The sequence below is a fragment of the Sabethes cyaneus genome, chromosome 3 (assembly GCF_943734655.1).
Source record: "Sabethes cyaneus chromosome 3, idSabCyanKW18_F2, whole genome shotgun sequence".
In the NCBI taxonomy this organism is placed as follows: Eukaryota; Metazoa; Arthropoda; class Insecta; order Diptera; family Culicidae; genus Sabethes; species Sabethes cyaneus.
Window position 1 is genome coordinate 30,708,140 of NC_071355.1, and position 125,034 is coordinate 30,833,173.

Below are 125,034 nucleotides of genomic sequence, written 5' to 3' on the forward strand. Positions count from 1 at the left end.
CAACTATTTGTTTCGTTTTAGCTCATCAAGCACCTCCTACTGCTCAAGGCTTTGGTCGCAACAAGTTTAAATAATGCACATGGATATCAGAAGAAAAATTAAATTAATTGGATATTGGATGCACTGATGGAAACTCAAATGACGCATATTTCACTCGAAGGATTGCTGGTGAGATTGTTCTATTTTTGCCCATACATACTCCATATATACTTTTATTATTGAACAAACCTTCCTCATGATCCTTATTGTTTGCCTTGCCCTACTAACACGATATCCCGTGCCCCGTAACGCTGGAATGTGGCTGTACGTTATATCGAAGTTCCCCTGTGTATGGTGGCCGACGATTTGTAGTTCTATCGAGTAGGGCAAATGAGGTATTTTGGCGCATGGCCCACGCGGTCTCTATTTTGATCCACTCCATTTGATTTTGCCTAAAGGCTGCCCGTTTTTTTTGCTAAATATTGATACTTGTTTGTTTTTTTTTCTTTATTTTTTCAACCAACTTCAGATTTAAATAATAATTGAGCGCCGTGTCTTCGGTATCAATGCCTGGAATTTTTTGTTTGGCACGAAATATATTATCACGCGATGTTGATCTTCATTTCAATTTTGGTTTTCAAATAAATTTTCAATAATTTCTCTTCACATTTGACGTCAATTAGGCTTAAAATAAATTAGGTTTTAATACTGAAAGAATTAATTCTCATTTCGAAAACAATTAACTTCTAACAGCAATAGAGCAATTATCAGTAATTTTACATTCGACTTACAAGAAGTAGATTGTCTTCCCGTCATATATTTTTTTCGTAATAGTCGTTTACAACTCAACCTTTTTTTTTAATTTCAAACGATAGGATGAGTACCAAATAGTGTTTATTTTCTATTCCGTGTTCGGGTTTTTTCGATGATTGGATAAAGTTGTAGTTTTTAGGTTTCGATGCAATATGTATTCTGTACCTATTTCCCATTTGGATTCTCAACATTTTTTTGTTTTGTACAGATGCGTATAGATCACACTAATCACGCTCATTGTTGAATACTTTCCGAAATCAAATGCCTACAACTGGTGCAGGTGCAATAAATTTAAGTTTTAGTTTTCCACATTTGTCACAAATCGCTTATACAGGAATGCCAACAGACGGTAGTCCATGGTTGCCCCATCGGTTTGTTTATAGAATTAAATTATCCATCAGCAGATTGAGCAACCATGTTTTATAACCCACAATAAATCAAAAAATGCCTGAAACTAACTATATGTATGTTATATCATGTTAATAAAGCATCAGCTTTTTTTTAATTTTTAATTCCTCAAGTTTAAAAAGTTTTTCTCGAATTTAATTTTACGTTTATGCTCAGTCTGTCTTTTGTAAATACATGCACAACTTTCTATGTCAGAAACCGTCATGCTCTGCTGTTGAAAGACCAGCGAGCGATTTGCCTTTCCGTGATCCGTACAAATGAGAAGCTATCATGATAACAACAAATCACAAATATGTACTTCGTTATATGTATGTGAACAGTAGATCTACTCCTCCTCGCTTTGCTTCGCTTTCGACAAAAGTTACCAATCTTTTTCACGGGATGTTTGATGCGCTCCTTACTCTACTAGAACAGTGTTTGTGCCGAAGCACTTTGAATTGTAATAAGTTGACGATCGATCATTGTTGATAAGTTTTCTGTTACGATTCTGTCTCATATTTTCAACGAGTCAGTCTGTTTTCCGTTTTGTTTTTACTCTTCAGTTTCTTACAGGTTTCAAAAAATAAAGCTTTGTTTTGCTGAAAAATCTCAATAAATTGAGCAATTCACCAATTAACTCAACTTTTTTTCAAATTTCAAACTGTTGAATGAGTACCAAATAGTGTTTATTTTCCATTTCGTGTTTCAGGTTTTTCTATGAGTGGTCAATGTTTTAGTTTCAGGTTTCAATGCAATAAATATTGTGTGCCTATTTCCCATTTAGGTTCTCAACATGTATAGAAAAGAACGTATGCATACAGATGAATTTATAAATCATACTAATCAGCCTCGTTGTTGAATACGCACTAAAACCAAATGCCCATTTGAGTGGCACTGGATCTGACAGAACTTGCGACACGGAATATTCTATCTAGGTAGTTGCTTCTGAAAAGAAAGAATGCATTTATTGATTTATTGTGATCTATTGAACAGAAACTTCACTCGTTTTATTCTTCTTTATTTTTCATATTGACAAAGACGTATTTGGCTTATGACTTGCAGGCGTCATCGAAGTGTGATTCGAACGAAATAATAACAATAAACAAATAGTGTATTTCCATCCAGAACATAGAAGGATGTAGCAGATTTCCGCTCCTCTCTCTCTTATCTATCTAAAATATTTACCTCACTTCATTTCTCTCTCTCTCTCTCTCTCTCTCTCTCTCTCTCTCTCTCTCTCTCTCTCTCTCTCTCTCTCTCTCTCTCTCTCTCTCTCTCTCTCTCTCTCTCTCTCTCTCTCTCTCTCTCTCTCTCTCTCTCTCTCTCTCTCTCTCTCTCTCTCTCTCCACATCTTTCCCTCTACCTCTTACCATTTATCCCGCTTCATCTCTTCATCTGTTTAGCTGCTCTCTCTCTCTCTCTCTCTCTCTTCTTCTGCCCCTCTTCATTTATCTCGGAAATAAGAAAGCCCTCTCGAAGATTTGGCCGCGCCTAGATAACTCGACTCAGTTTTGTAATCTTTAAAAAACTAATAGGTAAGAAAAACTTCAGAGTTATGTTCATTTGCATCACTGCTATGTTAACATTCCCCTCTCTCTAACCTCTGTCTTTCTCGCTCTCGCACGGTCTTTCTCGCTCATGCTCTTTCCCTTCTTTCTTTTTCTGTATCCCACTCTCTTTCTCTCTTTCGCACGCGCTCTCGCTTAGAGATGATGTCTACATTCCATGGATCATCTAGTAGAAATCCATCATTTCATATTGAAGGAAATAATTCGATAAAATCGAGATTATCCAGAAAACCGCTTGAAAATTTTCCTGAAGGAAAATTTACTATTCTGCTTCTACAGCTAGTGGCATTTGAAACAAGTTTTGTTTTTTTAAATTGTTCATAAATAACCTACACAGGAATGACAACGGACGATAGTCCATCGTTATCCCATCGATTTGTTCATAGAATCTTAAAAATCCCGAAACTATCCATCATTTTAATTTCATTTTTATTTTTATTCTCTCTGTCCATCAACAGATTGAGCAAACATCTATCTTCTATTCTACTTTCTATATGTGTATATATGAGAGGCTTGTCTGTAGCCAAAAGCAGGTCTCTGACAGGAGGCTTATCGGCAACTAAAAACAGACCCTTGAGAGGACATTATACTTTTGTAGCAATGGATTCTATTCTCAGTAACCTCACTGCTCGATTGCTCAACTGGTCGACTAGACTGCTTAACTAAACTGCTCGACTGCACTACCCGACTTGAGTCGACTGCTCTACTCAACTGCTCGACTTACTACTCGGCTACTCGATTTACCCACTCCACTTGATAGCTGGACTCAACTGTCCGAGAGGACTGCTTGACTGAACAGCTTGATTCAACTGCTCGGGGTCGATTTAGACTCTCTTTTCATCTATATCTCTCTCTTTATCTATCTCTTCTATATCTCTCTCTAACTCTCCTCATCTGTCTCGCTTCATCTATCTCTCTATCACTCCATCTGCCTCTCCTCATCTATCTCTCCAACAGCCTCTCTTCATTTATCTCTCTATATACCTCTCTTCATCTATGTTCTCCCCTCACTCTATGCCCGGTTAAAGATTTTCCTAAAGGAAAGCTTACTCTTCTGCTCCTTCTGGCGCCACCAGTTAAAATGAGTATTGTTTTTCCAAATTTGTCATAAATCGTTTCTATAGGAATGTCAATAGACGATAGTCCATGGTTGCCCTATCGGTTTGTTTATAACGCACAATAAATCAAAAAATGCCTTAAGCTATTATACGTATGTTGTATCATGCTGATGAACCACCATAAATAGGCGAATATTTTTTTGAATACTAAAATTAATTAGTTTTTTTTCAGTTTTTGATTCCTTTCAAGTTTAAAAAGTTTTGTCTCAATTTGCTTTTACATTTATGCTTGGTCTGTCTTTTGGAAATACAATTGGTAATTCGTTTTCTAGCTGTTAAAAAAACAGGAAGTGATGGATATATTATTACGCCACGAAAAGAAAATTGTCCCATCAAAAAAAAAACTATGCACTCCCTCCCGTGATCCGTACAAGTGGCAAACTATCAATCATCATGGTATATAACAACGAATCACAAATACTTCGCTATTATGGAAGAATTTACTCCTCCTCGCTTTGCTTCGCTTTCGATAAAAGTTACCAATCTTTTCAATGGGACTTTGCATTATAAAACGCTAGTGATGATTGTTGATAAATTCTCTGTTACGATCCTGTTTTATAATTTCAACGAGATGAAAGCATGCGTTTCTGAAGTCAGTCTGTTTTTTTTCTTTTTTGTTTAGTCTTTAGTTTCTAATAGGTTTCAAAAAAAAAAGTTGTTTTGCTGAAAAATCCCGATAAATTGAGGAATTCACCAATGTTATTATAGGTAGTGGTTTCATGCTACATAAATGTTCATATTTTGTGTAAAAAACCGTGCAATTTCATGTGATATTGTTTTGTTTTACTTAATAAGATACCGTTTCAAGTCCCGTTTTATTCAGTGTGTGATTGGTTTGGATATTTCTTTTTTTTTTGCGTGTAATCATCTGAAAAACTTTTACCATCATTCGTCATCAACATTATCTTATTAACTAAATTAAAAGTTTTGTTTTTTTTCCTTCGAATACCGCACAATTAAACAGCGTCAATGTTTGTCGTCACTGACGAGACAACCCGGATTCTGGCATTTGCTTCAAATTGGGAAATTTCTTTCGACTTTTCTCTCAGATCGCGGCGATCATTATCGGAAAAAGAATGCACACGCATTGAATGGTATAATTTATTTCTGTGCTTTGAGAGAGTAAGATGCTACGGATATTGTTTTGTAATCTTCTACCATGCATTGATGATGGACACCGTTTTTTTTGTTTTGTTTTGTTTCCTAAACACTTTATTCAAGGTATTGATTTGATGCATAATTCTACATTCTGCGTACTAAATGTTACCGCTAGTAAAGTTATTATACAACTGCCAAGAAATTGGATTAAAATGTAACTCTCGAATCATACTGCAGTAGAAGTTAATTTATGTAAAATTAAGACAAGCAATCCATTCCTAGGCTGGACCACGAATCGTTTAAGTTATCCATAGACTTATGTTTTCTCACACCATCTTTTTGCTTTACTTTTTTGTTTCGTTTTTCTCATTGATTTGCTCTTCCGATGCCGTGTGTTTTATGATACGGTTGTTCACCCTTAGTAGTGTGTGCATTTCTTCAATTTAATCGGATATTCGCCATTAATCAATGATATTTCAGTATGTCGGTAGGTCGCATTCGCGTGCGACTATTCTGCGTCAAGTTTCCAGTACTATTTACTTGGGCATAGTATGGTTAGTATAGTATTCTCATGGATGAGATGCTTTGCAGCTTATCTGTTTGTTTTGTTGCTTAGTTTTATCAATCGCTTTTGCATACAATCACACACATATTTATCTCTGTTTTTGCTGTGGTTGCTTACTTTTTGTTTGCTTAGTAATAACCACCTTGAGCGTACTGATCGGTCTTTGCATAGCCTTGCGAGTAGGCTTGCGTGTCTATAAAACATGTGAAATAAGAACGAATTATATTATTTTATCTTCTGTTTCAATGAGGCTTACTAGCTAAAATCCCGATAAATAAATAATAAATCATAACTAAACCATAACGGAAGGAACTTTGTGTAGACTTTGACGTTGCTAACTTCTTTTGATTGATTGTAGATCAGGTTTGCTTTTGCCTATTTTGTTTTTTTTTTCTCTAATTCTTCTAGTAAGAGATAACTAAAACTCAACTAACCGAAACGATAAATCATAGACAGTCGTGAGACATGAAAATGGTAAAAAAAAGTTTAGTAGTACTTACCGTATCCCGTGTAGGCTGACCGGTCATCGTACTGTGTGCTAGGATAGGTTTCCGTCGACACAGCGCTGTAATCGGTCGTGGTACCGTACGATTGGCTGTAGTCGGTAGAATAGCTGGTCTGATACCGTGTGTCGTACGTGCCGGAACTGAAATTATAGACAACATAGTTCGTTAGTTGAGAAATATAGCATTAGAACCAGCCGTAATGTTCAAGCTAACCTATAGTCGTAATGACTCGCATCGTACTCCGTTCCGGTTGCATATGCGGTTGACGGTACCGCTGTTGTCGCGTACGTGGTTTGACCATAGCCATTAGCAGCGTAGCTACCTTGGGTGGCAGCGGTCGCTCCATAGCCGGTACTGCTGGCGGCACCATGCGTTCCATAATGATCCATACTGGCTGGCGGGTGGGTATGTTCAGGATAACTTCCATGAGTTGCCATCGCAGGCTGAGCGCTGTACGATGAAACCGGCGCAGGGGCACCGTGATGCGGTGGCATACTCTTCGGTGGTAGAGATCTGCTCGGGGGACCGGAATCGTAACGGCCTCGTTTAGGTCCTGGAGGACCGCCCGGCATTCCACCACGTTTGATGGGTGTCACTGTAGTTGTATTGGATGGCTGTCGCGTGTCAAACTGTTGTCGCGGAGGACCTTGACTGTAGCCTTGCTGTCCATAGCCTGACATTTGACCGTACGATGGAGGTGGCGGAGGAGGTCCACTGTTATATCCGCTGTTATAACTTGGCTGGCCGTAACCTCCTGGACCTCCACCGTATCCACCGCCACGACCACGGCCCCGACCGCCTTCATAGCCTCCACGGAATGGACGAGGACCATCATAGCCTCCACCATACCCACCACGACCACGTCCCATGCCACGCGGAGGATAACTACTACGACCACGATAACCGCCCATACCACGTGATGAATGATAAGAACTACCACTCGAATGATATGACGTTTCTTGCGACTCGCGGGGATGTGAAAGACTGCTCGAGTCTGCTGTTTTGATCGGTTGTGGTGGCGTTGCTCGACCGGACTCCGAGCTAGCAGTCTGAGACGATGGTGGAACGCTCGATTTCTGTGCTGAAGAAGGAGCAGTCGAATTGGACGTCGATGTAGGCGTACTGCCACTGGTTGCAGCAACGGTCTTTGCCGTTGTGGTATCAGCTGATTTCAAATCTCCGCCGTTTTCGGTCGTAGAAGACGGCGGCGGGCCGGATCCGTTGGAAACCGAGGAAGGATAACTGCTGCTGCTGCGGGGTACCGACGAACCATAACTGCTCGATCCTAGCGGAGGTCGTCCGCCATACGGTCCGCCGCGTGACATCGGAGGGCCACCGCGTGGTGGTCCTCCCATACCACGAGGTGGACCCCCACGCATCAGACCACGGCCGCGCATCATCGGAGGACCACCTCCCATACCCATGCGGCCCATTGACGGACCACCGCGTCCACCGCCGCGGCTTCCATAGAAGGGCGATGACCTAAAACAAACATTTGAAAAAATAATGTTGATATTATGTTCATAGTGAAAAACGGACATTGGTAAGCGCTTAAAATTTTTCCGTTTCACGGATTTATGACCAATTCTGATCACAAAAGTTCACGCTATTAGCATGAAGCAAAACCAAAATTGCTACTTGGAATTCCAAGTTGGAATATATTTATTCTGTCTGATTTTTTTTTAAAACCTTATTTTAGAGAGAGGCCAGAGAGGGGTAAAAGATCATCATTTTTCAAATTCATTCAATTCAATTCATCTTATTTCATCATTGGAAAGAGAAAATATTCACGTGAAATACGATTCTATTAATGTGGCTGCCTTCGCTGGCTTACTAGTGCCCGTTTGGGAATGTCTTAAACAGAATTTATCGTTCAGGGTGCCCCGCAAAAAAATGTGCAATCAATTTAGTTCTATGCTCGAGACCACGATTTGCAAATCGCTTTCAAACCGATTGAGCCTAGTTATCTAGCACGTTAGTCCCCTCTATTCCCGGTGTCGGTCCGGTGGAGTCATCCGGCATCCTTGCAAAATGCCCTCCCCAACGATGAAAATCTCTCCGCTCTCGTTTGACTCCGCCAAGAATTTGGGCGTTAGTTGATTTGCGTTTTATACATCATAAGCTATATGCGGCAGTGAATGTTCCATGGTCGAAACATCTTGCGGAGTGAAAAGTAGGCCCAACTTCCAACTGGAATGCGTCGTTAAATCTGCTTACGTATATTATTGTCGGCAATAACCAGAGATCCTAAGTTTTCTTGTCTAAGGAGTCTCTTCCTACCATATATGTATTTGATATTTGATTTAGTTTCTAGCAATGATATCAAGGTCGTCTGCTATTTTGCCAAAAATCGACAATAGCAGAATTCGTCCCCTAGCCGCTACACTCTGCGGGATTCGGAAGAACTAGCGTAGCACACCACTCGCTGACATTATCTGCCATAGCAATTCGCGCACGACTCTATCATATGCAGCCTTAAAATCTTCGAAGATATGATGCACTCCCAACATTTTTGGAACATTTTTCGGAGAATTAAACTTGATCCGTAGTAGCACCAGACACAATCAAACCCACCTGATACTGCCCTAAGAAAAGTCTTGCTATTGAGGATAGATGATGTTAAAAGATTTGGGAGAGCACCTTGCAGGCGGCGTTGATCAACGCAATACAGCGACAATAACAGCAATCCAGCCAATCGCCCTTAAAAAGATGGAACAAATCACACCTTCCATCCACTCCTCCAGGTAGTTTCCGGCATTTCCCGCCAAACCAATCATTGACGGCCGAGGGTATTCCTGGCTCGACAGACGATGGTAAAGATTGGATGGTAAATGGTTGAATAATGCGCTCCAGAACCTCCATGGGGTTCCACAGCCTCTTATTCAGCAACTCCTACCTCTACCGCCTCGTGGTACCATCTGGGATACGTTCCTTAGTGGAAATCGGACAACCGGTGGAAACTAGGGTCGTATGCGGACAGAGAAGGGGGCACTCATGCGAACGCTGAAGTGTAAACTCCCCGCCTGCAGGACGGTTCTCTTGATTCCCAGGAACCAAAGCAGAGGGTCCAAAGCCCCTAAAGGAGATGGTTGTAATTGCTGTTATCCATGGCTATTATGTAAAAACTTGAATGGATAAACCCCTAATCCAAGGTGTGACGCGAACCGTGCTGAGGGATGAATGGTGGAGGGGGTTCTATAAATTCTCTCGCCGCAACGGAGCCTGTGGAGTACCAGGGCGTCCTCCACAGCAATTTGCCCTTGCTGCATCAAGCCAGTCACCGATGCAGTGGACAATTTCATACCGTGCAAGCTCTCTCTGCCGAAAAACAAAGAAACGGATGAGGTGGAGAGGATAGTAAGGGAGGAACAGGACTTGAACGATGCGCTAGCTGAGGTTCAGTCCGGATCCTCGTCTATCCTCAACACGCCGACTTTTTGTGAGTCGACAAACGAAGATGTGGCTCCAACTCTCTACTCACGGATCGAGACTCTGCCTGATCTCTGACTGTGTGTTGGAGGGTGGGCTGAAACAAAAGGAGAGTCGAACAGTTATGGCCTGCAGGATGGCTGTACAATCGCTCAAACAATCTAAAAATATATAACGTCGAGTATCCACCCCTGGGTTACTCAAAAGTTGCTGAGTCTCAGTAAGAGAGATCTCAGCAAGCTTATCGGTCTTGCGATAGGACATTGTCCGAGTAAATATCATCTTCGGAATCGCAGTTTCGTACAAGATGATATTTAACCTCGGAACACTAGCTCTGCAATCGTGGAGCACAAATAGTACGCTGACTGCAGTGTCTCAAAAAGGGGAGATCTGGTTGGTGTCGCCGATCAGGGCACTAGGTTCATAAACCTAGTCATCCCTGATTGGCACATGTCTCGCTCCAGCTACCAGCCTGTTGCTTCCTCAATAAGCGATAGGTAAGCTTGAAACGTATAGTAAAATAATAAAACGGGGCATACCACAATAGTTCAAAATAATGGACGCAGTAATAAGAGTACCCAACAGAGGAGAAGAAGAAGGTAAAGATTTCTCCAGCAGGTATGCGTAGTTCTCGGCAATTCGCGAGTTGTCTAGTTGCCGAAAGGTTTATCCGAGGACGGCTTCGCCGTAAGGTATAACCCGTCGATAGTTTTGAGCGCACATGGGCGCGCTACTGGGTGATAATCCGAGTCGATATCCGCACCCGATAAGAAGCGATTATTCGGGAAAACCGACCATCGGTGAGAATATGATCAATTTGGTTCAATGTTCGTTGGTGATCTCCAAGTGACTTTGTCGTTATATTTGCGGGGAAAGAAAATGCTTCAGATCAGCAGGCCTCGAGAAGCTGCAAAACTGATGCATCTCGGTGGTCGACCACTGCTCCGGTGAAATTGGGTTTAACGCCACGAATCCTCCACACCTTCTCGCTTTTTGCGACAGACCTCCAGCATCGACCGAATGCCAAACTTTCGGGGTGCTGTAGCCAGTCATGCCAGATCCATGGATTTAGAAATTCATCTACTAACCTGCGGATCAAGTGCTCATAACTACGGATTGTCATAAACTTTACGGAAAAGGTTGTATATACATGCAATGCATGTTCCGAAAAACATAATTTGATTCTTTTAGAACTTTTCATATCGGCCAATAATGTTCTTCTGAAAGAATGAAACGAACAGAATAGTACAGACCTGAGCGAGTGTAGTTACCGCATCATTTCGCGGGTCAATGCCGCCTACAAGATGCTCTCCCATATTTGGTTTATTTTTTTATTTTAAAAATTTCATCCGACCTATTGGTGGTCCTAATGAATAATTAGTGAAATTAGTGATAACACTAGAGGGTAACTATATCTACGGCGAAGTCGCTCTTTAAATGCAATACCTGTCAAATTAAATTCAAATAGATCCGCAATAGATTTGAAGCCGGATGACCAGAAGCGAATCGGGTCGAGTTATCTATAGGTGACATTACACTGCAGTATTTCCGGGGAGTCGATTTCGCTAATTAATACTTTTCCGAATTGGCGAAACGAATCTTTTTTGTTCCAGTGTTTGCAAACCCAGAGGTTGACAGCGATCACTGTAAGTTAGTAGCTGCAAGGGATCGCACCAAGGTAGGAATCTCAGAGCAAAACGAATGAATTTTCGTTGCACCGATTCTATTCTAGCAAGCCAGGTGCTCTGGTACGGACACCAAACAACAAACTGGTTTCGAGTATCCGTCGCACTAAAGAGTGGTATAACGACTTGAGGCACAACGGATCCTTGAACTCATTGGCGTTTTTAAAAATGAAACCAAGCTATCGGTTAGCTTACGTAATAATTTCACTGTAGTTTTTGTACAGTACTCGAAACGAAAGCGCAACATCTGGAGAAACTCCCGAGTCACGGATCTGCGTGACTCTACATAGTGGCTGATTGGACAAGTAGGTTTTTATCTGATGAAAGATAGCAGTTGACGCAACACTATTGGACGCTGACGGTCAGAAAATTTAGCAAACACCAGTTTATGAAAAACGTCAACGAGCTGCTGAAGCTCACCGCAATCCAGGCTATTTCGAACGACTTTGAATACTTTTACGTCATCTGCATAGAGCTTTCGGCAACCATCCGGAAAGTAGCAGCGATGTATCATTGATGAACAACGTAACGAGCAGTGGTTCTACGTTGCTACCTTGCGGTACTCCTGAGGTGTTTCTAAACTGTGCTGAAAGTTGCAATCCAATTTGCTCGAGAAGTAAGCATTGGAGTGGCCGATGATGAGCCGGAGTCAGAGTTAGCGCAATGTCCAATCGATGGAATACTAGCAGAAGCAGGATCAATAAGAGGGAGTCATAACATCGTCACATACAGTCCCCTGAGGCCAAGCATCAAGGTTCAAGGCCATAGTTTTGTACGCCAGAGGAAAGCAAACTTTGAACGAAACGAAGTTGTGCGATAGAACGTCGTTCCTTTTTTCACCAGTGGAACAACCGTAATTTGTAGACCGTCTCGTACAGGCCTCGCTATGACGTCAGAAGTCACGGTGCGGTGGAACCACGAGATACACCCAAAATAACTTCGGCGGGGAGCTGGCCACGGGCTTTTCATGGTTCTCGGCAGATTTAGTGCCGGTAACCGGTTTATTAGGAGTCTCCGAGTCACCGCGTCAACGTTTTGAAAGACGTTCACGATCAGGTACCCGCATCGGGGTTGCAGCTTTTTTGACTCCGTTAAGTCGTCTATCCCCATGCAAGAGAATTCGCAGGGCGGTACCAAGCGGGCCCGTGCTGCTACGGATCAAACCTTTACGCTCCGACAAATCCTCCAGAAATGTCGGGAATACACCGCGCTCACACGTCATATTTTCGTGAATTTCAGGGCAGCATAGGACACAGTCGAGCGCGAACAGCTATGCCAGCTAATGCACGAAAACGGGTTTCCGGACAAACTGACGCGACTGATCAAAACTACCCTAGAGCGAGTGACGTGTTACGTGGGTGTTTTGGAGCCACTCTCGAGTCCTTTCGAATTGCGCAGAGGGTTGCGGCAAGAGGATGGACTGTCCTGTATGTTATTCAATATCGCTATTAAAGATGTGATCTGGCGAGCGGGCATCGAAACGAAAGGAATGATCTTCAGTTAGAGTAGCCAACTCCTAGCCTTCGCAGACAACCTGGACATCATTACTAGAAACCTTGGGACGGCGGAAACAATCTACGGGTTACAAATCAATATGCCGAAAACCAAATATATGGCAGGAAGAGGCTTCAGAAAAAAACAAGTTTGCCTCAAACGGATGGTGACTGTTGACGACGATGAACTGGAAGTGGTTCGTATATTTGGGATCTCTGGTCACCGCCATCAATAATGGGAGTAAGGAAATTCAACGGCACATTCAAGCTGGAGCTGACAATGTACAAAATGTCAATCAGACCGGTAGTCCTCTACGGAGTTGAGACAGTAACTTTGCTTACGAAAGACATGCGTGTACCAGCCGTATTTGAATGAAAGATGTTGCGGACTATTTCTGGCGGAGTACAAACGGATAGCGGAGAGTGGCGTAGACGTATGAGCCAGGAGTTGCAAGCACTACCTGGAGGGATTCCCATCCATCGTCAGCTGGCGAAAGGTGGGAGACTACGGCGGGCCGGCCTCGTCACAAGGAAGCCGGAAGACTAAATCCGAGATCTTCAAGAGCCCTACCGGCACCAGGAATAGGGGGGCCCAACGTCACAGAACAGAAGTGGAAGAATCCAAACACGTACACGCTACTTTCTACAGATACCCCCAGGAAACTCATCAAACTGATTAAATCTACGATGGATGGTACACAGTGCTGTGTTCGGATTTCGGGTGGATTGTCAAGTTCATTCGAATCACACAGAGGGCTTCGTCAAGATGATAGTCTTTCATGCCTGCTGTTCAGTATAGCGCTACAAGGTGTTATGAACCGAGCGGATATCTGCTTTGCGGATAACATGGATATTATCGGCAGAACATCTGTGGCGGTGGCTGAACAGTATACCAGACTAAAGCGCGAAGCAGAAAAGATTGGGTTAAAGGTAAATACGTCTAAAACAAAGTACATGCTGGCCAGCGGAACCGAGGCCGAACGACACCGCTTGAGCAGTATTATATTGATCGACGGCGATGAGTTTGAGGTAGTCGATGAATTTGTCTACCTTGGCTCACTGGTAACGGCGGACAATGATACCAGCCATGAGATTCGGAGGAAGTCGTTATCAGCGGAAGTCGTACTTACTATGGGCTCCACAAGCAATTGCGGTCGAGCAGACTAAGTCCCCGTACAAAGTGCACCCTGTACAAGACGCTTATTAGACCGGTTGTTCTCTACGGGCATGAAACATGGACAATGCTCGAGGAGGACCTGCGAGTGCTCGGAGTTTTCGAACGACGAGTGTTAAGAACGATCTTCTGCGGTGTACAGGAGAACGGAGTATGGAGGCGGAGGATGAACCATGAACTCGCACAGCTCTATGGCGAACCCAGTATCCAGAAGGTGGCTAAAGCTGGACGGATACGATGGGCAGGAAATGTTGCAAGAATGCCGGACTACTACCCTGCAAAGATGGTGTTCGCCTCAAATCCGGTAGGAACAAGACGACCAGGAGCGCAGCGAGCAAGATGGTTAGACCAGGTGGAGCGAGATCTGTCGGAGAGTACTCGGTGTCCGAGGAATTGGAGAGTGGTAGCCCTTAACCGAGTTACATGGAGAAACTTTGTTCAACAGGCTTTGTCTTAGGACGGCAAGCCACCTAACTCCAGCTGCGAGCAAAAAGATTATTCATGTTGTTGGTCTTGGTATTGAGATTCATACGCTGCACACAACCAATCGCCTGTATCTGTTATATTTCTCGACGCTATCATGCGCTGAACATGATCTGACATGAGGTTTATCATAATCGGGTGTATTAGACTTCAACGATTAAAAACTCAAAACTAAAATCCGACAAGTTTTTATATAATATTGATTTCGCTTGAACTTGAACTTGAAAGGGTACACGTGCAAGCGGTTGATCAATTGGGAGAAAATATAGATTCTATTGAATACTAATCATTATTATTCCCTTATAGATAGGTGATAGACGATAGTGTTTAATCTACATACTATCTATAATTCACGGTCATCGTATATTAAATCGTAATATTCTAAAATATTTGAATATCAAGATTTCCAAAGTTTTATTTAGCTTAAAACGGGATTTTTTCTTGTTCTTGTTGGATTGGACCTTTTGAAAAGCTACGTGAAATTTCAGATCTTGATTCCTACCTGAGTAGGCAATGACAAACAAGAGTTTACCTTGCTCTCGATATTTAACTTGTTATGAATTACCTAGGCCTACTTGATAATATAAAAAACAAGTGGAAACGGCTGAAACCTACCTGCCTCGGTCTCCGAAACCCCCACGTCCTCGTTCCCCGAAGCCACCGCGTCCGCGGTAGCCACCCCTAGGAGGACCTGACATATCCATTATCACTGGTTTTAAGCAAAATTTACTAATTCACGAAGTCCAGCAATTCCAAAACAACGCACTTTTAGCTAGCTGTCAGTTTCTTCCACGCACCACCACTATCGCAAAACACCGGTTTTCCTCTGTGTCGGTGCTGAATTAATATGCGAAGCCCTCTTTCGGAGCGCCACCCGGCCGCATGAAACAAAATCGATACGTGCAAGCCACTGCAATCAATTCAATTTTCCGACGGTTTTCGATTGCTTCTAATCACAATTATTTCGGCTTTATTCAACCTAAAAATCTCACCAACAAACGCTGCCGTCTGGTGCCGATCGAAAAAACACACTTCTTCGGGTCGCGATCACTTTTTAAAGCCACAAAATGCTTTAAAATAAAAACTCGCGACGGAACGATGTGTACGCGCTGAGCTAACTTTTCACTGTAAAAGAAAAATGGCTGCCCATCTACATACATACCCGCACGCAGCCAGAAAAGCTGTCAATGAATGGATCGAAGTTGCTGTTTCTAGGCAGAGGAAAAGAGAAAGCCTGCATTCGCAGGTAACTGCACCGCACAGGAAGGAATGAAAAGCAAACAATGAATCACGACAGAAGCCAAAGAAGCGAGAACTGTTTGAAAGGTATACGCTCTTGCACTTGATACAGGGTGGCAGTCCAATTTTTGGAATTTCCAAAATATTCACTGATGTAACAAAAACAAAGTGAGATCCCAGTCGAATTCAGGGAAAAAGCTAGTAGAAGCCAGAAAAAAACCTGCATGAACAAATGGTTGACATGTTAAATAATATATTCATTAACCTGCCTTATTATATACTGTTTCAGTTTGCTTTTCATACGGACACAATTTCTTATTGATTTTATTTCATTTGGAACTTAACTAAAATTAACAAAACGGGGTTATTTTTGCGGGCGAAACAATTCCCAGCCCCCAGTTAGGAAATTCGGATCAACAGCTTGCACCGGATTGACACAAAAAATATTTATTCTGTTCTGTTCTGACAGGGCACAATGCCGTCCACTTGGTGCGTGCGCACTTTCTGTGTAATATTCATATGAGCTGAATTTAAAAATATATAGGTACACACAGCTTAACAAGCCTCGATTACTTAGGACGTTTAGCATTTAGTTTTTCTTTTATATTCCATCAATAAAATAGATATCTACACGGGTGCCTAAGCATACGTAAATAGTTAGCGTATTCAGTCATCAACAGGAGTTAGTAGAGCTGCCTATATTTCATATAGGAATAAATAGATATCTACAATTTTTTAACCTCAAACAAGCAATACAAGAAAAAAAACCATTCTCTTCAACTCTTAGTTCTACACCAGATTTGCAGTAGAATTATAAAGGATTTTTTTTTCTGTCATTCAAAAAGGAAATACTTAAGTAATATTTCGTAACAAATTTAAACTTAATAAAACCATTGGCACATGTTTTGATTAAAGGAAGAAAAAATGGTTTGAGACGCAAAGATACATTGTGTGAATTGCACTGACTACAGAAAATCTTTAGAAAACCTAGTCAAATTTGCAAACAAATTGCTAGAAACCTACTAACATAAGGTTAGCAAGTTTTTAAGACATCTTTTCGATTTGCCCACATTTTAAATAGTTTACACATAATACTTCACAGAGATAGTGTTGTATTTGAACCTTGAATTTTCATTGATAATGAAGCTCTTTCAACAAGAGAACTGGTATTTATCTGTTTTCATTTTGAAGTGTACTAAATGTCATGCTGTCATGCATTGATAGTATACCGTGAAAATAAAATATTCATTTGATTTATGAATTCTGTCGTCTGCTTTTGTTACAGTGTTTGTGCACGTGTGATGTTTTACAAAAATGTGTGCGTGAACGCTTGAATCCCCAGCGTATAGATTTTCTTTTCTTTTCTAAGTAGGATGTATGTGTGCGATTATCAAAATGTGAGTAATGTTCAAAAGCATAATAATGCACTATGATTTTCCTTTACAGTAGGAACATTTGCTTTGCCTTCTTATACTAGATTGTGATGTTAGTACATGACATTCAGAGTAGGCGCATGTGCCACAAAATAGTTGATCTCATTTTGTTTGAGTGTCTTTGGTGCTATCTTACTAAGCTACGTTTTAGTATAGGGGAACATTGTGTGACGAGGGGAGTGACGGTGATTAGGGCCGATTTCGGTGTTACTACGTTTGGGTGCCGTTCTAAATATTGTGAGTAGGGCTATCAACGAATCGATGCTTAGTGCTACGTGCTTTGCTGCAGGAAGCTCTGCGCAGGGAACTTACACTACCACTAAAGCCGTCGTGATCCAGAGATTCTGATAAAAAGGCTAGAGATTAGTTACTGTCCGAGATTAGTTTGTTTTGAATTTCAAAGAGCCTTACATCTAACACTGAAAAAAGGCACAACTTCAGCCGCTGATGTAATTAAAAATTATAGAATTTTAACATAGATGTGATAGGTACTGAGTTCAACCTAATGCATGCTAAGTGAATAATTATCGAGCTCATGCGTTTTTCAAAACTCATGGAGAAACAGAATAAATAATTCAGCGACAGTGAATAGATAATACAAAGCACCTTCTTCAAACGTGTCACAGTAATGTTTAATTTATGCTAATGTACTATAACTGGGTAATCGCTCTATTTGCAACATTTAAAATAAAATTAAAGATCTTAATTTGAGCATAAATAAGCAGTCATAAAATCGAAAAAAAGGCAGTAATAATTTACCAGTTTTTTCCAGAAATCGATAAACAGAAGACTTAACCTCAAAATTTCATTTCACGCGCCATCTTTCACAGGATCAAATAATGCTAACAATAAATAGTTGTGTATTGTTTATTAAGAAAAAAAAACACATAAAACCATCTGACCTACTACTAAGCCTCAGGGTTTAGTCTAAACAGTCTGCTCAACAAGAACATGGCTAAGTAGGATGTTTATTATATTCTACGACAGATATTTGTTAGTCAGGATTCTTCAGGTCTACGTCAAACCAAACAGATTAAATATACATACACGCCATCGAGCGTCAAAACATGATTAAGTCCTAACGAGCCCTCAACTCTTAGGCTGATAAATAATCGTAGATCCAATGAAATCACTAAACATGTGTACAAACTGAACCACACCTACTTAGTGACAGTAAGTAGTACAAATGGCATCTTAGTTTTTTACTTAATCGTACAAGAAACATACAAACTAAAGTTATCGGAAGACACTATCTAAAATAAACATACGAATACAGAGAGAGGGAGAAAAGAGAGTAAAATGTACGAACTAAATGAATAATTTTTGTCGAAGTCCCAACACGGAAGCCGACACCACAATGATAGAGAGTAGGTACATTCACGCACACACACGCACGCACACAGAGACAGAAACATAGACCAAGAGAGAGAGGAGAGTTTCAATTAGAGGAAGAACCTTTGTCCGTTGGCGAACCGAGGGTTAGGCTGCTCAGGCTCGAGCTAAGATTGTACGGTCTGGGTGACGGCGGCATCGGTGTGTTCTCCTCCATCGGCAGGCAGGTTTCGACCATCGCTTCCAGACAGTTGACGAACAGTTCCGACGATTCGACCATCATGTTGTACTGGTTGGAAGAAGTACGAAGTTTAAAAAGGTAAAATAGAATTTCCTTCTGGCAAATTCTGACTGCACTCTGGGCTTACCTTAGTGAATGGTCCAGCGAAACGCCACAAACCCCCGAAGCCACAGCTCTGCAGAAAGTGTAACGGCTGCTGGGAAGCATCCTCGCTGGCCAGCATATTCTGGATGATGCTCTGCACGGAGGCCAGCACAATCTGATCGGTTGACACCGACAGTACATTGTTCACCTTCTGATCCAGTAAGGAGTGACTGCGGAAATAAAATGATACACAAATGTAAGTTTTATGTGACTGCCTTCAAATCTTAATCTTAAGATAAATTGTCCAAAAAACTGTTCAAAACTGAATTTCCCATTGTTTGAACATAGAAAATTATTATTCATTCTAAATCGGACAGTATACGAGTTCTACACTAGTCCTAACTTAAAATTGGCCTCAATTCAGCACTAAATACGTTGATGTCATCGATGAGCTAGGTGCTCATGCCGCGGCACTCTAGAGATATCAAGCGGCACACCTCTAAAGCCTTAAAAATAACATTTATAGGGCTTTACACACCTCCGGTTCAATTTTACATATGAAATGGGAGCACTGCCAGTTGTCAAAATCATCTCGCACGGTTACCAGATCAATCAGATTATAACGAATTTAACAAATCTTGAAGTTCGGCACTTTCGGTACAGCATCGGCACAGTTCGGCTCGTTTCAAGTCGCCTAACATAAAAACGGCTGTGCCGAGTGACCGACCCCTTGGACTAACAGGTAATTGAGAAGTGTGTAAAAGGTATTTATGTAATCAACGAGTAATTAATCGATTGAACACCCCTCGAGCAATTAGTATAGCAAACTAAAACTTGAGGTCGCTGCCATCGCTACTATGTAACTCCACACTCAAAAAAATCGACACGTCGCATCCACGTGAAAAATCATGTAAACTTCTGTACAGCAACTTACATGAACTTCGTGTACTAGTTAATGGGAAAGTTGATAAAATTCACTGGAATCGCACGTAAACTGGTTAGTATCAGTGCGAGTTACCAATAATTCACGTGAATGTTACATTACTGTTACTGTGAAAGTGTGATGGATGAGAATTACCTGTTTCCACGTAAACTTGACGTGCCGATTTTTTTGAGTGCAGCACAAAGTAATGTTAGTACAAGGTACATACATATTTTTCGCGTCTTTTCCAAACTATGTTTGGAGGGTGCCACCGGCAGATGTTACACACAAAATATCGATTACTTTCCTCAAGCTTGTTCTCTTTGTTCGGGGTATCGTGATTCTTAGACAGGAAATTTACCTCTTTAGCTTTGTACTCTGTTCAGAACATCTTTCAAGTGATGGCACAAGGCTAAATCCAACCAGAAAAAGGGGTCGCACACTCAGCACATTATGCCGCAGCACTCCAGAGATATCAAACGGCACACCTCTAAAGCCTTATAAAAATAACTATTATAGGGCTTTACACACCTCCGGTTCAATTTTACATATGCAATGGGAGCACTGCCAGTTGTCAAAATCATCTCGCACGGTTGCCAGATCTATCAGATTATAACGAATTTAACAAATCTTGCAGTTCGGCACTTTCGATACAGCATCGGCACAGTTCGGCTCGTTTCAAGTCGCCTAACATAAAAACGGCTGTGCCGAGTGACCGACCCCTTGGCAGGGCCATTGTATGGGGCAGTAGACGCTTTTGGAGGCATTCCTTTAGGTTGGAGGCATGATGTATAGGTTAGGTATAAAAATAGTTCCAGTTTCAGTTCCAGTCATAAATTAGTTTCAAATTTAGATTCAAATCTAATTTAAATTCAATTTCAAGTTTAAGCCCAATACTTCAATACCAATATTTCATGCTTCATTTCCACACTGATTTCGAGGTCAATTTAAGGTTTAATTTCAAGTCTAATTACAAATACAATTTCAAGTACTACAATTTAAATCCAATTTCAATTTCACCAAGTCCATAGCCAAACCTGCTTTCAACTATAATTTGGAATTAAATTTCAAGTATAATTTCCAGTCCAGCTGGAAGCCAATTCACTTCCATTGTTAAGCCCAACTTTAAGTTGAGTGATAGTGGAAAACTCCGAAGAAAAGTCGGAAAATTATGTTCTGTATCATGAAAATTCTTTGAAATATCTTCATATCTCATGAGCAAGCAAACAGTTAACTTTTTTTAGCATATTGACAGATGGATTACCGGTGGATCTAGAGGCACTGCCTCTCCTACCGTTCTCCGGAAAAAGAAGCAAAAAAAGAGAAATAAGAAAGACGGGTAAAACGTAAAAAGCACCAAAGGAAACGTGACAAAAAAGGGCAAACCGGGTAGAAAGAGAGGAAAAATGCGAGAGGGAAAAAGAATAAAAATTGGCTTGGCAAAAAGGAAAAACGAAAGAAAAAACCGTGATAAGATGGAAAGGAAAACGGGACATAAAAAAGCGGAATAAAGTGGAAAAAAACGAGACAAAAAAGAGCGGAAACGTGGCAAAAAACGAGATAACTGGACAGAAAAAAAGGAAGAACGGAAGAGAAAAGAAGGAAAATAAAAAATAAAAATTGAATTGAACTGAAACGTGACAGAAAAGGAGCAAAAATGGATTGAAAAGGAGGAAAAGACAAGGAGACAATACGGGAGAATAAAAAAAAGTGTGATAAACGGGTCAGAAAAGAAAAAAATGGAGAAAAAAGTGAAAATGTAAGAAACCATGGATGAAACGGAAAGAGGAAGAACGGAACAGACAAAAACCGGGACCAAAAAAACACAAAAAAGTCGAACATAAAAGGATGGGATATAAAAACGTGAAAATGGAATAGAAAGAAAAAAAACGGACCAAAGAAGAGGTAAAACGAAAAAAAAAGAAAAGGAAACCCGCAGAGAAAACGAGAAAAAAGCAACCAGAAACAGAATAAACGTGATGGAAGACGGAAAGTGGGCATCTAAAAGGGGAAAAACGTAGCAGACAAAGACGAAAACGAGAAGGGGAAAAGGAGTTAGAAAATGACAAAACGAAAAAAAAAAGAAAAAAAGAAGATAAAAGATGATAAACGGTAAAGAAAATAACAAAGAACGAGTAAAAAACATGAGGCAAATAAAAAAATGGACCAGAAAAAAATGAAATACCGAATGAAAGTGAGAGAAAAACCAAGCAAACCAAGATACAGAAAGATAGAAAAAAACACGAAACAAAAAGTGGAAAACAGACCTTTAAAAGAGATAAAACGGAACAGAAATGCGATAATACATAGAAGAGAAAAAAAGACGAAAAATGTCTAATTTCTACTAAAACTTTGTGTCTAATTTCATGATTAAGTCCGGTTTGAAATAAAACTTCAAGTTCAAATTAATCAAAATTCAAGTCTAATTAGATGTTCAATGTCAAGTTCATTGCAGGTTCCAATTTTGAGTCCAATTTCAAGTTAAATTTAATTCCTATTTTAGGTTCAATATTAAACTCTGATTTCAAGTTCCCTGGGCATGGCATAACCTTGAGGATTGCTTAACTGCAACCAGGTCCCAGGGCTGGTCTGTATCTTTACACAAATGGAAGATGCACACTAGTGATGCCAAATGTGGTGAAGCCTACCAAAAGTATTTTTGAATCAATTTATTTGGCAGAACGTTCAAAATGGTAGCAAGACGTTCGAAGATTCGATTTACGAATCTTAATTGATATACATATACCTATTTTCTATTGATTCAGGGCTTTTGGTAAGGTTAATCACAAAGATATTACCTTTGACTTGGCTTGCCCGAATCGCGAATTTTAATCTATCCAGGGCAGTTGCCCAAGGGGTTTTCGTCTTTTTTTCTTCTTTCAGTTTGTTTTCGCTGGAAGACCAAGTAAATGTCGACAAACTAACACGACCTGAACAAGAAAAGAATCTGGAACAACATGATAACAACAATAATATGGACCAATAACTGATTCAGGTGATGTGACGGGCTACAGAGAATCCAGGTAAAGCTAACAAAGAAAAAGGCAACATAAAGGTATGCGAACCAGTGATATTCAAAATTTATAATGTTTTCTAGTAGGTTTAAATATTACTAAATTTATTATTATTTCTTCAGCGAAAAACATAACATAGTTGCATATTAAATGAAAACTTGCCTAGAAGCGGGTGTTAGATTGGTCGACAGTAACTCAAAAATTCATTAATACATTTGTCAATCAATTGAGTTTTCTTTTCAGTAGTTTTCAGAAGTATTAAGTGAACAAAGTTTAGATTCACGTCAACGCAATGCATATACTGCCATTATGCACATATCAAGTATGTACACTGTTGATGGAGATATGCGCATGATGTTAGTAAAACAATATTTTAGTGGGTGACATTACCTCTAAAGACTCAAAAAGACAAGATTTAGAAATTCTAAAATCCTATAAAGTATTTTAAAATCGATAAAGCATTAACAAATTCAAATTTGCTTCCCGACTTGTTTCTTAGTTAAGAAAGGAGAAACGTTCGACGCGACGTACCTACTCATCTGACTTTATCACTCGTCTTCAGACTCATATTCAGCCACCATGAACAACTACATCGCACTACAGTCAATTTGTTTTATTTTGAAAACCTATCCAAAGACAGTACTGGCCAACCAGTGTTCAACCGGCCGACATAGGCTAGTCCGTCTGGAAGTACTGTTGCAAGATAGAAGCTAAAATTTATTATTCTTTTGGGTTGAGCCTTGAAAATCAAGCTGCCAAGCAGCTCCAACTCAACACCCCACAAAAAAAAAAAAATATTAAACTCTGATTTCTAGTTCAATTTTAACTTTTAAAATGAGACAAAAGGAGAAGACGGAAAACTAAACAAACGGGACAGAAAGAGAAGTAAACGCGATAAAATTTATTTAAAATTTGCCATGAAAACACGAAGCAAAAAACGTGACAAACTGAGAGGGAAAAAGATTTAAGAAGAGAAGAAAGTGAAAAAAAGAAAACGGAACAGAAAGAGGGAAAATGCGGCAGAAAAAAAAGTTTACTGAACAGAAAAGGATGAAGGCGGGAGAGAGAAAAGTGAAAACGGAAGACAAACAACAAAGGAGTCAGCAAAAAAGCCGAAGCCCTAGACCGAACAACGAAAAACAAATTACGAGACAGGAAGAACGGAAAACGAAACAGAGAATGAGCGAACAACGGAAGAAAATAAAGGAAAAGAAGAGAAAAAGAACAAAGGAAACAGTGGGCAGAATTAAAGAAAAAAATGAGACAGAAAAAGACATATGGAAAGCCAATACGTAACAGATGAAAAGACAAAACGAGAAAAAAGGTCCCACTCCTGCTGCTCTCGCGAAAGAAAAAGAATAAAATTTGCCATGAAAACACAAAGGTAACGTGAGAGGAGAAGAAAGTGGACTACATGACTGTAGAGAAAAAGATGCAGAGCGGAAGAGAATAAAAGAAAAATGATAGAAAAGAAGGAAAGTTATAGAAAAAACGAAGAAAACGAGAAAAGAAAAGAAGGAAATACGAAAGAATAAAAAAGAGAAAAACCGGGATAGAAAAGAAAAAAAATGAAAAAAAGTAAAAAGGGATAAACTGGGAACGAACACAGCGAGACAGAAAGAGGGCAAGCAGAACATAACAGGAATGCCGGAGCAAACGAAAATGAAAAACGGGATAGAAAAAATAAGAAAAGCTGAAAACCAAGAAACGAAAAACAGGAAAAAAAGATAAGGAACAGATAAAGAGGAAACATCGGGTAGAAAAAAAGAAAAATGAGAGAGAGAGAGAACAAAAGCAATACGGAACGGAAGACAAGAGAAACCAAAAGAGAAAAGAAAAGCCCGATGAAGGAAGCAAGGAAAGCGGAACAGAACGGATAAATATGGGACAAACGTGAAAATGGAATAGAAAAACGGTCAAAAGAAGAAACAAAACGTAAAATAAAGAAAAGGAAAATCGGAAGAGAAAGGAAGAACAGCCAAAACCAATAAACGTAGCAGAAAAGACGAAAAGTGAGACATCAAAGAAGAAAAACGGAACAGAAAAAAGCGAAAACGAGAAGAAAAACAAATGACGGAAAACTGAATAAAAGGGGGGAAAGAGACGAAAAAAGATGGAAAACGTTAAAGAAAATAACAAAGAACGAGTGGAAACATGAGGAAAACAGAAATACTGACTGAAAATAAAAAAAAAATTGACCAGAAAAAACGAGAGAGAGGAAATACGGAAAGAAAACGAGAGAAAAATCAGGAAAACGCAACAGAAAGACAGTACCCGATCGAACTACTGCCTATTCGAATGCCAATTGTACGGACGAGCTATCTAAGGCTTAACAGAAATTCTGCGGAAAAAACCTCGTTGGACATTTTCTAGCCGCTCGGGCTCATTCGGAAGGACACACGTTACGTGGTTGTGGGTTTCACACGCTAGCGAACATCCTATTTCAAATTCAGTTTTTCAATTTCCAGTTCAATGTGAAATAGACCTTCAAGTACAAATTAGTCCAAATTCAATTCTAATTTCTAGTCCAATTTTAACTTTGATTTTAAATCCATTTGCACCCGAAAGTCCGAAGTTTTGAACCTAATCGGCCGGAATTTTTGTGATAAGTAAAAATAAATTCGCCATCCTACGAGTATTCCGTTTTCTAGGCCAAAGTATTAGCTTCTTAAAGTTCTGGTGCTCACCCTTTGTTAATGTCTGCGCGCACGATTCTTCAATGGAAACAAATTTAAAGGCAGTACTCTAACGTTACAATAATAAACGAATAAAGGTTCTTCGGATTTCCATTTTAGGAAGACGTATTTTAAACGTGTTACTGTATAAACATATCCCCACTTCTGGAAGTGACAAAATAATAACACTAGAATACTGGAAGGTGTATACTTACATCACGGGGAAAACCTTCGGAAAAACGACCGAACCCTCGGCTAGGTACTGATAGAGGACTCGCGTTTCCGCCTCGTCCGTAGTGTACTTGACCAGTGTCGCCAGCACCGTCAGCACCAGGGCCTGCGTAGACGAGTCGGGCAGCACTTCCGGATCGAGCAATACATTCGATTCGTTCGACACGGAAGATCGCGATCCACGCTCCTGTGCACAGGGAAAGAAATGGTAAAACAGAACGGATTAGTGGTGCATTGCTGGATCATCGGACGTCGGTCGCATCAGAAAGTGAGCATTGCAGTGCTTCGCTCCAGCGCTGAGGAAGAACTGCCTATTGTGCTATGAATCTACGAAGAAAGAGCTGAAAAGTACGAAATTTGCTCATTGTTGGTCCAGGTTAACACACACGTACATACAAACACACACACAGAGAAAGAATTAGAAAGATCTACTAAAAGCGAATGGTGGTGACACACGTGTAGACATATCAAAGTAGGCAGGTGGTGACAGTAAAACTTGAGTGATATACGTTCAGCGAGCGATTTAATCGAGAGCGTGTACTTATAAGTTACTAACGTTCGTGACATAGAAGGCGAAAGAAACAGTACAGAAAAAGAGAGAAATCTGTGTGATACCTTCTGCCGATCAGCGGATTTGCCCTGGCTTTCCTTGGGCGTAGGAACGGAGAACGATCGCTGCGTTTTGAAAAGTAATCGGGCCGTCTGGGAGCACTTTTCCTAGTGCCGTCGAACGGGTTTTTTGAATTGTTTAATTGTTGGAAAAATGTAACATAACATAACATAACCATGAAACAAGAAACGAAAACCGTGTGCCGTGTCATTTTGCACCAACAAATGGAACAGTACGAACAGTTAGGAAAAGATACCGAAGAGAAAGAAGAGTGTGTGGGAAATAGAGTAGGTACATAACAAATGGTCGTTTGTGGTTGTGGGTTGGACCAGAAGTTCAAATCGAGTGTTGCCAGGTTAGGTGTTTAGAATTATTATTTTTTTGAAAATAAAAAGTGTTGACAATTATTTTTGAGAACATGCATACAGAAATGGAACAAAGTAAGACGTTAAATTTGAAACAACGAAACAAAGGCATCGTCGATGAGTAACAGTAAGTCGTGTGATTGTGAAGAACGAAGGAATGACGTATTCAAAATTAGTAACATTTGAATAAAGAGACGGTTGTCGGAATGGTAATGGAGACGACATTCAGGGTGGTTGGTGGTGGTAGTTGATGGTTGATTGGTTGCAATATTGTTGATAAGTCCAAACACACAAGCATCATCGGGCAGGCGTAATTAATGAGTAAGAGAGAAATGGGGAAAAGAATAAAAATTAACACGTGGAACGTAGATAAGAACGGCTAACATCAAGAACAGTGTGATGTTTTTTTTGCTATTTTTTTTTCGAGAAAACTAACTTTTGATTGAAACTTTGCACGATAAATGGTAACGAATATGACGAGAGCTGTGATTAATGCTATGGGAAAGGATGGGCCCAATTTTCACCTGAATGCTTGCACGGCATACAGTACCACCCCACTAATCCGATATCTTCATGGCCGGTCGATCGAATTTTGACTCGTCAGTCGTCAAGTCAAACAAATGTCAGTGTGGGGGTTGTAGTTTGGTTTTGTTAACAACATCCATATGTAAAAAGCTCCGGAGAACTTATGCTTGAAAGGTTGAAAGGCTTATAAAGTTGACTAGGAAACTTGTCAACAAAGCCAAGGATACTTCTAATTGGACTAATTGTAACAAATGTCTACCTAGGTAAGCAATATTTAGTAGCATAAGCAGTAAATCAATCGTTTATATTAATCTGGCATTTTTGACGTAGGACTACGTCTTACGGCAAGTTTTGAGATAGGGTGTCATTCCAAAAAATCGAAAAATGCGAGCGTCACGAAAACTGATGGTTTTGAGCGCTGATAGCTCAGTGGTTTTCCGATCGATTTTCAATATTCTTACACCAATCGATCGGAAAAACTTCAAAGAATTGACCCAAATGAAGAAAAGTATGGATTCTTGACGTTGAACTATTGAAAAATTGAAAATAATGAACCTATGTTTTACCAGAATTCTCGCTTCGTGGTTGGTTGTTGGAAATGACGTCATCAAAGTGGAAATGCGTTTTCACGCTTCGGCTTATAATTCAGTCAATTTTCAATAGATTTCCAAGATATTTACACCAATTGATCGGAAAATCGATTTGGGAAATATTGAAAATACAGAAAACTATTGATTTTCAATGCGCGTCATTGAAAAATTGAATTATTTTCATATTTTTGCCTTGCCTCGTCAGTGCTTCCCTAGCACGGATGACAGAAATATATACGTTATAAGCTATGGGTTAAGCTTCCTTATGATTGTATTTAATTTACGCCCTATATAATCCAACCGAAAATTGTTGAGCTTCAGCTGTTGCTGCTTCCCACGGATAAGGCAACGAAGACATGCAAATTCACCAAGCGAGGTGTTGGAGCTGGAGCACTCGTATCGCTGCCGTGAAGGAATATCTGGCTGCAGAAGTTCTGGAATTGGCAGGAAATATGCTGCTCGCGATAACGAAACGATCAGAATTATCGTCACTTGCAGCTGGCCATCCGCAACAACGAAGAGTTGAACAAATTGCTGTCCGCACTGCTCAGAGAAGTGTCTTTCCGAACATCCAAGCTGTTTCGTTGCTGCTCAAGAAGATGGAAAAGAAGGCTTCAATTTCGTAGACAAAATGTTCTTTTAAGGACAAAACATAATGTTCATGAAGATTTGAGGAATTTTCGCTCACTGATTTTAATTCTATTTATTTAAGACTGATTCTAATTGTTCGCTTCTTATCAAATAATTTTAACCGATCATCTCTCGCGCTTTTGTTCGCTTACTTACTTACTTACTTACTGCTGGTTGAGTTGGCCGTCTCGGAAGCTAAGAAGCAGCCAATAAATATACCAGCTCCAAGTGAATGTATTCGGTCAAGCGTCAAAATGAATGAAACCATGGGTTTAATAAAATGAAAGAGTTTTAGTAACATCTTTTGCATCTTCATATGAGAATTTGTTCGTTCTTCAAAGAACGGTTTTCGGTCATTGATGAAACCTAGGAAACTTGGAACTTAAAGCTTTTCACTCGGTTTTCTTTAGCAACACAAATTTATCCATCACCAATGCTACAGTAATAATCGCCTCTATTCTACATAACGATTGGAGCCGGATCTGATCAGAAATGGCGCTTCAATCGGAATACATCGTATGCTATAACACACGTCGATCGGGACGTTTCTGATCGGAACGAGTCCGATCGGAATGCAGAATCGAGGCGAATACGTAGTGTAATTTTTCTTTGGCAGCAAAAAGCGAACGGCTCCTTGGTAACTTTGCTCTTTTGTTCAGACTGAAACTGAAATGCTCCATTTTATTTAACGTAGATGATAGAATGAAGGACCGTGAAAAATAGGTGTGGCCGATTACTGTCGCTTGCTCTGGTACATAACACGAGGTAAGCCGGCGAACAGCATTATGCAAACGCTAGCTGAGCTACTGCCAACATCGTTTGCCATCGTGTTCATCGGCTGCTCAGGAAAGGAAAGTATGCTGAGCGTCTGTGGGAGCTAAAGCACTCGTTTTGCTGCCGTGATGAAATATCTGGCTGCTGAAGTTCTGGAATTGGCAGTATGCTGCACGTGACAACAAAACGACCAGAAGCATCGCATGTCACTTGCAGCCGGCCACTTGGAGTGGTATTTCATCGTGATTCAGGACCATACACGAACGGCTTTGTTGATCGCATAGTTGCTGAGGCTATCCGACTGGTCCGTTGCAACAAGCCGTGCCTGGTTAGCGGTTATCGGTACTCCAATTTACCGAACAGAGAATTACGTTAAGTACGTTAATGTAAGTTTATTGCAAGCTGGAGTTATGATAATCAAACAATCGGTCCTTTTAAGGGCCACACAACGATTGAAGAGTTTATTATATTTTCTTGCCCAGTCAATACCATAATAACACAGGCAACGAGGGAAAAGTTGAATTTTTCGCCATTGCGGACGACAAACAAATGATGGAAATAAGTTTTCTGGTCACGGGCGACATTTTTTGAGACTTCCAAAACGTCTGCCGGTTGTAAATGCTATATCAGTGTTCTTTTGTAAGCCGCAGAAAAGTTGGGCAAAATTTTCAACTTTTTGAAAACTCTCGCGTACCGTCTTCCGATTACCAGAGGAAAAGCACTATTCAACGTAGAAACAGATCATAAAAATTTATTTACTGTTTGGTTTAGTTACTGACTTGATTTCGTTTTAATAAAATAGATTCAATCAATTCATGGATATAACTCCAAAATCGGTTGAGGATTGAATCTATACAATGTTACTACTTTGATAAACGTTACGTATGTAGCTTGTATACATGAAGAATCGTATTATTACATACATGAATACATCCTACTAGTGCTACCAAGAGACTTACGTGGTCCTACGTCACCTATGCGGTCGTGTCTTGTGCATAACCCAAGACAAACTTGCCTGTTGTAGCAAAACTTCACAAAGCTCTTACAAAAGGTCACATCAATGGAAAGTCTAAAAAATAAACACGGCCGGTTTACAACCAATTCTCGGAACTGCTTAGTGTCATGATCGAAACACAATTTCCAAGCTCAAATCAAACGAAACGCCTTCCGTTGACGCACGGGACTTTAACGCAGCTCAATCTAGTTCAATTAGGAACAAAGCAAGCGTTCAAAGATTAGCCAATGTTATTTTCACGGAGTCGAGAGTTGAGTGGGCAGCGGATTCTGTAAGGCCCTTTCAGTCTCCAGGATCAGATGGATGTTCAGGGCCAGTTTGATACTAGGATACATCCGTAAGAAATGGCGAGAAGTCCGGGTCGTCTTCATTCCGAAAGCGGAAAAACGTGACAGGACAAATCCCAAAGCATACATATCAATTGGTCTCACATCTGTGATTTTGAAAATGAAGGAAAAAATCATGGGTCTTCATATCAAACTACCATACTTACTTACCAAGCTAGAAAATCAACTGAAACAACAATTCATACGTTGATTTCAAAACTAGACAAGTCTTTTACCAATAAAGAAATCTCATTTGCAGCTTTCCTTGATATTGAGGGAGCACTTGACAACGCCTTACACAGTTCAACAAATAAAGCACTGGATTTCGACAGATGCATTTCAAATGAGACACATGGTATGCTAACCAACCGAACAATAACAGCAAAACTGGTAGACTCTACTTTAACGACAAATCCAACTGGGGGTTGCCCTCAAAGGGGAGACTTATCTCGTAGTCGATGATCTTCTAAACAAGTTGGCTGACAAAGGCCAGTCATAGGATTCGCTGATGATATAACAATTTTAGTGAGGGAAAAATATGAGCGTACTATTTTCATTAGAATGCAATCTGTCCAAATCTACACACTTAAAAGGTGTAACTTGGAAGGACTAAGTATTAACCCTTCTAAAACAGTCATCATAACATTTACAAGAAAAGGAAAACACAATATTGCAGCTCTACAGCTGGGGAGAGTTCGTTTGGAGCTATCCAAGCGTACTAAATACTTGAATGTTATGCTTGACCATAAGCTAAATTTGAACGATTATCTAGACTGCCCATGGATGCATAGTTGACGTAACGACCAACACCATCATTGTTGAGAAAACGCACTTTTATCGGGAAAAATGTTTAAAGCCATATAATCTTAACCCTATAATCCATATAATCTGGAATGAGGACTGAATGGAAACTGGAACAAATTTCGATATACCATTCAAAGTAATCGAAACCGATTGCAGTATAAGGAAAGAAGGGGGTTCTAAAACGGGTCCGGGATTACTCTTGTTTTATACCGATGGCTCTTGAAGTGGCAAATCTACAGGAGCTGGGGTTACTGAACCAGGAGTCGACAGATCTTGCAGAAATGTCGGGAGTACAACGTGCCCACGCATCACATCTTTATTGATTTCAAAGCAGCATACGATACAGTCGATCGAGACAAGCCACGGCAGATAATGCACGAACACGGTTTTCCGGACAAACTGACGCGACTGATCAGAGCTACATTGGAGCGAGTGATGTGTTTGGTACGCATCTCTGGGACACTCTCAAGTTCCTTCGAGTCGCGGCGATGGTTGAGACAAGGTGACGGTTTATCCTGCATGCTGTTCAACATCGCTCTTGAGGTTGTAATCCGACGAGCGGGCATCGAAACGAAAGGCACGATTTTTACCAAGGGTAGCCAACTTCTGGGCTTTGCAGATGACTTCGATATCATAGCCAGGAACTTTGTGACGGCGGAGGCAATCTACGCCAGACTGAAAGTAGAGTCTAGGAGAATTGGGCTAAAAATAAATGCATCGAAGACCAAATACATGAAAGGAAGAGGCTCATAGGAAACAAACGCGCGACCCACGGACGGTAACCGTTGGTGGCGACGAACTAGAAGTGGTAGAAGAGTTCGTGTATTTGGGATCGCTGGTGACCGCGGACAACAACACTAGTAAGGAGATCTCCAAGCATCTGCCGCCGCACGAAGCTAACAATGTACAAAACTCTTATTAGGCCGGTAGTTCTTTATGGACTTGAAGCCGTGACGCTGCTCACGGAGGACATAGGCGCCCTTACCGTATTCGAGCGGAAAGTGCTGCGAATGATATTTGGCGGAGTACAAACTGAAAGCGGAGTGGCGGAGGCGTATGAATCACGAGCTACAGGCACTGCTTGGGGAGACTCCCATCGTACATCTAGCGAAAGTTAGCAGGCAACGGTGGGCCGGACACGTCGTAAGGATGCCGGACGACAGTGCGACGAAAATAGTCCACTTCAACAACCCCACCGGCACCAGGAACAGGGGGGCCCAACGTGCACGATGGCTTGACCAGGTCGAAAGCGATTTGCGACTTCTGAGACGACTAGGAAATTGGCGACGAGTGGCTCAAGACCGAGTTGAATGGAGACGAGTGTTTGAAACAGCACGAGCCACCCCGGTTTTATGCTGAAGAAGAAGAAGTATATCACAATAGATCTAACTAATGGTCGCAGTGGCTCCTATAAAAAAATATAGCCGTCCCTGGCGTGGACTCATTTTGCATTCCTTTGACCAGTACACCTAACTATAAGAGGAACTTTTGCACTGACAAGAAGTTTCATCGGTTAATTCGACTCCACGATCACTCGCTTACCATAGTAGACTTGGTTATCAAAGAGGTAAGCGATGATCTCAAATATATCTCTCACACCAAGTTCCCGAAGAAGGTCCTTCTGTGGCTGACGACCGGCGAGAAGGGAATATCCAAGGCACTATTCTTCCCTTCGGGGCTTGCGAAGAAAGATATACAGTGCGAAGTGCCTACTGGAAGTTGCCGCTTGCTTCAAGAAGTATCTCGCAAAGAAGGATGTGGTCATTTGAACAGACCTGGTCATGCCCCATAGTGCCAAGAGTTCACTAGAGGGGATGGACCGGCTGAAGATAAACATTGTACCGATGACCGCCAACCCTACAAACGTCCCCCAGTTGCGACCGCTAGCAAAATTTTGGGCGAACCTCAAACAGGAGCATCTACTCCAATAATTTCATGGCTAAAAAGGCGCAGGATGTAAGGACGCCCGGCAGGGCGCAAAATCTTTTTTGCAGAAAACTTACAAAACGTAGAATTTAAGGAAAATTTGTTCAGGGAAAATTATGTTTCGTGTTTTTTTTATTCATCACCATCGAAATTAGTCCATTTTTTAAAGCATACGTTATTTAGAAGTTGTTCTAAAATATAGTTTCACATCATCTGCTTAGAGTTTTAAGTAACCATTCGGCAGTAACCGCGAAACATCATTAATGAACAATGTGAAAATTAGCGATCCCTAATAACTACCTTGTGGCACTCCTGAGACATGTGCGTTTCATCAGGTAAAACGAGAGCCATATCATAAGAGCAAACGAGTCTTTCGAACTTTGCTACAAGAACCCCATGATCAATTGGGTCAAATGTAGCTATATTATATCGGTGTATGCTGCATCTAACTGAGCAGTAGCACTAGTGTTCGATAGGTATGTCGAGATATGCAGTTTCTAGTATTTTTACAGAGCCAAGGAAGGTGATCTTTTCATCTGTCGAGGAAGTGGATTAGACTAAAGAGATGTTCGTACTGGCACACGCTGAGGAGTAAACTGGAGCTTCGACGAACAGTATCGGCTCTGCTGGACTGACTGAAATGTCAAGCGCTGCTGGATGTTAAGTATCGAGAGGTAGCAGTTCAGTTCAGTTGCTTTAAAAACCTCACATTAGGTTGCGTTACTAATAAGTGACAGATCGAGAAAACGACTGTAGTAGATCGAAGTCACACAACAGAGTGGAATAAGCTGCAGGTGTACGTGCCTGAAGAAAATAAATGAAAGGAACGCCATTATCAACACCTTTCGATACTATATCAGTCCGATAGTCACCTTATTGCACGTCTTAAAAAATGTAGCCAATGAAACTTATATGGGTTTCAGTTGAAGTAACGTCGGATCTACGGTCGGTCAGTATGCTAAAAAATAGGGTAAGGAGGGGCAAAAGTGCGATGGGGATAAAAGTGCGATTCAATCATTTATCAGTACAGGATCAGAGTAAATTGACTACATTGGTATGAACGGGTGTCTACCTTGATAGCTTGAATCTATCGTAAATAACTGTTGTTTATGAAGCTGAGTTATGTGAAAATATTATTTTAGAGTGGTTTTGATGTAATATTTCGTTATACGGCAAATACGATATCATAAGGAGGATATTACTTGTCAAAAAATTGTAGCAGCGAATCTCTTTTGAAATACGAATTTACAAAATATATTTCCCTTTTCCATAATTTGATCAAGCACCGTCAAGCACCTAGTGGGGCAAAAGTGCGATTAATAGACGGGGCAGAAGTGCGACTCTCGGACGAGGCAAAAATGAATAGTTAATTTATACAGTTTTAGACACTATATTACAGGTACTAGAAATGAAAGATCGGTAGAAAACTGTGTGCTCTACAGATGCAGACTGAAGGAAAACAGTATCTATCCGCTTGTGAAACAAAAAAAAAACGTGTGCTAAAGTTTTGATCTCACGGAGGCTGCAGTACGCCAGCGGAAAATAAAAAAGGTGCAAATTGAGAATTTTCCTTACCGTAATATATCGTAGATTAAAAATATTATGGTTTAGTTAGCTACTGCTATGCTGATTTCATGGATTCAAGCTTCGCACTTTTGCCCAGCGGTATTCGCACTTTTACCCCGCTAATGGGGCAAAAGTGCGATTCGGCACTTGATCAGAAAAATATATTTTATTGTTCTGCTTCTTTTTATCTCATGAAAATTGATGACAACTTCAAATATCGCACCTATGCCCCACCCTAATCTAATGCTCAAGCCAATTCAGCGAAGAGGCCCTGAATTTTTAATCCAACGTTGAAGTATATCACTAATCGGCTGACCCGTGAGTCTAACACAGCAAATCAAATACATTTACAGACACCAAAGCGCACTCAAAAAAACAGGACATCAATTTAAGTCCACGAACGTTCTGCTAATATACCCGAACCATCTGTAAGGTTTCGTTAAACGCAGACTGGCAACAGATAATCATGTTAATCATGTCTGGGACGACTGAAAAACGGTCGTGACTGCGGCGGGGGTATCGGTACTCAGTGTCACCCCAGTATTAGTTGGTAAAAAAAGCGGTCGTATGAGGATGGCACTAGCGTTGACATGACAGGAGTTGGTTGGTAGGATTTGGGTAGTAGAAGAAGGGTTACTATGAACTTAACCTCGGCGCATCCTAACCCAGTATCAGTAGGTCTGAGGTCGATGTGAGTCCTAAAGAGTTAACTGCCTTTGGAGTAAAAGACGAAGAGCCGGTGCAGATTCACTGTGGTGAGATCAAACTCCTGGAGTTATTGGAGGAATGAGGAAATCTGACAGTTGACTGATTATTTTCGCGATTTTGACGAAGTCACTTCTAGGTAAGCAATGTCCGAAGCATTCCTTCTGGTTCTAGTTTTTCATATAGTTTTCGGCAACTGTAGGAGTGAAAGTACAGATTTAGACGCTTCCTTGCTAGGAAATTACGTTGGTTTTATTATTTCTCTGTGATTATTCATTTTTCGAAGCTTGAAGTCACTAAAATTTGATCCGGTGAGAGAGTCATGACCAACATCTATGACGATTAAGTCGCGAAGAGTCCAAGGGCAATGTTATGAAACCGTTAAAACATTGGATAGGTAGACTATCGTGACCATTGACTTCAGGAAGGTACGGTTGATAGATGCACAGCATCAATGACAAGATGACATCCCAAGTAACAATTTAAATTTTAAGGTGCACTTGAAGAGGTTTCCAGCATTTGCTGCTTAAAACCGATCTCAAAACTTGTAATTCTACAAAACTACGATAAAACAGCCATAAAACCCTTATAAGGCGAGGGAGGCCCACACTAAAGAAGGTTCTCAAGAAAATTTCCAAAGATCCTTTTAAAACTTGTAATTCTTATCGATATCTATTTATAATGAATTCCAAGAGTCGCTTGAAACAACAAGAAAACCGCCACAAGTGTTGATGATTTTATGTTTGTCTCTTCAAAGAACACTTGCAAGACATCATACACTTTTCACAGCCTTAAATGTTTTAAATTGACCAAGAGCTATAAGCTATAAGCATTCACAGATATTACTATTTCGAAATGGGTATAAATGAAAATTGAAAATAAAAATCGTGATAAAAGCAGCTGCTTTGTCGCTCATAAATGAGACATTTTTCATGCCACGCTCGGTTTGTCGATGTTTTGTGACATAAAAGTTAGAAAATTTTAACGCGCCAGTTATTTTTGCTAGATTATTGAAAAATTAAATTAATTAAAAAAAATAATGGTTTCGTGAAGAAGTTGATAGCTACCAAATTTTTAACTAATTGTGGCAAAAAGGCTTTTATATGTCTAAACATTTATTTAAAAAGATAAGATCACTAATGGTATTGCATAATACCTATCTATAAGCGCCCATATTCAATTGACTACAATTTCAAAAGTAATCAAAATAGCCCTGTTCGCCATTTTTTCAATGATTTCATCTAAATCAACCCGAAAGCGCTTATTAGGCTAACATTTCTTGCACAAGACAAAGAAAATTTTTCCAAGAGCGCGATAAGTTCATCAATACTTATTGTATTCTTGAAGAAGACAAGTTGCGCTTGAATAAGAATTGTTTGAATTACTTGAGGGCACCAAGTTTTTACAAGATAACCATTCTAGTATAAACAAAGAAAACATCAACGAAGTATCGATGTAACGTATTGTTTGTGCTGTTTGGACTGCACGACAGTTCCAAGCGTTTAGTTTACAATCGGTACAACTGTTTTTCAAAATTATGCTTCAACTGCTTCAGTGCCTTCAAACATTTTCCATACAAAGACATCTGACTTATGAATTTAGTTTAAAAAATTCGAAAAGCTCTAGAGGAAACCCGCACCGCCTCTGGCAAATGCATCATTACCGGCACTGTCCTTCCCCAGTTCAGTTAGTCCTGAGATCTATATTGTTTTGTGACTTCGCTGATTGTTCATATGAAAGAGTTTTCAAAATATTACACAGATTTTTGCTTAATTTTCGTTTAAAAGATCTGTATTCTTCACTTTTCTCCAGGTTTAGATGCTCATTTTGACAAATTAGTTGTTTACGTTAGAATGTTATTATTCAAGAGTATAATTTCTCTTTCAAGAATATACGATTTTAAGAGAGTTTTATGGCAGTATTGTTAAGATAAACGAATCTTGCAGAAGAATGTCATAAGTTTTTGTCAAAACTATTGTTAAGTTTTGAGGAGCGTCGTTTTTAAGCAAAAATGAAGTATCCTTTAAAACCCCTTATAAGGTGAATTACACTTATTGATAATTTAGTTTTATGGATAATTCTTCAAGTCTCCTTCAGTCATATCTCAGAAATGTTAGTCAAATAAGATAAAATCCACTTGAGGAGAAACTTTATAAAACCTAACAGACTTTGAAATGCTCTGATAAAACTACTATCAGAAATGAATAAGACCAATTTGCTATTGGATTGTTACTTGGGATGTAGATACTGTGACTATTATGCGTGTCCTAACAAAGATTTTAGGACAAGAAGTATTTTCTATTTTAGGTCGTCACATTGCAAAACTTAACGAACGTTTACGAATTTCAATATAATTTGACGACTGCAGCAGCAACGTGTAGTATAAACTATCTATAATTGACCTGAAATAATATATATTGAATTGTTTATTTTACGCATGGGGAGGATGTGGCATCCTGGTAATAATACCGTATTAGAAGATTTGCACGTAAGGTGTATTGTGTGTTGTTTACACATTACTTAGGTAGTTGCCATTAGTTGTAACGGGCCAGAGGGAACGGGTTAGAGTGCGTTGACAGCTTCCCACGGGTTAAATGGGAGCGAACTCAGTCAGTCAGTCATGAGATGATGAACAGTAATGAAATTTTTCGATAAAAACCTGCTATTTTTCTGATTAACCGTTGCTGTCCAACGAATAATTCTACGAGAATCAACGATTTTCGAGGCAATTTCTCTACTTTTCTCTATGACAACTTAAACAGTATTGTCGGGTCATCGCCGTTCGAGCCTGCAACCTATCTTCTTATCGTGTAAACTGTCGGCTAAATGCAGAATGCAATACGATGCACGAGAGAAATTTTCCGTACAGTTGTAAACCGAAAAAAGAAAGATTTTTGTTCTTAAAACTATCATAAAACTAACGTCGCTAGGTTTTCAAAACCATCACAGACGCACGGATACAATGGGATTTGAATACTGAGGTGGTGTTGAGTAGTTTTAATATGAGAAGAACCAACCTGATTACTTTTTTTTTCTTTGTTCGCTGTGATAAGTTACCCGTTTTTAGCGTTTTTGGCTGGTGGAATGGAATTAATGGTTCAACCAACCGGAGATGCAACGCTGATAGAATTTATTAACAAATGCAAATTTATACAGGGGAAAGAAGAGTGCAGGTTGTGGTTTTTTCGAGGGGGAGGGGCAGAAGTACAATACCAATTCTTCAGTGAGCGTGCTTTAAGAGAGTTAGAGAGTTTAGAAAACGTAACGAAGTAAAAACGAGTAGTGATAGAGATAATGTGTTTAGTAGGTAAGTTGAAAAGAGGAGACTGGAATTTGGCAAAATGCTGGAGAGAAACGATTTTGATTGGATTTCTGGTTGCGTTTCAAGTTCTGCGCATAGTTTCCTTACTTTGATCGATGAAATGTCTTGCAAGCAGTCAACGATGAAATTATTGGCCTCATCGTCATTCTCGATCTCTTCGATAGACTGCGCCGGACTAGTACTGTTTGTCGCGCTACTGTTGGCAGTATTGATCGTCAGCGTACTGGTGGTGGTGGCGGAGCTTGTGCAAGCGATATTCAAGTTATTGGTATTGGTAGTAGTGGTGATCGTTGCGGTACTAGCAGCGTTCGTATTAATGTTACTGTTGTTAGTAGTAGTTGTGGAAGCCACGTTGGTAGTGGTATTATTTGGGCCAAAAGCAGCGGAGGGAGGAGCAGAGGAGATGCTAGTACCCGTGTAAATGTGTGCCTGTTTGAGGGCCAATAGTTTGGCAGTGTTTGGATTGACCAGCACCATCTGGTGGTTAACTGGTTCCGACGAGGAGCGACGATTGCGGAAATCGCTTCGATGGTAGGCTCCGCCGTGCTGACTACTGCCGCCAGTGGTGTTCGCGTTGTTGGTGATAGTGTTGTTATTGGTGGTGGTGTTATACGCGGAGGGTGTGCTAGTTGTCGTATTGGTATTAGTACAAGCATGTGACACAAACGAGGAATGACTGATCATTCCCATGTGCGGATTATGGGTTAAGTCTAAACTTCGCCAGGATTTTCCTTTGATTGCCGGGTCCTAAATGGGGAAACGGAGGGGTTCATACAAAAATGGGTCTTGTAAATAACATCGTAATTGGATGGTTCATTGCTACTAGAATGTATTGGATGTAGTTCTAAATGACTGAGTTGATTTACCAAGTAGATATAATTGAGAAAATAAAACAAAAATAGCGAAATGAATCTGCAACTTTAACTGACATATTTACAAACATTAATCAAAGGAAAAAGCCAATAACAGTTGGTAAATCAACCAAATTCAACTAATGTTGGAAGATAAGACACAGTGTTACTGTACAGAATATCAATAAGAAATAAGATAGGATAATTCACAACAACTAAAATTGTGAACAAAATTTCCCCTTAAGGGATCGGTATGTAACAGGAAACAAACAACATGTAACGGAACTGATGTCTCTCAACTAACAGAAGAGGTACGAAAAACGGTGAACGTGAACGTGAATGCAACAGTATGGAGCAATGTGATAACTGTGAGAACGATCAGGTGACCATCGTGAGACCAGTTATGAGAATGTAGCGTATCTCCAGGAAGGAAAACAAATATTTAGTCAACTCTACGGGGTTTTAAGAAACGAAAATCTCAACTAAATACCCTACGCCAAAATTTTTCAACAGTAAAACTCTACACAAGAATGAGTTGAAAATCAATCGAGGAAGGAAAACGAATCATTAGTTTAGTTTAACTCGAATCAGAGCTACCGAAGGGCTCTATCACAGTAACAGTGTTAAGTAGGTAGGTCGGTAGGTAGTTAGTGAAATGAAATTCGTCTTATCGAGGCGGTTGATTGCGTCGTCGAGTGCGACAGCTACGTTCGTTTCACTTACCTGATGCGGTTGCACTTTGTGCGATTGCCGGGCGTACTGGATGGCCGACTGGTCCAACATATCCCAGGACTTTTGCCGTCGAACGTTCTGTCCTCCGGCTGCACCACCTTGTGCACTGCCGGTTCCACCGGCAGACAAGTGATCTGCGGCACCGCCGGCCTCGGAGCCGCCACCGGTTTCGATTGGCCAACGAGGAAGGGTGTGCTTAACGTGACATCGCGACCGGACTTCCTCCGACAGACAGACCAAGGCTAGGAAATGGTAATCAGTTCGGGTTATTTAAAATTTTAGTTTTCTTTGGTTTTGCTAGCCGTTTACATATTTATTCACTATGACCAAATAAATCATGCTTGTTGAAATATTGTAAAAAATTGGAGATTTTTTTATTGTAGCTATAGGTTTAGGCTCCCAGGATTTTACATAGTTCACTGCATTGAATTTTCTGGCGTCAAAAATAGCTGAAATAACAATATCTTTGCATGTATCAGGTGGTAAGTTAACTCTCACAGCATTGAAGGATGATGTTTCAATGGTTTTTGAGCAAGCACCGGCCCAAATGGTTACATTCTTATCATGCACAACAGTGCGAGGATGATGAGCAACACAAATCTTTTCATCACCAATGCTACAATAATACTTAGCGTAATTTTTCTTTTTCTTTCACCTTACAACAGGTAAACGGCTCACTGGTAACTTTGCTCTTTTGTTCAGACAGAAATTGAAATCCTTCAATTTGTTCAACGTAGACGATGGAATGACGGACCATGAAAAATAGGAGGAACCGATTCTTGTTGCTTGCTCGCGAAAGTCACGTCGATCACATATAGCTGTTGTGGTTTTCCGGTTGGTTCGTTGCAACAAGCCGTGCCTGGTTTGCGGTTATCGGAACTCCAGTTCACCGAAAAGAAAATTACGCTAAGTGCGTTAGTGCTAGTTATGATAATCAAACAATCGGTCCTTTTAAGGGCCATGCAACAATTTAAGAGTTTCTTATATTTTCATGACAAGGCTAGCCCAAGTCGTCTATTCCAAATTAATATACTAACCATTCGTCGTGGATGCCGAATCCAACGCGTTAGTATGCCTACAAACCGTCGGTGCATTGGTGTACACGGTTGGGACTTTTTTCACAGCCGTTCTGATACTGTCAGGATTACCATTCTGGCGCGATAGATTTTGCAGACTGTGGCCAACGCGATAGTTTTGAAGTGGTTTTGGAATTTGTTTACCTTGGTGACAACGATATGAGCCGTGAAGTAAACAAGCGGATACCGACAGCTAACAGGGCCTTCAAGTATGATTAAATGTGTGCTGCAAGCTGTCTCATTACTTTAAGTCTCATTTGTCTACTGCTGTTCGTTCTGCGTCCAGATATCGCTCTGAGAAGTTTTATGGCGGTTTTGCAATGATGCCTACGCCGTGCAAAACGGTGTCTGTACGATTTCGGTCCAATGGAACGCCTAAGGCTAGGCCCCGCATCGTTGTTTGATACTTGAGTGACGTACCATTTAGCATGATCTGTTGAAAAACAGTAATTACTGGACCAATTAAAAATCAAGACATGTTTCGCCCAGACATGCGGATGACGAATTAGATTCGACAAATTGCCAACCTAACCGCTTTCTCTCCCTATGTTTAGATCACAGAAGCAGGTATCAAGAACTTGTCTCCATTGTACTCGACCTAGGCCGCTCGTCGAAAATTCGTTGAGCATCTCGACACTTGCAAGTCAGCTTCGACCTGGTTGAGCTATCCAGTACGTAAGATCTCTCTATACACTATACACTATAGATCGTAGTCCTGATATCGTTGGTACATCCTTGCGAGATGGCTGGACCACCGTAGCCTCCCGACTTTCACCAGGAGTACGATTCTCCGTTTTTAGATCTGCGTAGATTGCCTCCGCCGTTCCAAGGTTTTTAGTAATGATGCCATGGTCATCTGCTAGGAGTTGGTTACTTTTGTTGAAGATCATTTGTCCTGTTTTGACGTCCGCTCACACCTTCAATAGCGATGTTAAATAAAATACGGGACCATCCATCAACCGTTTCGATAGAACTCGAGAGTGCTACCGAAACACGCGCGTGGGACATGTGCACTAACTGTCATAACTCTTCGCGCACAACTGTATCGTATGCTGCCTTGAAATCCACGCAAATTTGATACGTGGGCATATTGTACTACCGACATATCGGAAGGAATTGTCTGAGTGTAGAATAGTTGTTCTAGTTCAACTCACTCTGCGCTCGTCGATACTTTGCCAAATTTTCCCTAGTTTTTCTAAGCTCTTTCCTCTTCATTGCTTCTACGATCACATCACTTATCAAGGTGAATCCTGATCCTAGCTAAGCTATGCTTAGCTTTTCGTTTCCAACGAATGCTGGCGGTGCTCGTCAAATCAAACATTCCGTGCACTGGAGGTTTCTTCTCCTAGCACCGCGGTTGAGGCTTCATCGACGTTTGATCGTATCCCGTCCCATTCACCTTCAAGTGTTATTTCACCTAGCTCCACAGAGGAAGCTAAAGCCTCGTCTAGCAGGCACGCGCGTCTTGCGGTTTTTATTTTATTTTATTTTATTATCTTCAACTTAGAGTTGTACAATTTGTTTTAGTCTAATAGTTGTATCCTACGCTTATAAATAATTTTGCTAATGTCGAAATCGTACACGTCACTAGTATCATTGAAGACACGGCAGCACATGGCCCAAGGTTCGTTGTACCCGTAGTTTGTACAATGAGAAGGCTGCCACAGAAGGGAATGATTCCGGAGTTGCCTTCGGGGGACACGGATGTTCACTTGGTTTAAAAGAGAGCTGCAATCAACATCTCCGTTTAGTAGTCCGAAAACAAAAAGTTTTTATTTCCGTCTCGCAGCTAACGAATGCAGGTCGATCAGTTTACAGCGTTCCCCATAGGCTGGTAGATTTATAGGATCATCCCAGGGCAGAAAACGCAGAGCGTATCTCAGGAAATTTTTTTGGATAGCCTCTAATCTATTGATATGCACAGCATGGTATGGAGCCCATACAACAACAGCGTATTCCAGAATGCTGCGGACAAGTGCACAGTACAACGATTTAAGTGCGTATATATCCTGGAATGCTTTAGTGTCTCTTTTCACGAAACCTAGAATTGCGAAAGCCTTAGCTGTTATTGTAGAGATGTGATCATTGAACGTGGCTTTACAATCAATAGTAACGCCCAAATCCTTAATAGCCTGTACTCAACGTAAATGGTTTTGCCCGATAGTGTAATCGTTTTGCAGAGGGTCACGTAGGCGGCTAAAAGATATGACGCCACATTTCATGACGTTAACTTCCATGCCGTTCAGAGTGCACCATCGTGTGAGAGAATTAATATCGCCTTGAAGAGCGCACCCATCAAGTGCGGACTTAATTTCACGGAATATCTTTAAGTCGTCTGCGAACATAAATTTAGAACAGCTCAAACGACTGCACAGCTCGTTAACAAAAAGTACAAATATCAAGGGTCCTAGATGACTGCCTTGAGGCACACCGGATGGCACCTAGAAACAAGCCGAATTAGTACCATTGATGCTGACAAAAGCAGAACGTTCGGTAACGTATGATTGGATCCACTGTGTTACCCAGGTTGGTAACCCCATACACCGCATTTTTTCTACTGCCAGTGCGTGTGGAACTTTGTCGAACGCCTTGCTGAAGCCGATGTATATCGCATCGACCTGTCTTCTTTTTTCAATGCTCGTGATCAGTGAGTTGACGAATACCATCAAATTCGTGGCTGTAGACCGTTTTCTTATAAAACCGTGTTGGTGTTCCGAAATTATTGGGTGTACTGCATGATACACAAAATCATAGACCATCTTTTCAAGAACCTTGGGGAGACAGCTCAGAATTAAAATTCCGCGATAGTTCTCAATGTCGTGGACATTTCAAGTCTTGTGTATAGGAATGATGGACGCGACTTTCCACATCGTTGGAAAAATACCACAATCTAGTGAACGATTGAAGATGATTGACACGGGTGTTGCGAGGGATGTGGCAAATTGTTTAATGAACGATGGTGGCAGACTGTCTGGACCAGGACCTTTTGGGGAATCTACGGACGAAAGTGCTTGTTGCACATCCTCGATGGACACGATCAAGTGTGGCAGAAGGATGTTGTAATGCGCTATGCCGGTCAGCCAATCCCAATGTTCATCCGGCGTATGAGAAGGATGAATGTTCGAGAACACGCTCTTGAAGAACTTAGCAAAAAGTTCAGTTCAGGGTTGTTTAATTGTTTATTCGAGGAGGACCGTCGGTAGATTTGGGCGTACGATTCGGCCATGTTGGCTTCCGTACCGTTTCACTTTAATGACATGGACATTCTGTTAATGCCGGAAAACATTCCCACACTTAACGCTCCGTCTCGCGCAACATTGAAAAAGCTTAATTCTGCCCGTGTATATAAATCGCTATTATTCTCTAAAGAATTTGGTCTTCAACACAATAAATTGTTTTCCAACTTCCTGTCAAAACAAATTTATTCAATACAATGCCTACTGCCATCTGTATTATTATATACATCAGGTATTTTCATTATGCAATTCAAAAACAAAAAAAAACTGATAAAAAAAGTTTAATTTAGCAGTTTATTATTACTTACTTACTTACTTTAGCAGTCGAGAGCCGGGGTGGTTCTTGCCGTATCAAGAATTCCTCTCCATTGTACTCAGTCCTAGGCTACTCGTCGCCAATTCGTTGCGCGTCTCGACACACGCAGGTCGGCTTCAACCTGGTCGAGCCATCTAGCACGTTGGGCCGCTCCCTCTATTCCTGGTGCCGGTGGGGTTCTTGAAGAGAACGGATTTCACTGCACAGTCGTCCGGCATCCTTGCAACGTGGCCGGCCCACCGTAGACTCCCAACTTTCGCCAGGTGTACGACAGGAATGTCTCCTAGCCTGTAGCCTGTAGCTCGTGATTCATACGTTTCCGCCACTCTCCGCTTTCCGTTTGTACTCCGTCAAACATAGTCCGCAACACCTTTCGTTCAAAAACGGTAAGTGCACGTATGTCTTCCGTAAGCAAAGTTACTGTCTCAAGTCCGTAGAATAATACCGGTCTTATTAGCGTTTTGTACATCGTCAGCTTTGTACGGCGGCGTATGCTCCTAAATCCAAGCGTCTTGCGGAGGGAAAAGTAGGCTCGATTTCCAGCTTGAATGCGTCGTTGGATCTCCTTACTCGTATTATTGTCGGTGTCGGTGACCAGAGATCCCAAATATACGAATTCATCAACCACTTCCAGTTCATAGCCGTCAATAGTCACTGTCCGTGGGAGGCAAACGTTACTTTCTCGGGAGCCTCTTCCTACCACATATTTGGTTTTCGACGCATTTATTTGTAACCCTAGCCTCTTAGCTTCCGTATTTAGTCTGGCGTAGATTGCCTCCGCCGTCCCACGGTTTCTAGTAATGATGTCTAGGTCGTCTGCAACGGCTGGGAGTTGGCTACTCTTGCTAAAGATCATTCCTCTCGTTCCGATGCGCCGGATCACACCTTCAATAGCGATGTTGAATAACATACAGCACAGTACAGTCCATCCCTTGCTGTTACCCTCTGCGCGATTCAAAAGGACTTGAGAGTGTCCCCGAAACGCGCACGTAGCACATCACTCGTTCCAGAGTAACTTTGAACAGCCGCGTCAGTTTGTCTGGAAACCCGTACTCGTGCATTATCTGCCATAGCTGTTCGCGTTCAACGGTATCGTATGCTGCTCTGAAATCCACGAAAATATGATGCGTGGGCACGTTGTACTCTCGACATTTCTGGAGGATCTATTGGAGAGTAAAAATTTGATCCTTAGTAGCACGGGCCCCCATAAATCCCACCTGATACTGCCCTACGAAATCGCTATTGGGGATAGACGACGCTACAAAATCTGGGAGAGCACCTTGTAGGCGGCGTTGACCAGTGTAATGCCGCGGTAGTTACATCAGTCAAGCCGGTCGCCCTTTTTGTAGATGGAACAGACTACGCCTTCCATCCACTCCTCCGGTAGTTTCTCTTCTTCCCAAATCCTTGAAATCAGCCAGTGAAGTGCCGTTACTAGCGGTTCTTGGCCATTTTTGAAGAGTTCTGCCGGGAGTTGGTCCTTCCCGGCGGCATTATTATTCTTCAGCAGACCAATTTCTCGTCGGATCTCTTCGAGATCGGGAGCCGGTACGCTGTTATCGTTTGTAGGTACTCCAAGGTTAACTTCCATTGCGTCTCCTGCTGCTATATCGCCGTTGAGGTGTTCATCGAAGAACTGCTTCCACCTGTCGACCACCTCGCGCTCGTTTATGATAAGATCCCCTCCCTCGTCCCTACACGTGTCAGGGTTTGGTGTGTGGGCCTTGCGAGTTTGGTTCACCTTCTCGTAAAACTTGCGGGTATCATTAGCTCGGAATAGTTGTTCAAACTCCTCACGATCTGTCCTCCTTCTGGCGCTTTTTCCTTCTCAGGATCGTAATGAACTCATTCCTCGCTCGTCGATACTTGGCCAGATTCTCTCTCGTGGATATGCTCAGATAGTTTTCCCAAGCTCTTTTTTCCTCTCTATCGCTTCTTGGCATTCCCCGTTAAACCAATCATTTCGTGCACTCGAGGTTTCCACACCTAGCACCGCGGTTGCGGCCTCGTTGACGGCCGAGCGTATCCTACTCCATCCATTTTCGAGGGTCGAAGCATCTAGCCCCACAGAAGAAGGCAGAGCTTCATCCAGTACGCGCGCGTAGTTTTCGGCAGTTCGGGTTGTCTAGTTGCCGAATGTTTAGCCGAGGAGGGCGACTTTGTCGCGAGGTATAAACCGTCGAAAGATACATGAAGATCTGATTTACCGAAATTAAAGATACATTATCCATTGTTGAAAAAAAATTAGTGTATATTTGAAAACGGTCCGTAATCGGCTGTTCGGCAAATCTTTCGTTTGACTTCGAAACAGGAGCGTTGTACGGCCGTCATGTCAACTTTGATCATCATGTCAATCTTGATTCTACCGATCAATTGTTTGCAATTCGTGGCTCTCCAGTTATTTTTGTACACCAAGGAACTCAAAACTCCGAAGAAATCTTCGATTAGGCGCGCTGAGACAGATTTTCCAGTCGTAGTTTTTGGGTAAAAATGGGATCGAATGGGTATTCAGGAACGATTGTGTTTTTTTGGCGTAATGCGATGATGCTCTATCCGGCCAAAACATGTATTGTCCATCTGCATGATGGTTTTGTAGAAACGAGATCAAAATTTTCTTCAAACATTCGTCTGGTGCATTTTAATTGATAGCCAAACCAGAGGGCTTGTTGAAGAAACAAGAAAGAGAACGATGTCCTTCTGCGTCCATAATTTGAGCTGGTTATTCACTACCTTGCTTGCTAATTGCTTTGCTTTTTAAATGTTGTACCGTATACTTTTTACCGAGGTTTCTATTGCAGTTCGTAGAAGTGTACAACGCGCTCCCGAAATGCTTCTTGTTTCGACGCCATTTTTAACAAAACTGGGCAAGCATAAACAAGACAAAAAATATTCACAAAAAGAGGAGAGAGAGAGAGCTAACACATACATACTCTCATTTCTCTCTGAGCTCGTTTGTTGTTGAGCATAAGGACCTCGAAAAAATTCCAAAATTTGAGTTGCCACCGGTTAGACTGAATGCATGAAATAACCGAGACACTTTTAAACTTTGATTGGATATACAATTGTTACTTGTATTACTCATGGAATTTCTACAAAAAGAGCATCCCATCGTAAGCGTAAACTAACAACGTCATTTTCTTGAAGAAAACGTCGTTTACATACGAAACAAAAAAGGCCTCAAATGAGAGCCATGAGGAACATTAGAAATAAGTTGTAATAGATTCGTGTTATTTTTTTTCTTTAAAATTATACCTATTTGTTGGCGATTAGTTAAAAATTATTCGGGCCATTTCAGAAGACTATGTAAAGAGTAGCATTTGTATGTGCGGTCAAACGTTTTACTGAAATCTGTACAAAGAGCTTCTGCGTGATTTTCAACATCCATTGCATTCAATGAATAGTGTGTCTAAATTTGACTACATATTTGCTTCGCTGACTTCTGAAGCTCAGTTGTGAACGCGTTAAATAGTTGTCTGCAGATTAGGTTATTATTGAATGGTTTTCGATAAATTTGAAACGACCAACGACATATGTAGACGGTAATAGTGAATAAGTATGTAGGTAAATGCCATTGTTCAGTACTCACCCGTCAAATAGGCCACACTGTCCGGTGTCACTTCGAATTTGTCCCGCCGGTGGGGCTTCGCCACGATTCCCAGCAGCATGGTCAGCACGCGCGAGGTACGAGAAACCGTCGTCGGTGTCGGGTGCCGAAAGCCCTTCAGCAGATGACCGACCAGCGCGAAGTGAAAGTTCGACTTGAAGGACAGCCCGACGGCATGATCGAGCTGCTTGAAGTGCCACTCCAGTGGTTCCCGAGTAGCCATCATAACGTCGGCAATGTTTTGCTTGTCGAACAGCTGCTGTGAGTTCAGCGTGTGTAGGTTCTGCTCGAGCAGGGCGAGACCCGCTGCGTAGAGAGTAGATTCATCCAGTTGGAGTACGCTCACGGCGACCCAGAACAGCGCTTTGTGTATGGGAGATTCGGGCCGCAGCAACGGTTGCAGTCGAGTTAAGCACATGACTAGAGACTCCAGTAGTATAATATCGGTGAAAGATTCCAAAGCTTTAACCAGTATGCGAAGCAACTGCTTGACGTCCTGATCGGTGATGCTTTTCGAGATGCAACCAAAGACGATCAGAGCTCTTGGCTGCAAAGCAGGATTGTAACAGAAGGCAAAATTTTTTGCCAACGCCGTCCACTTTTGCAGCCAATCACAGTCGGGAATGTCGCGCATGCAGGCTTCCATAATTTCCAGCAAGGCGTCTGTTATGACTTCCAGCGATGGTAGAGCCAATCGCTCACGGTCAGCCGGTGGAGCTAGGGAGACTCGTTCGTTACCGAGCCAGCGATCGTTGGGATGCCGACAGGAGGAACGGAATGCCGTTACAGCAGCGGATTTAACTTTACTGATGCCGAACAGCAGATAGAATTTTGGCAGCGAAAATTCGTCCAACGACAGGCGAAGAACCCGTTGGGTTTCCTCCGAGAAGGACGGTTTAGTGCAGGTACATAGAGAGTGAATAATGTTGATGACTAGACCGTGCGTCGAGGCTCGCATTGACAGAGAACCGCTGCAAACCAGAAAAGTCACGGTGTGAAACAGGTATGGTAGATGGCGGGCAACATCCAGGCAATTGTTGAAAGACAACATAAGCAGATAACGAGCCAGGATTGCAATATCGTCCCACATCATGTGCTGCTCGAGATACTGAGTAGGGGAGTGACCGGTTTTATCCATAACGCGGCAAAGGCGCCCGATAACTTTCTTCGCAACTAGCTGTACGTTAGCTGATGCCAGGGCCACAGCCGTGTCAGCCATGATCTCCACTTGTGGAGATCCCAACCCAGAACTGACTGATTTGTGTATAAAGTTGTCCAACACCATATCGATCAGTTCCGGAATTTGTCCTATTGATCCCCAGATTTTTGCCTGTATCGAAGGGTACATTTCTTTTTGTTCGATCGTCAAATTGATCAGCTTCTCCAGGATCAGCGCCACCTGCTTCTGCCGTTTGCTCTCGTCCGAAGGTTTGCAGAACCGCACTAGATTGGCCAACCATGGGGTCATGTATTCCAAGCACAAATGCTTCAACTCGATCGTACTTCTTTGGAACCCTTGGATGCACTCCTCTAGGAATTCAAGCGTCAAATGCGGCTCATTGGTGGCCAACGTTTCGCTTACCGATTTGATGAAGATGGTATTGTTCGAGGGGATGCACAGCCCTTGAGTCTCCAGCAGTTGACCTTCGATTTTAAGGTCGAAGGTCGCTGTGAGGGCGCACAGCTGATTGTAGGCCGCCGTCCGAAGGTTCGGGTCCGACGATCCCAAATTAAGTAGGGCCATGTTCAGGAGCGTTCCGGGTACATCTTTGGGTCTAATTTTTTGGTGGACAGTTACTGAATCCGGTTGGCTCAGCTCCCAGCGGTTGCGGATGTGAATGATGGCCTGAACGATGTTGTCACAGTCGTTGTGAATGAAGCTTAACTGAGAGCTTTCATTGGCAATCGAAAGCGTGAATTGGTTGTCATCCACCAGGCAGACTTCCTCGATCTCCGAAGCGTAGTAGACGTCGTTCAGCAGGACCGAGTGGGCGAGCACTTTCGTCTTTTCCGCTGAGGTGATCTGAAGGGCGGTTGGTCCGACTTTGATGGCCACCTTGGTGTCTTTGTGGCTCAGTTTGAGCGCGTTGTTGAATACTTTCAGATCTTCGTCCAGGGAGAGTGTTGCACCGGGAAGTTTCTGCTGCTCCGGGTCGATGACGTCGTTCAACCGAGCTGGTGAGTCCAGGAAGATTAACTTTCGGCACCCTTTGAGAGGAGCCAGTACGCGATCGTGGAATTTGGTGTACTCCCGGACCCAGGAGTTGCAATTGTAAATGTAGGCCGCGTGCAGGTTTTCGTACGCTACTTCGGGCAGAACGTAGAACCACTTCTGCAGGAATTCCGTACGGAAACGGTTGTCCGAGCAAGTGTGCGTGAAGTCGATTACGACTTCGAAAGGCGAGTGGCAGAATGGTTTTAGCGTCAGAATTACGTGATAGATCAACAGATCGCCGTTGGTTTCGCCAATTTTGTACCGTCGTGCGATGTAGTAGAACACCGGGTTGCCAGCTTTGCTGGTTCCCGCTTGGTAAAAAATGTTCATCGATTTTAGGGTTTTGAATTCCTCCTTTTCGTGCATTTGGTGCTTGACCATAATTTCTTCGAAGTTGGTTGACGACATATCGATCGAACTCCAGCGAGCGTAGCTCGAAAACAGCAGATGCGAATCGACCGGTTTGTGCTCCGGTGGTCCAAGGTAAGCCAGCAGGGTAGCCATCTTGTCGAATGGACGCCGTCCAACCGCCTTGTGGTCGCGACTGCTGGAAAGATAATCTCCAATTCGCTCCTGATGGGACCACAGAAGACGGTGCAGTGCCAAAACGTTTGCATCCGAGATGAAGCTCATACTGTGCGAAGTTTGATCGACCGTCTCGCAGTCGGAGGCAATCTGAATGAAAAACCGCCGGCCACCCTCGAAGTGCATTCGAAGAAAGTCATTGAAGCACAGCATGTGCTGTTCTTTGGAAAATTCCACGTGGTTTGCAATGTTCTGCAGGATTTTCGACATCAGCATCAAACCTCGCTTGATCTGCGTTGGGACCTGTTTGCCGACGATACCCAGTTCCTGGGGGGAAACGATCGCTGGATTGATGAACCGAAGAAAGATCACCGTTCCGACGGCTCCAATGTTGTTCTGCAACAAATTGGGGAAGCGTTTGCTGAGGACTTGATACAAACAATGGCACATGGAACGCAACTGAGGGGGAAAACGATCGGCGGAGTTGACGATGGCGTCAAATACCTTCTGCGTGAGAGCGATCAGGTTCTTCCGATTGACTTCAATGTCTTCCGAAGCTTCCAAGCGAGCGGGATCGACTTCAAAACTGGTAACCGGATCATCCAGCAGGGGTCGAATGAGCGGTTCCAGCAATCCTTGCAAATAACTGGCTCCGTAGATTTTAAAGCAAAACGCCATGATTTTACTGCCCAAAGAGTTACCTCGGAACAGCGTTTGCATGCAGTCGGAAACTTCCACCTCACGGTAGAACATGTTCCAAAGCAACGGCGAGAGCAGATGTTTGGCATCGAATAGGGTCACCAGAACGCGGGCCAGCTCATCCATTTGGGATGTCGTGACAACCGACGCCAAAGCCATGGCAATCGGAAGCTCGCCTTTATCGCTGATCATTGTTACCAGTTGAACCAGCTGCTCAAAACGATCGGCCATTACCGATTCGGCCAGTGTGTCGAACTCCGTTCCTTGTTGAAGAATCTGCGTAAGAACCTCCATAAAAGCGGCTCGTGTCTGCAGATCCGGATTGTAGCCCAGATCGATTGAATGCATCAATCCGGAATCGATGTTTGCGCTGAGTAGATTAGACATAGCTTGAATTGTGGCATTTCTCAAGGCCGTCAACTTTCCAGCCGCTACTCTAGGCCGAGGCGGAAGCAACGGCGGGTTATTGGTATCTTTATCGGCTTCCGACCCATCGACGCAGTCGTTCAGCAGGTTCATAAACAGGGTGAAGTACTTTAAAAAGAGCGCACTTTTGGCATCCATCAGATCCCCCCTGTCGGACTCCTCCGGCTGAAGAGGTAATCCCCGTAACAGGGCAGCCACTGCTTCCATGCAAGCCTGATCAAGATCCCTAGTTATGATCGTAACATCCCCCGAACTAGGAGGAGCAATCTGATGAGACGTTCCCATCACCCAGTCCGTTAGGTACTCGACCAGCTTATTTCGAAACTTCATTTCCTGTCGGAAAGCTAAATCGTCCCGCCGCTTCATCATAACCTCAACCAGCTGGCAAAGCTTCGTTTTAATGTGTATCGCATGCACGGTCATATCCAGACGAACATACCGGACGATCGCCAGCATAAGATTCTCAATACTCGTAACACCCAAATGCTCCGCATTCGACGGTTGATCGTTCTGATCCTTGCTCTGCCTCCCATCCAAAACCGATTTCATAATATAAATCGTATGCTCGATAAACTGCGTATTAATATCCGTCACCACCACCTGACCCTGCTGGTCGAAAAACTTCTCCACAATCGAACGAATCTGATCGAACAAAATCGGATACAGGTGAGGGGACATCTCCTGTCCAACCAGTTCCTTAACATGTTTCTGAATTTGAGGTCCAAACTTTTCGTTGTTGCACACCAGAAGCCGTAAAAGTTGCCCAATAAACTGCGTCACCGGACAGTACTGAACCTCCTGGCTGCCGCCGCCGATCGACGAAACCAGCGAACCCATGATCGGATGCATCGAACCCCGCCCGGAGCTCGAACTGGACAGCGAAGTGGTCGACTGCATCAGCGATGGACCACTCACCCCGATGGGCAGCATCTGCTGGCTTTGCGCCAGTCGCTGCGTGCGTGGTTTCTGCAGACAGACACCGCCCAAAGCCAGCTGGAACCAGGTCATGTTGGCCCACTCGGTGATCTGCTCCTCCAGATCGTGCTCGGAACTTTGGTGACTAGCTCGGCGCTTACCTGCGGTAGAGTCAAAGAGGCAATATAGACATAGAATAAGCTAATGATCAAAATAGGCGAAATAGCTTAGAGTAGAAATCAAAGGGATTCTTATAGGAGTAATCAGACAGTGAGGGTTAATCTCTACAGTTTGGCGACGAGGATTATTCGAATCAACGAAACGACGGAGTGTGAGAAAATTATAAGTAAAAAAAATAAAGAAACGCGAAAACGAGTTACGATTTTAAGGATGCAATGCAAAAAAACGACTCACAACGACTCCAATAAAGAAAACTATTGATCATTAAGTCCACACAATTCAAAAATTGTCGAATGTTATGCCGTGTTACTTTCACTTTCAGTACATTTGCTAAGAAACCGTGGTTTCCTAGCACAGACATGAGTTGTTCATTATTAGTTGTGTTCAGTTCAGTTCAGTTGTGTAGTTTCTGAGAAAAAGGTACATGAAGTTAGAAAATCATAGTTTTACAGGAGCGGCGTTTTATTTCGAAGTGATTGTTCCACGCCGCTCTGGAACGCTTATGTATATGATCGTTTTTCGGCCACTTCCCATGGTTAGATCACTATAAAATTAGTATCAAAATATGCGGACAAGACTGCAGAATCAAAATTGGAAATAAAAAAAGAATGAAATTTTTAAAAGTTTTAGTCGTTTGTGTCCCCTTAAGACAGATGTGAAGGTAGAAATACTACAGAAATGACATAGAGTTTATTGTTTGTGCGTTGCTAAGCAATAGATTGTAGCAATCGAAACCTTCTCAGCTATTATCATTTAATACTATTTGTAGAAAAATACGAAGATTTGTTATAGCATGGGATTGAGTGTTTGCACGTTGCTCAGCCATACATCGTAGCCTTAGCAACCCCATTTGTTGTAGAGATGGTCGGGTAGCGGAAAATTTGCCCGAAACCCGCACCCGTACCCGTACCCGCCGGGTTCGGGTCGGGTTCGGGTATTGAAAAAAAATAATTTGCGGGTTCGGGTCGGGTACGGGTTCTTATTTTTTGTTTTTGAAATCGGGTACGGGTCGGGTCGGGTATCCCTATTGACCACATTTAACACTAAACATGGTCGGGTACCCGGGCCCGTCCCGTACCCGTCGGGTTGCGGTCGGGTTCGGGTATTAAAAATAATAAACTTGCGGGTTCGGGTCGGGTACGGGTTTTCAATTTTTTTCTTGATCGGGTACGGGTCGGGTTCGGGTATTCAAATTTTCATACCCGACCATCTCTAATTTGTTGATCCTAGCCATCGTGCACAAGGCATATCCAGAATCGATCTCTTTTATCAACGGACCTCGCAGGGGTAAGTCATAAGCAAAAAACTTTGGATTTCTTTTTCACTTTATTGCACATTCCAAGATCTACAAGTCCTTGGTGCAAACCGTAGTGAATATCCAATAACCGTCGTGTCATTTTCAACAGATTGTTCAACGTGAAAATGGATCTTATTTTCGAATACGGAGACACTGACATCAGTGAATCAGAAAAGGAAAATGCTTCTTCTGAGGGTAGAGAGAAATTGTCTAAAATTCACTAGCAGAAATTAATTATTTGTTATGATTTTCTATGAAGGAACCACCGTATCAAAAAAAAAATCAGAGGGGTTGTGTACAAGACACGACCGCAGATATAGGTGACGCAGAACTACGTAAGTCTCTTTGTAGTGATAGTGGCATGTATTCATGCTTGTTCCTATGCTTATGCTTATGCTTATGCTTATAGTGGCATGTATTCATGCTTGTAATCATTCGATTCTTCATGTATACATGCTATATGCAACATATATCCATGCTACATACGTTGTATGTAACATTTATCAAAGTAGTAACATTGCATACGTTCAATTCTCAAAATATTGTGCATTTGAAAACAATTTAACAAAATCAAGAACACAAACTATTGCTTTCCTGCTACCTTACTGAAATTAAAGATTGTTTTTATTATCCATGGTTTCCCACGTCGAAGGGATTTTACCAATTCAATCCTATTTTATCAACAGCACATCTTTTCACTATACTTCTAATGAAACGGCAAGCATGCGCATTCATACAGAGTCGTATTAGAACCGACCAGTACAGCTGTAGCACATTTTTCCAGCACAGATATCAAGTTCGCCGAGGTTTAATCGTCTCGTAGTAAAGAGTTTGCGATCTGTTGGGACAACGAACTTGTGTCATTTTTTCTGGCACACTTTCCTAACACAGACATCAAATTGGACTAGGTTTAATCGCGTTCGTAAGAAATCTGTTGGCACGAGGGGGCTTTGTTACTCTCTCTAGCGTACTTCCCAAGCAAGGACATCAAAATGGTCTAGGTTGAACCGCGGTGTTAAGAAATCATGTTGAAATGAGGAAACTTGGTCACTTGTATTGGCTTACTTCCCAAGCACAGATATCAAATTGGTATAGGTTTAGATCATCGTAAAGAATCTTCAAACCAATCACGAAGCGCGAATTCTGGTAAAACATAGGTTCATTATTTTCAATTTTTCAATAGCTCAAAATCAAGAATCCATACTTTTCTTCATTTGGGTCAATTCTTAGAAGATTTTCCGATCGATTGGTGTAAGAATATTGAAAATCGAACGGAAAACCGCTGAGCTATTAGCGCTCAAAACCTTTCATTTTTCGTGACGCTCGCATTTTTCGATTTTTTGGAATGACACCCTATCTCAAAACTTGCCGTAAGACGTAGTCCTACGTCAAAACCTGGAAGAAAAAGACCCGTGCACGAATCGAAGACTGCACAGCGCAAGAGAAAACGTAACTCCGGTGAATGGAGTACATGTTAGAAGCAAGCAGTTTTCTAGTGAAAAGTGTCTGTGTAGGATTAAATGTGACGAAAAAATAGCAAAAGATGAGAGAAAATTAATGTTTGAGTCGTTCTGGGATATGGGATCGAATATCAAGCAAAACATATCTAAGTGGCTTAATTAGGTAAATCACTCCGTTACGTCGCCGCGCAGCATCCGCATTTTCCGTAAAGCCGTAAAACCAACTCGAATCACTATTTTATGAAAAGTGATGGTGAAAGCATCAGGGTGTGTAAAACCTTTTTTCTACACACCTTTCAAATTTCAAATGGAAGAATAATGAGAGCATTGGCGAAACTGAGGACGGGGAACGGAGAAGATAAACGTGGACGGCACATGTCGCGTAAAACGCCAGAAGAACACAAAGAGATCGGTCGCCAACATATTGATAGCTTCCCTGCATACCAATCTCATTACACTAGGGTACATAATCCCAATCGAAAATATTTGGCCAGCAATCTAAATGTAAGATTGATGTATAAGCTGTACGTCGACCGGCGCAATACGAATAATTTGACCATAGTTAACGAAAGGCGATACAGGGACAATTTTAATAATGAGTATAATCTTCATTTTCATTTGCCTTTGAAGGATACCTGGGCATCACGTGACTGACGCCTTCAAGGTAAAAATGCAAACTGAGTCCACAGAAAACAAAACACGTCTTCAGGAGGAGCATAATACTCAACTGTAAAAAGCAGAAAATGCTCGAAAATCTATAAAAAATAATGCGGCAAGTTCTAAGAATGACAAAGCTTTCTATTCATTCACCTTTGATTTAGAGAAAGATCTGGCCTTTCCCGTGTTAACCACGTCTTTAGCATACTATAAACGAAATATGCATGTTTACAATCTGCCCAGCTAGCATTTTCATATGTATAAAAAGGTAAAAATCAGCATTACGTACAGATATACCTGCTAAATAAATCGTATTTCATGCGCAAAATTGGCATATCCGTACTATTTTGGAGGCGATGTACGTGACGACGAATAATTTTGAGCGTTGCGACTATATAAGTATTTATATACGATAATATCCGATTAAGCGCGAGTCGCTCCGTACTACTCTACGATTTTGTGCTGAAAATCGTATGTATGTCAGTCATTATCATTATATACGACAGAAAATCAACTTGATCCCACTTTATCCAGCTTTAGCTACGATTTCGAGTTTGTTAGGAGTTATTTACGATAGTTTTCGTACATTGATATACGAGTTGGTGCTAGCTGGGTGGGTCCCCACGATCTTTCTACGGGAAAGGAGTATATGTACGCTTGGGACGAAACAACCCAGATAACCAATAAGCATTTCCAATGCAATTTAAATGCAAGCGAATAAGCATTTCAGTTGCCCTAAATGCTACTTAAATGCTATTTTGGCAAAATATGCGGCTACTTTACTGCAATGATTATTTATAGCTAGTTACCAACAAGAAGAATTTAAATAGAATTGTGGATGCATATTTACAACAGTTATGCAATCGAAAGGCTGATAAACAGCAACCTGCAGTATAAAATGCCGGGGATGGTAATAAACGATTGATTTACTGCTTATACTAATGCTTATTGGTTACCTGGGAATTGCTTCGGGAGGATCGCAAGAAGTAAGTTCTTGCATCATCAAACACATCATTACGCACGCATCTTCAGCCAAGAGTATCACTATGTAGAGTGATAGTTGTACGGGTCAAAACCGCAACATCAAGCTAGCACTTTGACTCTTGAGGCTTGTATGGAGGGCTGATAATAAAATCGAGACCATTGACCATAAATTTATGGTCAGTGGGCATTTATATCTCCCAATCGACACAGATTTTGCTTCAATTAAGAATTATTCGAAAAATCGAACAATTTATCTGCCTTCGGATTGGTACAGCATAATCAAAGATGCCAGCAAGAAAAACGCTTTAACTCTATTTAAAATGGAAAAGGAAGACTTCAAATCAACGGAAACTCTGGAAAGATGCAATACCAAACGTAAAAAAACACGGCTGGGGTACCAATCTCTTGGTTGAAGATGCAATGGATTCGAGTAGAAAAGAATAATCCGTACTGTATTTTCTAAAAGGAGACTTTATCTGAAGAAGAGCCATTCTGTAAATTAAACATCATGTCCTCAAAGGACGGTCGACCAACATCTCTGGCTAACGTGAAGATGGAGCCTCTGTACACAACAGCACGACCGGTGTCAAGAGAAAAACAAACGGACTTGCTTGATCTTTTGACGTACATACATTGGTATGTACGTACAAATTTGAAAAATTTGACTGCCGTTGGAGATGAAGACAATGGACCTTTGGAATTAATCGAAGAGTGTTGAAGTTGGTGATTTTCTGTTAAATTGTTATTGTTCATCTTTAATGTTACATCGTTCATTATTAAACAATAAATTGAATACCAAAATTCACTTCTTTTATTTAAAAACCCAACAGAACAAGCAAAGAAATTTCTGAAGATTTATAATAGCAATAACATACCCATACCCAGTCGGCATACTCATTCATCAATACCCATTTTGTAGGATATTTTGTATCATGGATATAGACCACTATGTTGCGGAACGTTTTGGGGATTACGGTGAAAATATATATAAAATCATAGTGGGCTATGTACCTTGGTGTGAATAAATCGCATATTTTGACAAAAGTTGGGTTTTTTAACATGAGAATACGTTGAATCGCTTCATACACTACACCGGCAGGTCGCAGGCAATACTCGCGGTCTGTGGCCGTCTCGCGCTGAATTATCTAATGTTACTATTGATAGTTTTTGGTGGTCTTGTTATTGCTTAATGTTTTATGAAAGAGTCTAAAATTTCTCGAGTTCGATTAGTTTTTGAGTTACGCAAAAATTTCAGTTTTATTTGTATGCGAGGCCTTATCCCCTTACCACATGGGTGAGAGGTCTCAAACCATTATTAAAAAAAATCCTGCCTCCAAAACCCCCCACATGCCAAATTTGGTTCCACTTGCTTGATTACTTCTCGAGTTATGAGGAAATTTGTATTTCATTTGTATGGGAACCTCCTTCCAAAAAAGCTAAGAGGTCCTAATTCATCATAGAAAAAAATCATGCCTCCAAAAACACCCACATGCCAAATATGGTTCCATTTGATTAATTAATTCTCGAGTTAGGAGGAAATTTGTATTTCATTTGTATAGGAGCCCCTCCTCCTAAAGTAGGGAGAGGTTTCAATTCACCATAGAAAATATCCTTGTCTCCAAAAACACCCACATGTCAAATTTGGTTCCATTTGCTTGATTAGTCCTCGAGTTATGAGGAAATTTGTATTTTATTTGTATGGAAGCCCCCCTCTTAAAAGGGAGAGGGGTCATTATTCCCCTCCTAAAGAGGGGAGGGGTCTCATTTCACCATAAAAAAAAAATTGCCTACAAAAACACCCACATGCTAAATTTGGTTCCATTTGCTTGATTAATTCTGGAGTTATGAGGAAATTTGTATTTCATTTGTATGGAAGCGCCCCCCTCCTAAAAAGGTAAGGGGTCTCAATGCATCATAGAAAAAATTCATGCCTCCAAAAACACCCACATGCCAAATATGGTTCCATTTGATTAATTAGTTTTCGAGTTATGAGGAAATTTGTATTTCATTTGCATAGGAGCCCCCCTCCTCCTAAAGTGGGGAGGGGTCTCAATTCACCATAGAAAAAATTCTTGTCTCCAAAAACACCCACATGAAAATTTTTGTTCCATTTGCTTGATTAGTTCTCGAGTTATGCAGAAATTTGTGTTTCATTTATATGGGAGCCCCCCCTCTTAGTGGGAGGAGGGGTCTCTAGCCATCATAAGAACCTTCCCTGACCCCAAAGACACCTGTATGCAAATTTTCACGCCGATCGGTTCAGTAGTTTTCGATTCTATAAGGAACATTCAGGCAGACAGATAGAAATCCATTTTTATAGGCATAGATTTGTATGGGAGCCCCCCTTTTAGTGGGGGGAGGGATCTCTAACCGTCATAAGAACCTTCCCTGGCAACAAAAACTAGAGATGGGCGAATGGCGCCGTTCAAATGAACCGGCTAACAAAAAAGAGCGCTCAAACGAACGGCTCTTGAAAAAGAACCACGGTTTCTCAAACGCACCCGAAGGCGATACGAAGTTTGGTTCGGGAATCGTAATCTACCGAACTGTCAACCTGCCGAACAACGAACTGTGAGCCATGAGCCGCTCATTTGAATCGGTTCGCAGCAGCAAATGAACGGTTCGGAGCCGCTCTCACAAAAGAGCTGTTTTGCCCACCTCTACCAAAAACCCCTACATGCAAATTTTCACTCCGATCGGTTCAGTAGTTTTCGATTCTAAAAGGATCATAGGGACAGGCAGACAGAAATTCATTTTTATAGGTATAGATTAAATCTCTTCAGTTTCGTCACAAATTTCTGTGTTGATTCATCAATATCGAAAATTTCTTCTGTCATTTCAAAGGTCCGAAGCACGAAAATTTATGAGGGACAAAAGTGTCGGCGAGTCTATGTCACCATTCATCAGTTTCGCAATAAATATAGCCTGCTGCATTTTACGACGGCGCTCGAGCGTATCGATACCTGCAACGGTCTGGGTACGGCGGTAGGTTAACCGGATCACGCCAAGGAAGTTCACGTAGTGCGAGTCGGACAAATCTTTTCTGGATACGTTCAATCCTCAGATTCCAAGACAGCTGATGTGGAAACCAAATCAAATTGCAGTTTTCCAGCAGTGGACGAACCAAAGAGCAATGAAAAGCTTTTAGGCAGTGCGGATCCTTAAAATAACGGGCAATTTTAGAGATAAAGCCAAGCTGACGTGTGGCTTTCGAGAACACGTGAGGCAAGAACAACACTGAGATCGCTTACAGAGTCGACTCTCGTCAGTCTCGACCCATCGACGTGGTAGTCAAACAATATTGGTTTTAAAATACGCTGAAACGTTATGACTTCACAATTGGCAAAGCTGATCACGAGCCAATTCCTCTGACGCCAACCAGCGAAATCATTTAGCAAAGCTTGCAGAGTACGACAATCTTCCAAGTTCCGAACTTCTAAAAACAGTTTCAGATTATCAGCATATACCAATTTGCAGACAGCTGGTAGTAAGAGAGTGACGTCATTGAAGAACAGCATGAATAATAAGGGTTTCATGATGCTTCCTTGCGGTACTCCTGAACTCAATCTAGGTATGAACTCAACCATTCAACGAACCGACAAGAAGCTCCAAGTCGCGAGATTTTTTTCTCAAACAGCTTAGAGCCAGCCGAAAGACTGGATATTATAAGAGAAAAAAGTATTTGGCATTATTCGGGGGCAGAGAAAATGTTTGAACAAAAAAGCGAAGCACTTGTTCGCTGTGAGAAGCAGATCGCTCTGTCTATTTATAATTATTAAGATGAGCAAAACAAGTTACTCAGTAACTAGCTAACTCTAAGCTTGAGCAGCATTTTTGCATTGGTCCATTGGATGCGGTTCTTTTTCCCTCTTAACCCAGGCGCTCTTATCCCGTATATAAGAATTTTTACAAGACCTTTAGCTCAGCGTATCGTTGACGGGCTGCTGTCTTAGCCGCTCTGGTTCGTGTCCGCTCAATGCATCCTTCAATGATCCATCCTGCAGGTTTCATCTGAAACTCTGCCGGTGTCTGCAACAATGACTCCAAACTAACCTGAATCTTATTTGCACTGATTTGAAGAGATGGCATCTTTGCTGTTTCCGTTATCCGCTGTTGACTTCAACATTCATCCCAGAGAACGTAAGAGAATCAAGTTGTTCGTCATTACTGATAAATTTTTGGCGAATCCTTTACAGGATGTCGATTTCCTGGAAAATTAGGGTTACCCTGGAAATTTGTTTCAACCTGGAAAACTAAGGGAATGCCAGGGAATTTAATTTTAAGTGAGGGATTTTGAGCAATGAAAGAAAATATACCAGAAAAGCTATGGTTTATGGCCGCTTTAAAGCAGGAACGCTTTTCAACAACAAATTGCTTTCTCAACAACAAAAGCATTTTGGTTTCAATTGGAAGAGCTGACAGCCTGATTGATAATTATCAATATTTTAGTAGCACCTAGGCCTTGCTTTGTTTTACTAAAAAACTATCGCTGGAAGAATATCTTCTTTGCGGTCAATATGAACCAATCTTCTATGTTCCGGGAACAAGTATTCAGTTGGTCGTGGAAGTTGATATTTAGAAAAAGACCGCCACTTAAAAATTGCAAATTTTGCATCCAGATTTTTGTTCTGATGTCAATCACTAAGGAAAACCCTATGTTCAATCCAATTTCGGAGGACAGACCATTTCAGGATCACAATCCGAAATTTTTACGAAAATAATTGCAATACATTAATTTCTCACGTTTAATTTATCCCGTTCGAGCTCGAGGTGCGATAGTAGTCAAACAAACAAAAAAACAAACGTTAGTTATAGTCTAACTTCAAGAAGTTTTATTCTAAGGAACAAATATTGCGTCGTATTTTGATAACAAATCGAGCGAAAAAAAATGGAATTTGGATTAGAAAATTTTTTCAAATTATGTTCTAAACTAAAGACCAACTTGCTATGTCCATCCATGAACACGTGATCAAACAAATAAATCCCTCTGGAAATAAGCTATTTTTATGTTCTTTCGAAAAGGCCTTTTGCAATTTTCATTTAGATCAATTCATGAATTTCAATGAGTATTATTTTATGTATTTGAAATGTTTACCTTCCAATAAGTTTCAACGTCGCACATAACAATTTCACGTGAAAAGATTAATTGAAATTGAAATTGAAAAATGAATTCAGTAAGAAATAATAATTGAAGAATAAAACCTAATTTAGAAAAGTAACCGCTTGAAAAAAAGAAATGGATGAGATATTTTACATCTGCGTTTTGTCGGATTACACCTGGAAAAACCTGGAATAGTCAGAAAACTCAATTTGTTTTTGAAGGATAATCGACACCCTGCCTTAATGCTTTCGGCGAATCCCATTTGGGACCGCTACCCTAGAATGTAAATAGATTACAATTTTGGACTTTTTGATTTTTTATACAAGACATTTTGTTTGACGTATGTGGAAGTGGACGAAGTATAACAAATCGAAAACCCGACGCGAAGTTACTGTAACAAACTGTTTTAACTTTTATTTTTGAATGTTTATAATAGCGAGATACAAAAGTAGGGGATACACAAAACGCGTCTATTCGTGTTTGCAGTTTCTTCTGGAATTAATTTGAATTTTGAATGTGGAAAATACAACGGAAATGCTGTCGCTTCACTGGCAGCATTTTTTACTTGTTGAACCTGTCTTTCTTGACGAAAACTGCTCTACTGACAAGGGGTACACCAATGCAAACCGCAAACATCCTCCCGGCCTTGAGGCGGATGCCTCAATTAGCAGGAAGAACTACCAATTTGTGAATCGGACGTTGGTAGATAGTCTGGCCCTTTTTCAGACTCACGCTTCGAACAATTCCGTTGCGATCGGGATGCGTTGCCACCACACGAGCAAGTTCCCAGTAGGCCGGTGGGGTGTTCTCGCTCTTCACTAATACCAGGTCACCATTATTCAGGTTATCCTCGACTATTTGCCACTTGATACGGGGTTGCAGAGTTGAGACGTATTCGTTCCTAAACCGTTGCCAAAACTGTTCAGTCACTTTATGCATCCGTTGGTACTTATTCAGACGGTTTTCAGGTACACAGCAGACGTTTGGCTTCGGTACTAAATTTAGCGGCTGACCGATGACGAAGTGTCCAGGTGTTAAAGCTTCACACGAATCAACCGAACTCGACAGTGTGCACAGAGGGCGCGAATTCAAACACGCTTCGATTTGAATTAAAACGGTAGAGAGGTCTTCGTAATTCAGCACATTTGTTCCCAAAACGACTCGCAAATGTTTCTTCATGCTTTTGACGGCACCTTCCCAAATCCCACCCATGTGGGGGGCAGATGGTGTGATAAAGTTCCACTTGACGCCCAAACTGCTAAGGTGATGATCCACTTCGGTGTTGAATTTGGCTGATGCAAGAAGCTCCTTCAACTGCCGGTCAGCGCCGACAAAATTTGTTCCATTGTCGGACCACAACTGACTCGGTAAACCACGACGACCGCAGAAACGTTTGAGTGCTGATACAAAAGTGCTTGCTGAAAGATCCGTTACCGCTTCCAAATGTACTGCCTTTGTGCTAAGGCAAACAAAATCTGCTATATAGCCCTTCACAGTTTTCACCGATCGTAGTAAGCTGGTTTTTATTGTAATTGGTCCGGCATAGTCCACACCAACATTTTCAAACACGCGGCTGCTAGCTGTTCGAACTGCAGGTAAACTGCCCATCAACTGATTAGCTACTTTAGCCTCCCAACGTGCACAGCGAACACAACTGTTAACTACGGTTCGTACCACTGATTGGCAACCAATCACCCAATAGTGTTGATTCAATGTCGCGATGAGCAAAGTGGGACCAGCATGCAGATTTTGCTGGTGTAACATCGATATGAGCAAGTGCGTGAAGCAATGTGATTTCGGAAGAATGACTGGATGTTTCATGTGGAACGAAAGATCGGAATTCTGCAGCCTTCCACCCACGCGCAGCGTTCCATCACCGTCTATGAACGGAAACAACGATTTAATCTGGCTACTTGAAGAAAGCGGTTGTCCATTTCGTAGACGTTCAATGTCTTGACCGAAGACCTCGTGCTGAGCAAAACGAGCCAAACGAAGAATGGCTTCCAATACTTCAGATGGGTTCAAATCTCCAGATACCGTTTCTGTTTTTCGAAGCTTCGCCAATAGATTGGTTTTAAATCTGTAAATCCATGACAGTACTCGTTTCAGAAATGCTAATGATCTATTTCGTTTCAGAAGAAATTCCTCAATTGTACCATCCGTGTCAGGTAGGGCAGTGCCTATAGCTACCGTAACCGCTACTCGTTGCTCTATTAACTCTTCCTCCGGAATGTCTACTGTTTCAACATATTGCTTCCAAGTCTCTTCATTATTATACTGGACAGAGGGACCCTTCCACCAAAGTGTGTGATCGACCAACACATTCGGTAGTAAGCCACGCGATGCGCAATCAGCAGGATTATCGACAGACGAAATGTGATTCCATGAGCTACGAGGCAAAAAGTTTAATATCGTTGACGTACGATTGGCAACATAAGTTTTCCATTTCCTTGGATGCGACGTCAGCCACCCAAGAACTATTGTAGAATCGGTCCACGCATAACAAGTGACGTCCAAGTAATTTAACGCATCGCTTATCTGCTTCATAAGATCAACTAGAAGAACTGCAGCATTTAACTCAAGTCGCGGAAGTGATACTTGCTGAATGGGAGCGACTTTAGTTTTGCTAGCAATCAAACGTACGTGAATATTGCCATCATCATCGATGGACCTACCATACACCACTGCTGCATAGGCCGCTTCTGACGCGTCGGCAAAACCATGAAGCTGTACCGCTCCGTGATTATTCACGATCCATCTGGAAATACGTACATTTTCAATCATGTTTAAACTTGCCTTAATTTTGTTCCATTCGGTGCAGACAACAGCTGGAAGCGGATCATCCCACTGCAAGTCCTGCAACCACAGTGACTGGTACAAGATTTTAATTTTCACGATGACCGGCGAAATCCATCCCAAAGGATCAAATAGTCGAGCTGAGTCCGACAACAGCTGGCGCTTCGAGTTTGGCTTGTCGGTGTTGAACTTCAAACGAAACCCGAATGTGTCGGTAGTCGGGTACCAGTGTATTCCTAAAGCCTTCACTGAATCTGCTTCTGGATACAAATGCACAGGAACTGAATTCTGATTTACCTCTTTAGTCTCCTCCAATAGTCTCACATCATTCGCAGACCATTTGCGAAGATTGAAACCTGCCGCCGACGTGATGTGAATTATGTCTCGCTTCAGTGTTAGTGCTTCCTCGATTGTTGCAGCACCAGAAAGTAGATCGTCGATATAAAAATTCTTTTGTATGCGATCCGCAGCAACAGGAAACTGCGATAGACAATCGCGTGCAGCTTGTCGTAGTGTTTCTACTGCCAAATACGGTGCGCAAGATGTCCCATATGTAACGGTGAGCAAACGATAATGTTCGATGGGATCATCCGCCTCTGCTCTCCACACTATACGTTGGTAGTCAACATCGTTTCTGTGTACCTTTATTTGTCGGTACATTTTTTCCGCATCAGCCATGAAAGCGAACTGGTAGCTTCGAAATCGGGTCAGCACTGTAAACAAATCCTCGATGACCTTAGGCCCGATTAAAAGCTTTTCGTTTAACGAAACTCCCGATGCTGATGGGCAGGAACCGTCAAAAACGACACGCAGTTTTGTAGTGGTGCTGTCGTTCCTCATTACAGCGTGATGCGGAAAATAAAACACCTCCTCCGGTGGCTTGTTAACTTCTGCTGGCGGAATTAACTCCATATGACCAAGATTCTGGTACTCGGCCATAAATTCACAGTACATTCGTTTGAAAGTTGGATCACGAGTGAACTTCCTTTCCATAGCCTTGAGCCGTTGAGATGCCGCTGATAGAGATTCACCCAGTGCAGGTTTGTTGCTATCGAATGGTAGCCGAACTGTGAATCTACCAGTCTCGTCGCATAGGTGAGTCGTTTGAAAGAAATCGACTGCTTTCTGCTCGTCCAATGTTAATGGTTTTGGTTTATTAATCTCCTCGACCTCCCAGAATTTTCGAAGAGTTTTATCGATGTCTACGTCCATGCTAACACTGACGATGCCCATGTTGCAACTGATTTTGGTTGCATCGAATACATGCCCAGTCACGATCCAACCGAAAGAAGAGTTAATCGCTACTGGTAGGCCGGCTTCACTCATCACTTTGCCACTATCCATGATAGACCAAAACACATCGCTCCCGAGGATTAAATCAATTCGACCCGGTTTGTCGAAGGCAAGATCTGCTAGACGCAGTGATTCTACACAATTAAGCCGCTTGCGGTCCATCGACTGGCTTGGCACATTTCGTGCGAGCCTAGGCACAACGTATGCTTTCGTACTAATTACTGGCTGGTAGTTGAAACGAGAAGAAATGTATAAATTTACAGCACCCCGAGTGGTCTCTGATGAGCAATTCGTAATTCCTGTGACAATCAGATTGGCGTTACTTCGGTTCAGTCCGAGGCTCGTTACGCAATGATCCGAGATGAGGGACACTTCGGAACCGCTGTCCATTAACGCTCTGAATTCCTGGCAGTGACCGCCTTTTCCCTTGACGCGAACTAAAGCTGTTGGAAGTAGCCCGATAACAACAGAAGAACAGCTGTTCTTGACATTTGCTGAGCAGGACACAATGTCGACTACGTGTGCGTTCTGCTGTAGTGAATCGCTCTCTTGTCCCGATGATCTTCTTGATTGGCATAACAATGTATGGTGCCGCTGCCCACAGTTTGGCATTCGACACACTGATTTCGACGGGCACGACTTAGCGCAATGGTTTGGTCTCAAACAATTAAAACACAGTCTCGCTTGCTGCACTCGATCTCGCCTTTCCTTGACAGGCGCTTCCTTGAAAACATCGCAAACATAAATTTGATGATCTTCTGAGCAAACCGGACACACCTGTTGCTGTACTACGTTGAATGTGTTGAATTCCCTTTTCATTGCTTGATATTTCCGATTCTCAGTGGGAGGGTCCTTTTTCGAATAGTCTGCTTGCCTTCCGCCAAATGCTGCACAAGTCTCAAACGCTTCACACTTTCTCTTGAGGAACTTGAGCAATTCGTCGAATTTTGGATCGTCGTTATCCACAATATGCTGTGCCCATTGGGAACGTAAGCCATCGTCCATTTTCTTCAGTAGAATGTGAATCAGCCATGGATCTCTGGTTTCGCATGACGGCCCCAGTGCCTGCAACTGATGTGTCACTTCATCGGATGTCGACACCAGCTTGCGAAGGCTTGTAAGATTCACTACTTTTAGTGCTGGTTGCTCACAAAATTCTTGAACGAGAGCAGCAACCGCGAACTTCGGTTTATCGAAGTGCTCCGTCAGCGTATCCCATACCTGCTTGTAATTTGCATCGGTTATCGAAAAATTACTCACTAAGCTTCTTGCTTGTCCTTCCAGGTGAGACATCAGAAGTTGCAACTTAAGAGCGTTGGTCAGATTTTTCCTATCTACACTGCTGACAAATAAATCCTTAAATGAAGCCCATTGTTTTCTGTCCCCGTTGAATACAGGCAAACTGTACGTAGGTAATTGCGTGTCGATTGGCTCAGCCGGCTGCTGTCGTGACTGTAAAACTGATTCGTTAGCCATAGATGAAGCTTCCGCTTGCCTGGAAAGGAGGGTCCGTTGCGTTTCGAGCAGGACACGAACCGCCTCCTTCAGGTCGTCTTTCGATTCTGCGATCCCAGCGTCACTACCTCCATCAGTCAATTTTTCCGGTTGCTGTAACAGCTGCATCACAATTCCTTTCGTAGTGTAAAAGAGCCGCTCATAATCCAACCGAACATTAAGCGTCGACGATAGTTCGCCTACCGGAACTGCTTCTTCGATTTCCGTTTGAATCCTGTCAAAATATTCCTGCATTTCCGCTAGCTTTCGCAGGCGATCGTGCACTTCGAACGCCGCCGGTTCGGGTTCCACTAGAAGCTTCGCACTCACATGCCTCTTCAGCCTTTCAAAGGCTACGTTTCTCTTTCTAATCAGCAAATCCATTGTCACCGATTCACTGCTATCCGGAGCAGAAGGACCAAATATTTACGCGTATGTGGAAGTGGACGAAGCATAACAAATCGAAAACCCGACGCGAAGTTACTGTAACAAACTGTTTTAACTTTTATTTTTGAATGTTTATAATAGCGAGATACAAAAATAGGGGATACACAAAACGCGTCTATTCGTGTTTGCAGTTTCTTCTGGAATTAATTTGAATTTTGAATGTGGAAAATACAACGGAAATGCTGTCGCTTCACTGGCAGCATTTTTTACTTGTTGAACCCGACCCCCCGGCACGTCGCCATTTTTCTGTGACTGAATCTGAAACGTCAAAAATACTGGGCGGGAAATAACTCCATAGAAAATCAATGCGACGCCATTGTTGTTTGGGGTACAATGCTGAGGGGTCCAACTTAATGGGGGTACTGTCAAACTCTGTAGACCAAGATAGCGATGTCGTGGAGGTGGTTGAACCTGTCTTTCTTGACGAAAACTGCTCTACTGACAAGGGGTACACCAATGCAAACCGCAAACACATTTTCTAGACAAATCGTTGTACAACTGCTTATTGGGATCTTCATTTTATAGGCTTCAATTTGTTTTCGATGAAAAAAAAATCAAAACCTTGGTTAAACGTCTTTAAGACTTGACCCTTCTTTATCGACAGACTTCGCAACCAGTCATTAGAGTACATGACAATTACGGTGCTAGTGCAAAGAACCTACTGACTCTTCATTAATTCATTTATTCGTCAAGCATTTGTAGACTACATACAATAATATTTGCAGCACCACCTAACCGAGATTCGAACATACGACGACTGGTTTGGAAGACCAGCATCGTACCTCGAAATTGACTGAGTGGCTAGTTAGTTAGTTGTTTTCGAGGAACATTTCGTGATTTTCTGAAACAAAATCTTATAAAAACCGACTTTTGACTGAGCTCGTTTGTTTCAATTTGGCGCAAAGATATTCGTTATCTTAAAAAAAATTCAATAATCTTGATATTTGCGATGTGGGTTCACTAAATAAAATTTTGCATAAAAAATAGTTAGCTGCAGAAAAGTGACTTTAGTGACCATTTGTGAAAAAATGTGGCTTTTTAGTGACCAGCACTACAAAAGTGACCAAGTCACTAAAAAGTAACTCGCTATCAGCCCTGGCGTCTATGTACATTGGTGTGAATAAATCGCATATTTTGACAAAAGTTGAGATTTTTATGTATTCTCATGTTGAATCACTTCATACACTACACATTAGAACACTTGATCTGGGTAAAATAATTGTATAGAATTTATTATAGAGTTTTTTAGACAATTGCGTTTCCTGTAAAATTAACTAAATGGTCAATAGACCACTATAATTCGGAACGGCTCAATTCGATTCGCGAAATAACTGCATACTCGTAGCATGCCTTGATTCATGAAACTAAGCAAATCAACCACATCCAGTTTCTCAATACTAAATCTCGTGGTGTAGTGACGCGATTATCTGCCCGCAGGCATAGTGACCTGAAGAAAGTGACGGAGTTAACCCGGCGATTATCAAGGTAAGACAACATTATAGATATCAAATATGCCAGGATTGGCCGAGCAGTTGATTGAGTGTGTGCAAAACGCACAATTTGTTATGTAATTCAGAATCCATAATTCCCTATATATTCTTTAAAATGACCAGGGGTGATTTGAAAATTGTATATACGTTTGTTTTCCGTCCCACATCTACCTGGGAAGTGCAAATGAAACATCGTTTCGTTTTGAATCTACTCGAACGTGGTTGGTTGAAATCCCATTGATATTTTTGAACTTTGTGTAAACATTCCAGCGGTTATCTATAACAGCCAATATTTTCCAGCCAATATTTTTCACCACAAAATAGGCATATCTATTATGAATCCAATGGTAAGCGAACCATTAAAATACCTTCAGAACTAACTGAGTTATGAGCATTCAAAATATTTCATATTTAAGTGTAAACATCTTCTTTGTTTTCACAGCATGCTCTAATAAAATAAGACGCAATCCTACGTCGAACAATTCAATAGTTTCATCCAGATCCGAGAAAAATATGGACGATTTTCATTTTTCTGACGGATTTTACCTAGAAATGCTCAATGTAAATCCCAATGGGAATTTGTCCCAGCTCTAAAGCTTAGTTTTCTTTTCTCTAAATAACCATGACGAGAACCATGGGTTCCGAGAAGCGAAACGAGGGGAGCTGAGGCGGCACTTCTTTGATCATAAGCTAACGTTTTGTTTGGCAAGAAAAGTGTCAAAAGCAAAGGAAGCAAAAATATAGGGAATTCCTAGGACAGTAAGCGAACAGTGAGAGATTCAGTTTCTACATTACCCATACTGCGGTGGAAAACTTCCGCCGCTTGGCCCTCCTCCGGTTTTCCCTTGGGATAGTTTTGCAGCAGCTTCGATGTGACCTCCCAATTGCGGAACGTTTCCTCCCAGGCCGGTTGAACGCCGTTGACGCAGTGTTCGATCTTCCTTAGCAGCGACATTATGTTTTTCTGCAATGCTATTCTGCCGTGCGTGTGTTCATAGAAGTTGTACCGCGACTCAACGCTTTGCGTTGTCAGTGTGCTGGACGCATGCGAAAGCTCCTGATAGAGGTGGTAATTCGGTAGGATAAAACCTACGGTAAGTTCATCCGAACCGGATCGTATTTCCGCTTCTTCGCAAAGCAAGCCAAAGCAGGACAGTGAAACCATCACGGCATCCAGATCGACCGACCAGAGATACATGAAGAATACCACTTCCAGCTTGATGTGAGCCTGTCGACAGATTGCGATCTGACTGCCGACGTTAGCGTAATCCTTATGCCGCTGGAGGAACGTGTTTCGACAGATTAAAATTTCACGCAACCACTTCAGGACGTCCGTATAGTTTGCGATCTGATGCTGGATCAGTTTCTGCGAAATGGAGAACAGCACCTGCGAACTGACGTCCCAGAAGGTGTTAATCGGTGCTTCCGGGTTCCATACTTCGATTTTGTCCGGTGAATGCAAGGCTAATAGTGCTTCCATAGCTTCCTGGGCAACATCTGGCATAGTAGGTTGATGCACTAGCGAAACCAAACCGTTAATCAATTCCAGGGTAGAGCTTTGCACTTCATGTCCGGCTTTTCCGAGACTATTTAACAGCAGCATAGGATCGGCGTGAATCAATCGAACCATTAGCAACAGCAGTGCCTTATGGGCGGGGCCTTCGTCCGGTCGAGTTAACCGACTTTGAGCATCTTTCGATTTGAGTGTCAACGAAGTTATCATCCTCAGCGGAGTGTGGGCGATGTAACCTTGTGTTGCCTTATTCAGTGTGTCCGTAAACAGCGCTCTTAATTCACCAGATCGAGCGTAAACCAAATCAATCTGCGGCCACCACGGCAGCCTAGCCTGGGTCACAATCTTTAGCAATGAACTAACGATCACGAAGTGATACGCTGGCGGTGAGTTCAGGCTGAGGCAAACTTTCAACGCTTCATTATTATGCGGCTTAATCCGGAAGCAGGAAACCCAACAGTCAATCATAAGATCAATATCTTGAAAATTAAAACCTTGTCCCCGAGAAAATGGTTTCGCGGGATTAAAAAGCAGCGCCTTCAAATCGTTAATCACACTTTGTACCAGCTGAAAAGTGACGTTGCTGGAATCGCTTATGTTAATGTACGTGGAAGCCTTGCACAGCTTAACGCACGCAATGGCTGCCGATTCGGTGGACTGCTTCGAGGAAGCATGAGCTCCCAATCCTTTCTTTATGCCTTCCATGAAATGCTTTTTCTTCAAATGCCTCGGCGAACACGGTGCCCCCGAGTCGGCATTCACGATCTCCTCCAGCACTTTGGGACTCAACACCAGGAGCATAATCTGCAGTGGCCACACGGCCGACCGAGCCTTCTTATTCTCCGCATACGAATCCAGAATATCAAAAAATGTTTCGCAACACTTAGAGAGCTCCTCGTTTGGATTGCGCTGCAGGTCCTCGAACTCCTTCGGATGGAATTCGATCCAATTCCAGAGAGCTTTCTCCAGTGAATTCAGCAGGATAAAATGTGCCGATTTTTTCAATGATTTAAACTTTTGGATGGTCTCCGTGAGTAGCTTCGTGAGGCGGTTAACGTCTAAATCGATGTGCTGAATTAGTTCGATGTCACTGTAGTCCGGATTTTCCTCCGAGCAGGTGCTCAACTCTTGCAGCCGGGCAGAAATACGATTAAAAACGGCCCCAAAGTGGTTCTGGGATAGTGCATACAGCACCTTGGACGCGAGAGCTTTCAAGGAAGCCGCATTTTGATTGTTTTCGTTTTGAATATCTGCAATGGAACCAAATTAGTAGTGAAAATTCTATTGATCCAACTAATCTACCTATAAACTGGCAAATCTCACGCAGCAGTAACTTTACGTTCATCGCTTCTTCGAAGCGAGCTGTATCTTTCGACTGACCGGAAAGGCACCGTTCCAGGGTTTCCAGGATGATGATCAGCGACTCGTAGCAGCACCGCTCCGGTTCGTGTCCCCGGCAGGCCGGGGGCTGAAACTGCAGAATAATACACTAGAATCAAATGTTGAGGATCGCACTCTGTTTAATTACTACTTACAATTTCGTTAACCCGTTGCAGCATCTTCGTTAGACCGGAAATAACCAGCGAGAACCGATAGCGTGAAATTTGGATCAAACAGTTCATCGTCTGATCGATGCTAAGCCGAGCTTGCGTTCCATGTGGACCCGTTCGGTACGGTAACTGCAAATAAATTTCATTTAACGCCGAAAATTTAAGTAAAATAATAATTGCGTTCATTGAAGTCTCTCCTCCATTCATAGAATAATCCTTTCATTCATAGCGCCGACCACCCACCCACCAAAGCACGCAATTACAACTTTGTTGGTAAACAGCCGGTTCCTTATGAATGAAAACGCACACTGTTGCAGGGGGAAAAAACGTAAACAAACCCCACCCCACACCCAACCGACGGAAACCGGGGTCACCACCCACGCACGGCACATCGGCCGTCAAACTCCGACAAGGCCACCCGAGCCAATATCGATCGGTCGTGGAGTGAAAAATCTCCGGATGGCAGAGTCCCAGCCCGACTGGGACTACGCCACTGGACCGGAACGGCAGCAGCGTTTGCCCTTACCTGCTCCTCGAAGCGGGCCAAAAGTGAGTTGGCCCACTCGCCGGGCTTTTGCGTTGCCATTTCGCGATGTTTTCGGCCCGATTTGGGCTCCTTTTACATGGTATTTAATCCTTCCGATGGAGCACTAAACTTTTCGTTGTACGCACTGGGAGCAAAATTTTCACCTTTTGACAGTACACCACTTCGGGTGGGTGGCTGTCAATGGCAGGGCGGCCAGGTTGGAAGAAAATTATCAAATGGTTTCCAAGCTTATCTTTTAAATATTTTTTAAATTAAAAAATGAATCAACACTTTCATATAAATAAGTAGAGACGCGTTAGGTAAAAGCTTTACATTTTTTTGTGTAATCGCAAATATTACACAAATATTAAATATTAAGAACACTCTAACCTAAGAATATTTCTACCGTAAAATTCAATTTCAAATTCAGTTAATCGTTTTTTAGAGTTTACCTGCAACGACGTATTTGTTCCACATTGTTTACACATTTAACAACTCACTATACGCTTGTTAATTCGCTGTTAAAATTTGCGCTTCTTCAATTTGTATCTCTGTCATCTGTTCGTCGCTCTATATAAACAATAATCACAAGCTTAAAAAAAATATTGTCACTGAACACAGAACCCAACTTGAAACTTTAAAAATTATCGGAAATATTAATGTCGAATCGAAACGAAAACACCGCGGGGAGAAAGTATTAATAAATGCACATTTGGCATCACGGTCGGGAACCGAAGTCGGGACGTAAAATTAAGGTATGATCAGTTTTTCACCCGTTTTTCCATACTTTGTCGGAGTGAAAAATGTGTGAAATTCCTCGTCTAATATTGACTAACGGTTATTGAAATAAAATATATGTTGGCATTGTTTTACTCATGAAATGAATCTTTGGATATAGAATATAATCTCTAAACAATTAAAAAAAAGCTTGCAAATAAACTTGGATCGTTGTTTGAATTGCCTCATAATCTATACCTATAAAGAAGGATTTCTGTCTGTCTGTCTGTCTGTCTGTCTGTCTGTCTGTCTGTCCTGTGTTCCTTATAGAATCAAAAACTACTGAACCAATCGGCGTGAAAATTTGCATGTAGAGGTTTTTGGGGCCAGGAAAGGTTTTAGTGATGGTTAGAGACCCCTCCCCCCACTAAGAGGGGGGGCTCCCATACAAATGAAACACAAATTTCTGCATAACTCGAGAACTAATCAAGCAAATAGAACCAAATTTGGTATGTGGGTGTTTTCGGTGACAAGAATTTATTCTAGGGTAATTTGAGACCCCTCCCCTCTTTATAAGGGGAATTATAACTCCTCTCCCCTTTAAGAGGGGGGGTTTCCATACAAATTTCCTCATAACTCGAGAACTAATCAAGCAAATGGAACCAAATTTAGCATGAACGTTTTCGAGGGCAGGAAAATTTTCTACGGTGAATTAGGACCCCTCCCCACTCTAAGAGGGGGGGCTCCTGTACAAATGAAATACAAATTTCCTCCTAACTCGAGAACTAATCAAGCAAATAGAACAACATTTGGCATGTGGGTGTTTTTTTTGGTGACAAGAATTTATTCTATGGTGAATTGAGACCCCTCCCCTCTTTATAAGAGGAATTATAACTCCTCTCCCCTTTAAGAGGGGGGGCTTCCATACAAATTTCCTCATAACTCGAGAACTAATCAAGCAAATGCAACCAAATTTGGCATGTGAAGGTTTTCGAGAGCAAGAAAATTTTCTATGGTGAATTAGGACCCCTCCCCACTTTAAGAGGAGGGGCCCCTGTACAAATGAAATACAAATTTCCTCATAACTCGAGAACTAATCAAGCGAATTGAACCAAATTTGGCATATGTGTGTTTTTGGAGACAATTTTTTTTTTCAATGATGAATTGGGACCCCTCCCCACTTTAGGAGGGGGGGTCCTATACAAACGAAATACAAAGTTCCTCATAACTCGAGAACTAATCCAGCAAATGGAACCAAATTTGGCGTGTAGGTGTTTTTGGAGGCAAGAATTTTTTCTGTGATGAATTAGGACCTCTTCCCACATTAGGAGAGGGGCTCCAATACAAATGAAATACAAATTTCCCCATAACTCGAGAACTAATCAAGCAAATAGAACCAAATTCGGCATGTGGAGGTTTTTGGAGGCAAAAATATTTTCTACGGTGAATTAGGATCCTTCCACACTTCAAGAGGGGGGGCTTCTACACAAATGAAATACAAATTTCCTCATAATTCGAGAACTAATCAAGCAAATGGAACCAAATTTGGCATGTAAGAGTTTTAGATGGCAGAATTTTTTTTCTGTGGTGTATTACGACCCCTTTCCCTTTTAAGAGGGTGGGCTCCCATACAAATGAAATACAAATTTCCTTATAATTTGAGTACTAATCAAGCAAATGGAACCAAATTTAGCATGTAGGAGATTTTTGAGTCTTGAATTTATTTTATGATAGTTAGAGACCTCTCACCCCTGTGGTAGGGGGATATGGACTCTCATACAAATAAAACAGAAATTTTTGCGAAACTCAAAAACTAATCCAACTCGAGAAATTCGAGACTCTTCCATAAAACATTAATCAATAACAAGACCACAAAAACTATCTATAGTAACACTAGATCATTCAGGACGAGCCGGTCGCGAGTGTTGCCGGTGACCCGCCGTCGGAAGCGCCGCCCACTGGGGGGCTTGCAAAACTCGAGATAGTGACAAAGATCATCCGAGATTCATGATTTATGTACAACACAGGTTAATTTGTGGCAATACGAAGTTTGTCGGGTCAGCTAGTGTCAAATAAATAATAAAGCGGTGCATTATTTTGGTCGAATATGTCTAACGTTTTATTGTTTTCTGCTACAGTTTGGCCAGTGATGGCCAAACTACTACCGTTCGAGATGATTTCTGCGGCCCGCGGACTGATTTGAGGGATGGTGAAGTAAATGAGTAAATTTTTTGATGATACACAGGGGTCATTCAGTTTAGTCGTAATGCTTCGCGTACATTATCTGTTTCTCGCGTACATGTTGTGGATCTGAATGCTTTCGGGTTTAAATTTGATTTTCTCTGCTGCATATTTTACATTTTTTTATGCCCAGGATTTGCCAGAGGTCATTGCGGCCCGTGGCATTCATGGGACGTCTGATTTGGCCAACACCATGCCTATGCCTGGGCACCACTGGGATAGGCGATACCTCACTCGTGTTGTAAACAGCGCCGTAGCGTGCAGTTGGCCAGACTGGCCCCCACCAAGGCCGCTAAAAACGGTCTGAATCTCAGTAAGCCACTCTCGAGTGTATGTCACGCTACGGCTCTAGAACCAGGTCTCAAATCTGCTAAAAAGTAGGCCAAAACACGGTCCACAATCTAGTTTAAATCTATTCCAAAATCTAGAACAAGTTTTGATCAAAAATGTGGTCCACGATATAGTATATAGTCCTGGTAAATGGTCAATTTTTAGAAAATTGAGCCAAAATCTGTAGTAAATGAGCACGCTTAGTTATTGTGCTATGTGTTTATGTGTCAGTTGTTGAAAAATGACTGCCTTTGGCGCATCATGCACTTCAAAATAAATTAAATTCGTCAGGCAGTAGCAAAAAACGCCATCAAAATGTATTTTCTTAGCTGAAGTGCTAAGCGATCGATCAAATTTGCTAAGATCATAGCAGCGTGAAAACATATTACCTTCTTCGGTGCTCTATGATAACAAATAGATACAAGCATATGTAACCGTTCTATATCAAATTTGGCTGAAAAAATGCTGAATTTGCGGAATTAATTCCATTAAAGTGATTGATCGGAATTATGAACATAATTTTTTTTCTGCTTCTAATTCCGATCACTATATCAAGGTTATAAACTGGCAAAATGCAAGCTATAGAAGTTCCTATTTGGAGTTTACGATTAATTGCAACGTGATAACATGGTAGGATTATCGAAATTTTTTGACGTAGAACTACGTCTTACAGCAGGGTGTCAACCAAAATTTGGAGTCAAGCCACCGTCACGAAAGAATGAAAGATTTTGAACGCTAATAGCTCTTCCAATTTCTCAGGAAACGCGGAAGTTCTACCAGAAACTGAACGGATCCCGCAAAGGCTTTGTGCCGCGAGCCGAAATGTGTCGGGATAAAACTGGCAGTATTCTGACGGACGATCGTGAGGTGACGGATAGGTGGAAGCAGCACTTCGACGAACACCTGAATGGCGCCCAGGCGGAAAACCATGGCGGCGGGGAAAGCGATTTCGACGGTGCAGCAAACGGGGAAGAGGTGCCAGCCCCAACGATAGGCGAAGTTAAGGAGGCCATCATGCAGCTAAAGAACAACAAGTCAGCTGGAAAAGATGGCATCGGAGCGGAGCTTATTAAAATGGGACCAGAAAAGCTGGCCGTTTGTCTACACCGACTAATTGTTAGAATTTGGGATACGGAACAGCTACCGGAGGAGTGGAAAGATGGGGTTATCTGCCCGATCTACAAAAAGGGCGACAAGTTGGACTGTGAGAACTATCGAGCGATCACCGTTCTCAATGCCGCTTATAAAGTGCTGTCCCAAATCATTTTCCGCCGTCTATCACCAGTTGCGAATAGATTTGTGGGAACTTATCAAGCCGGCTTCGTCGAAGGTCGGTCTACAACGGATCAAATATTTACACTGCGGCAAATCCTCCAAAAGGGCCGTGAATACAGAGTTCTCACGCATCATTTATTCGTTGACTTCAAAGCCGCATATGATACCATCGACCGGAAAGAGCTATGGAAAATCATGGACGAGAACAGCTTCCCCCGGAAGCTCATCAAACTGATTAAATCTACGATGGATGGTACGCAGTGCTGTGTTCGGATTTCGGGTGGATTGTCAAGTTCATTCGAATCACACAGAGGGCTTCGTCAAGGTGATGGTCTTTCATGCCTGCTGTTCAACATAGCGCTACAAGGTGTTTTGAACCGAGCGGATATCAACACGCGGGGCACGATATTCAACAAATCTAGTCAATTCGTCTGCTTTGCCGATGACATGGATATTATCGGCAGAACATCTGTGGCGGTGGCTGAACAGTACACCAGACTAAAGCGCGAAGCAGAAAAGATTGGGTTAAAGGTAAATACGTCTAAAACAAAGTACATGCTGGCCAGCGGAACCGAGGCCGAACGACACCGCTTGGGCTGTAGTATATTGATCGACGGCGATGAGTTTGAGGTAGTCGATGAATTTGTCTACCTTGGCTCACTGGTAACGGCGGACAATGATACCAGCCGTGAGATTCGGAGGCGTATTATCAGCGGAAGTCGTGCTTACTATGGGCTCCACAAGCAATTGCGGTCGAGCAGACTAAGTCCCCGTACAAAGTGCACCCTGTACAAGACGCTTATTAGACCGGTTGTTCTCTACGGGCATGAAACATGGACAATGCTCGAGGAGGACCTGCGAGTGCTCGGAGTTTTCGAACGACGAGTGCTAAGAACGATCTTCGGCGGCGTACAGGAGAACGGAGTATGGAGGCGGAGGATGAACCATGAACTCGCACAGCTCTATGGCGAACCCAGTATCCAGAAGGTGGCTAAAGCTGGACGGATGCGATGGGCAGGGCATGTTGCAAGAATGCCGGACAACTACCCTGCAAAGATGGTGTTCGCCTCAAATCCGGTAGGAACAAGACGACCAGGAGCGCAGCGAGCAAGATGGTTAGACCAGGTGGAGCGAGATCTGGCGGAGAGTACTCGGTGTCCGAGGAATTGGAGAGCGGTAGCCCTCAACCGAGTTACATGGAGAAATTTTGTTCAACAGGCTTTGTCTTAGGACGGCAAGCCACCTAAGTAAGTAAGTAAAGTAAGCTCTTCCAATTTAAAACGGATTTTGATCATAAACGATGCAGCAATTGTATGGCTTTCTTGAAAAGATTGTTTGCCAATCGCTAAATAGTGAAAATTAACGAAAGTTTTCAAGCTAAAAATTTTCCATACATTTTCCGTTTGATAGTCTTGTTTCCCAGGCACGGACGACCATACACACCAAGCTTGTGGCTGCTGTTGATTAGCATAAGCAAGCATAAGCATAAGCATAGGATTCCGCCCGTGTGTTGCTACTCCGTTATTGACCAGGACCGATGAAAATTGCAAAATGATGGCTGGAAAAAGCATGCTTAGGACAGCGCGCTTTTACTTATTGTGCAACCTTATCAGGTCCCTGCGTGCGGATCAATACCGACGCCGGCCACGTTCGAATGCGGTTCCTGCTGGGATGGGAAGGAATATTAGTCCAATACTTGTTGCTAATACAGACCAGGTAATCCTCTGCATCTTCACAAGCATCAAGCTTGTGTCTGCTGCTGATTCAAGACAAAGAAGCAAAATAATCTTGCGTGTTTTTTGCTTACTACAGAGCAGAGTATAGCCTAGGTGCTACATTCCGATTTGGAATTTTGACCTTCTGTTTTTATACGTCCGACTTCGCAGCCTGTAAGAATACGGGACAATTGTAGGACTAGTGCTACAAATCCTTTGACTCTTTCAGTCTAGATTCGAACATGTGACGTCTAGCTTCCTGCTCAGATGGTTCTAACAAAAATCTTACAGAATTGTTGCTCAAGTTGATATTTCTATCAAACTTTATTATAAATGTTTCTAACAAGATTCCATCTCGTTCTGTTACTTATAAATCGCTTTGTTACAATTTGGTTATACAGAAAGACAGAATACTGATTTTTGTTACTCATATGGATATAAACTAGATCAAATTATATCATAATTTGATATATTTGTGATATGCCTTGAGCAAATTTTGTTACAATTTTAGTTATTTTAACTGCTAACGAGACCAAGTTTATAACCAAACGCAAAGGAGACTTTGTTATAAAATACTAATTATCTAGAACTCATCTTGTTATTAATTTGAATATTCATTTGATCGGGTTATTAGACCAGTGCCGTACCTCGAGGCCAACTGAGAGGCTCAGATGTTTTACTTTTCTAACGCTGTAAACAAGCGACAGCGACTGCGCAGTTATGAACTATCTTATTAATGCGTGTTCTTTTAATATAACAATAACATATTATTTTGAGGACTAAAGTTTTCTCCTAGAACTTTGTTAATAGATGGATGCGTGAGGCAAATACTCCGTTTTTAGCGCTGGTACAAATTTTCGTTTTTGATATCACAAAATAGCTCACCTACCATAAATACGGTACAGCAAGATGATATCATTATTATATTGTTTGTTTTTTTTTTCTCACTTTACGCTATTTTTCGCTTCACATATACCAATAAGGTGTAAAAAGTTTTCTTTAATATTCGAGGTTTCTGCGCGAAAACCAGCCTCACGTAGTTCTATGCCAACTACGCGGTCTTGTCTGAAACACAACCTTCCTGGTTGGATTTTTGCTATTATTTATGATCAAAGCTTTATGAAAGCATCCAATGTGGCCCAATTTTATTGTAATTGTAACAGTTGAACAAAGATAAAAGAAGAGCAAAGTTTCATAATTCGCTTGTCGATCTTTTGAGTACACAAATTTTATGAATATTAAGCTAATGACAATAATGATCATTAACGCAATTAGTTCATATTTGAGCGACAGAGTCTTGCAAGTTAAACTAGAATCTGCCGTTTCATGTGTGTTCACCAATAAATCTGGTGTCCCCCAAGGAAGCAACATGGGACCTTTGCTCTTCATTCTATTTTTCAACGACGTGACTACACTGCTTGAAGCCGGATGCGCACTTATTTACGCTGACGACCTTAAATTGTTTCTTCCCGTGCGTTCCATCGACGATTGTCTCCGGCTGCAAGAATTACTAGACGTCTTCGTGAACTGGTGCAAGTTGAACTACTTGATTGTAAGCACAGGAAAATGTGAGGTAATCACATTTCACCGCATTCAGAGCCCAATTATCTTCGACTATAACATAGACGGGAGTACTCTCAGGAGGGTGGGTCACGTTAGCGACCTCGGCATCGTACTCGACTCCAAACTTACGTTTAACCTTCACTATTCTGCTATTATTTCGAAAGCATCTCGACAGCTTGGCTTTATTGCCAAAATTGGGAGAGATTTCAAGGATCCTCACTGCCTAAAATCGTTATACTGTGCGTTAGTCCGTCCTCTGCTTGAAAATGCAAGTATGATCTGGCAGCCCTATCAGCTCACCTGGATTTTACGAATCGAGCGCATTCAAAGAAGATTCATCCGTATGGCCCTAAAGGATTTGCCTTGGAGAGATCCTGATAATCTTCCGCCGTATCAAGAACGATGTCGCCTGCTAGACTTAGACACTTTGGAACGGCGTCACAAAGTTCAACACGCAACGCTTGTGGCAAAAATACTTAACCATGACATTGATTCACCGACCTTACTGACTAAACTAAACTTTCGTGCATCGCAAAGACATTTACGCACCACGGCGCTATTGCATACCGAGTTTCATCGAACCACGTTTGGGTACCATGAGCCAATGGCTGCATGTATCCGGACATTCACGCAGGCTGAAGGACTGTTCGAGTTTGGTGAATCTACCGGAAAATTTGTGCAAAAATTGAAAAGAACTGACTGGATATAATATTAATTTGTTGACTTGTGCTATATGTTTCATTAAGACTTAGTCAGATGAATATAATTTATAATAAATAAATAAATAAATAAATAAATAAACTCAAACGGAAGATGACTGGTAGGGGGATTGTCGTCAAACTACATAAGTGCAATACGTTTCAGATCCATTTTGTACGAGTTGACAATAGTTTTATACTTTAACAGCTCATCATGACGCGATCGGAATTAGAATCACCCCTTATAATTGATGATCGGAATTAGGTGCACTGATACATCATACTTTGATGCATTTTTTTAACTTTCGGTAAATAATTTAGGTATTTTAGTATTTTTCCAGGAAACATGTTTGAAAATACTTGCTAAAGACACATACCGTGTAAATAAATATCAAAGCTATATTTTTCAGTAGGGACTCAAAGATGATTCATGCCTTAGGTGATCGGAATTAGGTGCTTTCACGGTAGCGAGCCTACCCGTTGCACGTTAACTATAGTTCTTCGTTAACATTGAGCATCAATTAATAGTTCCCCTTCACACCAGTATACATTGATTATGCGATGACACATACACTAGCGCATTTCGTATGAACCTTGCTCTTCTGGTTTCTGGCAAGATCCATCGGTCTCTTCATTCGCATTCAGTTTAATAGGTACGACGTGATTCCATATAACGGTAGTAAAGTGAGATTCCACAAAAGCCTTATCTAAAAGCTGGTCCAAATCCGATAAAACTGTGGTTCAGAATCTGATGCAGGTCCAGCCAAGGTCTGGAATCTGGATCAAAAATTTGCTTCAAAAAACTAATTCAAAACTTGAAGCAAAATCTGGTTTATTAAAATATATTGGATACCAACTAACCCAACAAACTTCATATTGCCACGAATTAAACTGTGTTGTACATAAATTGTGAATCTCGGATGACCTTTGTCACAATCTCGAGTTTTGCAAGTTTCTGAGGAGTTCGTGGGTGTTTTAATATACAAATTTTCCCCACAGTAAAGTAGAAAACAACTCCCCCCATCGCTCAGCTTGATTAAATAAAGCGGATAGCATTTAAATATTCGCCATCATTACAAACCATTTCGCCGAATACTATTTTGCGGGACACCAATTCCCGGTTGACCATAACGAGGAAAATCTTTTCGTAGAAAGTAGCAAAGTACTGCCCCCCGGAGTGGCTGGCGCTTGCGACGGAACGTCGCCGGCAACGCTCGCGGCCTGTGGCCGTCTCGCGCTGAATTATCTAATGTTACTATTGATAGTTTTTGGTGGTCTTGTTATTGATTAATGTTTTATGAAAGAGTCTAAAATTTCTCGAGTTCGATTAGTTTTTGAGTTACGCAAAAATGTCTGTTTTATTTGTATGAGAGTCCTTATCACCCTACCACAGGGGTGAGGGGCTCAAACAACCATTAGAAAAAATCCGGCCTCCAAAACCCCCCACATGCCAAATTTGGTTCCATTTGCTCGATTATTTCTCGAGTTATGAGGATATTTATATTACATTTGTATGGGAGCCCCCCTCCTAAAGGTGACGATGGGTCCTAATTCATCATATAAAAAATTCATGCCTCCAAAAACGTCCACATGCCATACCGTGGACCCCGCAGACAATGCACATAAACACGATTTGTTTGTACTGATCTAGCGTGTTTAATCCTAGTTTAATCAGTTTCACATTTCGTTTCACAACGATTACGATAGAAATCCGATCGGAGAATAACATATTCGCTGCTTGCAACTACCAACTAAACGAGACTAAATCAAACCACCAAAACAATAACAAAGAGCAGGGCGGCCAGTTCATACAAGTTTCAGCATATTGAGGGTTGCCAGTTGTTCAAATTAAAAACGATCCCGTTAGTTTGCATGAGGAATCGTTCAAACGAACGGGGGTCCACTGTATATGGTTCCATTTGATTAATTAGTTTTCGAGTTATGAGGAAAATTGTATTTCATTTGTATGGGAGCCCTCCCTCCTAAAGTGGGGAAGGGTCTCAATTCACCATCGAAAAAATTCTTGTCTCCAAAAACACCCACATGTAAAATTTTGTTCCATTTGCTTGATTAGTTCTCGAGTTATGCAGAAATTTGTGTTTCATTTGTATGGGAGCCCCCCCCCCTCTTAGTGGGGGGAGGGATTTTTAACCATCACAAAAACCTTCCCTGGCACCAAAAACCCCTACATGCAAATTTTCACTCCGATCGGTTCAGTAGTTTTCGTTTCTATAAGGAACATAGGGCAGACAGAAATCCATTTTTATAGGCATAGATTTATATGGGAGCCCCCCTCTTAGTGGGGGAGGGGTCTTTTGCCATCGAGAAAACCTTCCCTGGCCCCAAAAACCCCTTCATGCAAACTTTCACGCCGATCGGTTCAGTAGTTTTCGATTCTATAAGGAACATAAGGACAGACGGACAGACAGAAATCCATTTTTATAGGTAAACGGAGCGAAAATGCTCCAGTTTGTTTCAAACAAAATGATTGTTGCTCTAAGCATCATTAAAATATTTTTATAACAACTTGAAAATATTGTTGTTTCAAAACGAGATTCTGTTTGAATCAAGATAATAACAGTTTTGAATTAAAAGTAAAGTATTTTCAAATTTGAAGTTAACATTGATAGAACAATAAATATTTTCATTTCAATCATACATTTCAGTTTGAAACAAAACGAAATATTTATTTGTGCGTAAAACAACCATAAAAAAATATTAATATATGCCTGAACCATAAATATGGTTGAAACTACATATTTATTCTCCGTGCATAGATAGATTCCGCGAATGTACAATATTTTTCGTTCCCTATGCTACCTTCATGCGTTAGGCGTTACATTTCCGTTTTCTTGCACGTTAGCTGAGCCGTTGATTGCACTGGAGTCTCTTGAGCTCGCCAAGAAGCCATGGTTCGTGAACGATCCAATCTCCCACCATCGAGGGTGCCCCTCGAAGAAGATCCGTGTGCAGTCTGCTGCTCCTTCGGATCGGATGTAACAACAATCTGTAAAACCACTGAAGGTGGTCGAAGCTAGGTGCATCGATACAGGAAGGGCAGGGTTCCCTGCCTGGTTTGACAGTCAATGAGGCAGTAACCGCATTGTTATCAAGAAGTGATTATTGATGGTGATGAACTGGAAGTGGTTGATGAGTTCGTATATGTGAGATCTCTGGTCACCGCCGAGCACGGACATTAAACGAGTAAGGAGATTCAACGAAGTATTCAAACCAGAAGTCGAGTTTATTTTTTCCTCCACAAGATGTTTCGATCAAGGAACATACACCACCGCTGTCCTTTACCGACTTGAGACTGTAACTTCGCTTACGGAAAATATACGAAACTGAAAGCGAAGACTGTCGCAGCCGTATGAACTATGAACTGCTTGAAAATATTCTCATCGTTGCAGGGATGTACCATCGGTACCAGAAATAGAAGTACCAACGTGCTGCTGACTCGACAAGGTTGAAACTTGCGAGACTTGTGAGTGTCGAAATATTTAACGAATTGGCGACGAGTAGCTGAGGACGCAGATTTCCTTCACCGTTTTAAGTGCAATTTCCATGATAGTCTAGTTTCACAAACCTTACAGAAATGCGCCTTAGCATTCATACCAGAAAGTATTTGGCTCCCCAGCACGCATGAGGCCCCTCGGTTAAATCCTTTGTCCCCTCAGTCATTAAAAGAATAATCTACAATTTTCCATCACAATCCCTCAATTCAGTCTGCGGATTGCACGTTGCACCTTTTAAAAGGACCGCAGTTTGATCAACGCTGATCTGAAGTCTTTAAATACGTCACCTAGGGTTAGAAGGGGGACTCCTAAATTTTGTCTGATGCTGGAAGGTGCATGGGTCGAACCAAGCTATAATCTGAGATTATAACCAGATTTGAGCCCACAACACCCGTCAAGGCATGTGGCTCGCTAGTACCAATGTACCTTTGAACCATAGGGGCGCTGAACAAAAGGAGACTGCACAACCACCTTGTTAAGCGCGTGACGTATCTTCAAACTCCACCATCTCTACCTCCTCGTGGTACCAGCCGAAATATGAGCAACCTAAAGAACTAAGGAAACTAAAATCCGAATATTATACCGGAGGGTGGCACTACCAACGAACTGGGAACGGGCTTAGTAGTGCTGGACAGAATGCAGAATCGCGTGATAGATTGGAAGACGATCATCAAGAGAATGTATCTATTGAGGATTAAGGGCCGTATCTGCAATTACAGCATCATCCATGTGCACTGCTGGCACGAAGGTAGACCGGACGATGCGAAGGAAGCGTTCTACGCGAGGCTGAACTCTGGACCCAACAAACATTTTATTTGAATAGCAGATTATTCAACCGTTATATAGCCAATATTGAATAAACAAGCGCTTAATAAGCAAATATACAGCAAAGATGTTTGTTGGGGAGGCAACGTACGACAGCTGCTTGCCACGAGACATTAAGATCGTCATCGGGGATATGAACGCTCAGGTCGCACGAACGGAAGCAAACTTTTCCCACGCAAATATTTCCACAAGGCCACCTGGAGATCACCAGATCAACGTACAATGAACCAGATCGACCATGTTCTCATAGAAGGTCGGTCTTCATCATATGTACCCTGCGGGGTGCGTATATTGTCTCTAACCATCACCTAGTAGCAGTATATATGCGCTCAAGACTGTCAATCGTATACCAGACACGTCAACTCCACAGCAAGCTGTTCCACTAGGGAGAACTTGACCAAATACCGACGAGCAAGGGACCAATTGACCACGATCCTGAGGAGTGATGGTTGCTAAAAGGAGGACAGAGATCGTGTGCATTTAGAACAACACGCGCAAGTTGCACGAGAAGGTGAATCAATCAAACTCGCAAGGGCTACACCCTGAAACCTAACATGTGTAGGGACGAGGGAGGGAATCTAATCACAAACGGACGTACGGTGGTCGACAGGTGGAAGCAGTTATTTGTTGAACACTTCAATGGAGAATTTGCAGAAGGAGGCGAAATGCAAGTTAACCCTTGAGTGCGCATGGAAGATAATGATGTTTCAGTAGAGGCAGAGCCGTAGCGTGACGTTATGACGTCCTTGGCGAAGGTCCAATTTGACGCCCCTTCGATTCCTGAATCAGTGTTCTTTCCAAGTTTATCACTTTTTCGCATTCGTCCCTTATCCAACACTTTCGTTGTACTTCACGTATGCATTTAAAAAATGGACTAATTTCTGATGGCGATAAAAAAATACAAAGGATAATCCAATGAAGCAAAGGTTGCTTAAATCCTACGTTTTTGAGTCTTCTACAAAACTGCTTCGCGGCCCTGCTGGGCGATCTTACAGCAATTGTCAGGAACATACGCCATGGTCGACGAAAAGGTAGACATCGGAGTTGTGGCCCTGGCGACTCCGTAATGGCCATTTTGAGCGGTCTTCGGTACGTTTATCTTCAACCGGTTAATCTTCTCCAGTGATCTCTTGGCATGATGGACCGAGGCCTGGTCCGGCCAGAAGGCCAAACCCTCTTTCACGTTCACGTGATACTTCTTGATGAAGGCGGCAATTTCCGGCACACCTTCTAGGTGATAGCCTACTATTCAGACACCGCCAGCCTCGACCGACGCTTCCGCATAAAAATGTTCATTTTGACCAACTTCACAGTTTGGCCGGTTGCTCCAATATCCCGGTCCAAAACGCCGAAAGTCGGGCAGTCGGAACTATGCTTCCGTTAGGCGCTTTCGCAGGGAGAGGATCGGCTCTATCCTGCGGACATGAAGTGCTTCATCATATCCACTCCTGCGCTACGGGCTGGAGCTGGTAGTACGAACAAAGCTTCGAGAGTAGTTTGAGTATTTTCGCTATGGCTGCTGTATGCAAATCAACTGATAACACTCTCAATTTTGTTTTGTACACAACAGGGTTGCTACAACTGGCAATGCATAGGTGGATTCATCACCAGGGTTTTTGCATTAAAAGTTGGTTAAATCAGTCCATTTTGAATGCATACGTTATTACTAATGCCTTACTGAAATTCAGGCCTCTTTTGGCGCCCCCAAGACTTAGCGCCCTTGGCGGGGAGCCAGTCTGGCCAACCGCACACTACGGCGCTGCTTACCAGCAGAGCTTTATAAACGAACGTGGCCGAAAAACGCTGGTAACGCACAGTAGTCCAAAACGGCGAAAAGTGGAACTTTCTTTCTAGCGTCTTTTGGTTTCATTTTAGCATTTCGGGTCGTCAGCACTTCTGTTTTTTTAAATACCTCCCATAATATGGGAGTGTCAAAAGTTAGTCATGACTTACTATGATAAAAATAAAAAAATAACTTTTTTATGTTGCGAAACACAAACATAGTTTTTTCGGCAAAGTTGTAGAATACTTAAAGGCAAACAAATTTGATGAAGAAATGACATTTCTATCTTCATTGGGTGCAGAGCTATAGAGCATTTTCTTTGAAAGTTGTTCGAAAATTATACTTAGCTTTTGTAGGTTGCATTTTAGAAGAGCACATTGTTCTACGCAATCATGGAAGCATATTCCAGTTACTTTAACATAAGTAGTTAATTTACATAACACTGGACGAACAAATTCAATTCTCCGGACGCACCTTGATTTTTATTTGTTTTGAAATAAATAAAATTTACTAGAGTCTTACATCTAATTTTTAAGTAGGTAGGATCATATTTGTAAGCTTAGTGCCGGATTTTGCTTCCACCTCTTTTTGTCTTATCTTCCGGAAATTCCCATAATACAGCTACAAAATCCCTTTTTCCTCATTAGGACGTAACTCTCCTCAGCTCTACCCCTTTTGTCACCTGGCCACTTGTATTTCTGTTGTCTTTCCGGAAATCCCCACTGTTTGAAGTAATATCTGTTCATGGGAAAACACTACATCACATGTCGTCCCGCAAACATAAAATAGTCATAAAATTTTTAAAGTTCCTCGAAAATTTAAAAGTTTATGAATCCAACTGATGCTAATAATCTAATTAGAATTAGAATGGTTCAATATGCAGCGGATGTTGCAACCAAACAATACGAGATTGATTGATGCAGACTTAATATAAAATTCGTCGGTACGGTACGGAAAATAACAGATTTGATTAATATTGAATAGCATTTTACAGATACATAAACATAGAATGCTCACAAGCCGACAGCGGGCAATTATTCCCGGTTCTAATGAACCACGCGAGCGTAAATCCCGCACCGGAACCAAAACATTGCCGGTAATGAGAAAGTGCAACTGGGCTTAGCCCATCATCGCGTTCGCCTTCGCGTAATCATCGCAAGTAGGTAGGAATATAAGCAAACACAAAATTGCGCTCATTCATTGTGCATCACGTACTCTACTCTACTCATTTTATGACCGCGCGAATCGAATCAAAAGGCTCCGACAATATTCTCAGGGAACGAAACCGAACTATAATAGAAGCGGAAAACCGGTTCTGGTTAGGCAAGAAGGTGATTGGCTATCGCCGGAAATGGGTCGTCCATGGGTGATGCCGGTTTTATTTCTCCATAACTAACCTGATCCGACTTGTGTGGACAGTCCCCAGCGAAACCCAACAACTTAAGCGGCTTCGGGTTGTTGATAAGTTCACGTAACGAAGCCGATCGCAGTCAGTTCGGTGCGACAATTCGTTCGGAGTGGATCGTTTTTTCGTTTAAGCTAGTTTTGTTGTAGCGTTGCATTGTTGCAACAACGAAAACCGTGACTTAAATCGGGCGCGTAATCTCGATCAGTTTCCTAGTGTACCTCGTGGTGTTCGGACCGGCTTACTCAACCGTTCCGTTGTTTAGTAGTGTAGAGGTGTGATTAAAAATAATAAAAAAACGTGACTTGTTTGTGTTCGAAGAGCCCCAAGAAGGTGAAGAAATAAATGTACGTGATTTGCATATGGCGTTAGTATAGATTAAGTTTCTTGGTTAATATGATTCTTCGTCGTGGTACGGCACGGAAATGTGAAATGGGATTCCCAGATCAAATCACTTATAAACGGGGCAATTCAATAGAACAACACGGACTGTGATCTGATTAGCGTTAGAGAAGTCACAAAGCGAGATTGCGTGATCAGTGCTCAGCTCTTGGCAGGTCGGTAATTTTGTGATGATTATCATCATGGTCTTTCCTTTGCCGTCACGGGTCAATCTGCTATCACAATGAAATCAGATGCATCTCGTGTAACACAGCTTCCTCAATATGCTGTAACAATCAAGCTATCATTCCGCGGAATAGAGGTTTCCAGTTGCGGCTGTTGCTGCTGCTGCTGCTACTAGGGAAAACGAAAACGAAAGTGAAGCGACGCATGCATGGCCTGTTGGCCTCTCTTGGTGGATTTGCGGGGCACCAGCCCGCGAAGAAATTGAGTAACTCGGAATTGAATCATGACTCCCCTTTGGCGTCAGTTGTTTTACGTAATTCTAAAAAAAATACAGTTGAGTTTATGCGACTGCCGACTGGGAGAAGCATTACTGACGACGGTGACGGCTAGGTGACGGAATCGCCGAAGCGACGGCGGTGTCCGTGTCATGTCCGCCATCCTATTTAGTATGACCAACGGCAACCATACCTACTGCTGATGGCTGCTGTCTCCATACCGGGCTCGACGCAAGTGGCAGGTGACCTTCAACGGGGATGAAAGATGGCGTTTTTTCTCGTATTAGTAAACTGTTTATATGTTTTGCGAATTTGAATCGTTGACTGCTGTCAAGGAGATAATTCCTCCGTTGTTTGGGGTTTGGGGAACAAACAAAACTCACTCATTGATACGTTGGCTTTTTTTCTCACCGTGCATCGTAGTTTCATCATTATGCATTATACCTATGTTCGGAATTACTGACTCACATGATAACCCAGCTCCGGCTCGGCTAGGCGGCAAGAAGTACCACCTGAATACAATGGGTCCATTTGTGCTGAGGTCGAAAAAGATTCATTTGCGATGATTCAGTGCTGCGTTAGTTGGATCTTGCTAGACTTCCTACTAGGCGGGTCGGTTGTTTCGGGATGTTTCAGTTTAGACACCTTTGTTGAACAAAAAAGACTAGAAAAAGTCAAACGAAGGACGTTTATAATACCTAAAGTTCTTTAAGATCTTCATTGCCTACCTAACAGAAATGAGACATTCGTTTTTATTTACTTTTATTTGTTTTGAACCTAAAATAAGCAAGACAGTTGAACTTATTTTCATTACGACGCAGAAATTGAGAAATTAAATTTATAAGTCTGTGCTCGGTTAATTTCGAACAATAAAATATTGGTGTAACAAAAACTCATTAATTCTAATAAATAAATCATGCATCTGTCTATAACAGGGGTTGCCATCCGTAGGGGAGGGGGTTTACCAAAAAAAATTAACATAACCTAACTTAAAGAGGTTTTTCAAGTCAAATTGATAATAAACTAAAATAAATACTGAAGTTTTTGGAGCGTCTCAGTAGAATACGAAACCCGGAATTAAATAAAAAGAAACCTAATCCGATTTAATTCTACTAGGGTTTTTTTTCTAATTCCCGTCGTAATAAGAAAAGCCATTCCAATTTTCATTCAAGAATCATTAATTTGTTGGATGGATTTAATGAATACTCCAAAAGTTCTTGTGCTGATTTAACTAAAACACACTTACCTTCCGATCCGTAAACTTTGAAATCACTGAAAAGCGATTATTAAAGCATATTATTGAAATTACGCAACTGACTTTATTTCTAAAATTCGTCGTACCGTTTTAAAATCCGTCCATCAAAATTTTTCATCGTCCGAACTAAAAATCACAACAATGTTTACGAAGCTAACGCGCATACCGTTCTGATTCAAACTTAGAACAGTCTCAAACTTCGAACACTTCAGAATAAAATGCTCGTTAGTATCGCTAATTTGATAAAATATTACGCTTATTGTACACCACCGTGTTCGTTAGAATGTCCTCCATCCAGTGGGGTATGACATTGAACTGTAGGACTCCTTGTAAGAAATCAGCAGGCGCTGGAAAAAGTGAGAACTCAGATTTTAATTTCGTTTGCATACTCTTAGCGTTTCGTACAAAAGCAGCTGTTTTTTCGTTTGCATTATTTTACCAAGTTTAGAACATTTACTTTCGTACTTCGCGATTATTAGGAAAGTGCAAGATATATATGTACTAAACCATAGTTAAAATACAATATTTCATGCATTATTTCAAAGATATGCGATAAATAAAAAGTGTTCGAAGTTTGAATCACGTTTTGAGGTGTGATTCAAACTTCGAACACCCGCGAATAATATCCGGTTTTTCCGGATTTTCCTTCGGGAAAATGAATTATCTGCATAGTAAAGCTGTACAAAGTTAACTTGCTTTAGATGTGGTACATAGCGTTTGAAAATATTAGCAATTGACTACAGAAATACGGATTGAAACTAATTATTGTGTGAAAATTTTGAATCATACTGTTAGGTGGATTTAAAAAGACAGTGTTTAGAAAAAGAATGGAATTTCACTTATATAAGTTGAATGACACTAAAAACATTAATACTTTTCAAAGAAATACAAGTGTTCGATGTCTGAGACTGAAATATTCGAGCTTTGAATGTCGACCATGAAAGTGTTCGAAGTTTGAATCAAAACCGAACAGCAGTTTTTTGGTGTTTTTCAATGTAAACTAGTATTTTATCCTCATTTTTAAACTTTTAACACGAAAATAATTAAATTGTCATGCTATTAAACCATTTATAGGAGTAGAATAAAGATGTTTTCGAACATTTTTCTTCGAAGAAAGTTTCAGCATAGCTTAAGTGTTCGAAGTTTGAATCAGAACGGTATATTTGTGTAGCACGGCATGACAAATGTTATTCTACAAAATGTCTGCAGATCAGGCAAGTTTTCCTACGACAATGCCTTGCGTGAGTTATTTTCATTTATGAATGACGGAAATTAAAACGATTAGTCGACATTGTCTTCTTCGTGGCACGAAAAAACGTAGGAAATTTGGCTAGTAAGACTTCTTTAATGATAAAATTCATTTAAATAGATCTCAGCTCATTTTGATTGATCGCGTATGATAGACAACTAACTAAAATATTAGGGAATAACTAGTTTTGCATTGTGTGTCATAAAAATGCTGATATTGTTAGTAATTTGTGTTGGATAGGACGGGAATAGGCAATTACGACGATGTAGCCACATACCCTATGTGTATTTATTCTTGATAGATACGTATTTCGCCAACGACTTGCCGGCTTCCTCAGTGACACTGAGTACATAGTAGAATTAAATTGGATTAGTTATCTTTTTATTTCATTCCAGGTGAAAAAAATCTAATTTTTTGCTCCATTTCGATTGTCAATGCTGAAACTTTAATTTACATTTACCATTAGCTGGAAAGTTAGAGTTGGATGCGAATAAGTTGAGTCGATTGAATTCTTTATAGATTTAAACTTGGGCTCGTTAGGCTTAGGCTTGGGTTTGGATTTGGACTTACGCTTGGGTTTAGGTTTGAGTTTGGGCTTGAGCTTTAGGCTTGGATTTGGAACTGGACTTATATTTGGAATCATAGTTGGATTTCGACTTGGTTTTGAGCTTGGGCTTCGATTTGAACTTGAACTTGTGTTGAGCCCAACACAGCTTGGATTTGGATTTGAAACTGGGCTGCACCAAGGCTTGGGCTTGAACTTGGGCTAGGACTAGAGCTCAAAATTGGACTTCAACTTGAACATAAATTTAGTTTTTGACTTAAACTTAAACCTAGGTATAATCTTGAGTATCTTGGCGATCCTTCCCTCCCGTCAGGTGCATGATGTAGCAGAATCAAGTGAGTAGCTGGTACGAATGTCTTTCAAGCAACGATATCTAAATCAAGGTTAGTCAAGAGAGGTTTTCTGATGTTCTGTTCTACAAACTGAACAGGTGAAAACTAGATCACCTATTTTAACTCACCTTGATCTAAACCGGATTACCACCGCAAGGGTCTTACTTAGATCGAGGATGAACAGTTAACGACGAGATTAGATGCAGACCTTCTTCGGCGAATGCCAAGTCCAGAATGTTCCATTCTTGCCGAAATGTCATGATTATATCATAACTGTCTTTGCACGTCAACGCTTGCTGCGTTTACTGAACATTGACATGTTATGCAATAGCAATATACAACCCGGACTCGATTATCCGGGTGTTCACGTTTATTTTCGGCCCGGATAATCGAATCATATGTTTGGTACTAAAAATTTTTTTGAGTGTCATGTTTTTTGATTTGTAGGTGTCATAATTTCTAGTATTGATTAACCTCCTTTAAAGTTATAAAATTCCTTTTCTTGATTTTTTTCACTGATGATGATGATGGTTAATCGTGATGATGATGGTTGATCGTGATGATGGTGACGATAATGATGATAATGATGATTAAGATGATAATGATTTGGCTGATGATCATGATGATGATGATTCGGCTGATGATGATCATTTTGATCATGGTGATGGTTTTGTTGATGATGATGATGATAATTATTACGATGATGATCATGATAATAATGATTTTGATTATGATTAATGATGATTTTGTTTTGATGATGATGATGATGATGATGATGATGATGGTGATTATGACAATGATTACAATGAATTATGAATCATACCATGTAACAATTTGGCAGAGGTGGGCATGAAAATTTTCTTTTAATTCTGCTATTGAACTATTATCTATCAATATTATCGCACAGATTTGAGTCGAATCTCAAAATTTCGTAAAGTTTTGTAGGCATGGAAAACAGTTTTTCACAAAATTTTCTCTTCAAAGCAAACTTTGAAAAACTCTATCTTATGGAAAACTTCCAAAATGTTTTTTATTGTTTCTTGCTCTTGTACTTGTGTCATTCATTGACAAATGTGGCCATTGACTCATTGGCAAATTTCATCATTGACAATCCGGATAAAATATTATTTGGAAAAATCTTTTACAAAATGTTCTACAGCGATAGAAAACTGCAAAGAATAATCGAAAAAACCATAGCCTGTCTCTTGGAAATATTTTCTATCTCTTCTATTTTCAATGTGAAAATGTTCTTCAAAACATTTTTTATGAGCGCCTGTGATTTTTTTCATGATTTTTCCAGATATATACTTTATCTTAGACTTTTGCAACGAAGAATTTCGTTTTTGCCTAAATTGATGCTTATCAAAGTATTGCTAAATTTGCGCTACTAACTAATTTAGCGATAAGCGGTTAGCGTTAGCTTCCGCTAAATTTTTGGTTACTTTAGCGGTTAGCGATTATCGAAGTTCACGTTTTGAATTAGCGGACTAGCTGTTAGCGAAGCTAAAATTTCGGTTAGCGGTGCCCACCTCTGCAATTTGGGAATTTAAAATTGATACCGATTGATAAAATTGATACGATTATCTGCATTATTCGCTGATAAAAATATATAGGAAAAGAACTTTATACCTTTAGGGAGGCGAATCAGTATGTGTCATGCTAGTTTCATTATTTAACGTAAAAACTATGACATTTGTGTTAAAAATAAATTATTTAACAAAATGTTTTTTTTTTTTTCACCTGGATAATCGAGTCTAAAAACCCGGATAATCGAGTCCGAACTGTATGAGGAACATTCAAAATTTGAATTTGACTTTGACAGTGCCGATCCCTCTAGGCTACGCCCATGATCTATACTACAACTAATTTCCATGGTGGCTGGTAAACGGCTGAATAATGCGTACCGTCGGTGCCTTGTGCACGTGTAGGCATACAATAGACCCCACTGTAGGTTCATAGCCTCTTATTCAGCAACTCCTTTTCCTACCTCCTCGTGGTACCAGCCGGGATACGAGCAACTTTGGTGGAGATCGGGTAACCAACCCCAGTGGAAGCCAAGGTCGTATGCTGACGAGAAAGGAGGGCTCTTTCGAGCTTCGTTGGCTCTCCGGCGAAACAGGGGTTTGGTGTAGCAGGCTTTGCAAGCCGTCACCACGAAAAATACTAAAGCACGGAACGAAGAACAAATAAGTTCTTACTGGAACAATCGGAATAGACCCACGCGACGAAAAAGGACTATGGATTGGAAACTCGGGACGTGCAACTGCCGATCTCTCAGCTTCCATCGGAGCACTCGAGTGCTCTCCGACGTATTGAAGAGCCGCAAGTTCGACGTCGTAGCGCTGCATGAGGTGTGCTGGAAGAGCTCAACGGTACGTACGTTCAGAGATGGACATACCAACTACCAGAGCTGCGGCAACACACTCGAGCTGGGTACAACTTTCATAGTGATGGGCAAAATACGGAAACGGGTGATTGGGTGGTGGCCAATCAATCCTCGAATGTGCAGGTTGAGAATCAAGGGCCAATTCTTCAATAAAAGCATCATCAACGTGCACAGCCCTCATCTCAGAAGTACCGATGACGACAAAGATGAATTCTACGCGCAGTTGGAAAGTGAATACAACCGCTGCCCAAAACATGATATCAAGATCGTCATCGGGGATTTCAATTCTCAGGTCGGCCAGGAGGAGGAATACAAACCGGTTATTGGAAGGTTCAGTGCACACCAGCGGACCAATGAAATGGGCCTAAGACTTATCGACTTTGCCGCTCCCAAGAATATGGCCGTACGTAGTACCTTTTTCCAGCACAGAATCCATCACAAGTACACCTGGAGGTCACCAAATCAGACAGAATCACAGATCGACCACGTTTTGATCGACAGTCGGCACTTCTCAGACATTATCGACGTCAGATCCTATCGAAACGCTAACGTTGACTCGGACCACTACCTAGTGATGGTTAAGATGCGCCCAAGACTCTCCGTTGTGAACAACATTCGGTACCGACGCCAGCCTCAGTTAGATCTCGCGCGGCTGAAGCAGCCAGACGTTGCCGCAAACTACGCGCATTCACTTGAAGCTGGGCAGCCGGAACAGGACGAACTGGACGAAGTCCCTCTCGAGGACTGTTGGAACACTATCAAAACAGCCATCAGCAGTGTAGTGGAGAGCTCCATCGGGCATGTGGCCCGGAAGCAGCGGAACGATTGGTTTGACGATGAATGTAGGAGGGTGATGAATGAATGAGGAGAACGCTGCGTGGGCGGCCAAGATGAGCAGTGCCACACGTCAGAACGTGGAAAGACACAAACAGAAGAAGATGCAGCGAAACCAAATCTTTCGGGAGAAAAAGCGCAACCTGGAAGAGCAGGAATATGCAGAGTTGGAACGGCTGCATCGTTCTCAGGAAACGCGAAACTTCTACCCGAAACTGAACGGATCCCGCAAAGGCTTTGTGCCGCGAGCCGAAATGTGTCGGGATAAGACTGGCAGTATTCCGCCGGACGATCGTAAGGTGACCGATATGTGAAAGCAGCACTTTGACGAACACCTGAATGGCGCCCAGGCGGAGAACCATGGCGGCGGGGAAAGCGATCTCGACGGTGCAACAAACGGGGAAGAGGTGCCAGCCCCAACGATAGGCGAAGTTAAGGAGGCCATCATGCAGCTAAAGAGCAACAAGTCAGCTGGAAAAGATGGCATCGGAGCGGAGCTTATTAAAATGGGACCTGAAAAGCTGGCCGTTTATCTACACCGACTAATTGTTAGAATTTGGGATACGGAACAGTTACCGGAAGAGTGGAAAGATGGGGTTATCTGCCCGATCTATAAAAAGGGCGACAAGTTGGACTGTGAGAACTATCGAGCGATCACCGTTCTCAATGCCGCCTATAAAGTGCTGTCCCAAATCATTTTCCGCCGCCTGTCACCAATTGCGAATAGATTTGCGGGAACTTATCAAGCCGGCTTCGTCGAAGGTCGGTCTACAGCGGATCAAATATTTACACTGCGGCAAATTCTTCAAAAGGGCCGTGAAAATAGAGTTCCCACGCATCATTTATTTGTTGACTTCAAAGCCGCATATGATACCATCGACCGGAAAGAGCTATGGAAAATCATGGACGAGAACAGCTTCCCCAGGAAGCTCATCAAACTGATTAAATCTACGATGGATGGTACACAGTGCTGTGTTCGGATTTCGGGTGGATTGTCAAGTTCATTCGAATCACACAGAGGGCTTCGTCAAGCTGATGGTCTTTCATGCCTGCTGTTCAACATAGCGCTACATGGTGTTATGAACCAAGCAGATATCAACACGCGGGGCACGATATTCAACAAATCTAGTCAATTCGTTTGCTTTGCCGATGACATGGATATTATCGGCAGAACATCTGTGGCGGTGGCTGCACAGTACACCAGACTAAAGCGCGAAGCAGAAAAGATTGGGTTAAAGGTAAATACGTCTAAAACAAAGTACATGCTGGCCAGCGGAACCGAGGCCGACCGACACCGCTTGGGCAGTAGTATATTGATCGACGGCGATGAGTTTGATGTAGTCGATGAATTTGTCTACTTTGGCTCACTGGTAACGGCGATACCAGCCGTGAGACTCGGAGGCGTATTATCAGCGTAAGTCGTGCTTACTATGGGCTTCACAAGCAATTGCGCTCGAGCAGACTAAGTTCCCGTACAAAGTGCACCCTGTACAAGACCCTTATTAGACCGGTTGTTCTCTACGGGCCTGAAACATGGACAATGCTCGAGGAAGACCTGCGAGTGCTCGGAGTTTTCGAACGACGAGTGCTAAGAACGATCTTCGGTGGCGTACAGGAGAACGGAGTATGGAGGCGGAGGATGAACCATGAACTGGCACAGCTCTATGGCGAACCCAGTATCCAGAAGCTGGCTAAAGCTGGAAGGATACGATGGGCAGGGTATGTTGCAAGAATGCCGGATGGTAAACCTTGCGAAATTCCAGCTTAAAAGGCGGAAAGCCATAAGAAAGTCTTGTAAAATATGCTCTTAAACTTCGCAAAACATATCAATGTGTTACACTGAAGAAAAGTAAATTTTTGTTTCACTTTTAGAGGGACTACTTAAACGTTAAATTCCACCAAACGATAGATCCTTCAATTTCGAAGAAACTCACTGTTTTTCTTGTTTCCGTGCCACCGTAAGAGCACCACAATACGAATACAAGATTTTGTAATAGCGATTCGTGTTTGTGTCTTGTTTCGTATTTCGTATTCGTATCAAAGAAACTCTTCCAAAAGTTTTAAACAGGTGGACATTGAAATCTAATTTGGAATTATGCTCGAAATTGAACCTAAAATTGGAATTGAAATTGGACGTAAATTGGATTGAAATTGGACTTGAAATCGGATATGAAATTGGACTTAAAGTTGAACTTTTGAAGCAAATTGGAAAACTGGACTTGAATTTGAACTTAAAATTAAAGTTGAAATCCGACTTGACAATGAACATGAAATTAGAATCGAAATTAAACTCAAAATAGGAATTGAAATTGGATCTCAATTTCGCTTGAAATTGTATTTGAAATTGAACTTTAAACTAGACTTAAAATTGGACTTGAAATCAGTGCTGAAATTGAGCAAGAAAACAGAATGGAATTTTTACTTAAATTAAGCTTTGGTATGAAACTAAACTTGAAAGTTAAAGGTTAAGTTAAGGGGGGTCATTATTCCCCTCCCAAAGAGGGGAGGGGTCTCAATTGACCATAGAAAAAATTCTTGTCTCCAAAAACACCCACATGTAAAATTTTGTTCTATTTGCTTGATTAATTCTCGAGTTATGCAGAAATTTGTGTTTCATTTGTATGGGAGCCCCCCCCCCCTCTTAGTGGAAGGAGGGGTCTCTAACCATCATAAGAACCTTCCCTGACCCCAAAAACCCCTATATGCAAATTTTCACGCCCATCGGTTCAGTAGTTTTCGATTCTATAAGGAACATTCGGGCAGACAGACATAAATCCATTTTTATAGGTATAGATTTGTATGGGAATCTTCCTTCTTAGTGGGGGGAGGGATCTCTAACTATCATAAGAACCTTCCCTGGCACCAAAAAACCCTACATGCAAATTTTCACTCCGATCAGTTCAATAGTTTTCGATTCTATAAGGAACATAGAGCAGATAGACATCCATTTTTATAGGCATAGATTTGTATGGGAACCCCCCCCCTCCTCTCTCTCTGTGAAGGGAGGGGTCTTTTGCCATCGAGAGAACCTTCAGTAGCCTCAAAAACCCCTATATGCAAATTTTCACGCCGATCGGTTCAGTAGTTTTCGATTCTAAAAGGAACATAGGGACAGACAGACAGACAGAAATCCTTTTTATAGGTATAGGTTTTAAGGGGAAGGTGGGGCTCGTGCCCCAGTGTGCCCCAGCCTGGAAACGCCAGTGATCCCTATTATTTCATCATTCATCTATTTCATAAAACCGAACAAGACTAGCGAAACAGCGCTTGCTTGGATTGGATGCCATTTTTCCTGCTTGTATATGTTTTGTTAACCGCACTCACAAACATGGGTTGCTCATTTTCCGTGTACCTACCTTTCCATTTAATTGACCTTACATTTTTCCCACGTCAGTGAGTCTGTTTTCAAAACAACAAACAGCAACAAGAGCTGCCACCAAGTGTGCAGTGCAGTGGCGCAACGCAGAGTAGAAAAAGAACAATCGACAATATCCGCCTTCTGTTGATTATACCCACCTCTGTTCGTGTGAGTAAAGTTTTCCATAGCATCGAGTGGATAAATTATAAGTTTATTGTGGCTCCTATCGCGCATCACGTCTATAATGTCAAAAACAATTTAATGCGGTACAACCACAAGACTAACTTACAATTTGTTGAAATAAAACAGATTGCCCTGTTTATCTGTTTGAAATTGAATAACTGCTTCCGGAATTTTCCGATGTTTACCTTGGTTTGTTCTGAAGCATTATTTTTAAGCTCTTTTGTTTCAAAGCCGCATCAATCAAAGCGAAAGTGCTGGCTGAACGTTTAATTTAAAAATTCGAATACTCGTGATGTCCTTTAATAAAATATCCATATATAGATATGGAACATTCCAACGGGGAAAAAATGTAGACTAATGGTTATTGCCACAACTCGTTGCGTAATGTTTTCCTCTCTAAGATACCTGATCATTATCCTGCCACATAAACAAAGGTGTGGCAAAGGGAATTTCCAGATTGTACCGCATAACTAACGCTAATCAGTGCCGCTACTTTAACTGGAACCACGTAGTTTCCAGAATCTGTTTCACGTTTATTACTGAAGTACAGTTAGGTACTATTAGAAGCGCACTGCTTTATTAGCATGTACAGTCAGTCACTGGCACTGCGACCCCCGCCCGGTAGGTAATCGCTGCGCTGCGCTGCTCCTCAGTGCGCTATTATTTTCTCCCATAATGTGCAATAGTCATCCATCACGACGCGGTGCAATTTCAGCTGTTAGTCAGTTCGATTGGCCCCTATAAACAAACTAATATCTGCTAATTTTAATTGTAAATCGCAATTACCGCGCACCGCACCAGTAGCGGTTGATTGTGTTGTCGTTTGTTGAAGGCGGCGCCATTATCGTCAACACCGTCTTGGGGTTTTCCAGTCACCTTGTCTATAGGTGTTTCGCTTGCTGGATCTAGTGCACTTGAAGATACACCTAACCCAATGTACCCTCGGAATTGCTTGCGCTGGCCGATTCGAGCGTTTGCGGCCAACAAAGGTTGATCGTGTATAATCCAATTGAAATGGTTTTGTATAAACCAGTTTAAAACAAGCGTAGTGTATCAAGCGTGTCTGATTTATTTCTATACCGAGCTATTGTTCGAGTTAGTTCTACATCAAATTCTCAAATTTATTACTGGGTTCAGAGGAAGGAGGTAGGAGGTACGTTCAACAAACCACATTCATACAGTAAACGATCGATGCATATTCAACACCCCACTTCGAATGTTATTCGTTCAATTTCATTCATCGCACTTCTGATTGTCGAATTGCATTTACGCCAGTACTTTCCAAGATCACATATTTTAACCATGAATGACAAGTATCAACCGCGGAGATAAAGCTTTCCATCCTTTCCCAAAGCGTTATTTTGCGATACGTGGGCATGTGGGCGTACAATTCAACCAGCTGCCTTGGAACCATGCAAAATCGCTGTACTGTTGCATTGCATATAGGTACTGCAGACTGCCGACAGACAAGCACGGAACAGTCACAACAATGTGGTGTTTACGGTTTACCCAACCCTTGCTGACTGCGCTGTGTGTACTCTGCGGCAGCAGGCGGTGCTTGGCGGAACTCGAACCGAGCCGGAATTGAAGGGGGAAACCAAACAAGCCGCATGTTAGGAAGTTGTTGCAAGATGACTCATAATTGAATGTTATCTATTAAGCTTTTTCTGTCGGACGAGTCGCCAGCCCGGCTGTGGCGTGTCGGCAGAGGCTGCACCGAACTACCTTCACTCGGAACGAGTGATTGTGCTCTGGTGGATGTTCGTGCAAGCTCTAAGGTCTGCTTGATTCGATTCACTCAATGGCAGCGTCATTATGTTTAACTATTATCATAAAAGCAAAACAAGTAGATCGTTCCAGTTAGTTGAGTTTTAACGATTGCGGTATTTTCAATTTTTATTTCTTTTCAATATATAGGTAAAACTTCGGCAAACAGCATCGAAAACATATTCAAGGCAATCACTAGCGTGCCCAGACATAAACAAAAGGTGGGGCACCTGATCTTTCACCATAATGTTTGGGTCTGAAAACGAATGGCGAATCTATTATTAGCAAAGCCTTGGGATTAAACCGTCCTTAGACATTACCCTTCTTTATCGACACACTTCGCAGATGGCTGCTAGAGTACAGGAAAACTACGGGGCTAGTGCAACGACCCTATTGACTCTATCTAGCAAGCACCTCCTAGCCGAGATTCGAACATACGACGACTGGCTTGTTAGACCAGCATCGTACCTCGAAGCTAACTAGGCGGCAAAATCTATTATTACTTAAGTCAAACTTGAAATTGGACTCGCAATTAGACTTGGAACTAAACCAAAAATTAGAGTTGTAATCGGACTTGACATAGGATATTTAATTAGATTTGAACTTGAACTAATTTAGGCTACGAGCTAAGTTACAAAAGTTTTCCGTTTTATTCTGCTACTAAAAGTAGCACAAAGACAAAGTAGCTACTATGCAGTAGCAGAATCAAACGGATAGCTTTCCTAACTTAGCTAGAATTCGAGATTCTGCTAAGACGCTCAACGTAATACCTAGTGTTCGACATCGGAACGAAAATTGAAGTTCGCGTTCCGGTCCGGTCCGGTTAAAAATCGACACGAACTTTGCTATTCCGACTTCGTTCCTATATCGAACACTAGTAACAACTTTTAATTAGTTAACTTAAGCTGAACAGACGTGTCGGATTTTGCGGGACAGCCTCGAATTTAGATGACTTATCCCGAATGGCCAAGCGTCCTGAAAAAAGTCCAACATTGATTAATTTTTTTATCATACCAGGTGAATGTTGAAATGCTCAGAGGAACGCTGCAGACAAGACAGATTTTTTTTTTGAAATTTCGGAAAACATTCAAGAAGTTTTCCATTTACGAAGAATTTTTGAAACAAGTACTTACTTACTTACTTTTTCGGCGATAATCCGCTTATCGAATCCATGCCGAATTCAGGAGCCGTCTCCACATTACTCGGTCTTGGGCTGCCACTCTCCAGTCGCCCCTAGCACCCGCTGTTGTAGCATCCTCGTCAACACCGCTCATCCAACGGGTGCGGGGTCTACCTCGAAGTCGTCGGCCTCGGTCGGGTTCTCTACTAAATAATGTTTTCGCTGGTCTCTCCCTGTTCGCAGTCGCTATCCGCCTTTCTACTTCACGGCTCACATCTTTACCACATGTCACTAACATACCAACACAAACTAATTCATCGACCACTTCAAAAGTATCTCCATCTATTACCACCGCAGTTTCTACACCCGAAGGGCTACCACGCTCTCTACCAGCCACCATATACTTTGTTTTATGGTAGAATTTATGATAGGCCCTATCCTTGCAGCTTCCTCCACCAGATACGTGTGCTCTTCTTCCACAGCTCTACGGTTAACTCCGATGATATCGATGTCACCTGCGAACCCTAGGAGCATATGAGATTTCGTGCTGATGGTACCGCTTCTCTGTACGCCTGCCCGCCGAATAGTACCTTCCAATGCAATGTTGAGTAGAAAAATTCGATAGTCCGTCACCTTGCTTCAAACCATCTAACGTCACAAACGAGTCTGATGTCTCACCCGCTATTCTGACGCTTGATTTTGAACCATCAAGGGTAGCACGTATCAGCCTAATCAGTTATGTTGGAAAACCATGCTCAAGCATATTCTGCGACTGCTCGTTTAGTTTAACTGAATCGTACGCCGCCTTGAAGTCTATAAACAAATGGTGAGTCTGCAAGTTGAATTCCGGGAATTTATCGAGGATCTGTCGCAAGGTGAACATTTGGTCCGTCGTGGAGCGTTCCTCTCGAAAATCGCACTGGTATTCGCCAACAAAGGTTTCCTGCAACGGCCTCAGTCTGAGATACAGGATGTGGATGAGAATTTTGAATGCAGAATTGAGAAGAGTAATGCCTCGATAATTGCTGCATTCGAGTCGATGTCCCTTTTTGTAAATAGGGCACATGAGACCTTCCAACCGGTCCGTGGGTAATTCCTCCTTAGTCCCTACATTTAGTATAACCTGATGGATTCCACAATAGAGCCGTTCGCTCCCGACTTTTAAAAGTTCGGCAGGGATGCCGTCTTTTCCAGCTGCTTTGCCGCATCGAAATGCGTCGAAATGTTGTTTCCAACGCCCAGCCACCTCCGATCTTTCGGCAATCAGCTTCTCCTCATCGTTGCATATAACAGGAGTTGGCACGGTCCGGCTCCTGATTCCGTTTATCATATTAAAGAAGCTTGTCGTGTCGTGCCTCTCGAAGTAATTCTCCGCCTCCACAAGAACGCAATCCCAGTGCTGACGCTTCTTACGACGGTGAAGTCTCTTTCCGGTGGCTCTAGCATCTCGGTATCTCTCGTTCTGCTCTGGCGTGTCACAGTTGCAGCCAATATATGACTTCTGGCTCGATTCTTCTCATCAGTCAGTCGCTGGCACTCGGCGTTAAACCACTCACTGAAAGTGGCTGTAGCAGTAGTACCCAACACTTCCCGCGCTGTAGTAGTGATCGCGTCGTGGAAGTGTCTCCAACTTTCGTTCAGGTTCTCTCCGAGATGTTCACCGATCCGCTCATCAGTCTTCCGAGTGTACTCTGCAGTAACTCCTTCCGCTGATAACCGCCGGATGTCCAGTCGTACAACCGTTGGACAGTTGGACAACCGGGCGCGGATCTATCCTACTACGAGATAGTGGTCCGAGTCGACGTTTGGTCCCCGACAGGATCGCACGTCTGCGCCATTAGAAAAGTGCCGGCCATCAACCAGAACGTGGTCGACCTGAGAACAGACCTCTTCATTAGGGTGTTCCCAGATGTGCTTCCGAATGTTCCATCGTGCAAAATGGGCACGACAGATACTACAGAACAATTCCTCTGGCTGCAGCGAAGTTGATTAGTCTCAGGCCATTATCGTTTGTGGTAGGATGGAGGCTGTTTCTATCAATAACGGGACGAAAGAACTCGAGAAGATCATAAAACGCCTCTTTCACGTCATCGGGTTTGTCGTTCGTCGGTGCGTACACATTTATCAGACCGTAGTTAAAGAATTTGCCGTTAATTCTCAACACTCATAGACGGTCATTGATGGGTCTCCACCTAATGACACGCTTAATTTGTTTTCTATGTAATACGAATCCGACTCCATGCTCTGTTTTATTGCCGCCACTGTAATAGAAGTGATACTTGAATGTCGTGCCCGCAATAGGATCTACCTCCCATCTTCGGTCATCGCACTTCCTGGATGGTTGCAACCTCAACCTGCATCTTCTGCAGCTCTCTTGCCAGGATACCCTTACTTACTTACTTAGGTGGCTTGCCGTCCTAAGACAAAGCCTGTTGTACAAAGTTTCTCCATGTAACTCGGTTGACGGCTACCGCTCTCCAATTGCTCGAACACCGAGTACTCTCCGCCAGATCTCGCTCCACCTGGTCTAACTATCTTGCTCGCTGCGCTCCTGGTCGTCTTGTTCCTACCGGATTTGAGGCGAACACCATCTTTGCAGGTTAGTTGTCCGGCATTCTTACAACACGCCCTGCCCATCGTATCCATCCAGCTTTAGCCACCTTCTGGATACTGGGTTCGCCATCGAGCTGTGCGAGTTCATGGTTCATCCTCTGCCTCCATACTCCGTTCTCCTGTACGCCGCCGAAGATCGTTCTTAGCACTCGTCATTCGAAAACTCCGAGCACTCGCAGGTCCTCCTCGAACATTGTCCATGTTTCATGCCCGTAGAGAACAACCGGTCAAATAAGCGTCTTGTACAGGGTGCACTTTGTACGGGGAAGTAGTCTGCTCGACCGCAATTGCTTGTGAAGCCCTGATCCGCTGATAATACGCCTCCGAATCTCACGGCTGGTATCATTGTCCACCGTCACCAGTGAGCCAAGGTAGACAAATTCATCGACTACCTCAAACTCATCGCCGTCGATCAATATACTACTGCCCAAGCGGTGTCGTTCGGCCTCGGTTCCGCTGGCCAGCATGTACTTTGTTTTAGACGTATTTACCTTTAACCCAATCTTTTCTGCTTCGCGCTTTAGTCTGGTGTACTGTTCAGCCACCGCCACAGATGTTCTGCCGATAATATCCATGTCATCGGCAAAGCAGACGAATTGACTAGATTTGTTGAAAATCGTGCCCCGCGTGTTGATATCCGCTCGGTTCATAAAACCTTGTAGCGCTATGTTGAACAGCAGGCATGAAAGACCATCACCTTGACGAAGCCCTCTGTGTGATTCGAATGAACTTGACAATCCACCCGAAATCCGAACACAGCACTGTGTACTATCCATCGTAGATTTAATCAGTTTAATGAGCTTTCTGGGAAAGCTGTTCTCCATGATTTTCCGGTCGATGGTATCATATGCGGCTTTGAAGTCAACGAATAAATGATGCGTGAGAACTCTGTATTCACGGTCCTTTTGAAGAATTTGCCGCAGTGTAAATATTTGATCCGTTGAAGACCGACCTTCGACGAAGCCGGCTTGATAAGTTCCCACAAATCTATTCGCAATTGGTGATAGACGGCGGAAAATGATTTGGAACAGCACGTTATAGGCGGCATTGTGAACGGTGATCGCTCGATAGTTCTCACAGTCCAACTTGTCGCCCTTTTTCGGGCAGATAACTCCCACTTTCCACTTCTCCGGTAGCTGTTCCGTATCCCAAATTCTAACAATTAGTCGGTGTAGACAAACGGATACCCGCGCGTGCCGGTTTAAGCAGAGTCCTGACATTCCAAGTACCAAGCTTCCAATAATGTTTTTCCTTTTTCTTTTGCGAGATTGAAACAAGTACATTCAGCTGAAAAAAGTATATATTTTGTCTAGAGTTACCTCTAAATAAATTTGGAGTACTGCAAAACCAATTTATAAAATAAGCTATTCAATACGTCCCACATTCATTCAGAAAAAAATCTGGTCACCTTAAACTAATTTCAGCTTGTAATAGAAATTAGACTTAAAATTGGATTTAAAATTGGGCTCAAATTTAAAGAAATTTGGACTGGACTTATTTACTTAGAATTACACATTAAGTTGGATTTAGAATTCAATTGAAATGAATTGAATTGGAATTGAATAAGACTTTGAATTGGTTTTCAAATTAAAGTTAAAATTTGACTGGAAAATGAAATTGAAGTTGAGCCCGAACTTAAAATTGGAATTCAAATCGTACTTGAAATTGGACTTGAAACCAGAGTTTCAATTTGGCCTAAAATTGGACTTAAATTAGACATGAAATTTGGTTTAAAATCGGACATGCAATGGAACTTGCAATTGGACTCGACATTGGACATTTTTTTTTTTGTATGCCAGAAGGGCATTGGGTTAAAAGGCCACTGCGACAGTCTTAATGATCGTCTTTTGTGGCAGGCCTGATTGCTGTACACAGTTTACGGATCGCTCATACCCATTGATGGAGTTGAGCGGAATAGTTGTAATCCTGTGCCCCAATTCGGTACTACATGGTTTATAAAGCCAATGACCGTTTTGGGATTTAGGCTCCATACCTGATATGGAGTAAGAAGGAAACTTCCTAAGAAGTTGTGCCTTGATAATGCAAGAGCTCCGCAATAGCAGAGCAGATGCGCTGAACTTTCAGGTTCAGAGTTACAAAAGCGGCAGGTGTCAGATGATACCTTGCCGATATTCTTTAAATGATAAAGAGCGGGGCTGTGTCCTGTTAGGAGTCCCGTGATCGTGCGTAGTTCACTACGAGTTAAATGGAGTAGTTTTTTAGCTACTGCAGGGTTTGGGTAGATAAACTGTTTAGCTTGTCTACAACCCTGTGTTTGATTCCAACGGGATGCTATTTCTAGCTTTTCTCATGTCATCAGTTCGCCTTTCACGGCGGATGTGGAGGTGCCCAGAAACGGTTCAGGACCAATAAATTGCTGAGCTGATCCTTGTCTTGCTAGGTTGTCAGCAAATTCATTGCCCTCGATTCCGCAGTGACCGGGCACCCAAAGTAATAAAACTTTGTTTTGGCGGGAGAGTTCCCTCAATGCTGTGCTGCACTCCCAAACTAATTTGGACACGCATTTGGCGGACTTGAGAGCCAGTAGTGCTGCTTGACTGTCCGTGAAGATACCGATTTTCGCATGCCTGTACTTTCGTTTCAAGCATATTGTCGCACAGATGTATATGGCATATACTTCTGCTTGAAAAACGGTGGGCCACTTTCCTAATGAGATAATTTCCCTGATGCCGGGTCCGTAGACTCCGGAGCCTGTGCAGGCCCCCATTTTTGAACCATCTGTAAAAAAACAGATAGTTCCAGATGGAAGATCTGGCCCTCCATTATTCCACATTGAGCGATCTGTTTCAATCACCTCATATGGAACGTCCATATTGGGTCTGGCTTCCATGCAGTCAGAGACTGAAGTTACTAAGGGTGTCAGATTGAATTCCCGAAGTATGCGAAGATGACCGATTTGGTCACCTTCGAGTATGGTTTTACTCCTTTGCAACCGTAGTGCGCCGAGCTCTGCTTCCTTCTTCACATGAAGATGCAAAGGCAGTAAGCATAGCATTGCCTCCATGGCTGCAGTAGGTGTTGTACGCATGGCACTGGTAACTGTAAGACAGGCCAGGCGCTGAACTTTGTTTAGTTTGGCTTGGGCTGTCACCTCGTTCACCTTTGGCCACCATACGACTGCAGCATAGGTTATCCTAGGCCGTGCAATAGTAGTATATGACCAGAAGGCTAGTTGAGGTTTCCTGAGGACCTGCATGCCCAGATAGCCGAAGTTGCTTTCTTAACAGCATAATCTAGGTGGGCAGCCCAGTTCAGTTTTTTATCGAGAATTATTCCGAGGTGTTTGACTTCATTATTGAAGCCCAGTCTGACACCATTCAGTATAGGCGGAGTAATGGTATGTTTCCTTCGCCTAGTGAATGGTATAACGACTGTTTTGGTGGGATTTACATTAAGTCCCTCTTGTGAGCACCATAATATGGTGGTGTTTAGAGCTCCTTGCAAGCGACTTGACAATACTGCATCAAACTTTCCTCTGACGATAAGTACAACGTCGTCGGCGTAAGCAATGGTCTCATAACCAAGCTGTGACAGCTTGTGAAGGAGTGCGTCGGCCACCAGTGACCAGAGCAGGGGGGAGAGAACTCCTCCCTGTGGACATCCTTTGATCACCGAAATCGTGACCGACGTATCTCCCAATGATGCTGTAATTTGTCTGCTCGAGAGCATTGCTTGAATCCAGCTCATTGTAGTGTGGTCGATTCTCTTTTGACAGAGAGCCGTATTAATTGACGCAAAGGACGTGTTATCGAAAGCGCCTTCAATATCAAGAAAAGCACAAAGTGCCGTCTCTTGATATTTGAGCGATTTCTCAATTAACGTCACTAAGCAGTGCAGTGCGGTTTCCGTAGATTTACCGTGTTGGTATGCATGTTGATTTACATGTAACGGAGAGTTTTTTAAAAAGTCATTGCGGATATAGTTATCCGTGATTTTCTCCATCAGCTTAAGAAGCGTTGAAGTCAGACTTATCGGTCTGAAAGCCTTAGGCATGGTTTTGTCTTTTTTGCCAGCCTTAGGTATGAACACCATCCTTACTTTCCGCCAATTCTCTGGGATATACCCCAAAGTGAAACTGGCTCGAAAGAGGTTGATGAGCTCGGACATTATAACACCGTCCGTTTTTTGTAAGAAAATGGGTAGAATACCATCCGGACCTGGAGATTTCATTGGTTCAAAAGAGCTGAGTGCCCAATTGATCGAGGCCTCCGTAAACAATCGGCGTGCAAGTAGAACCGAATCATTTGGCACATTGTGTAATGACCCATTCCACTGTTGCCCGCCTATGTTTTGCCCAGCGGTCACCAGGGAAGTGCGTGTTCATCAGAACTTCCAGAGTTTCCCTGGTGGTAACAGTGAGACTCCCATCCTCTTTTTTCAATTGCCCTAGACCATTGCAATGGTCCTTGGACATCGCTTTCTGCAGACGCGTAGCCTCTGGCAGAGTTTGAATGCTTTCGCAAAATTTAACTCGTGATTTCCTTTTGGCTTTGCGTAGCTCAGCGTTGTATTTGGTGAGGGAAGCTCTGTAGTCTTCCCAGTTAGACGTGATTTTGGCCCTGTTGAACAGACGCCTTGCCTTCCGACGGAAATTGCTAAGCGTCTCATTCCACCAGGGCACATCACGGCAAACTGTTCGCGTGTTTACGGGACAGTTTGTGTTATACGCGTCTGTGATCCTACATTGCAGGTCACTAGCGGCGATATCCAGCTCAACTGGAGTTCGTATATTATTGTGACAGGAATTACGTGAGGCAATCAGATGATCCCTAAAGGAACTCCAATTGGTTTTTCTCGGATTCCTGAATCGAAAATGATATGTCTGTGGTCTGATAAACTTGGTTCATCAGAGACATGCCAATTTTTGACTTTCTCAGCTATAGAGGCGCTACATAGAGTAAGGTCTAGGACCTCTTGTCTGATAGCGTTTATAAAGGTGGGGTCATTCCCTACATTGATTACATTGACATCGTTAGAAGTATGATATTCAAGTAGGTACTCACCCCTGTTGTTTGTGTCCGAGCTGCCCCATATCGTGTGGTGCGCATTTGCGTCGCAGCCATTGGACATAAAATTAGACTTTAATTTGGACTAATGTGAATCTGAAGTTTTACTTCAAATCGGACATGGACTGCAAATTAGACACGAAGTTATACTTAAAATTAGGATTGTCATTTTTTGTTTTATTCCCTCACATGTTTAACCTCTTTTCTGTTGCATTTTTCCTCTTTTCCAGCCCCGTTGTTCTACTTTTTGTTCCGTTTTTTCTTGTTTTCTGTACCGTTTTCTCGATTTTTGCTATCATTTTCCATCAGCTTTTTCTCTCGTTTTCCTTTTCTTCTGCCTCATGCTATCTGTTTCATTATTCTTTTATTCTTCGTTTCCTGTCCTGTTCGTCCGTTCCGTTTTTCCTATTTCTGGTGCCCCGTTTTCCATCTTTTCTGTCACGGTTATTTTATTTTTTGCCTCTTTTTTTCCTTTTCCTCTCCGGTTTTCCTTTTTATCTTTCGTTCATTTTCTTTATCCGGATTTCCTGTTTTTTTTCTTTTGTTTAGCTCCTTCTTCGATTTTTTATCCCATTTTGCTCTTTTTATATCGCATTTGACTACTTTTCCCATTTTTCTCTCTCGTTTCTTCTTCTTCCTCCTCTCGTTTTTTTCCTTTTTTCTGCCCGCTGTTTCCTCTTTCCCTGTTCTTTTTCTCTTCTTCTCGTTTTTCGGTCTGTTTTTCCTTTTTTCTGTCTCATTTTTTGTCGTTTGTTAGGTCCTAAATCAACTTTTTGTCTTTTTTCAACCCAGATTCTCGCCTTTTTCGCTTTTTTACTGCTTTTTACCTTTGTTACACTATAACAAAGGTTTAGAAATTGGTCGAAAAACAAGAAATTGACCCGAGGCCCGGAGGGCCGAGTTTCATATACCCATCGATAGAGTTTGACGAACTGAGCAATGTCTGTATGTGTGTGTGTGACGCCTAACTTTAGTCGACTGTTTCTCGGAGATGGCTCAACCGATTCGATCGCCGTTAAGCTTGCTTGAAAGGTGTTACTGCCTTGTAGATCACTATTGAATTGTTTCGCGTTCCGACATTTCGTGTAAAAGTTATAAGCAAAAATGTAAAAATCACTTGACACGATTTCTCCTGAACCACCCAGCCGATTGCAACAATTTTAGTATCCAGTAAAAGGTCTTGCTACTTCAAAGTTTTTGAGAATGTTTTTTTGAAAATTAACGACCAGTTCAAAAGTTATGCTTAAAATGTGTTTTACCAAACAAGTGTCAATTAGTCGAACGTTTCTCCGAAATGGCCGAATCGATTTATGCACTATTAGTCTTGTTTTAATGGTGATATAGCATCATAGGTAACTATTGATTAGTTTTTAGATTGGGCGTTTAATTTGGAAAGTATGAGTAATCGTATGTAACACAATAAAATTTACAATAATGTAGAACGATTTTAACCAGATGAATCAGATTTCAATTATTTTAGTATCAAACGCAAGGTCTTAACGTTTTGGACATATCTGCCAAATTTGATGAGAAATGGTCTTATCGGTCAAAAGTTATGTCACAAAAATTGGATGAAATTGCTTAGGAAAACTTATTAATCATAGAATGCAGAGCGGGGCCAAACCTCAAAAACACGAGCGTAAAAAAATCATGATTTTTCAGGGGATGTGTCTTTAGAGAAGTTTATTAAGTGCATCTTTTTACATTATTAGGATGACCGAGAATCCACCTATTGGGGTGACACCATTTTTTGTTTTTTTAGTGCATCCAAAACATACAGTGTCTTAACAAAAGTTGTAGAACATAGTAAAATAAGCAACTTTGCTGAATATAGAAACTGTCTATCTTTTAGTAGTTGCGAAATATATTGATTTGTTTAATAAGTACTTAAGGACTCTACTCTGTAAAGTCGTTAAATAATGCAATTTCGTGATTTTTAACAGATTTTGGAATTAAAGTTGTTGTGTGTTGGCAACTGAGCGCGTGAATGCTCGTGAAAACACTTACTTTGTGGAAATCAACGGAGTATCGGTGAACGGATTTGAATGATGATTTCGAAACATAAGGTGAATACCTAAATTGTTTCCTAGTGATAACTGAAAATTCGAAAAATTATCAAAATGGCGGTTTTTTTAAATCGATTTTATTAACAATTTTTTATTGCTTTCGTTAGAAAGACACATTTTCCAAGCTATTCAGTATATTAAATGCATATTTATAGTATATTAAATACGCATTGATAATATATGACACAACGTTAACAAGAGTTGAGTTATGTTCCGAAGACTTGTCGATTTCTAACTCAAATGACAAATAAAATGGTATAACTAAGGTCACTTTCACCAATATAAGGATTTTTCCTATTTTCTCGTTTTCGTCTGTTCTCTGTCTGTCTTATTATGTCCTGTTTTTCTTCCTTTGTCAGATCCTTTTCTGTTTTGATTTTCCACCTAATCCTTTTTGTCTTCTGTTTTCTTTTTTACCTTTGTTATACTATAACAAAGGTTTAAAAATTGGTCGAAAAACACGAAATCGATCCGAGGCCCGGAGGGCCGAGCCACATATACCAGTCGACAGGGTTCGACGAACTGAGCAATGTCTGTGTGTGTGTGTATGTGTGTATGTGTGTGTGTGTGTATGTGCGCGACGCAACTTTTCTATCGCCTGTTTCTCGGAGATGGCTGAACCGATTTGTTCGCTATTACTTTTGTTTGAAAGGTATTATTGTCTAGTATATCACTATTGATCACTATTCGGGGTCCGACATTTCGTTTAAAAGTTATAAGTAAAAACGTGAAAATTACGTGACACGATTTTCTCCGGAACCAAGTGACCGATTTCAACGATCTTGGTATCGAATGAAAGCTCTTGTTAACGCTAAATTTTTCGGGTAAATTTTATTGAAAACAAACAAGTAGTTTAAAAGTTATCCTAAAAAACCTGTTTTGACAAGGTAATAATTATCGCCTGTTTCTTAGAGATGGCTAAACCGACTTAGGCGCTATTAGTCTCATTTGAAAGGTAACATAGCCTAATAGATCACTATTGATTTGTTTTTTGATTGGACGTTTAATTTGAAAGTTATGAGCAATTGAATACAACACATTAAAATTTACAATAATTTATAACCATTTCATCTAAGATGATTTATCTAGTTTGAATTATTTTGACATCAAATTAGAGATTTTAATGCTGCAAATATATCTGCAAAATTTCAGTAGAATTGGTTTTGCCGATCAAAAGATATTAACCCTCCAACACTCGCGCCAACTTTTGTAATACGGGTTATTCGCGCGCACAATGGCCCAAAGCCAAAAAAATATGCGCACTAGAGTTTTGACTGGGAAAACTTGGTTTTAGGTTTATGGAACCTTTGGAAGAATTTCTTGAAATTGAAAGTTCTATCGTCTGGTGCAATTTAAATTTTGATTAATACCCCTAAAAGTGGAATAAAAAAATTATTTTTCTTCAGTTTCAATATAACACATTGATGTATTCTGCAAAGTTTTAGAGTATATTATTACAAGAAATTTTGCTATCTCTTCAGCGAAGCTAGAAAAATATTATTTATTATATATGAATTAGTGAAATCAGTTTTTTATTTTGGCTCTTTTCGTAATTGTTGTATGACTTTTTCATGTATTACAAAGTTGCACAAATAGTAAAAATACACAACTTTGCTGAATATAGTATACCTTTATGTTTGCTTGTTTAGGAACTGTAGAACTTTGATTATAAAAAATACCCTAATTTTGACCCCGAATTATTCGACTACCAACAGACGGATACATTTTAAACATTTTACATTATTCCTGAGTGTTTTGATGCATACAGACACCATTTTTCCATATGAAGAAACGAGAGAAAATTCCAGGCCAATTCCGGTACATGTCATATGCTGATTGCTTCATTTCTGTGATGTCAGTTTATGCTGATCAATTTTCCCAACAATTTAAAGTATTAATGCATTGAATAATTATGACATTTTGCTCATAACAAGTTTATTGAAGAATATACGTTAGTTACACAACGATTTGTAACTTTATAACAATATGGCGTTCAAAAACCTACACGTGTTATACAAAATACAGCAGCGTGAGTAACCGAAGGTTAATAAAAATTGATGAAATTTATTCTAGAAAACTTTATTGGTGTGAATCAAATAGGCATTACAGGAAATTATGCATAGTTCAAAAATCTATAAACTAGACCTTTACTACGCAATGCATATGTTAAAGAATAATATTTGCTCTTACAACCTACTTTTACTTGCACTTACTCAAATTATTAACAACTTACTTATCCTTATTCAGCAATTTCATGAAAAAAGGATCTATCAAAATTTATAAGTGGTCATATTTTGTTCAAATTTTGTAAACGTATTCAATTTTCAAAAATTTTATGTAAACCAACGCACTACGCAACGTTAACCAATAGATGGATTATACTCCGCAGACGTGTCGGTTTCTATCTCAAATAGCAAGTAAGACCGTATAACAAAGGTTCCTTTCACCACTAGGTGGATTAAATCGGGTTTTATTTTTGTTTTTATATTTTTCTGTTCTCGATTCTTCATTTACCTTCTCTTGTGTTTTCCCCCTTTCCGTTTCTTTGTTTTTCTATCTGTTTTTTTCTCATTTGTTGTCCCGATTTTTCTCTTTTCCTATCCAGTTTATCCTGATTTTCTGTCTCATTTGTATCGTTTTCTTTATGATTTTTCCATCTTTTCTCTCATTTTTCTGCTTTTTTCTTTCGCCATTCTTCTTTTTCTGTCTAGCCTCCTCGTTTTTTCACTCTTCCTATTCCATGTTCTTTTTTTACATTTTTTAACTTTTTACATCCTGTACCCCCTTCCATTCTGTCGCGTTTTTTCTTTCGTTTTCTTTTTTTATGCCCTTTCTCTCTTGGGTTTTACCTTATTTTTCTTTTCCGTATGTTCAATTTTAGTCACGTTTTTCTACGTGGTTCTTTTCGTTTTTTTTTTCTTCTTTTGTGTAATTTTTTTGGGAAGGGAGGAACTTGCAAAGAACAAATCTGCATTAACTTTTCAAAGGAATTTACCTGTAATATGAAAGCAAACCTAGTGAGGGTTTCTTTCTCTATGCAGGCTCCGCAAAAAATAAGCCCCACTCGGTTTATATACATTTTGCAGCTATGCGCCCTTCTGGAAAGTTACTACCGAAAACTGCATTGTACCTGTACTATTGCACCTTTACCTAACTCTAGGTACTGTACTGCGTACGGTGTACTCTGTGAATTTTTACGTATGTATCAAAAAATGTGTATAAACCGCCTGAAAAGTGTGCACCTGAGTTAGTAGTCTGTTGAAGCTTCGGAAATAATTTCCATTCACAAAATATTAATTACCACCAACCATTCCAGATGAAACCCATCCCGTGCGCCGCGCTGGTGCTTCTGCTGCTGGCAACGGATACCGTACCCACCGCCAGCGGACAGTGTTTGGCCGAAAACGATAACGTCCAGCACACCAAAGCGGATAGTTCGCAGTCACGGAACCGGCTGTACAAGGGCGAATCGATATTCACGCTGAAACTGCTGGAAGCCATCAATACCGCCACACCAACCGAGAACGTTTTCTTCTCACCGTACAGTTTGTACCACGTGCTTCTGCTGATGTACTTCGGAGCCAAAACGACAACGGAAAAGCTCCTCCGCACTGGTTTGGAACTGCACTGGACCAACGATAAGCCGGTGGTATGGCAGGCCTACAACATTGGCAAGAAATCGCTGGCGACAAGATTTAGCAACGATAAGGACATCCAATTCACCTCCGTCGATAAGCTATTCTTTGGCAAAAATATTCCCGTGGAGGAATGCATGGAGGATAAATTCTTCGACGAAATCGAGAAGCTAGACTATGAGAATGAGCCGGAAGCGCAGCGAGTCTACATCAATAACTGGGTGGAAAACGTGACGCACGGAGAAATCAAAGACCTGCTGATACCGGGATCAATAACGCGAAACACAAAATTGGCTGTTGCAAATGCCGCATACTTCAAGGTGGGTATTTGAACAAGAAAATATTTAACATTGAACTCACTGATCTTTCTCGCTTGCAGGGTACATGGCAAACCAAATTCAAGCCAGAGGAAACAAAGAAAGAAATCTTCTACATTTCCAACGAGCGACAGGAGTTTGTTGACATGATGCATGTCCAAGGAACTTTCAATCACGGTAAGATTACTGAGTAAATAAACTTGCTTGTTAGACTGAGAATGACTGACCATGAACCGTTTCAGCTGCCAATGAAAAACTTGCTTGTCACATCCTTGAGTTACCGTACCACGGTCAGGAGGAAAGTTCACGCGTCTCGATGTACGTGTTTCTACCCCCAGCTGAACCAAACGCACTGGAGAAGTTGCTAGCCCGATTGACGGCATCACCGGACATTCTCAGTGAGGTCATCGGCGAAGGAATATCTCGCCAGGTGGATGTCAAGATGCCTAAGTTTAGCATCGAGAAAACCGTCGAAATGAAACCCGTCCTCGAACGTATGGGCATGGGTAACCTGTTCGATACCAGCGCGGATTACTCCGGTTTCTCCAAGCAAGCCAAGATCGAGTTTGACGAGGTTATACAGAAGTCGAAGATCACCGTGAACGAGGAAGGCTCGACGGCCGCTTCCAGCACGATAGCGTTCAGCTTCCGGTCGTCGCGACCGGCCGATCCGGCAATGTTCCACTGCAACCATCCGTTCGTGTTTATCATCTACGATTATTCGACGCAAGCGGTACTGTTTAACGGGGTGCACCGTCAACCGGAATGAGTGGATAGCGGCGTGTTCGCTTTTTGTTCCAAATCCGGAAGTGGTGTTTAGTTGTTTAAGGTTTTATTTTATCCTACTGATCGCGGCATACGAGAATGGATGGCTGGCAATGGTCACTATTTATTAACGAACAAAATTATCGTGTTTTTTCATCGCTACTTCGCATGGAACATTTTGAAGTGAGAATCAAAGAAAATATGAAAATAAAAGCTTTAACTGAGATAAAGGGTTTTTGCCTATATTATAAAACTAATAAACTAGTACAATAACTTTTACCCAATACTAAGAGACACGCTTCCTTTTAATTCTACTATTTTCTTATTTCCCCTCCTACTATTTTCTTATTTCGCCTCCAACTTGCAGACATTTATTATTAATCATTTTCATTCTACTACCCATCATCTCGACTGGAAGTCCCGTAATTGTCCTGTATTTGAACGGCTAGCTGCGTAGTCTGTCGAATATCCGTCGTATTCGCCCCGGCTTTATTCTGGCGGCTACGACGAGATGCAGTTTCCGTCCAGTCAATGGAAGACACAGCCTTCATTCGTTCATCGAAGAGAACTCCCTCAGTTACGAGTTTAGAAGATGTCAATGGGCTGTAGAGGATTATGTATGTGTCATTGATAAAATTTAAGCTATTTAAATCACTTTAACAATTTAAAATTAGCAGGTGTATTGATTACATTGTTTAAATAGCTAAAATTTGGAAAACATTAAGAAATTCTGCAGTTATCCAGAATTAGGCACTGTAATGTGATTGAAAAGACAACTTATTTACTGATAAACCAAAAGTCACAGCTAGATGAAAGGGGTACTTTCAAACTTTGCTGAATGGGCAGGAGCAAAACAGGAGCAGGATGAGGATTGTAAGCGAAACGGCAAAGGCGCGTGCTTTGCGAGTTCAAAAGCGGTAAACCCTCTGGGAAGGGCGATATGTCCGCCGAATTTGGCACAATACGAATAAACCATCCACTGAACCATTAAAAATCTGGGCGGAAGAACGAAAGATTGGTAGGAAGGTGTCATTAGTCAACTAGAAAACGGGTCATCAACTCGATTGAAGCAACTGTCGAGGCATCACTTTCATCAGTACTACATAACAAGCGTTCTCGCGTGCCTGGTTTTTCGAATTGAGAAGGCGGCGTATGATTTAGTTACTTCCAGAAGGACCGAAAACATACGTACGAATCTCACTCACCCACTACCCCAGACTCTGACAACTGCTTAACTGACGTAATTCTTCCATTTACCTTGGTCCGTGACCGCTAGTCTCCAGTCCCCAGTCGATATCCAGTGTCCGCTAGATGTAGCTTCATATAGTTAGTAACGCTTGCATTAAAAAATGGACAAAAATTGCCGATTTTTCACGCGGGTTTATTACCTTCACACGCACTGACGAAACTACCCATGCAGCATCAATCTTAATAACCCATGAGTCAGCAGAAAAAAATTTGACAGCTCTATATCAGTCGAACTCTAACCTTGATGGCGAAAACAGTGAAGCTACTCTGTTCAGAAGTGTGCGCGTTCCGGCATCTACAATATCTTGGCACTATAGGACAACAATCAAAGCATCGAAAGAAAGCCCGGTTCCGGACGACCGACGGCCCTGAGCGACAAGAAATTCCAAAGGATGCTGAAGAGAAAGACCGAGGGAAAAGTGGCTACATCGCTGCGTACGCTCGGCTGGGAGAGAAAAAGTACCTGGCGAACATGGACATACATGTCTGAAAGCGCCAGTCCCGTCTACTGGTCTCGGAGCTGCAGGCAATGGCGCAGCGGCGGCGGCTGAATTTGATGGTCAAGGCGATTTCCCGGCGAATCGCGACGTGGCAGTGGGGATGGGGATGGACGACAAGACCTATCTCACCCTGGATGGCAACGACTGGCAGGGCACTTCGTATTTTACTTTCCCATGAAGAAAGTGAACTCCGAGGTGAAGTCATTTCACACACTAAGTTCCCCAAGAAGGCTCTGTTGTGGTGGACAATCAGTAAGAAGGGGATGTCAAGCCCGCTCTTCTTTCGCTCCGGACTGGCCGTGAACGGGGAGATTTATAGTACGAAATGCCTACCGGAAATTGTACCGTTCATCAAGAAATACCATAAGGGCGAAGACGCGGTGTTTAGGCCAGATCTGGCGTCGGCCCACTACTCGAAGCGATCGTTGGAGCAGATGGTGCGGCTGAATATCGACGTGGTAAGTGGTACCCAAGTCGGCGAACCCGCCCAACGTCCCCCAGCTGCGTCCCATCGAGAATTTCTAGGAAAACCTGAAGCGTAAGATCTACTCCAACAATTTTGTCGCGAAAGCTAAGGAGGAATCGATCAATAAAACGAAGAAAGAACTCAAAAACATGCCTACACGCATGTTTTCGTCTGCCATGGCGAATGTTCCGGTTTTTTTGCAAGTAAGCTAAGTCTTCCATGGGAAATTTATCAAACTGAAATAGCTGTGTTAGTTTTTTTCATCACCATCCGAAAAAAAGTCCATTTTCTTAATGCAAATGCTATTGCCACCTCGCTTGGTGAGACTTTTTTTTGCGTTGTTTCAGATTCAATGCGAACACAATATTTGCAGCGCATTTGTATAGCAGCGTTCACCGCGGAGACGCGCGAGTTTGTGATTCATATACTTCATCACCATGCAACTGTTGGAGCATCTAGCCTACAGAGACTGTAGATTATAGAGGCGCCGAGACACTCAAAATCCGCTAAATTTTGAAACAAAACGGAGATTACTATCATCATAAATAAATGTAACTCTCCGCTTTCGTTCAAAATTCAGCGGTTTTTGAGTGTCTCGGCGCCTCTGTAATCTACAGTCTCTGTAGCCACATCCATCGCAGCCATGATAATTCTGATTGGTTCCCCGGAAAGCTCTTGTCGGTTTGACAGGCAGGCACTTCTAAGCAATTTGCTGCAAAGTAACGAATTGAACCGTTATAGAGCGATTTTCCTTGTAGTGTAGGACTGCTGACTTCTCACGAATCTAATGACCAGTGGCGACAGTCGTTGGAAGATGGCTAGGAAAAGCCACCCGAGCCTGGTTTGACTGCAAAATTATTTCAAAACTAGGGTAGGCTCTCTACAGCATCTTACGCTCCGTTAAAATCTAAACCAAAAGTCTCAAAACCCCCCGGTAGGCTATCTTTTACAGTCTTTTCTATTACCTGTATGCAAAAGTTATTAAACCTTCGTCGTATTTCGTCTGTTCAAAACATTGTTTGAATTCTTCGGGCTGTTTTGTTGCAACCATAAAAAGTCATTGATTGAAAGTTCGAGTTCCTCCGCGGTCATTATCAGACAGAAATCTGTTGAACAATGCATTTCGTTATTTCGTTATTTCGTTAAAAAACATTTTATGGAACGACAGTTGTTGATTTGAGGTTAGGGAGGGATATACAATTGCAGGGTGGCGATCTTGCCCTGTAAAGCTGTGCTCATTTTGCCCCGCAAAGTGATGTATGTTTTAATAGCAATTAGAGGTAAGTAACTACATTGTCTGCATGATTACTGCAGTATCAACATCTAATTCATAAGTAAAATCAATATCTACCACTGTAACTCATTTGCTGGACGGATAACTTTCAAAACCAAGATTAAAAGCTTAAAAGAAGGAGGACAGGGATCGTGAGGAGCTGGAACAACTATTCCGGGCTAATGATACGAGCAAGTTTTACGAGAAGGTTAACCAAACTTGTTTAGGCTACACACCTAAATCCAACATGCGTAAGGACAAGGGGGGGATCTAATCACACACGAACGCGAAGTGGACGACAAGTAGAAACAGTTCTTCGATAGGCATCTCAATGGTGACACAACAGAAAGAGACGCAGCGGAAGTTAACCTCGGAGTGCCTACAAACGATAACAGCGTGCCGACTCCCGATCTCGAAGAGATCCGGCGAGAAATCAGTCAGCTGAAGAATAACAGAGCCGCTGAAAAGAACCAAACTGTCACTAAGACAGGCGAGGTGGCAATCCGGCGCAAGAGGACAGGTATCCGCTATTGCGCAATTGTCACGCTCGACGTGAGAAATGCGTTTAATAGCGCTAGTTGAGACTCCATAACCAACTCGCTTCGGAACGTCCAAGTGCCGGCGTCGCTGTAGAGGATTCTGGAAAATTAATTCCAGAATCGTGTGCTATGCTACAACATGGCGGAGGATCAGAAGTGCGTTCCAGTCACCGCAGGGGTTCCGCAAGGTTCCATACTGGGCCCGGTGTTGTGGAACGTCATGTATGACGAGGTGTTGAAGCTAAAGTTCCCGGTAGGGGTTGTGAATGTCGGCTTTGCGGATGACATCACCTTGGAAGTCTTCGGTGAATCTATCAGAGAGGTTGACTTGACGGCCGCCCACTCTACTAGCATTGTTGAAGATTGGATGAGCTCCAGGAAACTGGAGCTAGCGCATCACAAAACGGAGGTTATCGTGGTGAACAATTGCAAGTCGGTGCAGTAAGCAAAGATCAGCGTCAGGGGCTGCACTATTTCGTCAGCGTGGTCCTCAAAACTCTTGGGAGTCATGGTCGACGACAAGCTCAAGTTCGGGAGCCACGTCGACTACATCTGCAAGAAGGTATTGTCTCGTATGATGTCTAATAGCTCTGCGGTATATGGCAGCAAGCGAATGCTATTAGCCAACGTGGTTCAGTCCATACTTAGGTATGGCGGGCCGGTGTGGTCATCAGCGTTCGAAACCAAAAGCTACCTAGGTAAGCTGGAAAGTACCTTTGGATATATCGTCTTATGCGCTTAAGAGTGGCAAGTGCGTATTGCACAATTTCACATGACGCAATCTGCGTTTTGGCGGGTATGGTGCCTATTGCGCCTGTGTTGATCAGACCTCTGCCAACCTGTCGCATGCGTGCTTTGCCAAACATATAGTTTAGCAGCGATCTAGCTTGCCGCTAGTGTCAACTAGCCGTTCTTGAACTGGCAGCTCCTGAACTTTGGCCTAATGTCTGGAGTCTCCTGGTCAGCAATGTGATCCAGAAGAACGGCGCGGACAGTCTGAACCTGATCCATAGTGAGCAGGGAAACGGGATAATCATCCGTAGTTATGGCTGCGCTGAAAGCATCCACTATTTCCCTGTAAGTGCACCCCGAGGGTGATTTTGGTGCCGGACACACTACTGTAATAAAATTGGTAACTTCCCTTTTTCAATACCACTCTGCGAATGTGGTCAATGTACGGGCGCGGTTTAATTTTATTCAGCGTGTATTGCGAAACGCTGAAAACGTTAGGGAAGAAATTGTCCGGCAGCATATCCAAGACTTCAACCTTAGACAGCCTTTTCAACGACGGCCTTGAAGTCGGAGTAGGTAATGGGTGGACGTCTTCGCATTCCTCCTTCCACAGCAGCATGGAAGCTGCCTGCGGACATAAAAGTGTGCCCAGATTCAAAATACTTGAGAACCACTTCCTTCAACTGAACAGTTTCTGAATTGGTTCCAGTTTTTGTTCTGGGCAGCACAGTTATCGAGCCATAGAACTAGTCTTTCCATGCCACTGAATCTTTCGACGACACGGTGGAAGCATCCAATGATGTCGTTCGATGAGCGACCACTTACTGCTTCATTCCATAAACAAGCGATGACTGGAATGGACGGTGTATACTTCCCTACGGGAGCGAAGGTCTCGTTAAATGCGATCAACCTTTGTGCGAAAACCACAGTTTTAAGGCCATCCAATCTAGGTAACTGCACAACCTGTTATAAATTATAATGAGATATTATTGAACTATTTGAGTTACGAATTTATCGTAACACTAATACCTTCTGGAAATCGACTGCTAGAACATTTCCAGGTATCACATTGTCTCCGTCTTCCCGATATGCTTTTCGCGAAATGTTTGCCAATCGCAAATGTTCAGCGTATTGTTCACAAATTCGACAATGTTCACCCGCATTCTCGTTCGAAGTTGCATGGCTGGACTGCTTTTAGTGCTGTGTAGACATTATGCACGATTTCACACTGTTCGTGACCGAGCTTCACTAAGCATATATTCATATCCTTCAGAACACGACAATAAAACGCATAGGAGACACCCGGGTCCTGCGTTTTGTTATAATTCTCATGCATAGATTTCTCGCTTAAATCCGCTGGAAGGTATAGCCGGTTCGGTGCATGAGCGCGTCAATAATGGGAAATCGTTGGGTTATACTTTTGAATATCTGCTCGGACGGAGCCTCGCTTCTGAGTGCTGCGAACGTATTTTCCTCTCTTAGGTGCTCTTGACGCGTCATCTACGTCGAGATTGGTATCGTCGTCGTTCACCATTCGATAAACAATATTCCTGGATGGATAGTAATGAAGCTGAATTAAGGTTTTGTATGCAATTAATGAAGTTAAATAAGTTTACCCGCATTGATCATCATATCCAATAGTATTTATAAAAAACTTTCGACATACTCGAATGAACTCATTGCTGCCAGTAGTGCGAATATGGAAATTATAAGAATGCATTTTGCTTGGGTCATTTGGAGAGTTGTACCGGAGTCGTCTGGTTACTGATGAACGCACAACCCGTTCCCGAATGTAGCTTCGTTGACCGACGACGTCAAGTTCCCAAAACTCCCGATGTACTGCCAATTGATCACCCTTAGCTACAAGCTTTCAGTCGGATTTAAA

General features: G+C 41.9%; 3 protein-coding genes across 5 annotated transcripts; 1 reads left to right on the top strand and 2 right to left on the bottom strand.

Annotated features, from left to right (window-relative positions):
* Positions 1–4,960: 4,960 nt before the first annotated feature.
* LOC128742337 (collagen alpha-1(III) chain-like) lies at positions 4,961–15,407 on the bottom strand. Its single transcript, XM_053838669.1, has 4 exons — positions 14,914–15,407; positions 6,248–7,516; positions 6,029–6,174; positions 4,961–5,721 (listed from the first exon to the last, which is right to left on the bottom strand). The coding sequence occupies exons 1-4, from the start codon at positions 15,000–15,002 to the stop codon at positions 5,657–5,659; spliced, it is 1,569 nt and encodes a 522-aa protein (XP_053694644.1). The 5' UTR covers positions 15,003–15,407; the 3' UTR covers positions 4,961–5,656.
* A 2,380-nt stretch (positions 15,408–17,787) lies between these two features.
* LOC128741105 (neurofibromin) lies at positions 17,788–74,115 on the bottom strand. Of its 2 annotated transcripts, none has more exons than XM_053836681.1 (9): positions 74,011–74,115; positions 73,470–73,613; positions 73,237–73,408; positions 71,217–73,184; positions 48,425–53,383; positions 40,202–40,452; positions 25,454–25,656; positions 18,671–18,857; positions 17,788–18,591 (listed from the first exon to the last, which is right to left on the bottom strand). In XM_053836681.1, the coding sequence occupies exons 1-9, from the start codon at positions 74,068–74,070 to the stop codon at positions 18,409–18,411; spliced, it is 8,127 nt and encodes a 2,708-aa protein (XP_053692656.1). In that variant the 5' UTR covers positions 74,071–74,115; the 3' UTR covers positions 17,788–18,408. The 2 variants fall into 2 exon arrangements, with proteins under 2 accessions (XP_053692656.1, XP_053692655.1); XM_053836680.1 differs by having other exon boundaries at positions 73,237–73,423.
* Positions 74,116–90,182: 16,067 nt separating this feature from the next.
* Positions 90,183–118,617, top strand: LOC128744682 (serine protease inhibitor 88Ea-like). Of its 2 annotated transcripts, none has more exons than XM_053841846.1 (4): positions 90,183–90,424; positions 116,991–117,629; positions 117,689–117,803; positions 117,869–118,617. In XM_053841846.1, the coding sequence occupies exons 2-4, from the start codon at positions 116,991–116,993 to the stop codon at positions 118,393–118,395; spliced, it is 1,281 nt and encodes a 426-aa protein (XP_053697821.1). In that variant the 5' UTR covers positions 90,183–90,424; the 3' UTR covers positions 118,396–118,617. The 2 variants fall into 2 exon arrangements, with proteins under 2 accessions (XP_053697821.1, XP_053697822.1); XM_053841847.1 differs by lacking the exon at positions 90,183–90,424 and adding an exon at positions 90,616–90,634.
* Positions 118,618–125,034: the final 6,417 nt, after the last annotated feature.

What these genes read in the sequence shown, in the direction of transcription:
- LOC128742337 (XM_053838669.1), bottom strand. Translation starts at nt 15,002, where the DNA reads ATGGATATGTCAGGTCCTCCTAGGGGTGGCTACCGCGGACGCGGTGGC. An exon ending in GGTTTCGGAGACCGAGGCAG is followed by an intron (nt 7,517 to 14,913) that starts GTAGGTTTCAGC and finishes TGTTTGTTTTAG; the next exon opens with GTCATCGCCCTTCTATGGAA. An exon ending in GTCAGCCTACACGGGATACG is followed by an intron (nt 5,722 to 6,028) that starts GTAAGTACTACT and finishes CATGTTTTATAG; the next exon opens with ACACGCAAGCCTACTCGCAA.
- LOC128741105 (XM_053836680.1), bottom strand. Translation starts at nt 74,070, where the DNA reads ATGGCAACGCAAAAGCCCGGCGAGTGGGCCAACTCACTTTTGGCCCGC. An exon ending in TGGCCCGCTTCGAGGAGCAG is followed by an intron (nt 73,614 to 74,010) that starts GTAAGGGCAAAC and finishes ATTTATTTGCAG; the next exon opens with TTACCGTACCGAACGGGTCC. An exon ending in CCGAAGGTTTTCCCCGTGAT is followed by an intron (nt 18,858 to 25,453) that starts GTAAGTATACAC and finishes TTATTTCCGCAG; the next exon opens with TCACTCCTTACTGGATCAGA.
- LOC128744682 (XM_053841846.1), top strand. Translation starts at nt 116,991, where the DNA reads ATGAAACCCATCCCGTGCGCCGCGCTGGTGCTTCTGCTGCTGGCAACG. An exon ending in CAAATGCCGCATACTTCAAG is followed by an intron (nt 117,630 to 117,688) that starts GTGGGTATTTGA and finishes TCTCGCTTGCAG; the next exon opens with GGTACATGGCAAACCAAATT. An exon ending in CCAAGGAACTTTCAATCACG is followed by an intron (nt 117,804 to 117,868) that starts GTAAGATTACTG and finishes GAACCGTTTCAG; the next exon opens with CTGCCAATGAAAAACTTGCT.